The 144,179-nt window shown below is 37.8% G+C and overlaps 2 pseudogenes; both read left to right on the plus strand.

The window, feature by feature from the left end:
- The first annotated feature begins 35,483 nt into the window (after nucleotides 1-35,483).
- On the plus strand, nucleotides 35,484-40,651 carry LOC134484195 (igE-binding protein-like; annotated as a pseudogene).
- A 2,271-nt stretch (nucleotides 40,652-42,922) lies between these two features.
- Nucleotides 42,923-116,487, plus strand: Tpi1-ps3 (triosephosphate isomerase 1, pseudogene 3; annotated as a pseudogene).
- Nucleotides 116,488-144,179: the final 27,692 nt, after the last annotated feature.

Raw genomic sequence — 144,179 nt, forward strand, 5'->3', positions numbered from 1 at the left:
GCTGTGTCTCTCAGGAGAGATCTACATCTGGTTCCTGTCAGCCTGCCCTTCTTTGCTTCATCCATCTTGTCTAATTGGATGGCTGTATATGTATGGGCCACATGTGGGGCAGGCTCTGAATGGGTGTTCCTTCTCTGTCTGTTTTAATCTTTGCCTCTGTATTCCTTGCCAAGGATTTTCTTGTTCCCCTTTTAAAGAAGGAGTGAAGCATTCACATTTTGATCATCCGTCTTCAGTTTCATTTGTTCTAGGCATCTAGGGTAATTCAAACATTTGGGCTAATAGCCACTTATCAATGAGTGCATACCCTGTGTGTTTTTCTGTGATTGGGTTACCTCACTCAGGATGATATTTTCCGGTTCCAACCATTTGCCTACGAATTTCATAAAGTCATTGTTGTTAATAGCTGAGTAATATTCCATTGTGTAGATGTACCACATTTTCTGTATCCATTCCTCTGTTGATTGCCTCTTCTTTTTTAACCTGTCACTATTTTCATAGCACGATATTTTCAGTGACCAGAATGGAGAACTTTTCTTGTGTTCCATATTTCATTCTCAGATGGATCCTATTATAGAATGGTCCCAAGTACGATGGTCATTAATATGGCTGTTGTATCAGTATGCTGCACTGTTCCAAATTCTTACACGCTTGTGACAGAAACCTTCAAAAGTTTTCTGATTCATGATGTTAGAGATAAGAATGATTTTATTTATATTCCCACCCGTCCAGACTCAGTTCCTATTTACCTTAGAATGGTTATAAACTTTCAACAAACTCATTCACTCAGGAATGTAACTGGACTGGCTTACCTTAGGTATTTTGGAATTTTCCTCCATTTTCAGACAGACCGTTGCAGAAGATGTGTCCTCCACTAAATCCCCTCCACACTCATAAGTATTCTCCTCTATTATACAGATTTACTGATCAGTAGCTCAAACAAAACAGTACATTATACTGACACTTCAATGTTGTCCTCATGAAATATAAATTTACCTGTTGAAGGCTCAAATCTCTCTAAAGGTACACTTCCTGAAACTTCTCATAACCCCAAGCACAAAAAACATTTCAAACACAATAAAATCTCATTTTAACTATAGATATCACAGTCACAAAAAACCCAAGGATCTCTATAAGTAAATGAGCAATTTGTGGAATCTGTATTCCCAGGAACCAGACAAAGGGTATTAAATTAGACTTCTCAATTAAGGCCCTCCCCTTTTTGGATATTTTTTTAATTACATTTCATACGTTATCCCCTTTCCCAGTTTCCCATCCATGAATCCCCTATTCCATGCCCCTCCGCCTTCTTCTATGAGGGTGTTCCCTCACCAAACCACTGACCCCTTCCTGCCTGATTGCCCTGACATTCCCCTACACAGGGGAAACCAGTTTCTCCAGTCCCATTGCTGCCCAACAAGGCCATCCTCTGCTACTTATGCAGCTGGAGTCATGAATCTGTCCATGTACTCTTTGGATGGTGCTTTAGTTCCTGGGACCTCTGGTTGCATGGTATTGTTGTTCTTACGGAGTTACAAACCCCTTCAGCTCCTTCAAACCTTTCTTTAACTTCTCCAACGGGGAACCCATTCTCTGTTCAATGGTTGGCTGTGAGCATTGAGCATGACAAATACAAAATAAGCCCCATTTAAAGGAGTCCTCCCAAGCCAGGAACTTTTTCCTGTCCCAGAATTAAATTGAGTATCACTGAGTTGCACGCTCAACCATGGTGTTCTGCCAATATCCAGCTACTTATTTTTCTACATCGTTAGATGTGCTGGTAAAGGACTGTCTTACTTTACCTTAGAATAGTGGCACCTTTGCAATCTTAGTTGGAGATACCTCTAAATTTACCCTAGGAGAGAATATGGTAGTTGACAAATCGTAACAGGTCATTGAAATACTAAATTCAAGGGACTTGCACTGTAGTTCATCTACATAAAAAAAAATCAACAATTATGAGACCTTTCTCTGGAAAACCCCAGCACTTACTATTTAATTTTGAAAGAATTTAACTTATTTCTTATGTTTTTCTTGAGGTTTGCCTATGACTTCTCTGCATAAGACATTCCCTGTAGTACTAGTCCAGACCTTAACTATCTCTAGCTTAGGCTCCTAAAGTCATAAATAGTAATACCTTTTTGGTGATATCACATAGGCTTTGAGGATATGAAATAGTGAGCCACAAAGATGTCATAAAATGTGTCACCCTGCCAGGAAATTTCATGTCAACACAAAACACCAGACTAATTGTTCTCAAGAGAGACAGCCAGCTGGATCTAGAAATGAAATACATTTACACAGATCCAATCTATGCTTTCTATACGACCTCTGCTCATAGGGCCTTCTAGACAGGAAAAAAAATGCACCCTCACTGCTCATAAAACCATGATTAATTATGCCCCTGAGAATTTATCTGTTTGAGATAAATCACCATGCATCATTACTATTGAGACCTAAAGGTATTCAGATATGAAATCATAAGTCACTGGGTCAACTCTCAATAGTCAGTCTTACTGTTAAAGTGTGAAAACTGCTTCTCTTAATTTTTTGCTTTATTTTTCCTGTACATTTTCTTACTTTCTTTCCTTCCTTCCTTCTTTCCTTCCTTCCTTCTTCCCTTCCTTCTTCCCTTCCTTCCTCCCTCCCTCCTTCCTTTCTCTCTCTCTCTCTCTCTCTCTCTCTCTCTCTCTCTCTCTCTCTCTGTTTCTTTCTTTCTTATTGGAAATATTTTTTTAATTTATATTTCAAATGTTAGTCCCTTTCTGGTTTCCAGTTCATAAGGCCCCTATCCCCTCACCCTCCCTCATAAGGGTGTTCCCCCCCTTCCTCTCCCTTAACGAGACCTCCCCTACATTCCCCTGCACTGGAGTTCCAACCTTGGCAGGACCAAGGGCTTCCCCTTCGACTGGTGCCAAATAAGGCCATCCTCTGCTACATATGCAGTTGGAGCCCTGGGTTAGTCCAAGTATAGACTTTGGGTAGCGGTTTAGTCCCTGGAAGCTCTGGTTGGTTGGCATTGTTGTTCTTGTGGTGTTGCAAGCACCTACAGCTCCTTTAATCCTTTCTCTAATTCCTCCAACTGGGGTCCCGTTCTCAGTTCAGTGGTTTGCTGCTAGCGTTCATCTCTGTATTTGACATGCTCTGGTTGTGTCTCTCAGGAGAGATCTGTATCTGCTTCCTGTCAGCATGCACTTCTTAGCTTCATCCATCTTACCTAATTTTGGTGGCTGTATATATATATATATATATATATATATATATATATATATATATATATATGATAAGAAAAAATAGTTGAAATATCAAAAAATAAATAAATAAAACGGAAAAGAAACAGTAACACCAACAGAAAAGACAAGGGTAATAAGAAGCTAAATTGGGTTTTAATATATATATATATATATATATATATATATATATATATATATATATATATATATATGCCACATGTGAGGCAGACTCTCAATGGCCTTTCCTTCAGTCTCTGCTCAGAACATTGCCTCCATATACACTCCTATGGATATTTTTGTTACCCCTTTTAAGAAGGAATAAAGCATTCGAGTTTTGGTTATATTTCTTGAGCTTCAGGTGGTCTGTGGATTGCTTCGTGGGTAATTGGAACTTTTGGGCTAATATCCACTTATCAATGAGTGCATACTATGTGTGTTTTTCTGTGATTGGGTTACCTCACACAGGATGATATTTTCCAGATACATCCATTTGCCTATGGATTTCATAAAGTCATTGTTTCTGATAGCTGAGTAATATTCCATTGTGAAGATGTACCACATTTTTCTGTATCCATTCCTCTGATGAAGGGCATCTGGGTTCTTTCCAGCTTCTGGCTATTATAAATAAGACTGCTCTGAACATAGTGGAGCATGTGTCTTTGTTGTATGTTGGAGCATCTTTTGGGTATATTCCCAGAAGAGGTCTTGCTGGGTTCTTAGGTAGTGAAATGGCCAATTTTCATCTACAGATCATCAACATCAAATGACTGAAAAGGAAGAAAAGTTTTCTTGTTTGTTTGCTTGTTTGTTTTCCTTTAGGAGCCATCTCATCTCAAATTTGAATAGGGGAGATAAGGGATATAAGAAGCCTTCTTTAGTTAGCTATTTTTGTTTGACACAGGGCCACAGTACCATGAAATGTATAAGGCTTGAGTGGAATTTTCAAGTACACAGTTATAAAACTTTGAAGGCTAGATTGTGATATCTCTTGAAAGTAGAAATGCGTTCCATGATGGTGATAGAGGAATATGCTAATAGCAGTGCTTGATATCAGGATCAGAAGAAACTCAGTTATATATTCAGATATGGATACTCATAAAATTGTCATTAAAAATAAGGCCAAGTAGCCTTTCTTAGCATTTTAAAAAAACTACAAGGTCTTACTGGCAAAGTGTTATTTATGTAGAAATTCCCCAATACAACTCTATCTCTATTGAGAGCATGTTTTTGAAATATTTTTATTTCATAAAACTTTTCTCCATTTTGGGGGGATCTGGCCAATACTTTTAACCTTATGTTTTTGACTTTCTAACTATCAGTCCTATCCATATCCAATTTATATTATTATCTCTTTCAAAATATACATTATTTTAGTCTAAATTAATGAACAACTCAAATGAATAATCCTTTGTATATCATCCAAAAGCCAAAGTGCTCACAACTTGATCTTTGGGTTTTTTGGTTATTAGGAAGCAATTTAATTTAAGGAGTGAGAGTATTAGAAGGAAGTTAAATCATTGGCTACATGTATTTGAAGAGAAAATTGAAGATACATTTCTGTTTCTGTTGGTTTCTTGAAACAAACAGGCTAATTTTGCTATGTATTTTCATATTATATATCATATAATGATATTTCCCAACCAACATAATAAGTGAATATGGACAGAAATCCTTTTGTTGTGCCAAAACAAATTTTTCCTCCCTTTAAGTTGATTACTTCAGGGGTTGTGTCACAGCTATAGAAAAACTGAAAATATATATTCCAATCAATAACCCAGTTAACAATAATTAAAATAAAAATATAATTAATATTTTAATTCTTTTCTTCTTACTGAATTCTTATTTTTTCTTTAATCTGTAATGCTTTTGGCAACTTGCTTCATATCTTAGTTATTGAAGGTTGTTCAAGTGAAAATAATGATGAACAGATGACATTATTTTATTTTGCACTCATCATTGCTAACATTATTTTAGGTAACATCTCTTACACATAATTTCTATATCATATAATCTGATTTTAAAACCCAAGTTAGCTTCTTATTACACTTGTCTTTTCTGTTGGTGTTACTGTTTCTTTTCCGTTTTATTTATTTATTTTTTGATATTTCAACTATTTTTTCTTATCATCATTTTATTATGTGTTTATTATGTGTTCTTTGGTCTTTGCAGTACACAATGATAATTGCATATCATTTAAATTGCTCTGTTAATCGAAAATTTTAATAATATCTAATTCAAGAAATTTTGCTTAATCTACATTTTCCTTCACTTATAAGTACACTGGAAGCACTAATGTTCTTAGTTTGATAATGAAAACAAAAACATTCAAAAGTAGTGATACATATATATATACATATATATATATGTCTATGCATTTATATATGTTACATATCATGTTAAGTATCATTATATATAATGTTATATAGGATATAATGTTATAAATACATATATAAACTACATATAGAGTAGCTATCTATAATATATGTATATATATGTATATGTATATATTTGGAAGCTTGTTAAAAATATTTCTTGATACTATATTTAGTGATGACACTTGAAGTCTAATGAAAAGGCCTTTCTGAAGAGGAAATCTACGAAGTAGGAAAGAACAAGGGCAGAGTAGAAGGACCAAAAGTCTGACTGTATTTCCTATCACCTCCAAGTTCTATGGTGAAGGTGAAATATAGAAGCTATTGCCCTTCACCAAGGAACTAACTCTCAGCTGTCTCTGGAGTCAAAGAAACTTTAGGACCTAGGAAGCTGTTGAACAGCTGTAGTTCCAATTTTATTCAATGCCAAAACGATTAGTCAGGAGATAAGACACAGCATGTATAAACTGCAACAGCACCTGGTACTTCTGTATCACCTTTCCAAGAAGAAAGGTAATTTGGCTACTTATTCATTTCTGCCTTCCAAATCTCACAGATAATGACTCTTTTGACCCTAGCTAAGTATTTGTGAAATAAACTTGGGGGAAATCATTCAATCTTACCTAAGCTGACCCAAAGAAAATACACTAAAATTGTTGGCCATGACACAACAACCAAAGAGAATCCGGACCTCAGTGCCTGAAAACACTGGTCAACAAACACTTCCTTGAACCTCTGATAAGGAGGTCACAATTACTATGTTGCCTATTTACATGTGCTTTTCTGTTATTATTATTATTGAAGCCTCTTTGATATACAAGTCATAATGCTGGCAAGGATTAATATTTGTTTTCACGTAAGGTGAAGATAAGAGAATGAAAATTAAGTTCCTATGGAGAGAGTGTTTCATCTTTGCTTCAGTTTATGGCTGCTTTTCTAGTTAATAGGAAATGATAGAAGAAAATAAGACAAATAAGAGGAGAGTGTGCAATGTAGAGCCTTGCTTAAAAGCTTTGAAATATTAGAAGTAATTTATGTAGGGATTCATGCAAAGTAAGTCATCTAGTTCTTCTTCTGGCAGGAGATTAGCACAGAGGTCAGGGAAATAAAATGTTTGTTGTCTCTTTCAAATAAATTTGTTTCATAGTACATATCATTTGTAGTATTTTAATTTTCATTTTAAAAATGTACTTTACAAGCTCATTTGTGTATCTGTGGGAAAAGTCAAAATGTATTTCATGGGTAGATTCCTGTGAGAGAATGCTCATCCACATTGGAATAAACTTTATTTTTGTCACATTAAAAAAGCAACTGAATTAAAAGAAAACTAACCTAAATGTATCACAGCTCAAGACTTTTTCCTTTTCTATGTAATTTCAAATCTAATTTCTGCCCTCCCTTCAGACTTTCAGGGATCTAATTACTCAATCACAACCAATAAATTGTACATGCTAGGAAATGAGTTGAGAAAATAGCAAGGAAAATACATGTAACAAATTATATTTGGGAACAGTAAGCCTAGGGAAGTGTTGGAATAATTTAAATGTGTCGTTAGAAAGCATATTCAAATTTGCACCTTATTTTGTATTATCTAACTCTATAATTACAACATGTTCTCACTAGATATATGGGTATATTTTTTTCTTTTTTTCTTTTTTCTTTTTTTTTTTTTTTTTCTTTTCGGAGCTGGGGACCGAACCCAGGGCCTTGCGCTCGCTAGGCAAGTGCTCTACCACTGAGCTAAATCCCCAACCCCTATTTTTTTTTAAAGTACACAGATAAATACTAATCCCAATAAAACATAGTTCCTAAGAGTTTCAATCGTCATAAGGGCTGATTTAAGCTCTTTTTCATAAACCATATAAATTCTGTATAAATGGCCTTTTGTTGCTAAAGTACTTATAATCATAGTGCTTGTATTCTCAGGTATAATTATTATTCAGTAAAGCAAAAAATAAATCTGAGTCTGAAATACATTCTTTTTCATTCATTCTTTTGAAATCATTTAAAACTTTTATGACATTACTAGAAAATATATTATAAATTCACATTCAGCTCACTATTATCAGCATTTTTTAGGTGTCATATGTTGTAAAATGACAAAGCATTGCTAGAGTGGAGGAGAATTTTTGAAGGAAAATGAGGGGGTGTTTAATAAAAGGAGAAAATAGGACTATATGATAGAGAGAGAAGGGCACATATGATTTCTCAAAGTTTCTATGGAATTTCTCAAGAAATGTTTATCATCCAAAGGGAAGTTAAATAATAAAAAATAAATATCTAAGTATATCCTGGTTAAAAAAAATTTAAAAAAAGGGATATTCAGGATTGCATATGAAGCAAAGTGGTAGATACTGTGCCTAGTATGTATGAGGCCTTCAGTTTATTCTCCTCTATTGAAAAAAAAAAAGAATGTAAAACCAGACAAGAGAAGAAATTGAGAAAAATCTGAACAGGCTAGATACAAATAAAACAAGAAAGAGTTTTAGCTTTACATGAAATCATCAATTAAAGAATTCATGGTTCAACAAGTTTACATTAACATGGGAATTGAACCTTACTTTTGTATTTACTGCTGTACATACTATTCACTTGCCCTCAGAAAACTCCAAATTAAGATATTGATTAGAAAGTTTACAATTAGGTGTGGATAGTAATTTCTAATTTATTCTACAACATAGCAGAATAAACATAACTCTAGCCAATGTATTATGTTGTATACAATACTGAAATAGAAAAATTTTGCAGGAAATTACATGCTTAAGATGAGAAAACGTCTAATTACCCAAGTCTATCACTGCATATTATATATAGTTAACAATTACCACACTATTTCATAAATATGTATTACTCAAGAAAATGTCAAAACGTGATATAAATTTTAAGAGAGGAAGAAGACATCGTGGTCTTCTGGTTTTTACAATATTTCCACCCCTTCTTCCTTAAGGTTATCGAAGCTTTCAATGTAGGTCTTCTGTTGTAGCTATTTTAACTGAGGTTAGACACCTCACTGTCACCTATTGTCTGCAATTTAGCAAATGGTGATTTTCTGTAATGGTTTAGGTATGCTGGAAAAAAAATCTTCTTACAAGTTGAGAATTTTCCAGGTGCCCATACTTCTTTTACATAGGTTTGAAGCCCATTGAGATTTACCTGTCCCAAGTCAACATGCTCATTAATATCATCATTGTACTGGTCGTGATTATGCAGTCATGTTGATGATCCTTCATGTTTCCAGCCTCTTTGACATTTTAGGAAGACATAATCTCATGCAAACTTACCATTCCTCTGCTTCTTACAATCTTGTTGCCCCCTCTCTATTATGTACCCTTCTACTTAGTAGGTATATAAACAGAAACAGGATATTATATTTATATGCTCATTAATTCATATGTTGTTTGTGTTAATATAATACAGAAAAATATACCTTAATTTTAAGAGAGATGGGGTATTGGGGAAATTAAAGGGAGGCAAGTTGGAGGGAAATAATTTGTATAATGATTTGAAAGTATTTTAAATAAATTAAATTATGCATATTTTGTATAATGATTGGAAAATACTTTAAATGAATTAAATTATGCATATTTTGTATAATGATGTGAAAATATTTTTAATACATTAAAATGAGAAAGTATAATGAAATGAAGGCCTGTTATCGGATTTTCATGAACAGAATCAGTTTGATACCTTGTGGTAATGCTGCTTTTTTGCAGCAATTATTTTGAAACTTTTTTGGTTGTAGCACAAGTACAATCTGCCAATGTAATTCTGTAAAATTTCAAATGATGAGAGTCTTTCTCAATTAACATTACATACATCAGCAATATTTACTTCTTGAAGAGAACTCTTTTTACAGAGCACTCAGAATAGCTAGCTCCAGTCTGAGTTCATCGACATCCATCAAAGGCTATGTTACAAATAGCAAGAAAGAGGCCAGCATATGCAAACATCACTTATCTCTCTTATTGCACTTCCTGATTCTATGGTCTCAGTGGCAGCAGAGAGAACTTCCTAAGATAAAGAAAGTTAAGAGTATAATCAAATGCTTTGTCACAGGCTGGAGAGATGGGTCAGTGGTTAAGAACACTGATTGCTCTTCCAGAGATCCTGAGTACACATAAATGAAATAAATAAATAAATAAATAAATAAATAAATATTTTTTAAGTTTCAAAAATGCTGTGCCACTACACAAAATTATTTTTAGTTTAATATTATATTTGGCTGCACATTTTTTCAATTCAGAATCTGGGTTACTTCCAGGATCCAATTATCAAGTACCAAAATCTAAACAATGACTCACTAAGCTTATTTTCTTTTTAAAATTCAAAGATGGAATAACAAATATCTGAATATAATTTAAATATCCATGGTATTATAGCAACAGTTAGGAGAAATCTATAAGTCCTCTGTGTCACAAAGTGATTCTATAAAATCTTCCAATGGAGAGGGGCCATCAACAGACTTTACCAGCTACAATGCCTATACAGCACAGTTACTGGTAGGGTACGATACCCATAGGGTGCAAAAACAGTAGCACCTTCATTTTGTGGATAGCCAATACCTTTCTAATTTGACTTAAAGACTGTTCAATAAATGGAGTTTAGTGTTTGAAACTGGTATCTGGGCTAATTATAGTTATCAAAATCTTAGACTCAAGAGGAGCATCAATTACTATCACATTCATAAATTAGTTTAATTTTTTGAGGATATTGTGAAGGGTCCCAGGTTCATTTCTTACTCTTCTGATTTGAATATAGGAAAGCTACACATTTTTTTCATTAACTTTGAATCTTGTTACTGTGATAAATGTATTTATTACCTATGGGTAGGATTTTTCTTATGGAAAATTATACATGGGGAGAGAGCTTGACTCTCAGAAGTGTGGACAATCCTGAGAGCTCAGGGGAGACCTCTATTGCTTCTCACATTCCTTGGCCCAAGAGGAACCTGCATAGTGGCCTCCAGATACAGAAATAAAGGAGCAGTCAGCAGCAGGAACATGAAGGTTTTTGCCTGAGATCTGAACTAAAAGTCCCACAGTTCCCTGCACCCAAATCCTGTGGGGTAGTGAGCTGGACTCTAAGAAGTGCTGACAATCTTGAGAAACCAAAGGAGACAACTACTTCTGACCACATTTCTGACCCAAAAGAAACCTGTTAGTGGCTTCTGTGCTCTCTTGACAGAGAGAGCTAGGAACAGTCAGAGGCAGGATCCTCCCAGTTTCTGCCTGCACTGAGAGCTGAAAGTCAGTCAGTCACCAGGTGTGCATGCAAACCTAAGAGCAGAGGTAAGACCAACACTCCTGCACCAAGACCCTCTTGGACTTTTATTCCAGGGACAGATTTCTGTTTCTAGAACCAACTGAAATTAAAAAAGGTCTACAGTATTGCTAACACACAGGTCTAGAGGAGGGTCTAGCCACTGTGGGAAAGAGCAAAGCAAGTTAACAACATAGACAAATTGATTACAAAAGGCAAGTGCAGGAACCTAAGTAACAGAAACAAAGAGTACTTGACATCAACAAAATAAAGTTCTCCCACCAAAAAAATTACTGGATATCAGAACACACAAGAAAAGCAAGATTTGGATTCAAAATCACAGCTCATGATGATGATAGAGGAATTTAAGAAGGACATAAATAACTTCCTTAAAGAAATACAGGACAGATCCTGGCCCACAGCTCACTGCTCCCAAACCCCTTGGGAGAGAGAGCTCACGATCCAGACAGGTGGGCACTCCTGAGACTGCAGAGCGGGAGAGACCACCAATACTGCCCACCCCTGCCCACACCCCTGGCCCAAGAGGAAACTGTATACGGCCTCTGGGAACCAGAAGATAGGGGCACTCGAGCCGCAGGTCTCCCAGAGTCTAGACACAGCCCAGACCTGAAGGGACCCAGTCAATATTTCTCTGCACCAAAATCCAATGGGAGGGAGAGCTATAACTTCAGAGGGGCAGATACACCTGGGAAGCCAGAAGAGACTATACTCTGCCCACATTTCTGACTCCAGAGGAAAACACGTAATGCCATCTGGACCCCAGTGCATGGGGGCCCTGCGAAAGGCGGCACAGGCCCACCTGGTTGCCACCCTCATGGAGAATTCAAAAGCAGACCCCAGGAGCAACTTGAGATGTGGAACCACAGGTAAGACTAACTTTTCTGCTCCAAGCAACCTGTCTGGTAGACTCAGGACACAGGCCCACAGGAACAGCTGAAGACCAGTAGACAGGAAAGACTACACGCCTGAAAGCAGAACACTCTGTTCCCATAACTGGCTGAAAGAAAACAGGAAAACAAGTCTACAGCACTCCTGACACACAGGCTTGTAGGACAGTAAGGCACTGTGAGAAATAGCAGAACAAGGTAACACAAGACACAACCTGATGGCGAGGCAAGCACAGGAAACCAAACAACAGAAACCAAAACTGCATGGCAACATCGGAGCCCAATTCTCCCACCAAAGCAAACACTGAATATACAAACACACCAGAAAAGCAAGATCTAGATTTAAAAACACATTTGATCAGGATGATGGAGGACTTCAAGAAAGACATGAAGAACGCCCTTACAGAAATGCAGGAAAACATAAATAAACAAGTAGAAGCCTATAGAGAGGAATCACAAAAATCCCTGAAAGAATTCCAGGAAAACATGATCAAACAGATGAAGCAATTAAAAATGGAAATAGAAGCAATAAAGAAAGGACACAGGGAAACAACCCTGGATGTAGACAACCAAAGAAAGAGACAAGGTGCCGTAGATAAAAGCATCACCAACAGAATAAAAGACATAGAAGAGAGACTCTCAGGAGCAGAAGATTCTATAGAAATCATCGACACAATGGTCAAAGATAATGTAAAAGAGAAAAAGGTGCTGGTCAAAAACATACAGGAAATCCAGGACTCAATGAGAAGATCAAACCTAATGATAATAGGTATAGAAGAGAGTGAAGACTCCCATCTCAAAGGACCAGTAAATATATTCAACAAAATCATAGAGGAAAACTTCCCTAACCTAAAGAACGAGATGCCCATAAACATACAAGAAGCCTACAGAACCCCAAATAGATTGGACCAGAAAAGAAACCCCTCCCATCGAAAACATCAAATGCACAAACACAGAAATAATATTAAAAGAAGTAAGGGAAAAAGGTCAAGTAACATATAAAAGCTGACCTATCAGAATCACACCAGATTTCTCGCCAGAGACTATAAAAGCCAGAAGATACTGGCAGATGTCATACAGACCCTAAGAGAACACAAATGCCAGCCCAGGTTACTGTATTCTGCAAAACTCTCAAGTAACATAGATGGAGAAACCGAGATATTCCATCACAAAGCCAAATTTACACAATATCTTCCTACAAATCCAGCACTACAAAGGATAATAAATGGTAAATCCCAACAAAAGGAGGCAAGCTACATCCTAGAAAAAGCAAGAAACTAATCATCTTGGCAACAAAACAAAGAGAAGAAAAGCACGCAAACATAATCTCACATCCAAATATGAATATAACAGGATACAGTATTCCTTAATATCTCTCAACATCAGCAGTCTCAACTCTCCAATAAACTGACAAAGATTAACAAACTGGATATGCAATGAGAACCCTGCATTCTGCTGTCTACAGGAAACACACCTCGGAGACACAGACAAACACTACCTCAGAGTAAGAGGCCAGAAAAAAAAAATTTCCAAGCAAATGGTCTGAAGAAGCAAGCTGGAATATCCATTCTAATATCAAATAAAAATGATCTTCAACTAAAAGTCATCAAAGAAGATGAGGAAGGCCACTTCATATTCATCAAAGGAAAAATCTACCAAGATGAACTCTCAATCCTAAATATCTATGCTCCAAATACAAGGGCACCTACATACATAAAAGAAACCTTACTAAAGCTCAAACCACACATTGCCCCTCACACAATAATAGTAGGAGATTTCAACACCCTACTCTCATCAATGGAAAGATCATGGAAACAGAAATTAAACAGAGACATAGACAGATTAAGAAAAATCATGACTCTACTCCCAGACCCGGTGAGAGAGAGACCCAACCGCCTGGTCAGGTGGGCACTCCTGAGGCTGCAGAGTGGAAGAGACCACCAACACTGCTCACCCCTGCCCACATCCCTGGCCCAAGAGGAAACTGTATAAGGCCTCTGGGCTCACGTGGGGGAGGGCCCAGGAGCAGCAGGACACCTGCCAGAGACACCACCGGACCCTGAAGGAAACAGACCAGATAAACAGTTCTCTGCACCCAAATCCCATGGGAGGGAGAGCTAAACCTTCAGAGAGGCAGACAAGCCTGGGAAACCAGAAGAGACTGCTCCCTGCACACACATCTCGGACGCCAGAGGAAAAAGCCAAAGACCATCTGGAACCCTGGTGCACTGAAGCTCCCGGAAGGGGCGGCACAGGTCTTCCTGGTTGCTGCCGCTGCAGAGAGCCCCTGGGCAGCACCCCACGAGCGAACCTGAGCCTCGGGACCACAGGTAAGACCAAATTTTCTGCTGCAAGAAAGCTGCCTGGTGAACTCAAGACACAGGCCCACAGGAACAGCTGAAGACCTGTAGAGAGGAAAAACTACACGCCCGAAAGCAGAACACTCTGTCCCCATAACTGACTGAAAGAGAGGAAAACAGGTCTACAGCACTCCTGACACACAGGCTTATAGGACAGTCTAGCCACTGTCAGAAATAGCAGAACAAAGTAACACTAGAGATAATCTGATGGCGAGAGGCAAGTGCAGGAACCCAAGCAACAGAAACCAAGACTACATGCCATCATCGGAGCCCAATTCTCCCACCAAAACAAACATGGAATATCCAAACACACCAGAAAAGCAAGATCTAGTTTCAAAATCATATTTGATCATGATGCTGGAGGACTTCAAGAAAGACATGAACACACTTAGGGAAGCACAGGAAAACATTAATAAACAAGTAAAAGCCTACAGAGAGGAATCGCAAAAATCCCTGAAAGAATTCCAGGAAAACACAATCAAACAGTTGAAGGAATTAAAAATGGAAATAGAAGCAATCAAGAAAGAACACATGGAAACAACCCTGGATATAGAAAACCAAAAGAAGAGACAAGGAGCTGTAGATACAAGCTTCACCAACAGAATACAAGAGATGGAAGAGAGAATCTCAGGAGCAGAAGATTCCATAGAAATCATTGACTCAACTGTCAAAGATAATGTAAAGCGGAAAAAACTACTGGTCCAAAACATACAGGAAATCCAGGACTCAATGAGAAGATCAAACCTAAGGATAATAGGTATAGAAGAGAGTGAAGACTACCAGCTCAAAGGACCAGTAAATATCTTCAACAAAATCATAGAAGAAAACTTCCCTAACCTAAAAAAAGAGATACCCATAGACATACAAGAAGCCTACAGAACTCCAAACAGATTGGACCAGAAAAGAAACACCTCCCGTCACATAATTGTCAAAACACCAAACGCACAAAATAAAGAAAGAGTATTAAAAGCAGTAAGGGAAAAAGGTCAAGTAACATATAAAGGGAGACCTATCAGAATCACACCAGACTTCTCGCCAGAAACTATGAAGGCCAGAAGATCCTGGACTGATGTTATACAGACCCTAAGAGAACACAAATGCCAGCCCAGGTTACTCTATCCAGCAAAACTCTCAATTAACATTGATGGAGAAACCAAGATATTCCATGACAAAACCAAATTTACACAATATCTTTCTACAAATCCAGCACTACAAAGGATAATAAATGGTAAAGCCCAACATAAGGAGGCAAGCTATACCCTAGAAGAAGCAAGAAACTAATCGTCTTGGCAACAAAACAAAGAGAATGAAATCACACAAACATAACCTCACATCCAAATATGAATATAACGGGAAGCAATAACCACTATTCCTTAATATCTCTCAATATCAATGGCCTCAACTCCCCAATAAAAAGACATAGATTAACAAACTGGATACGCAACGAGGACCCTGCTTTCTGCTGCCTACAGGAAACACACCTCAGAGACAAAGACAGACACTACCTCAGAGTGAAAGGTTGGAAAACAACTTTCCAAGCAAATGGTCAGAAGAAGCAAGCTGGAGTAGCCATTCTAATATCAAATAAAATCAATTTCCAACTAAAAGTCATCAAAAAAGATAAGGAAGGACACTTCATATTCATCAAAGGAAAAATCAACCAAGATGAACTCTCAATCCAAAATATCTATGCCCCAAATACAAGGGCAACTACATACGTAAAAGAAACCTTACTAAAGCTCAAAACACACATTGCACCTCACACAATAATAGTGGGAGATTTCAACACCCCACTCTCATCAATGGACAGATCATGGAAACAGAAATTAAACAGTGATGTCGACAGACTAAGAGAAGTCATGAGCCAAATGGACTTAACGGATATTTATAGAACATTCTATCCTAAAGCAAAAGGATATACCTTCTTCTCAGCTCCTCATGGTACTTTCTCCAAAATTGACCATATAATTGGTCAAAAAACGGGCCTCAACAGGTACAGAAAGATAGAAATAATCCCATGCGTGCTATCGGACCACCACGGCCTAAAACTGGTCTTCAATAACAATAAGGGAAGAATGCCCACATATACGTGGAAATTGAACAATGCTCTACTCAATGATAACCTGGTCAAGGAAGAAATAAAGAAAGAAATTAAAAACTTTTTAGAATTTAATGAAAATGAAGATACAACATACTCAAACTTATGGGACACAATGAAAGCTGTGCTAAGAGGAAAACTCATAGCGCTGAGTGCCTGCAGAAAGAAACAGGAAAGAGCATATGTCAGCAGCTTGACAGCACACCTAAAAGCTCTAGAACAAAAAGAAGCAAATACACCCAGGAGGAGTAGAAGGCAGGAAATAATCAAACTCAGAGCTGAAATCAACCAAGTAGAAACAAAAAGGACCATAGAAAGAATCAACAGAACCAAAAGTTGGTTCTTTGAGAAAATCAACAAGATAGATAAACCCTTAGCCAGACTAACGAGAGGACACAGAGAGTGTGTCCAAATTAACAAAATCAGAAATGAAAAGGGAGACATAACTACAGATTCGGAGGAAATTCAAAAAATCATCAAATCTTACTATAAAAACCTATATTCAACAAAATTTGAAAATCTTCAGGAAATGGACAATTTTCTAGACAGATACCAGGTATCAAGGTTAAATCAGGAACAGATAAACCAGTTAAACAACCCCATAACTCCTAAGGAAATAGAAGCAGTCATTAAAGGTCTCCCAACCAAAAAGAGCCCAGGTCCAGACGGGTTTAGTGCAGAATTCTATCAAACCTTCATAGAAGACCTCATACCAATATTATCCAAACTATTCCACAAAATTGAAACAGATGGAGCCCTACCGAATTCCTTCTACGAAGCCACAATTACTCTTATACCTAAACCACACAAAGACACAACAAAGAAAGAGAACTTCAGACCAATTTCCCTTATGAATATCGACGCAAAAATACTCAATAAAATTCTGGCAAACCGAATTCAAGAGCACATCAAAACAATCATCCACCATGATCAAGTAGGCTTCATCCCAGGCATGCAGGGATGGTTTAATATACGGAAAACCATCAACGTGATCCATCATATAAACAAACTGAAAGAACAGAACCACATGATCATTTCATTAGATGCTGAGAAAGCATTTGACAAAATTCAACACCCCTTCATGATAAAAGTCCTGGAAAGAATAGGAATTCAAGGCCCATACCTAAACATAGTAAAAGCCATATACAGCAAACCAGTTGCTAACATTAAACTAAATGGAGAGAAACTTGAAGCAATCCCACTAAAATCAGGTACTAGACAAGGCTGCCCACTCTCTCCCTACTTATTCAATATAGTTCTTGAAGTTCTAGCCAGAGCAATCAGACAACAAAAGGAGATCAAAGGGAAACAGATCGGAAAAGAAGAGGTCAAAATATCACTATTTGCAGATGACATGATAGTATATTTAAGTGATCCCAAAAGTTCCACCAGAGAACTACTAAAGCTGATAAACAACTTCAGCAAAGTGGCTGGGTATAAAATTAACTCAAATAAATCAGTTGCCTTCCTCTATACAAAAGAGAAACAAGCCGAGAAAGAAATTAGGGAAACGACACCCTTCATAATAGACCCAAATAATATAAAGTACCTCGGTGTGACTTTAACCAAGCAAGTAAAAGATCTGTACAGTGAGAACTTCAAGACACTGAGGAAAGAAATTGAAGAGGACCTCAGAAGATGGAAAGATCTCCCATGCTCATGGATTGGCAGGATTAATATAGTAAAAATGGCCATTTTACCAAAAGCAATCTACAGATTCAATGCAATCCCCATCAAAATACCAATCCAATTCTTCAAAGAGTTAGACAGAACAATTTGCAAATTCATCTGGAATAACAAAAAACCCAGGATAGCTAAAGCTATCCTCAACAATAAAAGAACTTCAGGGGGAATCACTATCCCTGAACTCAAGCAGTATTACAGAGCAATAGTGATAAAAACTGCATGGTATTGGTACAGAGACAGACAGATAGACCAATGGAATAGAATTGAAGACCCAGAAATGAACCCACACACCTATGGTCACTTGATTTTTGAAAAAGGAGCCAAAACCATCCAATGGAAAAAAGATAGCATTTTCAGCAAATGGTGCTGGTTCAACTGGAGGGCAACATGTAGAAGAATGCAGATCGATCCATGCTTATCACCCTGTACAAAGCTTAAGTCCAAGTGGATCAAGGACCTCCACATCAAACCAGACACACTCAAACTAATAGAAGAAAAACTAGGGAAGTATCTGGAACACATGGGCACTGGAAAAAATTTCCTGAACAAAACACCAATGTCTCATGCTCTAAGATCAAGAATCGACAAATGGGATCTCATAAAACTGCAAAGCTTCTGTAAGGCAAAGGACACTGTGGTTAGGACAAAACGGCAACCAACAGATTGGGAAAAGATCTTTACCAATCCTACAACAGATAGAGGCCTTATATCCAAAATATACAAAGAACTCAAGAAGTTAGACCGCAGGGAAACAAATAACCCTATTAAAAAATGGGGTTCAGAGCTAAACAAAGAATTCACAGCTGAGGAATGCCGAATGGCTGAGAAACACCTAAAGAAATGTTCAACATCTTTAGTCATAAGGGAAATGCAAATCAAAACAACCCTGAGATTTCACCTCACACCAGTGTGATTGGCTAAGATCAAAAACTCAGGTGACAGCAGATGCTGGCGAGGATATGGAGAAAGAGGAACACTCCTCCATTGTTGGTGGGATTGCAGACTGGTAAAACCATTCTGGAAATCAGTCTGGAGGTTCCTCAGAAAATTGGACATTGAACTGCCTGAGGATCCAGCTATACCTCTCTTGGGCATATACCCAAAAGATGCCTCAACATATAAAAGAGACACGTGCTCCACTATGTTCATCGCAGCCTTATTTATAATAGCCAGAAAATGGAAAGAACCCAGATGCCCTTCAACAGAGGAATGGATACAGAAAATGTGGTACATCTACACAATGGAATATTACTCAGCTATCAAAAACAACGAGTTTATGAAATTCGTAGGCAAATGGTTGGAACTGGAAAATATCATCCTGAGTGAGCTAACCCAATCACAGAAAGACATACATGGTATGCACTCATTGATAAGTGGCTATTAGCCCAAATGCTTGAATTACCCTAGATCCCTAGAACAAACGAAACTCAAGACGTATGATCAAAATGTGAATGCTTCACTCCTTCTTTAAATGAGGAAAAAGAATACCCTTGGCAGGGAAGGGAGAGGCAAAGATTAAAACAGAGACAGAAGGAACACCCATTCAGAGCCTGCCCCACATGTGGCCCATACATATACAGCCACCCAATTAGACAAGATGGATGAAGCAAAGCAGTGCAGACCGACAGGAGCCGGATGTAGATCGCTCCTGAGAGACACAGCCAGAATACAGCAAATATAGAGGCGAATGCCAGCAGCAAACCACTGAACTGAGAATAGGTCCCCTATTGAAGGAATCAGAGAAAGAACTGGAAGAGCTTGAAGGGGCTCGAGACCCCAAAAGTACAACAATGCCAAGCAACCAGAACTTCCAGGGACTAAGCCACTACCTAAAGACTATACATGGACTGACCCTGGACTCTGACCCCATAGGTAGCAATGAATATCCTAGTAAGAGCACCAGTGGAAGGGGAAGCCCTGGGTCCTGCTAAGACTGAACCCCCAGTGAACTAGTCTATGGGGGGAGGGCGGCAATGGGGGGAGGGTTGGGAGGGGAACACCCATAAGGAAGGGGAGGGGGGAGGGGGATGTTTGCCCGGAAACCGGGAAAGAGAATAACACTCGAAATGTATATAAGAAATACTCAAGTTAATAAAAAAAAAAAAGAAAAATCATGAACCAAATAGACGTAACAGATATTTATAGAACATTCTATCCTACAACAAAAGGAAATACCTTCTTCTCACCACCACATTGTATTTTCTCCCAAATTCACCATATAATTGGCCATAAAACAGGCCTCAATAAATACAGAAAGATAGAAATAATCCCATGCGTCCTATCAGACCAACATGGGCTAAAGCTATTCTTCAATAACAATAAGGAAAGAATGCCCACATATACATGGAAGTTGACCAATGCTCTACTCAATGATAACCTGGTCAAGGAAGAAATAAAGAAATAAATTAAAGACTTCTTAGAATTTAATGAAAATGAAGATACAACATCCCCAAAATTATGGGACACAATGAAAGCTGTGCTAAGGGGAAAACCCATATCTCTGAGTGCCTGCAGAAAGAAACAGCTCTCCTGTTTCTCAAGCATATATCAGCAGCTTGACCACACACCTAAATGCTCTAGAACAAAAGAAGCAAATAAACCAAGGAGGAATAGAAGGCAGGAAATAATCAAACTCAGAGCTGAAATCAACCAAGTAGAAACAAAAAGGACCATAGAAAGAATCAACAGAACCAAAAGTTGGTTCTTTGAGAAAATCAACAAGATAGATAAACCCTTAGCCAGACTAACGAGAGGACACAGAGAGTGTGTCCAAATTAACAAAATCAGAAATGAAAAGGGAGACATAACAACAGATTCAGAGGAAATTCAAAAAATCATCAGATCTTACTATAAAAACCTATATTCAACAAAACTTGAAAATCTGCAAGAAATGGACAATTTCCTAGACATATACAAGGCACTGAAGTTACATCAGGAACATTTAAATGTTTAAAACATTTAAACATCCCTATAACTCCTAAGGAATTAGAAGCATTCATTAAAGGTCTCCCAACCAAAAAGAGCCCAGGTTGAGGGTTCAGTGTAGAATTCTATCAGAACTTCATAGAAGAACTCATACCAATACTATCCAAATGATTCCACAAAATTGAAACAGATGGAGCACTACCGAATTCCTTTTATGAAGCCACAAATACTCCTATACCTGAACCACACAAAGACCAAACAAAGAAAGAGAACTTCAGACCAATTTCCGTTTTGAATACTGACATACAAATTCTCAATAAAATTCTGGCAAACCAATTCCAAGAGCACATCAAAACAATCATCCACCATGATCAAGTAGGCTTCATCCCAGGCATTCAGGGATGGTTTAATATATGGAAAACCATAAATTTAATCCATTATATAAACAAGCTGAAAGACCAAACCACATGATCATTTTATTAGATGCTGAGAAAGCATTTGACATAATTCAACACCCCTTCATGATAAAAGTCCTGGAAAGAATAGGAATTCAAGGCCCATACTTAAACATACTAAAAGCCATATAAAGCAAATCAGTAGCTAACATTAAACTAAACAGAGAGAACCTTGAAGCAATCCCACTAAAATCAGGGACTAGACAAGGCTGCCCACTCTCTTCCTACTTATTCAATATAGTTCTTGAAGTTCTAGCCAGAGGAATCAGACAACAAATGGAGATCAAGGGGATACAGATTGGAAAAGAAGAAGTTAAAATATCCCTATTTGCAGATGACAAGATAGTATATTTAAGTGATCCCAAAATTTCCACCAGAGTAATACTAAACCTGATAAACACCTTTAGCAAAGTGGCTGCGTATAAAGTTATCTCAAATAAATCAGCAGCCTTGCTGTACACAAAAGAGAAACCAATCGAGTAAGAAATTAGGGAAATGGCACCCTTCATAATAGCCCCAAATAATATAAAATACCTCAGTGTGTCTTTAACCAAGCAAGTAAAAGATCTGTATAATAAGAACTTCAAGCATCTGAAGAAAGAAATTGAAGAAGACCTCAGAAGATGGAAAGATCTCAAATGCTCATGGATTGGCAGGAGAAATATAGTAAAAATGGCCATTTTAACAAAAAGGATCTACAGATTCAATGTAGTCCCCATCAAATTACCAATACAATTCATCAGAGAGTTAGACAGAACAATTTGCAAATTCATCTGGAATAACAAAAAACCCAGGATACCTAAAACTATCCTCAACAATAAAAGGATTTCAGGGGGAATCAGTATCCCTGAATTCAATCAGTATTACAGAGCAATAGTGATAAAAGCTGCATGGTATTGGTACAGAGACAGAGAGATAGACCAGTAGAATAGAAGTGAAGACCCAGAAATGAACCCACACACCTATGGTCACTTGATTTTTTACAAAGGGGCCAAAACCATCCAATGGAAAAAAGATAGAATTTTCAGCAAATGGTGCTGGTTCAACTGGAGATCAGTATGAAAAAAATGCATATTGATACATGCTTATCACGCTGTACAAAGTTTAAGTCCAAGTCGATCAACGATCTCCACATAAAACCAGATACACTCAAACTAATAGAAGAAAAAGTGGGGAAGCGTCTCAAACACATGGGCACTGGAGAAAATTTCCTGAACAAAACACCAATGGCTTATGCTCTAAGACCAAGAATCGACTAATGGGATCTCATAAAACTGCAAAGCTTCTGTAAGGCAAAGGACACTGTCGTTAGAACAAAACGCCAACCAACAGATTAGGAAAAATCTTTACCAATCCTACAATAGATAGAGGGGCTTATATCCAAAATATCCAAAAAAACTCAAGAAGTTAGACTGCAGGAAGACAAACAACCCTATAAAAAATGGGGTTCAGAGCTAAACAAAGAATTCACAGCTGAGGAGTGCCAACTGACTGAGAGACACCAAAAGAAATGTTCAACATCTTTAGTCATAAGGGAAATGCAAATCAAAACAACCCTGAGATTTCACCTCACACCAGTGAGAATGGCTAAGATCAAAAACTCGGGGGACAGCAAATGCTGGCAAGGTTGTGGAGAAAGAGGAGCACTCTTCCATTGTTGGTGGGATTGCAGACTGGTACAACCATTCTGGAAATCAGTCTGGAGGTTCCGCAGAAAATTGGATATTGCTCTACCTGAGGACCCAGCTTTACCTCTCTTGGTCATATACCCAAAAGATGTCCCAGCATATAACAAAGACATGTGCTCCACTATGTTCATAGCAGCCTTATTTATAATATCCAGAAGCTGGAAAGAATCCAGATGCCCTTCAACAGAGGAATGGATATAGAAAACATGGTACATCTACACAATGGAGTACTACTCAGTTATCAAAAACAATGACTTTATGAAATTCATAGGCAAATGAATGGAACTGGATATTATCATCCTGAGTGAGGTAACCCAGTCACAGAAAACTACTCATTGTATGCACTTATTGATAAGTGGCTATTAGCCCAAATGCTTGAATTAAGCTAGATGCACAGAACACATGAAACTCAAGAAGGATGACAAAAATGTGCATGCTTCACTCCTTCTTTAAAAGGGGAACAAGAATACCCTTGGCAGGGAATAGGGAGGCCAAGTTGAGAACGTAGGCAGAAGGAAAACCCATTCAGAGCCTGTTCCACTTGTGACCCATACATATACAGTCATCAAACTAAATAAGATGGGTGAAGCAAAGAAGTGCAGGCCGACAGCGACCGGATGCAGATCTCTCCTGAGAGACACAGCCAGAATATAGCAAATGCATAGGCGAATGCCAGTAGCAAACCACTGAACTAACAACAGGACCCCCGTTGCGGGAATCAGAGAAAGGACTGGAAGAGCTTGAAGGGGCTCGGGATCTCATATGAACAACAATGCCAACCAACCAGAGCTTCCAGGGACTAAGCCACTACCCAAGACTATACATGGACTGACCCTGGACTCCAACCTCATAGGTAGCAATGAATAGCCTAGTAATAGCACCAGTGGAAGGGGAAGCCTTTGGTCCTGCCAAGACTGAAGCTCTAGTGAATGTGATTGTTGGGAAGAGGGTGGTAATGTGGGGAGGATGGTGAGGGGAAGCCCATACAGAAGGGGATGTAGAGGGGTTAGGGGGATGTTGGCTCAGAAACCAGGAAGGGGAATAACAATCAAAATGTAAATAAGAAATGCTCAAGTTAATAAAGAAAAAAAATTAAAGATGACACTTGAAGAATGCAAAAAAAAAAAAAAGAAAAAGAAAGAAATACAGGACAACCCAGGTAAACATGTAGAAACCATTGAAGAGGAAACACAAAAATCCCTTAAAGAGTTACAGGAAATCTGCGGTGTATTTCCTGTTGGCAAAAATCTGTTCTGAAGGGAAAGGACATTGTCATTAGGTCAAAAAGGCAACTAATGGATTGGGAAAAGCCCATTTCCAATCCTGCAACTGATAGAGGGCTAATATCCAAAATATACAAAGATCTCATGAATTAGACTACAGAGAGCCAAATAACCCTATTAAAAATGGGTTACAGAGCTAAACAAAGAATTTACAACTGGGGAATATTGAATGGCTGAGAAGCACCTAAAGAAAGGTTCATCATCCTTAGTAATCAGGGAAATGCAAATCAAAACAACCCTTAGATTCTACCTCACACCAGTCAGAATGGCTAAGATCAAAAACTCACGTGACAGCAAATGTTAGTGAGGATGTGGAGAAAGAGGAATACTCCTTCATTGTTGGTGGAATTGCAAACTGGAACAACCACCCTGGAAATCAGTCTGGAGGTTCTTCAGACTATTGGACATTGCACTACCTGAGGACCCAGCTTTACCTCTCTTGGGCATATACCCAAAAGATGCCCCAGCATATAACAAAGACACGTGCTCCACTATGTTCATAGCAGCTTTATTTATAATAGCCAGAAGCTGGAAAGAACCCAGATGCCCTTCAACAGAGGAATGGATATAGAAAACATGGTACATCTACACAATGGAGTACTACTCAGCTATCAAAAATAATGACTTTATGAAATTCGTAGGCAAATGGTTGGAACTGGAAAATATCATCCTGAGTGAGGTAACCAAATTACAGAAAAACACACATGGTATTACTAAGTGGATATTAGCCCAAATGCTTGAATTATCCATGATGCACAGAGTACAGGAAATCAAAACGGATGACCAAATTGTGGATGCTTCACTCCTTCTTTTCTTTTCTTTTCTTTTTTTCAAAGCTGGGGACCGAACCCAGGTCCTTGCGCTTGGTAGGCAAGCGCTCTACCACTGAGCTAAATCCCCAACCCCTCTTCACTCCTTCTTTAAAAGAAAGAAAATTATCCATAGGAGGGGATAGGGAGGCAAAGTTTAGAGCAGTGACTGAAGGCATGGCTATTCAGAGGATGCCTACATGTGGCCTATACATATAAAGCCATGAAAGCTAGATGAGATGGATGAAGCTAAGAAGTGCACACTGACAGGAACCAGATATACATCTCTCCTGAGAGACACAGCCAAATCATATCAAATACAGAGTCGAATGCCAGAAGCATACCACTGAACTGAAAACAGTGCCCACATTGGAGGAATTAGAGAAAGGACTGAAGGAGTTTAAAGGGCTTGTGACCCCATAGGAACAACTATGACAACTAACCAGAGCTTCCAGGGACTAAACTACTACCCAAAGACTATACATGGACTGACCCTGGGCTCCAAGTGCATAGGTAGCAGCGAATAGCTTTATTGAGGCACACTGGGAGGGGAAGCCCTTGGTTCTGCCAAGGTTGGAACACCAGTGTAATCTTGGGGAGCATTATGGGGGATGGATGGGGAGGTGAACACCCATATAGAAGGGGAGGAAGAGGGAATAAGGGGCTGATGGACAGGAAACCACGAAAGGGAATAACATTTGAAATGTAAAAAAGAAATACCTAATTTAATAAAAATGGAAGAAAAACGTAATAGAGATGCCTTTAAATAAAAGAAAATTATCTTTTAGCAAAAAAATAATAATAATAATTACAGGAAAATACAACCAAACAGGTGAAGGAATTAACAAAACCATCCAGGATTTAAAAATGGATATAGAAACAATAAAGAAAGCACAAAGGGAGACAACCCTGGAGATAGAAAACCTAGGGAAGAGATCAGGAGAAGCCACAATTATGCCTGTACGGAAACCAGACAAAGACCCAACAAAGGCAGAGAACTTTAGACCAATTTCTCTTATAAATATCTATGCAAAAAAAATACTCTGTGAACTTTTCGCAAACTAAATCCAAAAAGACATCAAAACAATCATCCATCATGACCAAGTAGGCTTCATCACGAGGATGCAAGAACGGTTCATTGTATGGAAATCCATCCATGCAATCTACTAAGTAAACAAACTAAAAGAAAAAAAAAAACATTGTCTTTTCATTAGATGCCGAGAAAGCATTTGACACAATTCAACGCCTCTTCATGTTAAAAGTCTTGGAATTATCAGGAATTCAAGGCTCACACCTAAAGATAATAAAGGCAATATATAGCTAACATCAAACTAAAACGAGTTTATCTTGAAGAATCCCACTAAAATTAGGGACTATACAAGGCTGCCCATTCTCTCCATACTTATTCAATATAGTACTCAACCTATATTGAATATTGAAGTCCTAGCCACCACAATCAGACAACAAAAGCATGCCAAAGGGAAACAAATTTGAGAGGAATAAGTAAAAATATCACTATTGGCAGATGATATGATAGTATACTTAAGTGACCCTAGAAGATCAACCAGAGAACTACGAAGCCTAATAAACAACTTCAGTAAAGTGACTGGCTATAAATTTAACTCAAATAAAGCAGTAGCCTTACTTTTCTCAAAGGATAAACAGGCTGAGAATGAATTAAGGAAATGACACTCTTCACAATAGTCACAAATAACAAAATATCCTTGGTGTGACTCCAAGCAAATTAAATATCTGTAAGCCAAGAACTTCAAGTCTCTGAATAAAGAAATCAAAGAAGGTATCAGAAGATGGAAAGATCTTCTATGCTCATGGATTGGCAGGATTAATATATTAAATAAGGCCAATTTGCTATAACCAATCTACATATTCAATGCAAACACCATCAAAATTCCAACTCAATTCTTCACGGAGTTAGAAAGAACAATTTGAAAATTCATTTTGAATAACAAAAAAAAAAACAGGATAGTAAAACCTATCCTCAACAATAAAAGAATTTCTGGGGGAAATCAGCATCCTTGACCTCAAGCAATATTACAGAGCAATAGTGATAAAAAACTGTATGGTATTGGTACAGAAATCAATAGGTAGATCAGTGAAATAGAATTGATGACCCAGAAATGAACTCACACACCTATGGTCACTTGAGGGACAAAGGAGCTAAAACCATGTAATGGAAAAAAGATAGCATTTTCAACAAATGGTGTTGGTTCAACTGGAAGTCAGCATGAAGAAGAAAACAGAATTAACCCATTCTTATTGCCCTGTACAAAGCTTAAGTTGAAGTGGATTAAGGACTTCAACATAAACCCAGATATACTCAAACTGATGGAAGAAAAAAATAGGAAAGAGCCTTGAACACATGGGCACTGGGGGGAATTTCCTGAACAAAACACTAAAGGCTTATGCTCTAAGATCAAGAATTGAGAAATGGGATCTCATAAAAATTCAAAGCTTCTGTAAAAGACAAAGAATACTTTCATTAGGACAAAATGGCAACCAACAGAGTGGGAAAAGATCCTACATCTGATAGAGACCTAATATCAAAATATACAAAGAACCCAAGATGTTAAACTCCAGAGAGACAAATAACCCTATTAAAAATGGGGTGCAGTGCTAAACAAATAATATAATCAGCTGAGGAATATCAAATGGCTGAGAAGTACCTAAAAATGTTCAACATCTTTAGTCATCAGGTAATTGCAAATCAAAACAATCCTGAGATTCTACCTCACACCAGTCAGATGGCTAAAATAAAAATCTCAGGTGATCAGTGGAAGGGGAAGCCCTGGGTCCTGCTAAGACTGAACCCCCAGTGAACTAGACTGTTGGGGGGAGGGCGGCAATGGGGGGATGGTTGGGAGGGGAACACCCATAAGGAAGGGGAGGGGGGAGGGGGATGTTTACCCGGAAACCAAAGAATTATTATTACGTATTAATAAATTAAAAAAATTAAAAAAAATCTCAGGTGATAACAGATGCTGATGAGGATGTGCAGAAGGAGGAACACTTGCCTATCAGTGGGATGCAAACTGATACATCAAGTCTGAAAATCATTCTGGATGTTTCACAGAAAATTGTATATTGCACAACATGAGGACCCTGCTATACCTCTCCTAGGCATTTACCCAAAATGCTTTAACATACAACAAAGTTACATGCTCCACTATGTTCATAGCAGCCTTACAATAGCCAGAAGCTGAAAAAAACCCATATCCCCTTCAGCAGAAGAATGAATACAGAAAACGTGGTGTATCGACATAATGGAATATAATTTAGCAGTCAAAACAATGACTTCATGAAATTTATAGGCAAATGGAGGAAACTAGAAAACATCCTTATTAAGGTAACTCAATCACAAAAACCCCACATGGAATGCACTCACTGATAAGTGGATATAACCCAAAAGCTAGAATTAACCAAAATACAATGCATAGGCCATATGAAGCCCAAGAAGGAAAATGAACAAAGTGTGGATGCTTCAATCCTTCTTAAAAGGTGGAACAAAAATATTCATAGGAGGGGATATGGAGAAAAAATTGAAGTAGAGCCTGAAGAAATGGCCATTCAGAGTCTGTTCTACATGGGTGTACAGCCCATACTTATATACTAGATATTATTGATGAAACCAAGCTAGATATTACTGATGAAGCTAAGAAGTACATGCTGACAGGAGCCTGATATAGCTGTCTCTTGAGAGACTCAACCAGCATATAACAAATATAGAGGTGAATTCTTGCAGGAAACATTGAACTGAGAATGGAGTCCCTGTTGGAGGAATTAGAGAAAGGATTGAAGGAGCTGAAGGGGCTTGCAACACCATCAGAACAACAACACCAACAAACCAGAGCTTCAAGTGACTAAACCACTATGCAAAGACTACACATGGACAGACCCATGACTCCAGCTGCATGAATGGGTAGAGAAAATGTAGTACATCTATACAGTGGAGTCCTACTCAGCTGTTAACAACAGTGATTTCATGAAATTCATAGGCAATTGAATAGAACTAGTAAATATCATGAGTGTGGTAACCCAGTTTCAAGACAACATACATATTATGCACTCACTGATCAGTGACTATTATCCCAAAAGCTCAGATTACTTAACATATGATTCACAGACCACATGAAGCTAAAGAAGAAGGACCACCAATATGTGAATACTTCAGGACTTTTTACAAAGGGAAACAAAAATATTCATAGAAGGAAATATTGAGACAAAGTTTGGAACAGAGACTGAAGGAATGTCCATCCAGATACTGCCATACCTTGGGCTCCAGCCCATATACATATTGCCACCAAACCCGGACAATATTGCTGATGGCAAGAAGTGCATGCTGACAGGAGCCTGATATAGCTGTCTCCTGAGAGGCTCTACCAGAGGATGACAAATAAAGAGGTGAATGCTAGCAGGGAACCATTGAACTGGATAGGAGGTCCCATTGGAGGATTTCGAGAAAGGACTGGTGGAGCTGAAAGTGCTTGCAACCCCATAATAACAACAGCATCAACCAACCAGAGCTCCCAGGGACTAAACCATTACCCAAAGAATACAGATGAACAGACCTACGGCTCCAGCTGCATATGTAGCAGAGGATGGCCTTATTGGGCACCAATGGGAGAAGAAGCCCTTGGTCCTGCCAAGGCTGGACTCCCCATTGGAGTGAAGTGTCAGGGCAGGAGGGGGAAGGAGTTGGTAGACGGGAGGTATAGCACTCTCATAGAAGAAGTGGTGGGTTTGATTGGATAGGGGGTTTATGGACAGGTAACTGGGAAAAGGGATAACACTTAAAATGTAAATAAAAATATCCTATAAAAATAAATAAAACCATTTACTGGGCATGAAACTCAGTGGTAGAGCAACTGCCTACTGTGTCCAAGGCTCTGTGTCAGCACCCCCAGCATTACAATAAATAAATAAATGGAAATAACAGTGAAAAAAAGAATAATAATAATAAAGAAACCCAGGTAATTTTTAAGCCCTTAAGTATTATATTGAGTAGATGTGGAGAGAGTGGACCTCATTGACTTGTTCCTGATTTTAATAAAAATATTTTGATGAGATTTATTTTTAGATTAATGCTAGTTTTAGACTTCCTATAAATGCCTTTACAGTACTGATATGGGTCCTTTGAATCCCTAGTCTTTTCAGTATTTTTATCTTGAAGAGGTGTTGGGTTTTTTATGTGCCTTTTCAATATCTAATTAGATGATTATATGACTTTCATATCTGAGTCTGCTTATATGATTGACTTAAATATGCATAAGCATAGTTTTTACTTCTCTCTCACCATTTCCCAAGTATTATGCCAACACCATTTCTTATGATTATAAATTATTGTTCCATAGGACACTGATGGAAGTGTAAATATGTACTGCCAATATAGAAACCAATATGGAGGTTTCTTTCTCTGAAAGCAAATTTATAACTAGTATGTTATAACTATTTATATCCAAAATTATAACTACTATATTACTTAGATACCCTCCTGTGTATATTCTTTTCAGATTTTTAATTCCTACAACAAAAATATTTGTACATCTATTCTTGCATGTGTCTGTTGTTTTCACAATAGCTTTGAAAATGAACAACTCTATCAACAGAAGAACAGATAGTGAAAAATTTGGTGTATATATACACAATGGAATTTTATTCAGTCATGAATAAAAGTAAAAACGTGGCATTTTAAGGAAAATGGAAGTAACTAGATGTCAATATGTTAAGCTAAGTATGCCAGGCTCATATAGACAAATAACATATGTTTGATTTCATGGATGGATACAAGATTTTCATATTTATTCATATATGTCCGTATACCTGGTATTGGCTATAAAATTAGAAGTGAGTCTCATTCGTATATATATATATATATATATATATATATATATATATAACAAATGAAAGCAGAAGTATAGAGTAGATACTGAAGATGAAACTGGATGATGAAATCAACAGGAAAAATACATATGAAAATATCACTAAGTTTCAAAGCAGATAAAAGGCAGATAATCATATACTAAAAAATAATCAATGGAAGTCAGAAACAATTAGAGCATTGAAATCAGACAGGACTAATTAATGTTTATAACCACATACTTTTCCACTTGGGCTATTTATTCTAAGAAATAACAACTACAATCACCATTATATATGAATACATGCCTAGGCCTTAAGCTTGGTTTTGCTCCTACTAACCTATAACTCAATTATCTTACTTAATCTAGTCTAAATCTATCATCAGACTAGGTGCTTCTCCTCAGCTCCATGTGACCTTGCTCAGAGTTTGGTGTGAATCTCTTTCCACTCCTGACCCCATCTTAGAGTTATCTCCCTACCAGAATTCTACCTCCTATTTCCTGCCTCAGCAAATAGGCTATCATCTTTCTATTGATTTCTGATGCTTTTATAGAGTACACAAGACATTATCTCTAGAAATGGTTCATAATAGAAATGTGAGATTGATTGCTATGAAAAGTGAGCTAACACTACAGGAAGATCAAAATGGACACAAAATTTTAGTCAGTGTCTATTGTGCTGAGGACAGCTTCTGAGAGACTTACAAACTATTAATACCTTGTAAGTTGTGACTAATCTTTCTTAACACTCTCAAGCCCTTCATGATTCATTTAAGAAATCCAAGCTTTTCCTAAGACTGTGATCCCACCTCATGTTTAACAGCCACTTAACTGTAACAGAACATTTTCAGCGATATAGAAAAGAAAACTGATAGGATTAAATATCTGCTATTTGTCAAAAACAATAGTATGGAATATGGAATTCCTAGCCAAATCACTAACTAAATTTGTTCACAGACTCTGTCAACAATGACAAGAGAAGTGAGCAATACTATTAATAGTGTTTAGCTTTAGCTACTCAGGAAAATTTGAGAAGTTGACAAACTTCTCTAATTTATAGAGAATACAGGGATTACATCAAGACTTAGATTGTCCTCTTGATATCTTACATGTATTTTTCTAAATTTCTATTACTTTTCTTAGTATATACATGAGAAAATATGCTATGCTCAGTCCAGAAATTGGTAGAGATTTTTCTACAATACTTTTAGGTCGTATCATTAATATATATCATATACATATATTCTTTGCCTTAATAATAATACAACACACATGTATGTATGCGTATATGTATGTAAGTATTATATGTATGTGTTTTCCTGAAATAAGGATATAGTTTAATTAGCAGAGTGCATGTTACACAATATAATATGAGTTTAGATTCCCCAGTAAAAATCTGATTATGAGAGAACACATGTTATAATTGTAAAAATAAAGCTTTTGGTTTATTGACAAGTGAATGTTAAGGGTTATTTGCCAGCCAGGTTAGCCAAATCGAGAGCATTACACAATTAATAAGTCACCTCCACACATACATATATATTCACTTATACACAAGGTAGAAAACAATCAGAAAAAGACATTGGACATATATTTTGGCCTAAGAAAGCAACACACTGACAGACACAGAGACAATCACACACAGAGAAGCATAAACATCTATGCATACCTACATATATACTTCCACTAAATTGTACAAGAAGCATACACATATTATCATAGACAAATATTTTCTTTCTAGGATGTAAATTGGTTCTTTCAATATATTACAATATGTTTCTTTTACTTAGGGAAATAGTATGAAGAAAGGACCCCAAAGAGTAGAAATAAAGGATAACACAGCAAAAAGGAGATAAGGAAAGGATCAAAGAAACAAAGCATACAGAATTGATTATGGTCAGTGTTAAAGATACCAAAGTAACTCATTTAAAAGGACTTTAGAATACACAAAGATTTTATTGTACTATTTGATTTTTGTCTTCAACAGCCAAGAAGAATGCCCAGCAAAAATATTTCACCAATGGCAGGTCTGATTAACCTACAATACCCTATGATACCTGGAGTTTTTGTTTTGTTTAATGCCTATATTAATGAGGAAGTGGTTGTGAGATCTCTGAATGACAGTTTTGAACTGACATGAATCTATGTTTAATGAATAGTGAGACAATAATTCATTCTTTGATCATTATTGGCAAATACCTTATTTTTTCCCAGGAGTTATCAGTATGCTGCAGTGTTATTCTCACAAGGAGTTTAAATTTTCTCTATCTTGTTAGTTATTTTCTCTTGGAAAAATCACTCTGCAATTTGCCTGGAATAATTTAAAGTGTTATATTAAGAGCCTATAACTAACTAACCAAATTTGACTGCAATGCTAATCTTGAGCAATAATTTTTTCTGCTTCTGCCAGGGGGATTTTACACTTCACATTATTGTTAGAGACTTCTTTTGTTCAGATTTTTGAGAGTCAGCAGAGTTCTAGTCATTGTAAAGGTTTTTATGAGGAGAGACAAATATCTAATAAGGCTACTTTTTTCACAGTATTGCAAGGAGAATGAGTCTAGTTGAAATAGCCCTATAGCACATCAGATTTTATGCCTATATTCAGCATCTTTCAGAAGTTTAAGATGAATGACACAGTGACATAGTAAAATGCCCTTTGTCTTATATATACAATATCTCAGAGAAAAGTACTAATGAAAATGTGTCATAATTGTGTTTATCCCTTATTAATTAAAGAGAGGGAAACAGTCTCTGACCCAAAACCAGGAGTGTACATGGTGATAGAGACACAGAGTTTGGGTTGTTCTACAGTCCTCAGATCCAAAAATCCCAGATGGACTGTCAGGAGTACTCTCACTCCATTTGTAAACACACAGGTTGGACCCCACTTTCTCTCCAGTGACTATCCAAGGAGAAACCCCTATGAGAGCTCACAGAATGTGGGAGCCACAGGGCAGCCTACCACAGGAACCTTCTAGTCTCCATCTTCGCACAGAGCTAAGACTGTCCAATAGCCCTCAAGATCCAAATTTGCCCAGAGAGAGCTCATATAAAAAGAGCTCCCTCACTTCTAAGATCAGAGGCTCACAGGCTCAAAGGCTCACAGACTCACAGACTTACAGACTGACAGGCTTACAGGCTTACAGGGGTGACAAGTTACGCTTAAAGATACCAGACCAACTAACATCAGAGATAACCAGATGGAAAGAACCTAAGCAATAGAAACCAAGAATGTTTGCACCATCAGAACTCAGTTCTCCACCAAAGCAATTACTGGATATCACAACACACCAGAAAAGCAAGACTTGGATTTAAAGTCACGTCTCATGAAGATGATAGAGGACTTCAAGAAGGACACAAATAACTCCTTTAAAGAAATACAGGACAACACAGGTAAAAGAATAGAAACCTTTAAAGAGGGAACACAAAAATCCTTAAAGAGTTATAGGAAAACATGACCAAAGAGGAGAAGGAATTGAACAAAACCATTCAAGATGTGAAAATGGAAACATAAACAATAAATCAATAAATCACAAAGGGAGACAACCCTGGAGGTAGAAAACTAAGGAAAGAAATCAGGAGTCACAAATGAAAGCAAAACCAACAGAACACAAGAGATCGGAGAGAGATTCAACTGGCAGAATATACCATAGAAGACACTGACACAATAGTCAAAATTAAAAAAGCAAAAACCTCCTAACCCAAAATATGCAGGAAATCCAGGAAACAATGAAAAGACCAAACCTAAGGACAATAGGTATAGAAGCGAGCACCAATTTCCAACTTAAAAGGCCAGTAAATATCTTCAACAAAATTCTAGAAGAAAATTTCCCTAATCTAAAGAAAGAAATGCCAATGTACATAAAAGATGCCTACATGTGGAAAGCCGCGATAGCATTTGCCATCACAAGATGGCACTGGCTTCTGCTGTACCAGCCCGACCTCTTTTCAGGAAACAAGCTGTGTACGCATGTGCAAGAGTGTGTTCGCGCCAAGTCTTTGCCCACCCTGGGACATGCCAGTGAGATCATGGGTAAGCGACCAATCAGGCGTGGACACGCCATGCTAGGGTTTTATAAGCAGCCCCTTTCTGGGCCCCAGGGCTCCTCCTCTTCAAGATGCAATAAATGCTTTGCTGCAGAAGGATCCTGGTGTCCACATGCGTTGTTGCTGGCGAGACGATAGTGCAGGACATTTGGTGCCGAGACCCGGGACAAATGCCTCACCATCGCCGGCGCTGAGGAGACCCTCCGCTCGAGGAGAGGATTCAGAACTGTAGGACGAAGGTAGGCTCTGAGAGGCATGTTTGGTCTTGATCTCTCTCATCTCTCTCCCCCATTAGAAGGCACAGTGGAAGCTCTCATCCTTGTTTTGACAGCGTTCATTCTTTTTCTTTTGGTTTCATTTTGTTTCCATCAGTGGTCGTGTTAGCCGATTTTGCCGCTGCCGCTAGACACAGTCAGATGGACGTAGATAAGCCGCGGTGCCTCTCCTATGTCTAAGCTTCTCCTGTAGATAAGGGAGCAGTATGGGAGCTTCACATTCAGTGGTCACAGCGCTGCAGTCTGTCTTAAAGCAGTGCGAGCTAAAAGTCTCTACAAAAACCTTGGAATGTTTTGTTAAAGAGGTCGATTGCGTAGAACCTTGGTACGCGTGTTCAGGGTCATTGACCCTCGCCTCCTGGGAGAAATTAAGAGGAATTTAGTTAGGGAACAACAGAATGGGAAATTGAAAGTGGGGACCATGGCATTATGGAAACTGGTGAAATCGTTCCTAGAAAATGAGAAATGCCGGCCAAAAGTAATAGCAGGACAGGGGGAATTATAGGAGTTACAGGAGAGCATGTCAGAAACAGAGCGAGGTAATAGACTAGAAACTTTAAGAAGGAAAGGTGCCCCTAAGAAAAGAGGCCCTTCCAAGGACCTTGGATCCGAGGAAGCAAGAGATAGGGGAAAGGACGCTCTGGGAGAGAAACAGGGAAAGCAGGAGAAAACTCCAAAAAAGAAAAGCCTTTATCTGGTAAAGGAGTTAGAGGCTTTGGGGCTTGATAGTTCAGAAACAGACGAGCTTAGCCCTCTGAGGAAGAGGATTTAGAAGATGAGGCAGCTCGCTATGAAGAAGAAAGATACCACCCAGATGAACGACGAGCTAACAGCTTGGGTAAAAAACAGAAGAAAGTGGGAGGTGGAAACCATGCAGTTTCCTGGCCTATAGGCCCAGCACCCCTCCACCTTATATGGAAAGATTTTACTCAGATTCCTTCCTCACTAGAGATGAACAGAAAAAGATATGCCAGGCATTTCCGGTGTTTGAGGCTGCCGATGGAGGCCGTGTTCATGCACCAGTAAAATATATTCAAATTAAGGAACTTGCCGAGTTGGTCCGTAACTACGGAGTTAGTGCCAATTTTACTATTTCTCAAGTCGAAAGGCTTGCCACTCTGGCCATGACTCCAGGAGGCTGGCAGACAACAGTGAAGGCTGCGCTCCCTAATATGGGGCAATATATGGAATGGAAAGCCTTGTGGTATGATGCCTCTCAGGCGCAGGCAAAAGTCAATGCCACTGCTGAAGGCGATCAAAGAAATTGGACACTTGATCTGCTAACAGGACAAGGGTAGTATGCCAATAATCAAACAAATTACAACTGGGGAGCATATGCTCAAATCTCCGCTGCTGCCATTAAGCCGTGGAAGTCACTTTCCAGGAAGGGAGAGTCTGGGGGACACTTAATAAAAATCATACAAGGCCCCCAGGAGCCATTCTCAGACTTCGTGGCTAGGATGACAGAGGCAGCAGGCAGGATCTTTGGAGACCCTGAACAAGCAATGCCTTTAGTGGAACAGTTGGTCTATGAGCAAGCCACACAGGAATGCAGAGCAGCTATTACACCTAGGAAGAGCAAAGGGTTACAGGACTGGCTGAGAGTTTGCTGAGAACTTGGAGGCCCGCTTACCAATGCCGGCCTTGCGGCTGCTATCCTACAGGACCAAAAGCGCTCAGGTACAGGTGATCGCAAGGTCTGCTATAACTGTGGCAAACTAGGACATTTAAAAAGGGGGTGCCAGGCCCTCACAAAGAGGAGAGCACCAGGACTGTGTACTAAGTGTGGGAAAGGCTATCATTGGGCCAGTGAGTGTCGCTCAGTTAGAGATATCAGAGGCAGGCTTATTCAGCCCAGACCTCCCCAGGCAGAAGGAGTCGAAAACACTCCAAAAAAGGGGTATCCGGGCCCCAAGTCTCAGGGCTCCAAAACATATGTGACCCCAGCTCACAGCAAACAGACACCATGGTCCGCAGAGCTACAGAAGGCTCAACAGGAGTGGACCACCGTTCCACCACCCAGTTCATGCTAATGCCGCAGATGGGTGTGCAACCTGTTCCCACCGACTACAAAGGCCCCCTACCCGTGGGAAATGTCGGCCTTATTTTGGGTCGATCTTCCTTAACCTTAAAGGGACTTATTGTTCACCCTGGAATAATAGATCAAGATTACTCAGGAGAACTTCAAGTTCTCTGCTCTTGCCCTCAAGGCATTTTTTCCAACTCCTCAGGATTGCCCAGTTGATTATCCTTCCAAGTTTACATGATCATTTTCTTTCTTCTGGGGTCCCTAGAGACACTGCGAGGCTTAGCTCTTCCAGGACTGATTCTGCCTATTTAATAATGGACCTTAATTCCAGACCCCCTTTAGAGTTGAATATAGAAGGGAAAACTTTTGCGGGAATTTTAGATACAGGGGCTGATAAGAGTATTATCTCCTCCAGCTGGTGGCCTAAGGCATGGCCTGTCATTCGATCATCCCATTCCTTACAAGGACTAGGGTATGAGGCCAGCCCCACTATCAGCTCACGCTCCTTGATCTGGCATGCTCCAGAAGGCCAATCAGGAAGGTTCATTCCTTATGTCCTCCCTCTTCCTGTTAATCTTTGGGGGAGGGATATCTTACAGGGTCTAGGACTAACATTGACCAATGAGTATTCTCAACGAGCTGTTGAGATTATGAAGAGAATGGGTTACAAGGAGGGGAAGGGATTAGGAAGAAAAGAACAAGAAAGATTAGAACCGGTTCCACAAGAAGGTATTGTAGGAAGACCGGGCCTGGGTTTTTCCTAGGGGCCATTGAGGGTTCTATGCCTACACCCTGGCTCATGGAGGAAGTCATATGGGTTCCTCAATGGCCTCTATCCTCTGAAAAATTGGAAACTGCCACTAAGTTGGTTAATGAACAATTACAGCTTGGTCATTTAGAACCCTCTATTTCACCATGGAATACTCCTATTTTTGTGATAAAGAAAAAATCAGGAAAGTGGAGACTTCTCCATGATTTGAGAACCATTAATGCACATATGAGTTTATTTGGCTCGATCCAACGAGGCCTACCCTTGCTCTCCGCCTTACCTAAACAATGGAAGATAATAATTATAGATATTAAGGATTGTTTCTTTTCCATCCCCTTGTGCCCACAAGACAGACAGAGGTTTGCATTTACTATACCAGCTATTAATCATCTTGAACCTGATAAAAGATTTCAGTCGAAGGTTCTGCCTCAAGGCATGGCCAATAGCCCCACTATGTGCCAACTATATGTGCAACTAGCCCTTGAACCTATAAGGAAGCAATTTCCATCTTTGCTTTTGATCCATTACATGGATGACATTCTCAGGTGCCATAGAGATTTAACAAACTTACAGACCTCATATCCAATCTTTTTTTTTCCTTTTTTTCTTTTTTTTCTTTTTCTTTTTTTTTTTTTTTTGGAGCTAGGGATCGAACTCAGGGCCTTGCGCTTGCTAGGCAAGCGCTCTACCACTGAGCTAAATCCCCAACCCCCCTCACATCCAATCTTAATCAAAACATTGGGGCAACGGGGACTACAAGTCGCTACAGAAAAGGTTCAAATTGCAGAAATTGGCTTATTTCTGGGATCTCTCATTTATCCTGAAAAAAATAGTTCCTCAGAAATTAGAGATTCGTAGAGATCATTTACATACCTTAAATGATTTCCAAAAATTATTGGGAGATATAAATTGGCTGAGACAGTTCTTAAAGTTTCCCTCTGCTGAGTTGAAACCTTTATTTGATATTTTGGAAGGGGACTCTCATATCTCCTCTCTGAGAGCATTGACGCCAGCCGCAAACCAGGCCTTACAAGTTGTAGAAAGTGCCTTACAGGATGCTCAATTACAGCGCATTGATGAAACCAAGCCCTTTGATTTATGTGTTTTCAAATCTATACAATTACCAACAGCTGCCTTGTGACAAAATGGGCCTTCATTGTGGATCCATCCCAATGCATCTCCTGCTAAGATTATTGACTGCTATCCCGATGCGGTTGCTCAGCTCTCACTGCGCGGGTTGAAGGCAGCTATTACTCATTTTGGAAAAGAACCCAAAATTCTGGTAGTACCATTCACAGCCATTCAGGTACAAACTTTAGCTGCTACCTCAAATGCTTGGGCAGTGTTAGTTACTTCCTTTGCTGGACAGATTGATAATCATTATCCAAAACACCCGATCCTACAATTTGCCTTAAGCCAAGTCATTGTGTTCGCACACATAATGTCTCAGGAACCACTTGTTGATGGGGCTGTAGAGTATACAGACGGTTCAAAAACTGGTGTAGGTGCTTATGTGGTCAATAATAAGGTAGTATCTAAGCAATATAATGAAACCTTACCCCAAGTTGTGGAATGTTTAGTGGTGCTGGAGGTCCTCGAGGCCTTCCCGGGCCTGATTAACATTGTATCAGATTCCTCCTATGTAGTCAATGCAGTTAAGGTTCCTGAGGTGGCTGGATTAATTAGACCTCCCAGCAAACTTGCTCAAATTTTTCAACAAATGCAATCTACCCTTCTTGGCAGGAGATCCCCTGTATTTATAACACATATTAGAGCTCACTCGGGCCTTCCTGGTCCAATGTCCCAAGGAAATGACCTAGCAGACCAAGCTACAAGAGTGATTGCAGTTGCCTTGTCCCCACAATTAGATGTATCAAAAGAATTTCATAGACAATTTCATGTGATGGCTGAAACTTTACGCTGCCGATTTGCTCTGACTAGAAAAGAAGCTAGGGAGATAGTTACTCAATGTCAAAATTGTTGTCAATTCTTGCCTGTACCCCATGTGGGAGTTAATCCATGGGGAATCCGACCGCTGCAGGTCTGGCAAATGGATGTTACTCATATCCCTTCCTTTGGAAGACTTCAGTATCTACATGTTTCTATTGATACATGCTCTGGCATCATGTTTGCTACACCTCTAACAGGGGAAATGGCCTCGCATGTAATTCAACATTGCCTCGAGGCATGGAGTGCTTGGGGTAAACCCAAACTCCTTAAGACAGACAATGGACCAGCTTATACTTCTCAAAAATTTCAACAGTTCTGCTGCCAGATGGAAATGACTCATCTGACTTGTCTCCCGTATAATCCTCAAGGGCAGGGCATTGTAGAATGTGCCCATCACACTCTCAAATCCTATTTAATTAAACAAAAAGGGGGAGTCGAGGAGGCTCTACCCTCAGTACCAAGAGTAGCTGTTTCCATGGCACTCTTCACCCTTAATTTTTTAAATCTTGATGCCCAAGGCCATACTGCGGCCGAACGTCACTGTTCAGAGCCTGATAGACCAAAAGAGATGGTAAAATGGAAAGATGTTTTGACTGGTCTATGGAAAGGCCCGGATCCTATATTAATAAGATCCAAGGGAGCTGTTTGTGTTTTCCTGCAGGATGAAGACAATCCGTTCTGGCTACCAGAATGACAGACACGAAGAATTCTGACACCTGGAGATAACTCCCGGATGGACCCCTTGGAAACTACCCCTAGCCCTCCCAATGCCTCTTTGGATCTGGGTTCCTAGTATATTGGGAGAATACAAATGGGCAATTTTGTCTGCCTTTCCGAAGCCCATACCTGTCCGTCATGATGCAGTTGTTTTCCCTAAGTTTTTCACGACCAACAAAACCTTAGGACTGCCGTACTTACCATATGATCCTACCTGGGCTCCTCTGGGGGAAAATCGTTCCTTATCAGAACAGGGCTCTCTCTCTTTTCGGCTTGAGGAAACAGGGGGATGCATCGCACTTACAGGTCAGGCCTTGGGTATGTTTGATGTTCACAATGCGGGCAGGGTGAATTTATCCCAGGATACCAGTAAGTCAGAGGTAAAATCACAAGAATGACCTACTGCCAGGAGCCAGTATGGATTAATGGTACATTTCCATCACCTAACCTCACAGAAGGAGAACGCCCCCGTCAACCCAGAATAGCCCCCTATTGTTGCCCCGGAAATGAGGGGCTGATGCCTCCCTGGCCTGATTGTCAATCATCCTTTACTCGTTGGGCAGATCGGGATAGAACTTTTTCCCTCTCCCCCGGTATGGGAGGTGGCTCAGGAGAGGAGTCCACTATACAAGGACGCTTTAAACAGAACTTCAAACGGAACCCTTTTGATAAGTGGGTGCTTTGTGGGGTCAATGGTAGTTGCACGGATCTTAATCCCTTGGTCTTCGTCCAGGGACGAGCCGTTGGAAAGGCCTCCTTTACTGGTCTTAAGAACACTTCCCAGAATATGAACATCAAAATCCAAGCGCCTGATGGGACTACAACTGTCCACACCAATGCTACTATGGAAATCACTAGGTTCAATGAAAGTTTGGTGAACCAGACTATTTATCCACCTACCCCAGTCTGTGTTTACCCCCCTTTCTTGTTTATCCTTTCAAATGATTCATTTGAAGCCTGTTCCAATGATTCTTGTAGGATGTCACAGTGTTGGAATTCAAAGTGGGCTAATCGTGCCATGGTTGCTAGGGTCCCACAGTAGGTTCCAGTCCCCGTGGAAACCCCTTCTACCTTGTCCTTGTTCAGGCAGAAGAGAGACTTTGGTATAACTGCAGCCATTGTGGTGGCTATCTCCATTAGTGCAGTTGCTGCAACTTCCACTGGGGTTGCCATGGCAACCACAGTCCAAACAGGCACAGCCCTGAATCAATTGTCAGCCACAGTGGCGGATGCTGTTGAACTTCATACCTCCGCTAGTGCCCAGTTGAAGGGCGGATTAATGGTTGTTAACCAACGCCTCGACCTGGTAGAGGAAAGATTTGATATTCTCTTTCAATTGGCCCAATTTTGATGTGAGAGAAAATTTGGGGCGCTTTGCATTACCAGCGTACAATATGAAAATTTTACCCGAGCAGCTAATCTGTCTAGATGATTGTCATTGTACCTTGCAGGAAATTGGTCAGCAGGATTTGACGAGACTCCTGAGTCTTTGAGGGCAGCAGTGTTGGCTATCAACTCAACACGAGTGGACCTGTCGCTGATGGAGGGACTCTCTTCCTGGATTTCTTCAGCCTTTTCTCACTTCAAAGAATGGGTGGGGGTGGCTCTGTTGGGTGCAGCCCTATGCTGTGGATTAGCATTCATGCTATGGTTGGTTTGCAAACTCAGATCTCAACAGAAACGTAACAAGGTCATTATCACTCAAGCACTTGTGGCCATTGAACAAGGGGCCTCTCCTGAAATTTGGTTATCTATGCTCAAGAATTAGTCGGCATCTGAGTTCTCTGCTCTTGCACCCCACGGATTTGTGGATCCATTGCACTGGGATGAGAGAGACTCAACGATCATTCATCAGCCCTTGCACATCGCTGAGGTTTCCTCATTGCACGTGATAGGGTGATCATGACTTCCCCACTAATTCATTTTTTGGCTGGCCTCTTTTGTAGAGTTCGCCCTAGGCAATTTAGCAGTTACTGTCACACGGTACTCCGGTATCCAGAGACGGGCAACTTTCCTCATGCATAGACCAACCTAACACATGGGGCCCGGTGGCGATAGGGTTACCCTATGACGGGTAAGGCTGTGACATTGGTGGAACGACCTAAGACAGGAGCCACAGCAGATGGACGTAACTGCAGAGGCCTAGACCAGCCTCATTCTAAGAAAACAAAAAGGGGGTGATGTGGAAAGCCGTGATAGCATTCACCATCGCAAGATGGCGCTGGCTTCCGCTGTACCAGCCCGACCTCTTTTCAGGAAACAAGCTGTGCGCGCATGTGCAAGAGTGTGTTCGCGCCAAGTCTTTGCCCACCCTGGTGCGTGCCAGTGAAATCATGGGTAAGCGTCCAATCAGGTGTGGACGCGCCATGCTAGGGTTTTATAAGCAGCGCCTTTCTGGGCCCTGGGTCTCCTCCTCTTTAAGGTGCAATAAACGCTTTGCTGCAGAAGGATCCTGGTGTCCGCGTGCATTCTTGCTGGCGAGACGATAGCGCAGGACACCTACAGAACTCCAACCAGATTCAACTGGAAAAGAATGTCCTTCCCTCACATAATAGATAAAACATCAAACACAGAAACAAAACAAAAACAAAGAAAGAATAATAAAAACACTAAGAAAAAAGGTCAAATAACATATAAAGGCAGAACTATCAAAATTACACCTTATATTTCAACAGAGTATATGACAGATATCATATAGACCATAAAAGAACACAAATGTCAGACAAGGCTACTATATCCTGCAAAATTCTCAATTACCAATGATAGAGAAACCAAGATATCCCATGACAAAAACAAATTTACACAATATCTGTCAAAAATATAACCCTACAAAGGATAATAGATGAAAATCTCCAACAGAAGGAGGGAAAGTACACACTAGATAAAGCAAGGAAGCAATCCTCTCGCAACAAATCCAAAAGAAGAGAGCCACACAAACATTATAACACCTCTAACAACAAAAATAACAGGAAAAATCACTATTCCTTAATGTCTCTTAACATCAATGGGCTCAATCCCCCCTCAAAATAAAAGACATAGACTAAGAGACTGGATACATGAATTGGACCCAACATGTTGTTTCACACAGCAAACATAATGTAGTAACAAAGACAGACTTTACTGCAGAGTAAAAGGCTGGGAAAAAATTCCTGATCAAATGGTCCAAAGAAACAAGCTGTAATAGCCATTCTAATGTCAGATAACATCATCTTTCAACAAAAAGTTATCAAAAAAGAAAAGGAAGAACACTTCATATTTATCAAAAGAAAAATCCAACAAGGTGAACTCTGAGTTCTGAACATCTATGCTCCAAATGCAAGGGCACCCACATTCATTCAAGACACTTTACTAAAGCTCCAAGAACACTTTCCACCACAAAAATAACTGTAGGGGACTTCAACACCCTACTCTTGTCAATAGACAGATCAGGGGAACAGAAAATAAACAGAGATAAAGTGACACTAACAGCAGTTATGAAGCAAATGGATTTAACAGGTATCTATCTATAGAACATTTCATCATAAAACAGAAGAATGTACCTTCCTCTCACACCTAATGGCCCCTTTTCTAATACTGACCACATAATTGGTCAGAAAACTAGCCTCAATACATACAAGGAGATTGAAATAATTCCATGTTTCCTATCAAATCATTCAGGACTAAGGCTTGTTTTCAATAGCATAAACAAAAGAAGGTCACATGCAAATGGGAGCTGAACAATGATCTCCTCAACGATAACTTTGTCAAGGAAGAAATAAAGAAATGAAGGACGTTTTAGAATTTAACGAAAATGAAGGCACCCAAATTTATGGTATACAATGAAAGCAGTGCTAAGAGAAAAGTTCATAGCTCTGAGAGTCTCCAAAAAGAAATTGGAGACAACAGACACTAACAGCTTCACAGCATACCTAAAAGCTCTACAACAAAAAGAATCAAATTCACCCAAGAGGGATAGATGGCAGGAAAAAATCAAAACAAAAGGGACAACCAAGTTTCCACCAAGTGAAAACAAAAAGAACTATACAAAGAATCAACATAACCAGGAGCTGGTGCTTTGAGAAGATCAACAAGATAGATAAAATTTTAGTACACCTAACCAGAGAGCACAGAGACAATATCCAATTACAAAATTGGAAAAGAAAAAGGAAAATATAACAATAAAAACAGAGGAAAATTTAAACAAAATCTTTCTACAAACCCAGCTCTACAAAGGATAATAAACGGTAAAGGACAACACAAGGAGGCAAGCTACACCCTAGAAAAAGTAACAAACTAATTGTTTTGCAACAAAACAGCACACAAACATAATCTCACATCCAAACACAAATATAACAGGAAGCAACAATCACTGTTCCTTAATATCTCTCAACATAAATGGACTCAGTTCCACAATAAAATGAGAAAGATTAACAAACTGGATATGCATTGAGGACCCAACATTTTGCTGCCTTCAGGAAACACACCTCAGAGACAAAGACAGACAGTACCTCAGAGTAAAAGGCTGGAAAACAACTTTCTATGCAAATGGTCTGAAGAAGCAAGCTGGAGTAGCCATTCTAATAGCACATAAAATCGATTTTCAACCAAAAGTCATCAGAAAAGATAAGGAAGGACACTTGACATTTATCAAAGGCAAAATCCACCAAGATGACCATTCAATCCTAAATAACTATACTCCAAATACAAGGGCACCTACATACATAAAAGAAACCTTACTAAAGCTCAAAGCACACCGTGAACCTCACACAAAAATAGTAGGAGATATCAACATCCCACTCTCATCAATAGACAGATCATGGAAACAGAAATTAAACAGAGACATAGACAGACTAAGAGAAGTCATGAACCAAATGGATTTAACAGATATTTATAGAACATTCTATCTTAAAATAAAAGGATGTGCCTTCTTCTCACCATCTCATGGTACTTTCTCAAAAATTGACCCTATAATTGGTCATAAAACAGGCCTTAGCATACACAGAAAGATAGAAATAATCAAATGTGTCGTATCAGATCATCACAGGCTAAAGCTGGTCTTCAATAACAGTAAGGAAAGAATGCCAACATTTACATGGAAGTTGAACAATGCTCTCCTTAATGATAATCTGGTCAAGGAAGAAATAAAGAAAGAAATTAAAGGCTTCTTAGAATTTAATGAAAATGAAGGTACAACATACCCATACTTATGGGACACAATGAAAGCTGTGCTAAGAGGAAAACTCATAGCTCTGAGTGCCTGCAGAAAGAAACAGGAGAGAGCATATATGAGCAGCATGACAGCACACCTAAAAGCTATAGAACAAAAAGAAGCAAACACACCAGGAGGAGTAGAAGCCAGAAAATGATCAAACTCAGAGCTGAAATCAACCAAGTAGAAACAAAAAGGACTATACAAAGGATCAACAGAAACAAAAGCTGGTTCTTTGAGAAAATCAACAAGATAGATAAACCCTTAGCCAGGCAAACCAGAGTACATAGAGAGTATGTCCAAATTAACAAAATCAGAAATGAAAAGGGAGACATAACAACAGAGTCAGAGGAAATTGAAAAAATCATCAGATCCTACTAAAAAAGCCTATATTAAACAAAACTTGAAAATCTGGAGGAAATGGACAATTTCCTAGACAGATGCCAGGTACTGAAGTAAATTCAGGAACAAATAAACCATTTAAACAGCCCCATAACTCCTAAAGAAACAGAAGCAATCAATAAAATTTTCCCCACCCAAAAGAGCTCAGGTCCAGATGGGTTCAGTGCAGAAATCTATCAGACCTTCATAGAAGACCTCATACCAACACTATCCAAACTATTCCACAAAATTAAAACAGATGGAGCACTACCGAATTCCTTCTATGAAGCCTATTAAAAATGGGGTTCAGAGCTAAACAAAAATTCACAGCTGAAAAATGCCAAATGGCTAAGAAGCACCTAAAGTAATGTTCAACATCTTTAGTCATAAGGCAAATGCAAATGAAAACAACACTGAGATTTCACCTCACACCTGTCAAAATGGCTAAGATCAAAAACTCCGGCGACAGCAGATGCTGGCAAGGATGAGGAGAAAGAGGAGCCCTCCTCCATTGTTGGTGGGATTGCAGACTGGTACAACCATTCTGGAAATCAGTTTGGAGATTCCTCAGAAAATTGGACATTGCACTGCCTGAGGATCCATCTATACCTCTCTTGGGCATATACCATAAAGATACCCCCAAATACAACAAATAAACCTGCTCCACTATGTTCATAGCAGTCTTATTTATAATAGTCAGAAGGTGGAAAGAACCCAGATGCCCTTCAACAGAGGAATGGATACAGAAAGTGTGGTCAAAAACAATGATTTTATGAAATTTATAGGCAAATGCATGGAACTGGAAAATATCATCCTGAATGAGGTAACCAAATCACAGAAAAACACACATGGTATGCACTCATTGATAAGTGGAGATTGTTGAGGGGAAACAGGGAGGGGGACAATATTTGAATTTTAAATAAATAAAATTATCAAAAGAACAGGAAGAAGACTGGAAGGAAGCCTTGCATTACATTTTCTTCTTTTGTAGTCCTATCTCGAACAGATCCCAGGTTTTACAAATAAACTTTTCAGTCATCCTCTGTCTGTCTAAACTGTGATGCCAGATGAGAACAAATAGGTCCCAAACGCCTCAGTGTAGCCTAGAATACCTGAAGTGTTAAAGCTCTTAGAAGAGAAGCAAAGAGATTTGGGTGGCCTGTGAAGGGCAGGTAGCCATGGTCCTGGGTCTTTCCTCTGCTACACTGCAGCAGCAACAGCGATAGTACCAGAGATAGTGGAGGAGTCTACTGTGTGAGCCTGACCAGCCAAGCGACTCCATGTTCCCGCATTGGAAGCTTCAGTCGAGAGAACTTTTCCCCAATCTTACATCTCATTAAAAACAGCCACTCTCAGAGGATCCTTGCTGAGATAAATTCTGTGCTTTATTTACTGCATGTAAATAGAGACTTTACCAATATTGAGAAATTGGGGGGGGGGGGTTAGGATTTGGTGTTTCCAGTTGGCTAGGTTTGGGATGTTAGTGATCCTCTGTTTACTTGTGCAGGTGTTTTCATTACATGACTGATTGCTTTGGTCATCAGTGGGAAGTCGTGGTTATGTGTTCCAGACAGGTACAGAAATGGATAGGGAGCAGCTCAACTCTTGCTAATCTCAAGTCTCTGATATTCCTGGGATCTGAACTCACTCGACATTGTCAGTTCTTATGCCTCTCTGGTAACAATGTCCCAGTTGTCCTACATTTACTCCTCTGTAGCTATAATCTCTGCCACTTCTCTATTTTGAGAAGTGAAGTCTGTGGTCTAGTAACAATAATATTGAATTTGATGTAACTGTAGTATCCAGTTAAATTAACAAAGTTATCTTGACACTTTTATTTCTGATATATATCTTCATGATTTTTTTTTTTTTACTTTACTCATGAGAGAATGTGGCAAATGGCAGGTATTTCACAATGGTTAAGACATGGACTCTGGAGATTGAGTTTTATTAAGCTCTCCACTACTTCAGTTAGTTTTCTATACCACAGTGGACTAATTTAACAATTGTAAGTGATGACTTGCCCATATAAAACATGACTGGGATGTAAATGTTGTGAATTCACTAAGGAGCACCAGTGGGAGATATAAATAGATGGATATGATCAAGTGCATATTGTAAATATATGAAAACTTGACATAATAAAATTATTTTTATGACATGGATTCCCCACCAAGTGCTACAGCATATGTGTAAATGAAATGAGAGCAGAAAAGGGAACTTCAATATTGTGATATTGTGGAATAGCTTAAGTTTCTAATTTCTATTTGATGGAAAACATTAATGCACACATAGAAGCTCAGTGAACTTTAAATAAAAGGAACTCATGGAGGTCCACATTTTGGTAAAGTATAGTCAAATTATTGAAAGTAAAAACAATGACAAAGAGAAATTTGAAGCATACTGTGGTCGTTTGGTTAAGATTGCCTCCCAAAGGATCACATACTTGTATCTTGGGTCCCAGTTGGTGACTCATGGGAAGGATCAGGAGGTTTGTCCTTGTTGGAGGAGTTGTACCCTGTCAGGGGGACTTTCAGGTTTCATAAGGCCTCACTAGGTCTGCGCTCTCTCTCTCTCTTTCTCTCTCTCTCTCTCTCTCTCTCTCTCTCTCTCTCTCTCTCTCTCTCTCTCTCTCTCTCTCTCTCTGCCTGCTTCCTAGGGTGTAGTTTCAGGTACTTCTTCAGTAACATGGTAGCATGATTGCTTCCATGTTTCCTTGTCCAGATGATAATGGACTAACCCTTTGAAACCGCAAACAAGCCCTATACTCGCTCACCCGTCCACCCACTCCCACCTAACTGCCATAGTATTCCCCTACACTGGGGCATAGAAGCTTCACAGCTTCCCCTCCCATTGATGCCAGGTAAGGCAATCTGCTACATATACAGCTGGAACAATGGATCCCTCCATTTGTACTCTTTGATTGGTGGTTTATTCCTTGGGAGCTCTGTGGAGATTGATTAGTTGATATTGTTCTTCTATGTAGTTGAAAACCCCTTCACTTCCTTCAGTTCTTCCCCTAACTCCCCCCTTGTGGTTCCTATTATCACTCAGATGGATGGATGCAAGCATCTGCCTCTGTATTCATCAGGCTCTGGCAAAGACTCTCAGAAGACAGGTAAGTTAGGCTACTGTCAGCAAGCACTTCCTGGTATCAACAATACTGTCTGGGTTTGGTGTCTACAAATGGGATGAGGCAGACTCTGGATGATCATTCCTTCAGTATCTGCTTCAGTCTTTTTACCCTAGATTTCCTTTAGACTGGAGCAATTCTGGATTAGTATCCTAGCGATGGGTGGGTGGCCCCATCCTTCAATCAGGGGCCATACCTAACCTCTAGATATGGTCTCTACAGGTTCTCTCTCCCCTTTGTTGGGTACTTCAGCTAATGTCATTCCTTTTGGGTCCTGAAAGCCTCTTGCTTTCCTGACATCTGAGACTTTCTGGTAGTTACCCCCAGGTCCCCGTCTCCCACTACTACAGAATTCTGTTCAAATTTCAGATCTGCTGAACATATACCCTGTCTCCTTCCAAACTAATCCTGAACCCCTTCAGCCCCCTCTAATCCTCCCAAGTACCTTCATCTCTCTACGTCCTGTGATTATTTTGTTTCCCCCTTCTAAGAAGGACTGAAGTATCCACAAAGTGATATTACATCTTGTTGAGCTTCATATGGTCTGTAGGTTGTATTATGGATATTCCAAGCTATTTGCCTAATACACACTTATCAGTGTGTATATACCATGTTACCTTACTCTAGATGATATTTTTAGTACCATGAATATGCCTGTGAATTTTATTAAGTCAATGTTTCTTATAGCTGAGTAGTACTCCATTGCGTAAATGTACCATATTTTCTGTATCCATATGGATAAATATTCTCATAATTAGATATTTTTTATTTTCATTTCAAGTGTTATCCCCTTTATTGGTTTCCCTTCCATAAACCCCCTATCTTATGCCTCTACCCCCTTCTTCTATGAAGATATTCCGCACCTATCCACCCACCCCTTCTCACCTCCCAACTCTGATATTCCTCTACACTGGGAGGGTGGTGTTGCCCAGACGTGGCAAAACAAAGTGCTTCTCACATTGGTACCCTACTAGACCATGCTCTACTACATCTGCAACTAGAGCCATGGGTCTTTCCATGTGTACACTTTGAACAGTAGTTTAGTTTAGAGGAAATCTAGTTGGTTGGTATTGCTGTTCTTATACAGTTGCAAAACCCTTCAGCTACTTCAATCCTTTCTCTAATTCCTCGAATGGGGTCTCCATTCTCAGTTAAATGGTTGCCTGTGAGCATCCAACTCTGTTATTTTTCATGCTCTGAGAGAGACTCTCAGGAGACACATATATCAGGCTCCTGTTAGAATGAATTTCTTGGCATCAGCAATATTTTCTGGGATTGGTGGCTGTATGTATATGTAATGGATCCTCAGGAGGGGCAGGTTCTGAATGGTCATTACTTCATTCTCCAAAATTTGTCTCCATATCCCCTTCTATGAATATTTTTGTTCCCCCTTTTATGAATGTCTGAAGCATCTACACTTTGATTGTCTTGCTTCTTGAGCTTCAGGTGGTCTGTGGATTTTATCTTGAGTAATCCAAGTTTTTGAGCTAATATCTACTTATCAGTGAGTGCATACCGTGTGTGTGTGTGTGTGTGTGTGTGTGTGTGTGAGAGAGAGAGAGAGAGAGAGAGACAGAGAGAGAGAGAGAGAGAGAGGGTTACCTCATTGAGGATGAATATTTTCTAGTTCCATCCATTTGCTTATGAATTTCATGAAGTTATTTTTGTTAATAGCTGAGTAGTACTCTGTTATATAGATGAATAGCACTTTCTCTATCCATTACTCTGTGGGTTCTTTCCACCTCTGGCTATTGTAAATAAGACTGCTATGGACATAGCGGAGCATGTGTCCTGATTATATATGTTGGAACACCTTTTGGGTATATTCCCAGGAGTGATATAGCTGGATCCTCAGGTAGTACTATGTCCAATTTTCTGAGAAACCTCCAGACTGATTTCCAGAGTGGTTGTACCAGCTTGCAATCCCACCAACAATGAAGAAGTGTTCCTCTTTCTCTCCATCCTTGACAGCATATGCTTTCACCTGATGTTTTAATCTTAGCCACTCTAACTGGTTTGATGATGAATCTCAGGGTTGTTTTGATTTTTATTTCCCTGATGACTAAGGATGTAGAACATTTCTTTAGGTATTTCTCAGCCATTTGATATTCCTCATCATAGAATTCTTTGTTTAGGTTTGTACCCTATTTTTTAAGTAGAGTTATTTGATTTACTGGAGTCTAACATATATATATATATATATATATATATATATATATATATATATATATATATTAGATATAATATATATATATATCAGATAATAGCACTCTATTAGAAGTAAAATAGATAAATCTATCTTCACAATCTGTTAGTTGCCATTGTTTTCTAATGACAGTATACTTTGCATTATAGAAGGTTTGCAATTTTATGAAGCTCCATTAGACGATTCTTGATCTTAGATCATAAGCCATTGATGTGGTGTTCAGGAATTTTCCCCAGTGCCCATGTGTTCCAGGCTCTACCCTACTTTTTCTTCTATCAGTTTGAATATATCCGGTTTTATGTGGAGGTCCATGATTCACTTGGACTTGAGCTTTGTAACAGAGAGATAAGAATGAATTGATTTGCATTCTTCTACATGCTGACCTCCAATTGAACCATCACCATTTTTGAAAATGCAACCTTATTTTCCATTGGATGATTTTAAATCCTTTGTCAATGATCAGGAGACCATAGCTTTGTGTGTCCATTTCTGGGTTTTCAATCCTATTCTCCTATTCTATTGATTTATCTGCCTGTCTTTCTACCAATACCAGGTTTTTTTTTTTGTTTGTTTTTTTTTTTTTTTTTTTTGTACATCCGTGAAGCCAGTAGGCTCTTTTTTTCCCCTCCATCTTTATTAACTTGGATATTTCTTATTTACATTTCAATTGTTATTCCCTTTCCCAGTTTCCAGTCCAACATCCCCTAAACCCATCCCCTCCCCTTCTATATGGGTGTTCCCCTCCCCATCCTCCCCCCCTTATTGCCCTCCCTCCAACAATCACATTCACTGGGGGTTCAGTCTTGGCAGGACCAAGGGCATCCCCTTCCACTGGTGGTCTTACTAGGCTATTCATTGCTACCTATGAAGTTGGAGCCCAGGGTCAATCCATGTATAGTCTTTGGGTAGTGGCTTAGTCCCTGGAAGCTCTGGTTGGTTGGCATTGTTGTTTCCATGGGGTCTCAAGCCCCTTCAAGCTCTTTCAGACCTTTCTCTGAATCTGTCAACAGGGGCCCTGTTCTCAGTTCAGTGGTTTGCTGCTGGCATTCGCCTATGTATTTGCCATAGTCTGGCTGTGTCTCTCAGGAGAGATCTACATCCGGTTCCTGTCGGCCTGCACTTCTTTGCTTCATCCATCTTATCTAGTTTGGTGGCTGTATATGTATGGGCCACATGTGGGGCAGGGTCTCAATGGGTGTTCCTTCTGCCTCTGTTCTGAACTTTGCCTCCCTATTCCCTCCCAAGGGTATTCTTGTTCCCCTTTTAAAGAAGGAGTGAAGCAAACAGTTTTTATTACTATTGCTCTGTGGTCACTTTGACATCAGATGATTGCCCCAGAACCTCTTTTATTTTTGATGATAATTTCCCTATCCTGAGTTTTTTGTTATTCAGAATAAATATGGAAATTACTCTTTCTAACTCTATGAAGAATTGAGTAGGAATTTTGATGATGATTGCATTGAATCAGTTTATTGCTTCTGACAAGATTGTAGTTTTTACAATATTAATCCTGCCAATCCATGATCATGGGAGATCTTTCTATCTTCTGAGATCTTCTTGCTTTTCTCTCTTCAGAGATTTGAAGTTCTTTTCATACAAATTTTCACTTGCTTTATTAGAATCACACCAAGTTATTTTATATTATTAATGACTATTTTTTCCTTATTTTTTTCTCAGAATATTCATCCTTTGAGTTGAGGAAGGCTACTGATTTGTTTGTGTTAATTTTATATCCAGCCACTTTATTGAAGTTGTTTAACAGATTTAGGATTTTTCTCATGGAAGTTTTGGGGTCTCATAACTATACTATCATATCATCTGCAGATAGTGATATTAGGACTTCATCCTTTTCAATTTGTATCCTTTGACCTCTCTTTTTGTCCAATTGCTCTGGCTCTGGCTTTGAGTACTCTATTGAATAGGTAGGTAAAGAATGGTCAGTCTTGTCCCTGATTTTAGTGGGATTGATTCAACTTTCTCTCCATTTAGTTTGATGGTAGCTACTGTTGTGTGCATATTGCTTTTACTACGTTTAGGTATGGGCCTTGAATTCCTGATCTTTCCAAGATTTTTAACATGAGGCTGTGTTAAATTTCATCAAATAATTTCTCATCATGCAATGAGATGATCATGTATGTTTTTTTTTGAGTTTGTTCATATGGTGGAGTATGTTGATGGATTTCTGTATATTGAACCATCCCTGCATCCCTGGGATGAAGCCTACTTGATCATGATGGATGACGCTTTTGATGTGTTCTTGGATTCTGTTTGCAAGAATTCTTTTGAGTATTATTTGTGTCCATATTCATAAGAGATATTGGTCTGAAGTTCTCTTCCTTTGTTGGGTCTTTGGGTAGTTCAGGTACAATCATAATTTGCCTTCATAGAATGAATTGGACAGTATTCCTTCTTTTTTATATTTTGTGGAGTAATTTGGAAAATATTTGTTTTAGGTCTTCTCTGTAGGTCTGATAGAATTCTTCACTAAACCCATCTGGTCCTGGGCTTTTTTGGGTTGGGAGACTTTTAATAACTACTTCTATTTCTTTAGGAGATATGGGACTGTTTACATGGTTTATCTGATGTTGGTTTAACTTTGGTTCTTAGAGTGTATCTAGAAAATTGTCCATTTCATTTAGATTTTCCACTTTTGTTGAATATAGGCTTTTACAGTAGGATCAGATGATTTGTTGAATTTCCTCAGATTCTATTGTTATGTCTCCTTCTTCCTTTCTGATTTTGTTCATCTGAATACTGTTTTTGTGCCCTCTTTTTAGTCTGGCTAAGTCTATCTTTTTGATTTTGGCAAACAACCAGCTCCTGGTTTTGATGATTCTTTCTACAGGTCTTTTTGTTTCTACTTGGTTTATTTTACCCTTCAGTTTGATTATTTCCTGCCATGTACTACATTTCGGTGTATTTGCTTCTTTTACTTCTAGTTCTTTTAGGTATACTGTAAAGCTGCTAGTGTATGTCCCCTCCAGTTTCTTTTTAGAGGTGCTCACAGCTATGATTTTTCCTCTTAGCACTGTTTTCATTGTGTCTCATAAGGTTGGGTATGTTGTACATTCATTTTCATTAAATTCTAAAAAGTCTTTAATTTCTTTCTTTATTTCTTCATTGATCAAATTATCATTGAGTAGAATGTTGTTCAGCTTACATGTATATGTGGGCTTTCCATCATTTATATTGTTACTATAGACAAGCCTTAGTCGGTGGTGATTTAATAGGATGCATTAGATTATTTCAATCTTCTTGTATCAGTTGAGGGATGTTTTATGACCACTTATATGGCTAAGCTTGGAGAATGTACCATGAGGTACTGAGATGTAGGTAAATTCCTTTGTTTTAGGATGAAATGTTCTATAGATATTTGTTAAATCCACTTGGTTCATAACTTGGGTAAGTTTCTGTGTCTCTGTTCAATTTCTGTTTCCATGATCTGTACACTGATAAGAATGGGATATTAAAGTCTCCCACTATTATTGTGTGCGGTGTACTGTGTGCTTTGAGCTTTAGTGATTTTTCTGTTATGAATTTCAGTGCCCTTGCATTTGCATAGATATTCAGGATTATCCAATAGTTCATCCTGGTGTATTTTTCCTTTGATGAATATGAAGTGCCCTTCCTTATGTTATTTAATTCGGTTCAATTCAGTTCAGTTCTGGGCATAGACCAGAACCGCTGGTACAGGAGGCTGACTATTCCTATATTCTTGTGTCCAGAGACACTATGCAGTTTCTTCTTGGACAAGGGAAGTGGGCAGAGGTGGTCAGAAGTGGCACTCTGTTCTGCCATCTCAGGATGGTCTGCACTTCTGGGTATTCAGCTCTCTTCCCCATGGGATTTGGATGTAGGATACTGTGGGATGGTATCAGTTCAGTTCCAGGCACCTTCACTTTCTATAGTAGAAATTTCCCAACATACTTACAATAATCAATTGATATTTTAAATTTTTTCATATCTCAGTGTTGCACTGACAAAGAAAAATCTTGTATATATATTATGTGTGTGTGTGTGTGTGTGTGTGTGCATGTGTATAAATTTCATCATTTGATAACTGTTTTTTTGTCTTTTCTCAAACTGTGACTGCCTTACAGGTGTTGTCGCCTCAATATAATACTGTTTTCTCATAATTCTAAGTTATCTTTTAAAACAGGGAAATCTGCCTAGGGAGGTGTTTCAGTGGTTAAGAATGTGCACTGCTATTGCAATGAACCAGATTTGATGTCTGGGAGCCATGCCATGTTCTTCACACCCCCTGAAACTCCAGCTCCAGTGACATCCAATGCCTTCTTCTGAACTCAATATGTTCTTTAATTACACGGAAAAGCCATACTCATATATACATGTATTTACAATATTTTAAAGAAATGAAAATGAAAGAAAAAAAGAAAAAAGAAAGGACGGTCGCCATATTTATCTTTGATAATCTTTTAAATAATTTTTTTTTACTGTATGGAAAAGGTCTTGAGTCTAAGTACAGAGTTCCACTTATCCCTCCCTATATGAATGAGTCCATTCACTATCAATATCTATCTTTGTTTTCTTTACCCATTGAAGAATTAGAAAGCAGGAAAAAAGTGTCAGAAACAGCAGGTGGGAACAAGGTCATTACAAGTTAAAAAATATGCAGTTAAATACATAGAACTCCCACATTACAGAAAGACGTCTATAAACGTAAATCCACTTCCTTGAAGGGCTTGGAGTTGTAAGTCGTTCACGTGGCCTAGCACTGGGTCTTCATTTTCTAATTTTAAATTAGTTACCTTAATAATGAAAGTAAAGCTGACAGTTTATAGCTTTGGAACAAACATGTTTGCCATGTATAGGGTCAATCTCCTCATCAAATTTTAGATTTATTTACTTAGAGTAAAGGGAACTGATAGGTCCATGTATGATGTGAAGACATATGGCCAATCTGGACCTGTCAGCCAGAATTATTGGTAGGAGATGCTGGATGGAAAAAGAGCAACTGAATTTGGCATTGGCTTTTAAAACCTCAAAAACCCTCTCCCAGTAACATACCACTTCCAACAATGCTGCACATTCTTCAACACACTGTTCCTTTCCTTACAATTCAGCTAACTGGGAAACAGAAATTGAAATATATGAGCCTACTGGGCCATTCTCCTTAAACCAACAAAATTACCCCAGCCAATATTTACAAAACAGTAGATAACCTGAATGATTGAAATTTAAATAAGTAGATCTACTGGCAAAAAAAGAGCAAAGGAAGAAAATTTAATCTTGTTTGTATGAGAAAGTGACAATTCTACTCACATTTAAAGTGTAATTATAAATACAGTGCCTTTGCCTCCAACATTTTTCAAGATAATTTTCCCTTTCTTTATATCAATTTTTTGTTACATTATTTTCTTTGTCTTTGATCTTATTTGTACTTTGAATATGGCGTGACTAAGCATACATGTTAGGTATTTTTTATGCTTAGTAGTTTTCTAGACTTATATCTTTTAAAAATGATATTTGGTTGTAATGTAATTATCTAATTTCCTCTTTCCTTTCCTCCTTCCAAATCCTCCTGTATATACGTATCTCCTTGAAATTCATTGCCTCATTTTTAATTTAATCCTTGTTATATGTGTGCATGTATTCCTTAATGCATAAATATATCCACCTTAATCTATATAATGTTTCTGGTTTTTCTGCCCAGGGGTAATCATTTATTACTGGATAACCAAGAAGACTACTTTTCACACTCTCAGCATTTCATAGTTCCCGAAGTTCTTTGTCTAGTATTGATTCCCCATGAGATTTTTCCCTTCCTTGCTTTTTTTAAATTAAACATTATTTTTTAATGTTTTTGCTGTGGCTATTGAACTCAGAGCTTCGTACATGCTAGATAAGCAATTTACCACTAAAATCATATCCTTAGGTTCCATTGGTCTTTTTGTCATCTTCTGATATCAATGCAATTTCTCTTAATTTACCTTTATTTTAAAAATTTTGTATTGTTATATTATTGATATACATTTCAAATGCTTTCCACCGTTCTCAATACATAAATATATCTGACTCATTCTACATACTGTTACTTATATGTCTAAGTTTTCAAAATTCACTGCCCAGTGTTGGATAACTAATGTGATCTTTCTTATAGATGACAATAGTTTGGGAAATTTTTCCACCCACATGTCTTTATATAGTCTCATATTGTGTTTTCTTTTTTATTTTCTTTTTGTCCAATATAATATGCCTCATAGCCTATAATTATTGTAAATGATGAGATAATTCCAAAGCTTTGATATGTTGCAAATTTGGAAGTGTTTGTTGAGATATCTTAATAAAAAATTCTTGCTTCAACCATATCTACACAATTACTGAATCTTTTCAAATCGTTCTGTATTTTATTACTGTTTTATATTTATGTTTTACTTTTTTTGCTTATGATTTGATAAGACTGCATACATTAGGCATATATTTTTTACATTCTCATTAATAAAACAGCCATATTTATATAGTGGTGTTTTTTTTTTCAGTCTAAAAGTTCAAAAGTCTCTATTCTATCAAACTCATTATCTGATTATTGATTATTTTCAAACTATAGTTTGAGTTTTGAATATATATTGTGCTTTTAGTTGAAAGGTGGATATGAGAGACCAAATCTTTCAAGTTCAGACTCCATTTTAGAGAACTTGAACTCAGGTAAACTAAGATGCCAGTAGCTAACATTAGTTTCCAAGTCCTACTCCCCAACAAAACCAGAGCCTAGCTCCAGTTTCTAGGATAACCCCAACAAATTCAGCATTTTCAGGAAGCCTGCCCCCTGTCTAACAACCACCAAAGCAGAGGGAAGCAAAAGTTAAATTTGTTCTTGGACTCCCAGTACAAGCCAATTAGGCCAAAGGCCATAGTAATACTCCAACTTTAAGCTTGCCAGGCTAGAAACACTTCCACACACCCCTGCCCCCTGACCCCCATTTGCCACTTTTTATAAAACTTTATCCCTTAGATGTTCAGGGTTCCTTTTTCCACCAAAAGCATCCTGGGTGTTGGCCACTGAGTGGCCTGAGCTAGCCCAAGTAAATGCCCTGGTTTGACTGCATTGTGTAGGATCCTTTCTGGTCTTTGGTGTTCACTAAACTTCCCTAGCACTACAGATATAATAATGTATTTGGTAAAAAAAATGCAGGCAAATTAGCATTTAGTGCCATGGCAAAAGGATGTGTATGAGGGAAAAAAAAAAGCATTTTATAGTGGTCTGCCCACTCTTTCAACTTTCAGTGAACTTGTGACACCCAACTGTAGAATCAACCACTGTTTTTTTGAGATTTACCATTAGGTAAAATGAGACACCTGGATGCTGCTGAATTGTGTTTCTGTCTACAGTGTAATAACCTGAGCCATGTTATTATTGGCTAGCTTTTTGTAGTTTTCTCTAATAATCTGGTTTCTCTAAAGGCAGATATTTAGAAATGCAAGATGATTTGGTATATGTAGGAGAAGCTAAGCTTTCAGTTTATTTAGCTTTTCTTTTTCATCATGAAGATGTATTAACTTCTCAGATCCTTTTATGTCAATCCAGAGCTTATACTCCAGTGACAGATTTATGGAGAAGACATTTATCTAAATGACAAAAAGAATCAAGCAGAAAATTTGATGAAGACAAATATCTCAAAATGCTGCAGAACACAACACTATTTCTTACAGCTGTAAAGAAGCTCACATATGTTGCCTGTGGAAATAACTATTCAGACAGGGAGTATAACCTACATGTATGCTTATTCCTCTTAAAGGAAATAATTATAATTTTAGCAGTCATCTTAATATTCATAAAGCAGCTTTTAGAAACAAACAAATAGACAAACAAGCAGTAATTTATTTTAATCCAAGCACCGTCCATAAAAAGAAAATGTAGATTACCAGTAGACATATTTGGAAATTTTAAAGAAATGATGCAAGTTTTATGTAAAATCATTATATACTAAACCATTCAGACACAGTAATCAGAAATTTAAAACTATAGCATATTTTGAAGTATAATACAACCTTCAACTAACTTACTTATACTTTCAAAGGTCAACAAAAGTAGTCACTTTACCAATAGAGTAAAATTTAAGAGATTAAAGTCTTTATAGTTTAAAAAATATATGTATTGTTTGGGGAACTCAAACAGGAAATTGTATTTATCCCCAAGGACATAAAAGTAAAATATTCACTACTAATATTGCTTTCCTGTGTTATCACCTATTTCTCCAAAGTTAAAAAGGTAAGTATCAGTCAGTCCTATGATTATTCAACCTATTACCCTTCATTGAGGCTGTAATAAATAGGAAGCAGTAACTAAAATATAAAATTGTCTTAAAACTGAAGTAGATTCATCTAACTTTACTTAAAATAAGTTAAGAATAAATAAAAAATTGAAAAGACATAGTTAATTGAGGAAGAAAGATGACAAATATTACTTCATGAAATAGATGGAAAAGACAAATTCATATTAACAAGTTAATTTTCTTCATAAAGAATGTAATAAATGCAAGCTCCAATAGTGATTGACCTTGAAACCTGTGCACAGAAAGCATTGAGAATAGAATGAAAATGGATTATGAAAATAAACACAGGGCTTTTTGTTTTTGGTGTTTGACTTACTCAACTAGTAACTAATGATTATTTAATTGTTTTATTCCCTTTAGTATATGTTGAATAATTAATAATTCATTATTTCAATGATATACAAAATACTACACTCAGTAATGGTTTGCAAATATTACTTTCCCTTTCATGAAGCATTATACCGTAGCCATACAAGTCAATAATTTTATTACACATTTTGTGGAAGTTAAATACACAACATATTTAGATTTAGTGACTATCAATTCATATGGTCAGTGGAAGTTTTGAAATATTCAATGAAACTTCTAGCCTCAAGGTTATTGCTTTTTTTTCTAATAGTTTTAGAACTTCACTTTTTCAATGACAATTGCTCTGTTAAGATAAGGATATGCTGAAATAAAAACTTTCATGAGGGAGCTGTATAAAGATATGACAGAGTTTTAATTGGAAAGATTTTTAAACTGTGAAAGGATTTGCCTTGTATTAACACTATTAGCTGCAGTGGAGTTTAAAGTAATCCATACGATATCATTTGGAAGCCCACTTAAGCTGAACAAGTGTTTCCAGATAATTTTCTGCTAAATCTTTCCAAAGTAGGTAAGCAACAATGCTTTGCTTACAATTTAAAATAAACAACTTTAAGAACATTAATTGGAGAATCTGGTTTTCAAAAATAAGTTGAGTACATTGTTGAGTAAAAAGATATTTCATTAAAGAATCAGAAGTTATCAAAAAAGTTAGGAAAGGACAGTTCATATTCATTAAAGGAAAAATCTACCAAGATGAACTCTCAATCCTGAATGTCTATGCTTCAAATGCAATGGGCAGCTACAATCATAAAGAAACCTTTACTAAATCTCCAAGTACATATTGCACTTCTAACAATGATAGTGGGAGATTTAGGGGGAGAAAGCTGAACTCCCAGAAGTGTGGACAATCATGAGACCACAGGACAGACTGCCACTTCTGCCCACATCCTTAGCCCAAGAGGAAATTGTATAGTGCCTCTGAAAAAAGGAATATAGATGAAGTCAGCAGCAAGGACCTGCTGTTTTCTGGCTGTGCTTGGAACTGAACTGAACCAGTCCCAGAGTTCCCTGCACCTAAATCCCTAGGGAGAGAGAGCTACACCCTCAGGACCATGGACACTCCTGAGAATTCAGAGGATAAAGCTACTTTCTGCCCACACACTTGACCCAAGAGGAAATTGTCTAGTGCCATCTGTGCCCACTGGGCACAGGGACCTTGAAGGTGTCAAGAGCAGGACCCTTTAGTCTTCTGCCTGTGCCAAGTGCTGAAAGACAATTGCCAGGAGTACCTACACAACTGAGAGCAGAGGTAAGACCGATGTTTGTACACCAAGTGATCTTCCTGGTGGACTTAGGACACACAAAGGCAGAAGTCCTTTGGGACAGAACACTTTAGTTTCTGGATGTGCCCTGAACTGAACTGAACTGATCCCACAGCTCCCTGCACAGAAATCTCATGGGTGAGAGAGCTGGACCTTCAGAAGTATGGACAATCATGAAAACTCAGAGGAGACATCAAAATTTTGCCCACATTCCTGACCCAAGAAGAAATCATCTAGTGCCATCTGTGCCCCCTGGGCAAAGGAACCTGGGAGTAATCAGGGGCAGGACCCTTCAGGTTTCTCCCTGCTCCTAGAGTTGAAAACCAGTTGCCAAGAACACCAACACACCTGAGAGTAGAGGTCTCTGTTACCAGAACTGGAAGAAAGAAAATGGGACTACAGGATGCTGACAAACAGACCTAAGGAGGGTCAAGCCACTATCAGAGACAGCAAGACAAACTAACACCAGAGACAACATGATGGCAAGAGGCAAGTGCAGGAACCCAAGCAAGAGAAAACAAGAGTATGTGGCATCATCATAGCCCTATTCTCTCACCAAAGCAAACACTGGATATCCAAACGCACTAGAAAAGCAAGACCTAGATTTAAAATTACATTTCATCATGATGATGGAGGACTTCAAGAAGGTCATAAATAACTCCCTTAAGGAAATACAGGACAACACAAGTAAACAACTAGAAGTCTTTAAAGAGGAAACAAGAGCATTTCTGGTTTCTAGCTGGGGCCCAAACCTCGCTGATCCTGGCCCACAGCTCCCTGCTCCCAAATCGCATGGGAGAGAGAGCTCACCGCCCAGACAGGTGGGTACTCCTGAGACTGCAAGGCAGGAGAGACCTCCAGTACTGCCCACGCCTGCCCACATCCTTGGCCTAAGAGAAAACTCTATAGGGCCTCTGGGAACAAGAAGATAGGAGCACTCAATGCTACAGTCCAGACACCACCCAGATCTGAAGGGACCTGGTCAAACAGCTCCCAGTACCCAAATTACATGGGAGGGAGAGCTACACCTTCAGAGGGGCAGAAACAACTGGAAAGCCAGAGGAGACTACTCTCTGCCCACACTTCTGACTCTAGAAGGAAACTCCTAGCTCCAACTGGGCCCCCTGTGCACAAGGCCCTGAGTGAACGCCAGGCTGGCCATTTTGGTTGCTGCCCTTAAGGAGAGTTAAAACCCAGCTGAGAAGCGACTGCAGGCCCGAGACCAGAGGTAAGGCCAACTTTTCTGCTCAAGGTTACCTGCCTGGTGGACTCAGGACACATGCCCACAGGAACACATGAAGACCAGTAGACAGGAAAAACTACACGCCCGAAAGCAGAACACTCTGTCCACATAACTGGCTGAAAGAAAACAGGAAGACAGGACTACAGCACTCCTGACACACAGGCCTATAGGACGGTCTAACCACTGTCAGAAATAGCAGAACAAGATAACACCAGAGACAACGTGATGGCAAGAGGCAAGCTCAGGAACCCAAGCAACAGAAACCAAGACTATATATGGCACCATTGAAGCCCAATTCTCCCACCAAAGCAAACACAGAATATCCAAACACATCAGAAAAGCAAGATCTAGATTTAAAATCACATTTGATCTTGATGATGGAGGACTTCAAGAAAGGCAAAAGAACTCCCTTAAAGAAATGCAGGAAAACACAAATAAACAAGCAGAAGCCTATAGAGAGGAAATGCAAAAATCCCTGAAAGAATTACAGGAAAACACAATCAAATAGGTGAAAGAATTAAAAATGGAAATGGAAGGAATAAAGAAAGCACAAATGGAGACAACCCTGGATATAGAAAACCAAAGGAGTGGTAGATACAAGCATCACCAACAGAATGCAAGAGATAGAAGAGAGAATACCCAGAGCAGAAGATTCCATAGAAATCATCGACACAAATATCAAAGGTAATGTAAAACAGAAAAAGCTACTCGTCCAAAACATACAGGAAATCCAGGACACTATGAAAAGATCAAACCTAAAGATAATAGGTATAGAAGAGAGTGAAGACTCCCAAATCAAAGGACCAGTAAATATCTGCAAGAAAATCATAGAAGAAAACTTCCATAAACTAAAGAAAGAGATGCCCATAAACATACAAGAAGCTTCCAGAACTCCAAATAGATTGGACCAGAAAAGAAACTTCTCCCATCACATAATAATCAAAACAACAAATGCACAACATAAAGAAAGAATATTAAAAACTTTAAAGGGAAAAAGGTCAAATAACATATAAAGGCAGACCTATCAGGATTACACCAGACTTTTCAGCAAACACTATGAAAGCAAGATCCTGGACAGATGTCATACAGACACTAAGAGAACACAAATGCCAGCCCAGGTTACTGTATCCAGCAAAACTCCAAATTAACATAGACGGAGAAACATAGATATTCCATGACAAAACCAAATTTACACAATATCCTTCTACAAACCCAGTCCTACAAAGGATAATTAATGGTAAAGCACAAAACAAGGAGGCAAGCTACACCCTAGAAAAAGCAACAAATTAATCGTTAAGAAACAAAACAAAGAGAAGACAAGCACAAAATAAACTCACATCCAAACACAAATATAACAGGAAGCAACAATCACTATTCCTTATTATCTCTCAAAATCAATGTATTCAATTCCCCAATAAAAAGACGCAGATTAACAAACTGGATATTCAATGAGGACCCAACATTTTGCTGCCTACAGGACACACATGTCAGAGAAAAAAACAGAAACTACGTCAAAGTGAAAGTCTAGAAAGCAACTTTCCAAGGAAATGGTCTGAAGAAGCAAGCTGCAGTAGCCATTCTAATATCAAATAAAATCGATTTTCAACCAAAAGTCATTAAAAAAGATGAGGAACTATACTTCATATTCATCAAAGGAAAAATCCACCAAGATGAACTCTCAATCCTACATATTTATGCGACAAATACAAGAACACACACACACACACACACACACACACACACACACACACACATATATATATATATATATATATATATATATATATATATATAATAAACCTTACTAAAGCTTAAAGCACACATTGAACCTCACACAATAATAGTAGGAGATATCAACATCCCACTCTCATCAATGGACAGATCATGGAAACAGAAATGAAACAGAGACATAGACAGACTAAGAGAAGTCATGAACCAAATGGATTTCAAAGGTATTTATAGAACATTCTATCCTAAAACTAAAGGATATACCTTCTTTTCACCATCTCATGGTACTTTCTCCAAAATTGACCATATAATTGGTCATAAAACAGGCCTCAACAGATACAGAAAGATAGCAATAATCCCATGCGTCCTTTCAGACCACCACGGGCTAAAGCTGGTCTTCAGTAACAGTAAGGAAAGAACGTCCACATATACATGGAAGTTGAACAATGCTTTACTCAATGATAACCTGGTCAAGGAAGAAACAAAGAAAGAAATTAAAGACTTCTTAGAATTTAATGAAGATGAAGGTACAACATACCCAAACTTATGGGACACAATGTAATTTGTGCTAAGAGGAAAACTCATAGCTCTGAGTGCCTGCAGAAAAAAACAGGAGAGAGCATATCAGCAGCTTGAAAGCACACCTAAAAGCTCTAGACAAAAAAGAAGCAAACACACCCAGGAGGAGTAGAAGGCAGTGCCACACCCACTCCAGTAGATTCTGTGTGACATGAAGTTCTTATGCTTCATTTCTATCAAGAACATAGGCATGTGACTAGAATGTCTTGGCCTCCTGGAGATCCCTGGCAGTCTCCCTACAAATAGATGATGACTCAGGTCTATACTTGGAGTGGAGGTGCCTTCTGTGTTCTAGCCTTGTTGATTTTAGCAATTTTAAGCCTGTCATCAATATCTGATTTTAAGAATATAGCATTGTGGGAAGATGGTAATGTACCTTCAGATGTCTCAGGAACTGAAAGGTCAGAGACAAAAACATCTCATACAATCATGATCCTGATGAATTCAATGGCTGTGATGAATTCTACTGCTATACCCATTAGCTCCCAGTAAATAGGAAAGAAAGTAATTGCAGTACCTAACAACATGACTGTTCCAGAAAAGCCTTCCCCCCCCCCCTTTTGGATAAGTTTTGTTTATCATGATTCAAAACAGTAACGATTCTTTTAGAAAGATCATAGACAAGTTCCAACAAGTTGAACAAACTTATCAAGAGTTAACTATGGTTATAAAAGTTTCCTTACTAATCTGAGGGGCCATAAATATAGAGTTTAAACTTTATTAAAATAAAGGTAAATGATGAATGCATACCTGGTGCCCACAAGTCTGGCAGTATAACTGCAGTTTTCTATACTATTGTTTGAGGCCGAGAATTGTTTCCTAGACTGTACGTTCTGCTGTCCTTCTTGCACGGGACAATTGGTGGGATGATGAATAAGAGCTGGATGACTGCCAATTATGATGTACCTGTTCGAACTGCTTAAATCTGTGGCACAAAGTAAAGTTTTTTGCAGCAGCATACACCTCGAGTTTGTGTCTGTATGTCACACCAAATCCATTCTCTACCTGAACTCCAAGCCTAGGTCCCTCTGCTGACACACTCCCTTGGATGGTCTGCAGCAAGGCAGGAAATAATAAAACTCAGAGCTGAAATAAACCAAGTAGAAACAAAAATGACTAAACAAAGGATCAACAGAACCAAAACTGGTTCTTGAAGAAAATCAACAAGATAGATAAATCTTAGACAGAATAGCCTGAGGACACTGAGAGTATGTCCAAATTAACAAAATCAGAAATGAAAAGTGAGACATAACAACAGAGCCAGAGGAAATTCAAAAAATCATCAGATCCTACTACAAAAGCCTATATTCAACAAAACTTGAAAATCTGCAGGAAATGGACAATTTCCTAGACAGATACCAGGTACCGAAGTTAAATCAGGAACAAATAAACCATTTAAACAACCCCATATCTCCTAAAGAAATAGAATCAGTCATCGAAAGTCTCCCTACCAAAAAGAGTCCATGTTCAAATGGGTTCAGTGCAGAATTCTATCAGACCTTCATAGAAGATCTCATACAAATACTATACAAACTATTCCACAACACTGAAACAGATGGAGGGCTACCAAATTCATTCTATGAAGCCACAATTACTCTTATACATAAACCACACAAAGAATCAACAAAGAAAGAGAACTTCAGATCAATTTCCCTTATAAATATCGATGCAAAGATACTCAATAAAATTCTTGCAAACCGAATCCAAGAGGACATCAAAACATTCATCCATCATGATCAAGTAGGCTTCATTCCAGGGATGCAGGGATGGTTTAATATATGGAAAACCATCAACGTAATCCACTATATAAACAAACTGAAATATTAAAACCACATGATCATTTCATTAGATGCTAAGAAAGCATTTGACAAAATTCAGCACCCCTTCATGATAAAAGTCCTGGAAAGAACAGGAATTCAAGGGGGCTGGAGAGATGGCTCAGTGGTTAAGAGCACCCGACTGCTCTTCCAGAGATCATGAGTTCAATTACCAGCAACCACATGGTGGTGCACAACCATGTGTAAAGGGAATTTGATGCCCTCTTCTGGTGTATCTGAAGAGAGCTACAGTGTACTTATATATAATAAATGAATAAAACTTAAAAAAAAAAGAACAGGAATTCAAGGACCATACGTAAACATAGTAAAAGCCATATACAGTAAATCATTAGCATATATTAAAATAAATCAAGAGAAACTTGAAGCAATCCCACTAAAATCCAGGACTAGACAAGGCTGCCCACTCTCTCTCTCTACTTATTCAATATAGTTCTCAAAGTCCTAGCCAGTACAATCAGACAACAAAAGGAGATCAAAGGCATGCAGATTGGAAAGGAAGAAGTCAAAATATCACTCTTGGCAGATGACATGATTGTATACTTAAGTGGTCCCGAAAGATCCATCAGACTACTAAACCTGATAAACACCTCAGCAAAGTGGCTGGGTATAAAATTAACTCAAATAAATCAGTACCCTTCTTCTACACAAAAGAGAAACAAGCCGAGAAAAAAATTAAGGAAACGAAACCCTTCATAATACTCCAAAATAATATAAAATATCTTGATGTGACTTTAACCAAGCAAGTGAAAGATCTGTATAATTAGATATTCAAGCCTCTGAAGAAAGAAATTGAAAAAGATCTCGAAGTTGAAAAGATCTACCATTCTCATGGATTGGCAGGATTAATATAGTAAAAATGGCCATTTTACCAAAGGCAAGCTACAGATTCAATGCAATTCCCATGAAAACTCCAACCCATTTCTTCATAGAGTTAGAGAGAACAATTTGCAAATTCATCTGGAATAACAAAAAACCCTGGATAGCTAAAACTATCCTCACCAATAATAAGACTTCCGGAGGAATCACTATTCTTGAACTCAAGCAGCATTACAGAGCAATAGTGACAAAAACTGTATGGTATTGGTACAGAGACAGGCAGATAGACCAGTGGAATAGAATTGAAGACCCAGATATAAACCCACACTCCTATGGTCACTTTATTTTTGACAAAGGAGCCAAACCATCCAATGGAAAAAGGATAGCATTTTCACCAAATGGTGCTGGTTCAACTGGAGGTCAGCATGTAGAAGAATGCAGATGGAACCATTCCTATTACCCTGTACAAAGCTTAAGTCCAAGTGGATCAAGGACCTCCACATCAAACCTATACACTCAAACTAATAGAAGAAAAAGTGGGGAAGAATCTCGAACAGATTGGCACATGAGAAAATTTCCTGAACAAAACACCAATGGCTTATGCTCTAATATCAAGAATCGACAAATGGGATCTCATAAAACTGCAAAGCTTCTGTAAGGCAAAGGACACGGTGGTTAGGACAAAATGGCAACCAACAGATTGGGAAAAGGCCTTTACCTATCCTACAACTGATAGAGGGTATCCAAAATATACAAAGAACTCCAGAAGTTAGACTGCAGGGAGACAAATAACACTATTAAAAAATGTGGCTCACTACCCAAAGACTCTACATGGACTGACCCTGGGCTCCAACCTCCTAGGTAGCAATAAATAGCCTAGTAAGAGCACAAGTGGAAGGGGAAACCCTTAGCCCTACCAAGACTGAAACCTCAGTGATCTTGATTGTTGGCAGGAGGGTGGTAATGGGGGGATGATGGGGAGGGGAAGGCCATATAGAAAGGGAGGGGGAGGGCTAGGGAGATGTTGTCCTGGAAACCACCTGGAAGGGGAATAACAATTGAAATGTAAATAAGAAATACTCAAGTTAATAAAGATTAAGAAAAAAAATGTGGTTCAGAGCTAAACAAAATATTCACAGCTGAGGAATACCAAATAGCTGAAAAACACCTAAAGAAATGTTCAACATCTTTAGACATAAGGGAAATGCAAATCAAAACAACCCTGAGATTCCATCTCACACTAGTCAGAATGGCTAAGATCAAAAACTCAGGTGACAGCAGATGCTGGCGAGGATGTGGAGAAAGGGGAACCTTCCTCCATTGTTGATGGGATTGCAGACTGGTTCAACCATTCTGGAAATCAGTCTGGAAGTTCCTCAGAAAATTGGACATTGCACTACCTGAGGACCCAGCTTTACCTCTCTTGGGCACATACCCAAAAGAAGCCCCAACATATAACAAAGACACATGCTCCACTATGTTCATAGCAGCCTTATTTATAATAGCCAGAAGCTGGGAAGAACCCAAATGCCCTTCAACAGAGGAATGGATACAGAAAATATGGTACATCTATAGAATGGAATACTACTCACCTATCAAAAACGATGACTTTATGAAATTCATACGCAAATGGATGGAAGTGGAAAATGCCATCTTGAGTGAAGTAACCCTATCACAGAAAAACACACATGGCATGCACTCATTGATAAGTGGTTATTAGCCCAAATGTTCGAATTACCCTAGATGCACAGAACACATGAAATTCAAGAAGGATGACGAAAGTGCGAATGCTTCACTCCTTCTTTAAAAGGGGAACAAGAATACCCTTTGTAGGGGATATGGAGGCAAAATTTAGAACAGGGGCAGAAGGAACACCCATTCAGAGTCTGCCCCATACATGGCCTATACATATACTGCCACCAAACTAGATAAGATGGATGAAGCAAAAAGTGAAGGCTGACAGGAACTGCATGTAGTTCTCTCCTGAGAGACACAGCCAGAATATGGCAAATACATAGGCGAATGCCAACAGAAACCACTGAACCGAGAACCGGACCCTGGTTGAAGGAATCAGAGAAAAGAAAGAAAGTGTTTAAAGGGACTTGACACCCCATATGAAGATCAATGCCAACCAACCAGAGCTTCCAGGGACTAAGCCACTACCTAAAGACTATACAAGGACTGACCCTGGACTCTGACCTCATAGGTAGCATTGAATATCCTAGTAAGAGCACTAGTGGAAGGGGAAGCCCTTGGTCCTGCTGAGACTGAACTGCCAGTGAACATGATTGTTGGGGGAGGGTGGTAATGGGGTGAGGATGGGAAGGGGAGGGGAACGCCCATATAGAAGTGGATGGGGAGGGGGCTAGGAGGATGTTATCCCAGAAACCGGGAAAGGGAATCACAATTGAAATGTAAATAAGAAATACCCCAGTTAATAAAGATGGAGGAAAAAATAAGAGGAAACACAAAAATCCCTTAAAGAACTACTGGCAAAAACAACCAAAAAAGAGAAGAAAATGAATAAACCCATCCAGGAGATAAAAACGGATATAGAAACAATTAAGAAAGCACAAAAGGAGACAAACTTGGTGATAGAAAACCTAGGGAAGGGATCAGAGTCATAGATGCAAACATCACCATCAGAATAAGGGAGATAGAAGTGAGAATCTCAGGAGCAAAAGATCCCATAGAAAACATCGACACTACCATCAAAGATAACGTGAAACACAAAAAGCTTTTAGCCAAAAACATGCAGGAAATCCAGGACACAGTGAGTAGATCAAACCTAAGCATAATAGGTATATAATAGAGTGAAAACACCCAACTTAAAGGTCCAGTAAATATCTTCAACAAAATTATACAAAAAAAAAAAAAAAAAGTCCCTAACCTAAAGAAAGAGGTGCCCATGAATATACAAGAAGCATACAGATATCCAAATAGATTGGACCAGAAAAGAAATTCCTCCCATGACATAATAGTCAAAACACTAAATGGACAAAACAAAGAAAGGCTATTAAAAGCAGTAATGAAAAAAGAGGTCAAACAACGTATAAAGGCAGACCTTTCAAAATTTCATAGACTTCTCACCAGATACTATGAAATCCAGAAGATGCTGAGCAGATGTCATACAGAACCTAAGAGAACACAAATGCTAGTCCAGGCTACTATATCCAGGAGAACTCTCAATTAAAACATATGGAGAAACCAAGATATTCCATGACAAAACCATATTTACACAATAGCTCTCTAAAATCCAGCATTACACACAATAATAGATGGAAAACTTCAATACAAGGAGGAAAACTACACCCTAAAAAAAAAGCAGGAAAGTAATCTCCTTGCAAGGAATCCAAAAGAAGAAAGACACACAAACCTCTAACAACAACAAAAAAAAATAACAAGAAGCAGAATCACTATTCCTTAATATCTCTTAACATCAGTAGACTCAATTACACAATAAAAAGACATAGACTAAAGGACTGGATGCATAAAGAAGACCCAGTATTTTGCTGCATACAGGAAACACACCTAAGAGACAATGACAGACACTACCTCAGAGTGAAAGGCTGGAAAAAACTTTCAAAACAAATTGTACAAAGAAATAAGGTGAAGTAGCCATTCTAATATCGAATAAAATTGACTTTCAACAAAAAGTCATTAAAAAAGATAAGGAAGGACACTTCATATTTATCATAGGAAAAATTCAGCAGGATGAATGCTCAATCCTAAATATCTATGCTCCAAATGCAAGGGCACCTACATTCATAAAAGAAACCTTACTAAAGGTCAAATCACACATCATACCTCATACAATAATAGTCGGAGGTTTCAAAACCCCTCTCTCATCAGATCATGGAAACAGAAACTAAACACAGACATAGAAAAACTAACAGAAGTTATGAACCAAATGAATCTAAGAGATATTTAGAGAACATTCTCTCCTAAAACAATAGGATATACCTTCTTCTCAGCATCTCATGATACCTTCTCTAAAACTGACCATATAATCAGTCACAAATCAGGCCTCAACAGAAACAGGAAGATAGAAGTAATCCCACGCATTCTATCAGATCATCACAGACTCAGGCTGATCTTCAATAACAACAAAAATGACAGAAAGCCCACGTATACATGGAAGGTGAAAAACACTCTATTCAATGATAATTTGGCCAAGGAAGAAATAAAGAACGAAATTAAAAATTTCTTAGAATTTAATGAAAATGAAGGCACATCATATGCAAACTTATGGGAGACAATGAAAGCAGTGCTAAGAAGAAAGCTCATAACTCTGAGTGCCTCTAAAAAAAAAAAAACTGGAGAAAGCATACATTAGCAGCCTGACAGCACACCTGAAAGCTCTAGAACAAAAAGAAGCAAATACACACAAGAGGAGTAGAAAGCAGGAAATAATCAAACTCAGGACTGAAATCAACCAAGTAGAAACAAAAGGCTATACAAAGAATCAACAAAACCAGGAGCTGGTTCTTTGAGATAATCAACAAGATAAATCCTTAGTCAGACTAACTAGAGTGCACAGAGGGTATATCCAAATTAACAAAATGAGAAATGAATAGGGAGATAAAACAACAGAATCAGAGGAAATTCTAAAAATCATCAGATCCTACTACAAAAGACTCTATTTAACAAAAGTGGAAAATCTGGAGGAAATGGACAATTTACTAGACAAACACCAGGTACCACAAAGAAAATTAGGATATGATAAACCATCTCAACAATCCCATAACTCCCTAAGAAATAGAAGCAGTTAGTAAAACTCTCCCAAGCAAAGAGATCCCAGAACCAGATGGGCTTAATTTGGAATTCTACCAGACCTTCATATAAGACCTCATACCAGTACTATGCAAACTATACCACAGAATAAAAACAGATGGAGCACTACCAAATTCCTTCTATGAAGCCACAATTACACTTATACATAAACTGCACAAAGACCCAATAAAGAAAGAGAACTTCAGACCAATTTCCCTTATGAATAATGGTGTAAAAATACTGAATCCAATTCTCACAAATCGAACCCAAGAACACATCAAAATGATCATCCAGAATGATCAAGTAGGCTTCATCCCAGGGATGCAAGGATAGTACAGTATAACGAAATCCATCAATGTGATGCATTGTGTAAACAAACTCAAAGAAAAAATGGTATGATCATCTCAACAGATGCTGTGAAAGCATTTGGCAAAATCCAACACCCCTTAATGTTAAATATCTTGGAGAGATCAGGAATTCAATGTCCATATCTAAACATCTTAAAAGCAATATACAGCAAACCAGTAGCCAACATCAAGCTAAAAATCAGGGACTAGACAAGGCTGCCCACTTTCTCCCTATTTATTCAATATAGTACTGGAAGTTATAGCCAGAGTAATTAGAAAACAAATGAAGGTCAAAGGGATACATATTAGAATGGAAGAAGTCAAAATAGCACTGTTTGCTGATGACAAGTGAGCCTAAAAGTTCCACCAAAGTTGGTTATAAAATTATTTAAAACAAATCTGTAACCTTCTACTCTTCAAAGGATAAACAGGCTGAGGAAAAAATTAGAGAAATGACACCCTTCCCCATAGTCACAAATAACATAAAATACCTCAGTGTTACTCTAACTAAGCAAGTGCAAGATCTGTATAACAAGAACTTCAAGTCTCTGAAGAATTCTCAGAAGATGGAAGGATTTCCCATGCTCTTGGATTGGTAGGATTAATATGTGAAAAGGGGCCATTTTGCCAAAAGCAATTTACAGATTCAATGAAATCCACATCAAAATTCCAACTCCATTCTTCATAGAGTCAGAAAGAGAAATTTGCAAATTCATTTGGAGTAATTAAAAACCCAGGATAGTGAAAACTATTCTCAACAACAAAAGAACTTCTGCAGGAATCATTATCCCTGACCTCATATTACATAGCAATAGTGATAAAACTGCATGGTAATGGTAAAAAGACAGGCAGGTAGATCAGTGGAGTAGATAGCCAAAGAACCATATTAAAAATGGGGTACAGAACTAAACAAAGAATTCCCAACTGAATAATATTAAATGGCTAAGAAGTACCAAAAGATATGTTCAACATCCTTATTCATCAGGGAAATGCAAATCAGAAAACCCTGAGATTCCACTTCACACAAGTTACAATGGCTAAGATAAAATACTCAGGTGAAAACAGATGCTGATGGGAAGGAAAAGCAACACCCCTCCATTGTTGGTGGGTTTGCAATTTGGTTCATCCACTCTGGAAATCAGTGTGGAGGGTCCTCAGAAAATTGGACATTGCACTATCTGAAGAACCAGGTATACCCTTCTATGGGTGCATACACAAAAGTTGCTCCAATATGTAACAAGGACACATGCTCCACTATGTTCACAGCAGCCTTATTTATAATAGCCAGAAGCTGGAAAGAACCCAGGTGTCCTTCAACAGAGGAATGGATATAGAAAATCTGGTAGATCTACCCAAAGGATTATTATTTATGAGCTATCGAAAAACATGGCTTCATGAAATTCATAGGAAAATGGTTGAAACTACAAAATATCATCCTGAGTGAGATAACCCAATCACAAAAGAACAAACATAGTATGCACTCACTGGTAAGTGGATATTCACCCAAAAACTCGAATTACCCAAGGTACAGTCCACAGATCTCATGAAGCTCTAGAAGAAGGACAACCAAAATGCAGACGCTTCAGTTCTTTTTAAAAAGGGGAACAAAAATATTCATAGGATGAGTTAAGGAGACAAAGTTTGGAGAAGAGACCAAATGAATGACCATTTAAAGCCTGCTCCACCTGGGGGACCCAGCCCATATACATACAACCAGCAAACCCAGACAATATTGCTGATTCCAAGAAGTTCATGCTGACAGGAGCCTGATGTAGATATCTCCTGAGATGCTCTGCTAGAACATGACAAATACAGAGGGGAATGCTTGCAGCCAACCATTGAAGTGAGAAATCGGTCCACATTGGAGGAGTTAGAAAGAGGATGGAAGGAGCTAATGAGGCTTGAAACCCCATAAGAACAATAATACCAACCAACCAGAGCTCCTAGGGACTAAGCCACTACCTAAAGACTATATATGTACAGACCCATGGCTCCAGCTTGATATGTATCAGAGGATGGCCTTGTTGGGCACCAATATTAGGAGAAGTCCTTGGTCTTGCCAAAGCTGCACCCACCAGTGCCTGGGAATGCCAGGGTAGGGAAGCAGAAAGAGGAGGCAGTTGGGAAGGGGAACACCTTTATAGAAGAAGGGGAAGGGGTAGGGGACTTATGGACAGAAAACCAGGAAAGAAAATAACATTTGAAGTGTAAATAAACATTACCAAATTAAAAAAAATGGGTTGATTTGCATTCTTTTACATGCCGAACTCCAGTGGAAAGAGCACCATTTGTTGAAAATTCTGTCTTTTTTCCATTGACTACTTTTCAACAGTCAGGTGACCAGGGCTGTGTGGGTTCATTACTGTGTCTTTAATTCTATTCCACTGATCTACCTGCCTGTCTCTGTACCAGTATCATGCAGTTTTTGTATCCCAATTTCCCTGGAAGACCACTTGAGGTCAAGGATGTTGATTTCCCCGGAAGTCATTTTATTTTGAGAAGAGTTGTCACCATCCTTGGCTTTTTGTTATTCCAAATCTATTTGCAGATTGCTCTTTGTAACTCTATGTAGAGCTGAGTTGGAATTTTGATGGGGATTTCATTGAATCTGCAGATTGCTATTGGCAAAATGGTCATTTTCACTATATTAATCCTGCCAATCCATGAGCATGGGAGAGCTTTCTATGTTCTGAGATATTTTTCATTTTTTATTCTACAGAGATATAAAGTTCTTGTCATACAGATCTTTCAGTTGCTTCGTTAGTGCCACACCAAAGTATTTTATATTAGTTGTGACTATCATAAAAGGTTACAATTGTGAAGGGTGTCTTTTCCCTAATTTCTTTTTCATCCTGTTCATCCTTTGAGTAGAGGAAGGCTGCTGATTTGTTTGAGTTAATTCTATATCCAGGCACTTTGCTGAAGTTGTTTATCAGGTTTGTAGTAGTAGTTCTCTGGTGGAAATTTTGGGGTCACTTAAGTATTATCATACCATCTGCAAATAGAGATATTTTGACTTATTCCTTTCCAATTTGTATCCCATTGACCTGTTCTTGATGTCTAATTGCTCTGGGTAGGACTTGGACTACTATACTGAATAAGTAGGGAGAGAGTGGGCAGCTTTATCTAGATCCTGATATTAGTGAGATTGCTTCAAGATTCTCTCCATTTAGTTTGATGTTGGCTACTGGTTTGCTGTATATTGCATTTACTATGCTAAGTTATGGGTCTTGAAATTCTGATTTTTCCAAAACTTTTATCATGATTGGTTTTGAATTTTGTTACATGATTATGTGTTTTTCTTTTCCTTTCCGTTTCTTTACATAGTGGATTACTTAGATGGATTTCCATATATTGAATAATCCCTTCATCTTTGGGATGAACCCTACTTGATCATGGTGAATGAATATTTTGATGTGTTCTTGGATTCAGTTTGGGAGAATTTTATTGAGTATTTTTCCATTGATACCCATGATGGAAATTGCTCTTAAGTTCTCTTTCTTTGTAGCATCTTTGTGTGGTTTAGGTATAAGTCTAATTGTGACTTGGGTAGTGTTCCTTATATTTCTATTTTATGGAATAGTTTGAAAAGTATTGCTTCATGCTGGTTCTTCCACAAATGTTTTCCCATGAACAAAGTATATTAAATAAGAATTAGCTATTTGGCATGATAATTTGATAAGATTCAGTAACAAAAGATTAACTTGTTATTTATATATTTCAGAACACTCCAGAAAAAAAATCACAAAAATGCTCTGAAGGCAATGTTATAACACATACCATAATGGATTTTTCAAACAAAAATTATTGTGTGAAGAAAACCCCAACCATATTAACATTGCTTAGGTAAATTTGATGCACACGTTCTTTATTAATCATATTGTTTTCTTCTCACATTTTGCTTTTTCACAATACAATGTAGTGAACACAAGTTTAATTTATTCTTTTATGTTTTTTCAAGTTATTTTGAGTTTAATCCTTGAATACCTGTGTGAAAGTTAGAAAATAAATGTTTAAAAACATGTATTAGTAGTACATTCTCATATATACAACTCCACAAATGAAAAGGTGTGTAATAAAAAGCTTCTCCATTTTCCTCTATCAATTTTTCTTTTCCACATGTTATAAACACTATGATTTGGGGTTTTCCATCCCATAGATAATGAACTCAAACAAACATCAAGATCTTGCTTACCTATCTTAGTGTAAACTCCCATCCTTCACACAAATGGTAATACACTAATCACTCCCCTCTTAATCTGAATAATTTTTCCAATGACCAATATATTTTGAAAATCTTTTTACACACACAGAAACACACACACACACACACACACACACACACATATGACATCATTATTATTTTTCATATTCATGCAATCTTCCTGTGTATGGCCTTGTAATAATTTATTTGCTTACTCCCATCTTTTTTTTTTTTAAGAACCAATTTCTTCCGTTTATTTTTTTTTTCTTTTCTTATTTTTTTCTTTTTATTAACTTGAGTGTTTCTTATTTACATTTCTAGTGTTATTCCCTTTCCCGGTTTCCAAGCAAACATACCCCTAATCCCTCCCCCTCCCCTTGTTTATGGGTGTCCCCCTCCGCACCCTCCCCCCATTACTGCCCTCCCCCCAACAAACACGTTCACTGGGGGTTCAGTCTTAGCAGGACCAAGGGCTTCCCCTTCCACTGGTGATTTTACTAGAATATTCATTGCTACCTATGAGGTCAGAGTCCAGGGTCAGTCCATGTATAGTCTTTAGGTAGTGGCATAGTCCCTGGAAGCTCTGGTTGATTGGCATTGTTGTTCATAAGGGGTATCGAGCTCCCTCAAGCTCTTCCAGTTCTTTCTCTGATTCCTTCAACAGGGGTCCCGTTCTCAGTTCAGTGGTTTGCTGCTGGCATTCGCCCCTGTATTTGCTGTATTCTGGCTGTGTCTCTCAGGAGCGATATAGATCCGGCTCCTGTCGGCCTGCACTTCTTTGCTGCATTCATCTTGTCTAATTGGATGGCTATATATGTATGGGCCACATGTGGGGCAGGCTCTGAATGGTGTTCCTTCTGTGTCTGTTTTAATCTTTGGCTCTCTATTCCCTGCCAAGGGTATTCTTGTTCCCCTTTTAAATAAGGAGTGAAGCATTCACATTTTGATCATCCGTCTTGAGTTTCATTTGTTCTAGGCATCTAGGGTAATTCAAGCATTTGGGCTCATAGCCACTTATAAGTGAGTGCATACCATGTATGTCTTTCTGTGTTTGGGTTAGCTCACTCAGGATGATATTTTCCAGTTCCAACCATTTGCCTACGAATTTCATAAAGTCGTTGTTTTTGATAGCTGAGTAATATTCCATTGTGTAGATGTACCACATTTTCTGTATCCATTCCTCTGTTGAAGGGCATCTGGGTTCTTTCCAGCTTCTGGCTATTATAAATAAGGCTGCAATGAACAAAGTGGAGCACGTGTCTTTTTTATATGTTGGGGCATCTTTTGGGTATATGCCCAAGAGAGGTATAGCTGGATTCTCAGGCAGTTCAATGTCCAATTTTCTGAGGATCCTCCAGACTGATTTCCAGAATGGTTTTACCAGTTTGCAATCCCACCAAGAATGGAGGAGTGTTCCTCTTTCTCCACATCCTCGCCAGCATCTGTTGTCCCCTGAGTTTTTCATCTTAGCCATTCTCACTGGTGTGAGGTGAAATCTCAGGGTTGTTTTGATTTGCATTTCCCTTATGACTAAAGATGTTGAACATTTCTTTAGGTGTTTCTCCACCATTCGGCATTCCTCAGCTGTGAATTCTTTGTTTACCTCTGAGCCCCATTTTTTAATAGGGTTATTTGTTTCCCTGCGGTCTAACTTCTTGAGTTCTTTGTATATTTTGGATATAAGGCCTCTATCTGTTGTAGGATTGGTAAAGATCTTTTCCCAATCTGTTGTTTGCCGTTTTGTCCTAACCACAGTGTCCTTTGCCTTACAGAAGCTTTGCAGTTTTATGAGATCCCATTTGTCGATTCTTGATCTTAGAGCATAAGCCATTGGTGTTTTGTTCAGGAAATTTTTTTCCAGTGCCCATGTGTTCCAGATGCTTCCCTAGTTTTTCTTCTATTAGTTTGAGTATGTCTGGTTTGTTGTGGAGGTCCTTGATCCACTTGGACTTAAGCTTTGTACAGGGTGATAAGGATGGATTGATCTGCATTCTTCTACCTGTTGCCCTCCAGTTGAACCAACACCATTTGCTGAAAATGCTATCTTTTTTCCATTGGATGGTTTTGGCTCCTTTGTCAAAAATCAAGTGACCATAGGTGTGTGGGTTCATTTCTGAGTCTTCAATTCTATTCCATTGGTCTATCTGTCTGTCTCTGTACCAATACCATGCAGTTTTTATCACTATTGCTCTGTAATACTGCTTGAGATCAGGGATAGTGATTCCCCCTGAGTCCTTTTATTGTTGAGGATAGCTTTAGCTATCCTGGGTATTTTGTTATTCCAGATGAATTTGCAAATTGTTCTGTCTAACTCTTTGAAGAATTGGATTGGTATTTTGATGGGGATTGCATTGAATCTATAGATTGCTTTTGGTAAAACAGCCATTTTTACTATATTAATCCTGCCAATCCATGAGCATGGGAGATCTTTCCATCTTCTGAGGTCTTCTTCAATTTCTTTCCTCAGTGTCTTGAAGTTCTTATTGTACAGATCTTTTACTTGCTTTGTTAAAGTCACTCCGAGGTACTTTATATTATTTGGGTCTATTATGAAGGGTGTCGTTTCCCTAATTTCTTTCTCGGCTTGTTTCTCTTTTGTATAGAGGAAGGCAACTGATTTATTTGAGTTAATTTTATACCCAGCCAATTTGCTGAAGTTGTTTATCAGCTTTAGTAGTTCTCTGGTGGAACTTTTGGGATCACTTAAATATACTATCATTTCATCTGCAAATAGTGATATTTTGACTTCTTCTTTTCCGATCTGTATCCCCTTGATCTCCTTTTGTTGTCTGATTGCTCTGGCTAGAACTTCAAGAACTATATTGAATAAGTAGGGAGAGAGTGGGCAGCCTTGTCTAGTACCTGATTTTAGTGGGATTGCTTCAAGTTTCTCTCCATTTAGTTTAATGTTAGCAACTGGTTTGCTAAATATGGCTTTTACTATGTTCAGGTATGGGCCTTGAATTCCTATTCTTTCCAGGACTTTTATCATGAAGGGGTGTTGAATTTTGTCAAATGATTTCTCAGCGTCTAATGAAATGATAATGTGGTTTTGTTCTTTCAGTTTGTTTATATAATGGATCACGTTGATGGTTTTCCGTATATTAAACCATCCCTGCATGCCTGGGATGAAGCCTACTTGGTCATGGTGGATGATTGTTTTGATGTGCTCTTGGATTCAGTTTGCCAGAATTTTGTTGAGTATTTTTGCGTCGATATTCATAAGAGAAATTGGTCTGAAGTTCTCTTTCTTTGTTGTGTCTTTGTGTGGTTTAGGTTTAAGAGTAATTGTGGCTTTGTAGAAGGTATTCGGTAGTGATCCATCTGTTTCAATTTTGTGGAATAGTTTGGATAATACTGGTATGAGGTCTTCTATGAAGGTTTGATAGAATTCTGCACTAAACCCGTCTGGACCTGGGCTCTTTTTGGTTGGGAGACCTTTAATGACTGCTTCTATTTCCTTAGGAGATATGGGGTTGTTTAACTGGTTTATCTGTTCCTGATTTAAGTTCGGTACCTGGTATCTGTCTAGGAAATTGTCCATTTCCTGAAGATTTTCAAGTTTTGTTGAATATAGGTTTTTATAGTAAGATCTGATGATTTTTTGAATTTCCTCTGAATCTGTTATTATGTCTCCCTCTTCATTTCTGATTTTGTTAATTTGGACATACTCTCTGTGTCCTCTCGTTAGTCTGGCTAAGGGTTTATCTATCTTGTTGATTTTCTCAAAGAACCAACTTTTGGTTCTGTTGATTCTTTCTATGGTCCTTTTTGTTTCTACTTGGTTGATTTCAGCTCTGAGTTTGATTATTTCCTGCCTTCTACTCCTCCTGGGTGTATTTGCTTCTTTTTGTTCTAGAGCTTTTAGGTGTGCAGTCAAGCTGCTGACATATGCTCTTTCCTGTTTCTTTCTGCAGGCACTCAGCGCTATGAGTTTTCCTCTTAGCACAGCTTTCATTGTGTCCCATAACTTTGGGTATGTTGTACCTTCATTTTCATTAAATTCTAAAAAGTTTTTAATTTCTTTCTTTATTTCTTCCTTGACCAGGTTATCATTGAGTAGAGCATTGTTCAATTTCCAAGTATATGTGGTTATTCTTCCTTGATTGTTATTGAAGACCAGTTTTAGGCCGTGGTGGTCCGATAGCACGCATGGGATTATTTCTATCTTTCTGTACCTGTTGAGGCCCGTTTTTTGACCAATTATATGGTCAATTTTGGAGAAAGTACCATGAGGAGCTGAGAAGAAGGTATATCCTTTTGCTTTAGGATAGAATGTTCTATAAATATCCGTTAGGTCCATTTGGCTCATGACTTCTCTTAGTCTGTCTACATCTCTGTTTAATTTCTGTTTCCATGATCTGTTCATTGAAGAGAATGGGGTGTTGAAATCTCCCACTATTATTGTGTGAGGTCCAATGTGTGTTTTGAGCTTTAGTAAGGTTTATTTTACATATGTAGGTGCCCTTGTATTTGGGGCATAGATATTTAGGATTGAGAGTTCATCTTGGTGGATTTTTCCTTTGATGAATATGAAGTGTCCTTCCATATCTTTTTTGATGACTTTTAGTTGAAAATTGATTTTATTTGATATTAGAATGGCTACTCAAGCTTGCTTCTTCTGACCATTTGCTTGGAAATTTGTTTTCCAGCCTTTCACTCTGAGGTAGTGTCTGTGCTTTTCTCTGAGGTGTGTTTCCTGTAGGCAGCAGAATGCAGGGTCCTCGTTGCGTATCCAGTTTGGTAATCTATTTCTTTTTATTGGGGAGTTGAGCCCATTGATGTTGATAGATATTAAGGAATAGTGATTATTGCTTCCCGTTATATTCATATTTGGATGTGAGGTTATGTTTGTGTGCTTTCTTTCTCTATGTTTTGTTGCCAAGACGATTAGAGTCTTGCTTCTTCTAGGGTATAGCTTGCCTCCTTATGTTGGGTTTTACCATTTATTATCCTTTGTAGTGCTGGATTTGTAGAAAGATATTGTGTAAATTTGGTTTTGTCATGGAATATCTTGGTTTCTCCATCTATGTTAATTGAGAGTTTTGCAGGATACAGTAACCTGGGCTGGCATTTGTGTTCTCTTAGGGTCTGTATGACATCAGTCCAGGACCTTCTGGCCTTCATAGTTTCTGGCGAGAAGTCTGGTGTGATTCTGATAGGTCTGCCTTTATATGTTACTTGACCTTTTTCCCTTACTGCTTTTAATATTCTTTCTTTATTTTGTGTGTTTGGTGTTTTGACTATTATGTGACGGGAGGTGTTTCTTTTCTGGTCCAATCTATTTGGAGTTCTGTAGGCATCTTGTATGCCTATGGGTATCTCTTTTTTTAGGTTAGGGAAGTTTTCTTCTATGATTTTGTTGAAGATATTTACTGGTCCTTTGAGCTGGGAGTCTTCACTCTCTTCTATACCTATTATCCTTAGGTTTGATTTTCTCATTGAGTCCTGGATTTCCTGTATGATTTGGACCAGTAGCTTTTTCCGCTTTACATTATCTTTGACAGTTGTGTCAATGATTTCTATGGAATCTTCTGCTCCTGAGATTCTCTCTTCCATCTCTTGAATTCTGTTGGTGAGGCTTGTATCTACAGCTCCTTGTCTCTTCTTTTGGTTTTCTATATCCAGGGTTGTTTCCATGTGTTCTTTCTTGATTGCTTCTATTTCCATTTTTAATTCCTTCAACTGTTTGATTGTGTTTTCCTGGAATTCTTTCAGGGATTTTTGCGATTCCTCTCTGAAGGCTTCTATTTGTTTATTAATGTTTTCCTGTGTTTCCCTAAGGGAGTTCTTCACGTCTTTCTTGAAGTCCTCCAACATCATGATCAAATATGATTTTGAAACTAGATCTTGCTTTTCTGGTGTGTTTGGATATTCCATGTTTGTTTTGGTGGGAGAATTGGGCTCCGATGATGCCATGTAGTCTTGGTTTCTGTTGCTTGGGTTCCTGCGCTTGCCTCTCGCCATCAGATTATCTCCAGTGTTACTTTGTTCTGCTATTTCTGACAGTGGCTAGACTGTCCTATAAGCCTGTGTGTCAGGAGTGCTGTAGACCTGTTTTCCTCTCTTTCAGTCAGTTATGGGGACAGAGTGTTCTGCTTTCGGGCGTGTAGTTTTTCCTCTCTACATGTCTTCAGCTGTTCCTGTGGGCCTGTGTCTTGAGTTCACCAGGCAGCTTTCTTACAGCAGAAAAGTTGGTCTTACTTGTGGTCCTGAGGCTCAAGTTTGCTAGTGGGGTGCTGCCCACGGGCTCTCTGCAGCAGCAGCAACCAGGAAGACCTGTGTCGCTTACTCCCATCTTAATGGTTGTAATGAATAACCTTTTATATTAGGCACCTTATGCATGTGTAATTATCTCTAGAGTATAAATTCCTTATAGGAAAATTGCTTGGTATAAGTTGAAGTTCAATTGTAACTTTCCAAAATTGGTATCTGTCGATGCCTCAATACTTTCTTCGTAGTTTATTAGACTGTGTTCCTCAACCTGAGGAAAATATATCTTTGCCTGTTTTACAATCTTTCTAATATCCATCTAAAATTTTGGAATAGTCTTTACCACTTTTATATATATCTGCTATAGTAAATTAACCAGGCATTTTTGTTAATACTCAGCACTTAAAATCTTCATCTTGGTCCATACCACAGTGAAATCTTGAATAAATGTAATTGACTGATAACTTGCTCTATAAACCTGATTCCCCCTTGTTTTCTCCTTTTTTGACAATATCTGCAATTAATTTTGTTATATCAAAGTTTATTCATTTTAGCTCTTGTTAATAATTCTTTTACATTTATTTATTTATGTATTTATGCATTTATGTATTTTTACACTCCAGATTTTAATCCCTTCCTAGTTCACCCTCCAACTGTTCCACATCCCATACCTCCTCCCCACCCAGTCCTGTGTCCACCAGGATGTCCCACCCCACTCAGTGGTGCCATCAGTCCTGTAAACTCCCTGGAGACTTCAGTCTCTTGAAAGTTAAGTGCATCTTCTCTGACTGAACCCAGACCCTGTAGTCCTCTGCTGTATATGTGTTGGGGGGCCTCATCTCAGCTCGTATATGCTGCCTGGTTGGTGATCCAGTATCTGAAAGATATCTGGAACCTGTGTTAGTTTACACTGCCATTGCTAGTAGCAACAAAAAATATGTCAAGTTCTTTAAACTAGAATGTTGTAAGTTTGTAATGGTGAAATATGAAAGTGTTTATAAGGATCAAATTAGGTAACATACTTTTCTTGTGCCACATATTTTTATGTCACCCATCCATTCCTTCTGATTCTTTTTTTTTTTTTTTGGATATGTTTTTATTTTCATTTCAAATGTTATTTCCTTTCCCCGAATATATATTTAAATTACAGATTCATTGAAAGCATTTAGATATCTGAGAAACAAACTCAAGTTGTACTATTAAATAAGTTATTACCAAGAATATTCAGTTTAATTCTTACTGCCAAATTACAGAAAAAATATACTTTAAGGTATGTCATGGATACATCATACTTAAAAGAGGCATCATGTGAATATTTTGATTGAAAAGAACTACTATTTCTACAAATGTTACAATTTCTTTGATTTTATAATATAATGATTCACCAACTGTACCCAGCAGGGTCATGAAAATGTCAGATACAGGTAGTACTTATTTTAAATTAATAAAATTACATTTTCAAGATAATTACTGACAGAAATTTTTTTCATTGTTTTCCCTCTAACCCCCAAGAATATAAAATCTATTTAGTTTCTGTCTTCTACAGTATTGAAATGATTACTCAGAAAGTGAGTGCTAATGATGCAAGATTAAACCAGGTGCAGCCTCTTTTCAAGTCCATTTTCTCCAAGCATGTTAATTTCGAGTTTGAAAGCTGCACATGCTATAAGTGTGGCAGATGACTTGCCTAAAATGATGGTTTTTCCATCTGGACTGTGGAGTTTTGAGTATGGGTGAAAAAGAACAGATTCATAACTTTTCTTAAAAAGGATTTTACTCTTAGAATATAGACTGTTTTGATTTATAGAGCTTTACAAATTTTTTAAGTTTTAAACAAACAACAATTTCCCCAAGAATAAATTCAATATGAATAAGGATAATGGATGTAAAAGTAAGGTGATGATTACAAAACTTAATAAAACATAATAAAAATAATTTAATAGGTGTTAATATTTACACCTTTAAAATCACATCTAATATATTTAATTTCTCTCAGACCCTTACGGAAGACTTTATCTGTACTAGAAGTAAATCATAAAACACCATCCCAGAAGTGAGCAAAGAAATAAAAAATGTGTAACAAGACTGTTAAGTCCAGACATTTTCAACAAGGCTAGACTTTGTCTGCCTTCCAACCTGGAGAATGTACTTACTTTCTTCCTCTGCATTATCACATGTTGAAGTAAATCATAATAACTTGATTTCTCTACCGGTAGTTTGCTGTGGATCTTTGAGAGCAGTAGAACTGACACTGTTTGAATCAAAGAGAATGTGGTCTTAATTCTAAGTGTATGTTATGCATATGTTATGTTAGCATTTTCTATTGGAGTATATTCTATGAGTCAGTATGTAATGTCATTCTGCCCATAAAAGGAAAAATAATATTTTTACCACTACCTGTGAGGGACCTAATACATTTCAAATAATAAATATTTTAGGATAAATGACATTTAAGACAATTATTCTGCCGTTTTCAGTACTGGTAAAGTGAGATGTCAATGCAAAGCTTTTTTTTTTTCCTTGACAGATTTATACCTGCATGTAAATGGAACTATTTTCATTGTCAAAGCATTCATTCACTAAATACTGAATTAGCATTAGGTATTAATGAAGTTGTTTTACATTTTTAATTGTTTATGAACATGATAACAGCATGTTTTTGTTTTGTTCAGACAATGTGTAGATATATAATTGTTAATTGCCAGGTCATAACAGTTATATAAATATAAAGTCCATTTTTATATTTTAGTTCTAGATTACTTTGGTTTTTTCATAAAGAAAAAATCTATTCATTCTATATAATTGGATAATTTAATATTATATTTGAATATGGCAAGAGAATTTATATAAAAACTGACTTTTTCTTATGTCATAAAACAAAGGCAGATATTGTTTTACATTAGAATTATTCTTAGTTTGTGTGCATGTATACATGTGCACATGTGTATAGGTGTGTACGGCATAAGTACATGTGAAGGTCTAAGGACAACTTTGCAGAGGAAATTCTCTTCATCCACAATGTATATAAGAGAGATAAAACTGTAGTCATCCAGTTTTGATGGAAAGCACCATTATGGCTGAACCATCATACCATCCTTTATATTTTCTTTTTGACTAACAAATATAATAAATGTATTAAAGATATTTACGACCAGCTGACAAACAGCATTTTTTTTATTGTTACAATGAAAGTCTGAATATTACAGCTCTCCTTTAATTAGAGGTTGACTCTACTCCCAAGGAGAGAAATATGTTTTCTTCTTGAATTTAGGAAAATCTAACACAGTGACATAAAGGATGTTATGTAACTTTCAATCATCAATGGTAGATTTCTAATTCTTTATGAAGAATATAGGTGTTTGCATACTAAATTCTATTCCAATGTTTTCTGGGTCTTTTTTAACACTTCAGAAAAATTTACAGTTTTTATGGCCTACTCAAGATTTGCTAATACTTATCAGTGAAACCTTAGCACAAATATCTACCAGAATCTTTTCGCTCATCTTTTGTGCATGTACACTGCTGACAATTACACAGCATCATCACCAGATTTAATTAAATTACAGTTTCCATCAGAACTTTTTGTTGTTTTCTGTATTTTATATATAGGATGCCAGAGAATTGGAAGGTGGAAGACTTGGTCTAGTGAGAGATTAAGGTTGCTTTGTATAATAATGTTGATCTGTTTACTTATCCTGACTTAAATTACTCTAGATGATACAAGCTGCAGGTCTCTTGGTAAATGAACACCTGCTGTTTAACTAGTGGAGATTAAGAGGTTCTTTGTTCTTTTCTCCACATTTCCTCAGCCTTAAAGCTGAGAGTTTAACTCCTTGTGAGCTAGACAAAGTTGTTCACAGGAAGAGAGAAGAAAGATACTTTTCTAAAGGATTCTCATCTTTATTTCTAAGGGAAAGTAAAAGTAAAATGTGAAAAAAAATTAAGATATATGGCATCTTAATTTTTAAGTTGCTCTCTTTATTTCTAAACTACTCTACTCTTAATTTCTAAGTTAGTCTACTCTCTCTAATTTTAAGTTATTCTACTCTGTTGTTTCATCCCATTGTTTTCAGATCCTTATGTTTTCTCAGACTACATGATCAAATGATATTTCAATTATCGAAAAAGTACACCAAAAGTTTAAACATAACTTTTATTCATAAATTAAATATGAAATTTACAGAAGAAATGTTTACATGTGGTTCAATTAAGATTAGTTATTTAGCTTCCAGTTTCCACCTGTGCCCAGAGCTGACCAAGTGCCACAGCTTTCTGTACCCAGATCCCTGGGAAAGATAGCTGAACTATCAGAAGTGTGGAAAATCCTGAGAGCATAGGTGAGACCATCACTTCCACAAACTCTCCAGCCCAAGAGGAATCTGCCTGGTATCTTGGTGACCTTCTGCCACAGGAACCTAGGAAAAGTCTGGGACAGGATCCTTCCAGTTTCTGACTGCACCCAGAGCTGATCTTGTTCCACAAATCTCGGTACCCAGATTGAGCCAGGAGAAAGCTGGCCTCCAAGAGTGCTGACAAACTTGAGAGCAAAGGTAAGACTACCACTTCAGCTTCAAAGGACCTCCCTAGAGCCCTTATGACACAGGAACCAAAGAAGCAGCCTGCGACAGGATCCTTCTGATGGAGCTGACCCGGTGCCACAGCTCTCTGTACCAAGAAACAGAGGGACAAGCCACTGTCAGAGACAGCAAGACCAGCTAATACCAGAGATAACCAGAAGGCTAGAGGCAAGGGCAAGAACTTAAACAACAGAAACCAAGGTTATTCATCACTATCAGACCCCAGTACCCCCAAAATAGCAAGCCCTGGTTACTCCAAAAAAAACAGAAAAATTACATCTCATGATGATGTTAGAGGTCTTTAAGAAGGAAATAAATAAATCCTTTGAAGAAACAGAGGACAACACAGGTAAATTGGTAGAAGCCTTAAAGATGAAACACAGAAACCCCTTAAAGAATTACAGGAAAACATAATGAAATAGATGAAGGAATTGAACAAAACCATTCAGGATATAAAATGGAAATAGAAACAATGAAGAAATCAGAAAGGCAGACAAACATGGATATAAAAAAATCAAAAATAGGAAAGACATCAGGAGTCATAGATACAAGAATTACCAACAAAATGCAAGGGACAGAAGAGAAGATCCCAGGGACAGCAGACCCCAGAGAAAACATTGATACCACCTTTATAGAAAATGTAAACCACAAATAGCTCCTAACTCAAAACACCCAGGAAATCTGGAACAAAATGAGAAGATCAAACCTTAAAATACAGGTATATAAGAGAGTGAAGATTCCAAAATTAAAAGGCCATTAAATATCTTCATAAAATTATAGAAGAAAACAACCCTAACCTAAAGAAAAAGATGCCCATAAATATACAAGAAGCCTACAGAGAACCAAATAGATTGTATCTATTGGAAAAGAAATTCCTCCTATCACATAATAGTCAAAACACCAAATGCACAAAACAAAGAAAGAATGTTAAAAGCAGTAAGGGGAAAAGGTCAAGTAACACATAAAGGCATAGCTATCAGAATTATACCAGGCTTCTCAACAGAGACTATGAATGCCAGAAAATACTGCACAGATCTCATTCAGACCCTAAGATAACACAAATGCTAGCCCAGGCTACTATATTCAGCAAAACTCTCATTTAACATAGATGGAGAAAACAAGATATTCAATAACAAAATCAAATTTACACAATATCTTTTTACAAATCTAGCCCTACAAAGCATAACCGATGAAAAACTCCAACACAAGGAGGGAAACTACACAAGCAAAGGTATACACTGCTTATAACTAAAATAAAAGGAAACAACATCAATGGACTCAATTACCCATTTAAAAAGTCAAGGACTAGCAGACTGGATGTGTAAAGAGCCATCATTTTCTTGTATAGAAACATAGCTCAGTGTCAAAGACAGACAATACCTCAAAGTAAAAGTGTGGAAAAGAATCTTCTTAGCAAATGGTTACAAGAAACAAGCTGGAGTAGACAGTCTAATATTGAATAAAATCGACTTTCAACCACACATTATCCAAAAAGATAAGGAAGGACAAAATATTCATCAAAGGAAAAAGCCACTAAGATGAACTCTCAATCCTAAATGTCAATTCTCCAAATGCTAGGGCACCAACACTCATAAAAGAAACCTTACTAAAGCTCAAAGTGCACATTGCACCTCACAAAATAATAGTAGATGTCAACACTCCATTCTCATCAATGGACAGATCATAGAAACAGAAACTAAACAGAAATATAGAGAAACTAAAAGAAGTTATGGACCAAATGGATTTAACAGATATTTATCAAACACTTCATCCTAAAACAAAAGAATATACCTTCTTCTCAGCACCTCATGGTACCTTTAGAAGAATTGACCAAATAAAAAGTCACAAAACAGGTCTCAATAAATACAACAAGATAGAAATAATCCCATGAACATTTCAGATCACAATAGACTAAGGCTGGTCTTCAATAAAAATAATAAAATCATATACATGGAAGTTGTACAATGCTCTACTCAATGATAACTTTGTCAAGGAAGAAATAACGAAAGAAATTAAAGACTTTTTAAAATTTAGTGAAAACGAAGGCACAACATGCCCAAACATATGGAACAGAATGAAAGCAGTGCAAGAGGAGAATTTATAGCACTGAGTGTCTCAAAAAGAAATTGGAGAGAATATATACTAGTAGATTGACAGTACACTGGAAAGCTCTAGAACAAAATGAAGCAAATACACCCAAGATGAGTAGACAGCAGGAAATAATCAAACTTTGTGCTGAAATAAACCAAGTAGAAACAAAAAGAACTATACAAAGAATCAGCAAAACCAGGAGCTGGTTCTTTGAGAAAATCAACAAGGTAAGGTAGATTCCTTAGCCAGACTCACCAGAGGAAACAGAGAGAGTATCCAAATTTAAAAAAAAAAGAAATTAGAAAAGAAAAATGAGACAAAACAACAGAATTGAGGAAATTGAGAAAATAATCAGATCCTACCACAAAAGCCTATAATCAACAAAAATGGAAAATCTGTATTTAATGGATAATATTCTAGACAGATACCAGGTACCAAAGTTAAATCAGGAACAGATAAACCATTTGAACAACCCCATAACCCCTTAAAAAAAGCGGTTATTAAAAGTCTCCCAATGAAAAAACACCCAGGAGCAAAGGGGTGTAGTGGATAATTGTGTCAGACGTTTACAGAAGACCTCATGACAATACTGTCAAAACTAGTCCACAAAATAGAAACAGAAGAAGCACCACACAATTCCTTCTATGAAGCCACAATTATGCTTATACTTAAAATACACAAAGACCCAACAATGAAAGAGAACCTCAGACCAATTTCCCTTATTAATATTGATGCACAAATACTCAACAATATTCTCACAAACTGAATCTAAGAACACATCAAAACAATCATCCATCATGATCAAGGAGGCTTCATTCCATAGATGAAGGGATGGTTCAATATATGGAAATCCATCAAAATAATCCAATACGCAAAGAAACTGAAAAAAAAAAAAAACAACCAACCAACCAACTAAACAAACAAACAAAAAATCCCAACAAAACCCAACACAACAAAACAAACAAACAAACAAAGAAACAAAAACAACAACAACACAGGAATATCACATTAGATGCTAAGAAAGCATCTGATAAAATTCAACATCCCTTAATGTTAAAAGTCTTGGAAAAATCAGGAATTCAAGGCCCATACCTAAGCATAGTAAAAGCAATATTCGGCAAACCGGTAGCTAACATCAAACTAAATTGAGAGAACCTTGATGCAATCCCACTATTATCAGGAACTAGACAAGCTGCCAACTCTCTCACTACTTATTCAATATAGTACTTGAAGGCCTTGCCAGAGCAATTAGACCATAAAAGGAGGTCAAAGTGATACAAACTGGAAAGGAGAAAGTCAAAATATTACTATTTTCAGATGATATGATAGTATACATAGGTGACCCAAAAAGTTCTGCCAGAGAACTATAAGTTTGATAAACCTCTTAACCAAATTGGCTGAATATAAAATTAACTCAAACAAATCAGTAACTTTCCTCTACTCAAAGATAAACTTCCTTAGAAAGAAATCAGGGAAATGACACCCTTCACAAGAATAACAAATAATATAAAGTATCTCCATGTGACTCTAACCAAGCAAGTGAAAGATCTGTATGACAAGAACTTCAATTCTCTGAAGTAAGAAATTGAGGGAGATCTCAGAAGATGGAAAGATCTCCCATGCTCATGGATGGGCACGATTAATATAGTAAAAATGGCCATTTTGCCAAACACAATCTACAGATTCAATACAATCCCCATCAAAATTACAACACAATTCTACATAGAGTAGAAAAGAGCAATTTGCAAATTCATTCAGAATAACAAAAAACCCAGGATAGTGAATACTGTCCCCAACAATAAAAGAACTTCTGTGAGAATCACCATTCTTGACTTCAAGCTGTATTACAGAACAATAGTGATAAAAACTTCATGGTGTTGGTACAGAGACAGACAGATAGACCAGTGAAATAGAATTGAAGACCCAGAAATGAACCCATAAACCTATGGTCACTTGATCTTGGCAAAGGAGCTAAAACCATCCAGTGGAATAAAGATAGCATTTTCAAATATTGTGCTGGTTTATCTGGAGAACAGTATGTAGAAAAATGCAAATTGATCCATTCTTATTCCCCTTTCTAAAGTCAACTACAAGTGGATCAAGAATCTCCACATCAAAGCAGATACACTCAAACTAGTAGAAGAAAAAGTGGGGAAGAGTCTTGATCACCTGGGCACTAGGAAAAATTTCCTGAAGAGAACACCCATGGTTTATGCTCTAAGATCAAGAATCAACAAATGGGACCTCATAAAATTACAAAGATTCTATAAGGCAAAGGACACTGTCATTAGGACACAATGACAAACAACAGATTGGGAAAAGATCTTTACCAATCCTACATCTGGTAGAGGGTTAATATCTAATATATACAGAGAACTCAAGAAGGTATACTCCAGAGAATAAAATAAACCTATTACAAATGGAGTACAGAGATAAACAAAGAATTCTCAGCTGAGGAATATTGAATTTCTGAGAAGTACCTAAAGAAATGTTCAACACCCTTAGTCATAGGGAAATACAAATCAAAATAACCATGAGATTCCACCTCACACCATTCAGAATGGCTAAGATCAAAAACTCAGGTTGCCAACAGATGCTGAAGAGAATGTGGAGAAAGAGGAACACTCATCAATTGTTGGTGGGATTGCATGCTGGTACAAGCACTCTGAAAATCAGTCTGGAGATTTCTCTGAAAATTGGACATTGCAATACTTGAGAACACAGTTATACTACTCCTGGGCATATACCTAAATGATGCATACAACAATGTCACATACTCCACTATGTTCATAGCAGCCTTATATATAATAGCCAGAAGCTAGGAACCCAGATGCCCTTCAACAGAGGAATGGATACAGAAAATATGGTAAATCTACACAATGTAATACCACTCAGCTATCAAAACCAATAACTTCATGAATTTCATAGGCAAATGGATGGAACTAAAAAATATCACCCTCAGTGAGGTAACCCAATTACAAAGAAACACAAGATATGCATTCACTGATAAGTGGATATTAGTCCAAAAGCTCGGAATACCCACGATACTATCCACAGACAACATAAATCTCAAGAAGAAGGAAGATCAAAATGCAGATGCTTTAGTCCTTCTTAAAGGGGGGAACCAAAATATACCTAGAAGGATATATGGAGACAAAGTTTGGAGCAGAGACTGAAGGATGGACATCCAGACCCTGTCCCAACTGGATATCCAGCCCATACACATACAGCTACCAATCCCAGATAATATTCCTGATGCCAAGATGTGCATGCTGACAGGAGCCTGATATAGCTGTCTCCTGAGATAGTCTGCCAGAGCATTAAAAATACAGAGGCAGATGCTTCCAGCCAACCACTGAAGTGGGAATGGGTTCCCCATTGGAAGAGATAGAGAAAGAATTGAAAGAGATAAAGTGGTTTGAAAACCCATGAGAACAACAATACCAGAGCTCCCAAGGACTATACCACCATCTTAAGTGTATACTTCGACACAAACTTGACTCCAGCTGCATATGTAGAATTAATGGCCTTCTTGCACACCAAAAGTAGGAGAAGCCCTTTGTCCTGCCAAGGCTGGATGCCCAAGTGTAAGGGACTGTCAGGGCTGATAGGTGGGAAGGGGTTAGTGGTTTCTTGGGGAAAGGCCCTCATAGAGGAAGGTGGGGCAGTAATGGGATAGGCAGTTTAAGATGGGAAACCGGGAAAGGGGATAATATTTGAAGTGTAAACAAAAAATATTTAATTAAAAAAAAACTCAAAAACAAGCAAGCAAGCAAGCAAGCAAGCAAAGACTAGTAATCCAGCTGGACATTCATTATCAATCACTATCTCCACAGGTTCATTGAGAGTTTAAAACTATAATTTTTGTTTGTAAGTTAGCATTGAAGTTTTTATATAGATAATCTATTTAGTATTTTTTTCTCCTCTCCTTGAATTTATAATAAATCCTTCCCTTTGGTTAAGTGTTTTACTGTTCTAACTTATATAAGTTGTAAATGCCTGTTTTCTACCTCAAAAGCAATTAACTCTGGTTTATGAAGATATTTAGAGTCTTTCTGGAGTTTCCATATTTGAAAGAACAGTTCAGTTATAAAGGGGTTAATAATTACTATTAAAATTTCAAGAATTTTTATAGAATCATCCTTACAAATTACAAAATCATCTGTTTGTCTTTATAGCAAAATTATGAGACAGTACATCTTCATTGATCTGCCAAAAAAAGGCCAGTATATTAGGCTCATGCCTAGAGATCATATTATATTAATTTTATAAGGACAGGAAAGGCATATCACCTGCAAGAATCAGTGCCTGATGCTTGTCTCTTCGGCCTTGATCCCAAAGATTTGTTCATCATCGTTTCATGGTGAAACACCTCTGGAAGATACCCTGCTTGACTTTATTCATTCTTACATGGCTCCTGACAATACGATATCTTAATACAGCAGTAAAAAGATTAACTTCTATGTGTGTGTATCTCTCAATGTCAGTATCCAAATTTATGAGCCCTGTTTAATAATTCAGGAGATATTCCCTTAAAAAGTTAAACAGATTACAACATTCCATTCATATATGTATCTCTCTCTCTCTCTCTCTCTCTCTCTCTCTCTCTCTCACTCTGTGTGTGTGTGATGTGTGTTTATGTGTGTGTGTGTGTGTGTGTGTGTGTGTGTGTGTGTTTGTTAGTATAAAAGGAGAATTTGTATGGATTATGTATCTTGAACCTTCCTGCACCTGAACTTTAACTTGGATTCAACGAAAAGGGGAACATTCAATAGATTTTAAGGTAGAAGAAACAAACCAGAATGTATATAACATTTACCCTTCTTCCAATATTTTAGGGTTTTAACAGTGACTATATTCACATAGACTTGCAGTTGTCACAATTTAGAACCTTATTTGGCTTCTTCTAAAAGATGTATTATTTTCCATTCAGTATTAGATGTAACAAAATTTTCTGAGGCAAAATTTACTAAGAAATAAATGAATAATCTTACCATTCAAAAATGTTATGCTAGATGGTTTACTCCACTTGTTATAATTAGTTCTTACTGTTCTTGAACTCACTCACACACACACACACACACACACACACACACACACACACACACACACAAATGTCTACTTACTGGCTGTTCACTCTGAAGGAATGAAAGACAAGTTTCAGGTGCAAGATCTAGTTAAGACTATTTCTGAACCATGAAAAAGGAAAGACTAAAATGGAAAGAAGTGGTGAACTTGGCCAGTTATACTAACATACATACGCACACACACACACACACACACACACACACACACACACACACACACAAATGGAATGCTTACACTCTACTTACCTTTTAATTGAACATTTATTGTATTTTATATTGCTAAATAATTTTTGTTTTGGAGGGGACATTCAAACAATGATAGCAAGTGGTAGGAATAGTAACAAGAAGTCAGACATTGATTTGGGCATAGTACAAGGATAAACAGGAGAGAAACTATAAAATAGAGACAATTAAAGAAATTGTGATTAGATAAATTGAACTATTGCTAAATTTGGTACATTAAGAGGGCAAAGAAAGAATGAAAACGAGGAACCAATTATCTACAACTTGATATTTTAATTTTAATTTTTGAATTTGTCGCTATTGATGCAAATTTGCAAAGCTTAAAAACGTCTTTCTGATAATACATCCTACTTACTGTAGTTTTCATGGTTCATATTCTTAGGTTACAGAGCAGGGTAGAAAAACATGGAGAGTGCCTCTCTCTACACTAACAAATTGAAAACATCCAACATGAAGTGCTTTTCCATTATTGCTGTTTAGCATATGCTTGATCTACTTATACATATGATTTTTCTAATACTACTTACATTCCAGTAGATATCTCAAAACTCAAACCCACAGATTATGACATATTTTTCTTAACAGTTCCACCTCATAATTTTCCCACTTTTAAAACTTCAGGGCTTAGTGTCATCTAAGATGTAAGTTAAGTCACATAAAATCTCTCCTCAAAAGCCACATATACTTCCCTGTCTATTTCAGGGTAGAATTTTTAAAACTTGCTTTTATTTAACTTGATAACTTTTCTCTTAATAGCTCACGAGTCTTAATTTCTATAGAAGATGCTTCAGTGCAGAAAAGATTTATTTTGCAGTGTACATGTATATCTTGAAATAGTTAATCAATTAGATGCTTTGTCCTGGGCAGGACACCCCTGGTCTCAAAACCTCACAGTTTTATCTACCCTTGTCACATAAAGTCATCCACTTCAAATACATTATGTACTTAGACCATCCATCTATGAAATGTTTTATTATTTAACCATTATCTACCTAAATTAGTAAAAATTCATGAGTAATGAATACTTCCATTCCAAAAGACATAATCTGAATTTTTTAGTATATTTTTCGCTATAATTAAATCAATTATAGGCTATATGTAATCTTGCATAAGTTTATGTATCTATTTAAACAGAGAGATTTGCATTATGTAGGAACTCTAAAAGATTTCATTACAACATCTCAGACTTAGATTAAAAACTTCACCCAAGAGAAATTTAGTACATATCCTTAAGATATTATGTTTTCGGCAACCAACAGATTGGGAAAATATCTTTACCAATCCTACAACAGATAGAGGCCTTATATCCAAAATATACAAAGAACTCAAGAAGTTAGACCGCAGGGAAACAAATAACCCTATTAAGAAATGGGGTTCAGAGCTAAACAAAGAATTCACAGTTGAGGAATGCCGAATGGCTGAGAAACACCTAAAGAAATGTTCAACATCTTTAGTCATAAGGGAAATGCAAATCAAAACAACCCTGAGATTTCACCTCACACCAGTGAGAATGGCTAAGATCAAAAACTCAGGTGACAGCAGATGCTGGCGAGGATGTGGAGAAAGAGGAAGACTCCTCCATTGTTGGTGGGATTGCAGACTGGTACAACCATTCTGGAAATCAGTCTGGAGGATCCTCAGAAAATTGGACATTGAACTGCCTGAGGATCCAGCTATACCTCTCTTGGACATATACCCAAAAGATGCCCCAACATATAAAAAAGACACGTGCTCCACTATGTTCATTGCAGCCTTATTTATAATAGCCAGAAGCTGGAAAGAACCCAGATGCCCTTCAACAGAGGAATGGATACAGAAAATGTGGTACATCTACACAATGGCATATTACTCACCTATCAAAAACAACGACTTTATGAAATTCGTAGGCAAATGGTTGGAACTGGAAAACATCATCCTGAGTGAGCTAACCCAATCACAGAAAGACATACATGGTATGCACTCACTGATAAGTGGCTATTAGCCCAAATGCTTGAATTACCCTAGATGCCTAGAACAAATGAAACTCAAGACGGATGATCAAAATGTGAATGCTTCACTCCTTCTTTAAAAGGGGAACAAGACTACCCTTGGCAGGGAAGAGAGAGGCAAAGATTAAAACAGACACAGAAGGAACACCCATTCAGAGCCTGCCCCACATGTGGCCCATACATATACAGCCACCCAATTAGACAAGATGGATGAAGCAAAGAAGTGCAGACCGACAGGAGCCGGATGTAGATCGCTCCTGAGAGACACAGCCAGAATACAGCAAATACAGAGGCGAATGCCAGCAGCAAACCACTGAACTGAGAATAGCACCCCCGTTGAAGGAATCAGAGAAAGAACTGGAAGAGCTTGAAGGGGCTCGAGACCCCATATGTACAACAATGCCAAGCAACCAGAGCTTCCAGGGACTAAGCCACTACCTAAAGACTATACATGGACTGACCCTGGACTCTGACCTCATAGGTAGCAATGAATATCCTAGTAAGAGCACCAGTGGAAGGGGAAGCCCTGGGTCCTGCTAAGACTGAACCCCCAGTGAACTAGACTGGTGGGGGGAGGGCGGCAATGGGGGGAGGGGAACACCCATAAGGAAGGGGAGGGGGGAGGGGGATGTTTGCCCGGATACCGGGAATGGGAATAACACTCGAAATGTATATAAGAAATACTCAAGTTAATAAAAAAAATAAATAAATTGTAAAAAAAAAGATATTATGTTTTCACTTAACTTTTTAAGCTGACTGGGAGCCTTCTCCTATATACGAGATATTATCTGAAAGTAATAAAGTTGGGTTTAATGTATCCCTAAAAACTTAAATTGTCATTTCTTCAACTGTCAGAACATTTTTATTTAATACAACTTTGACTCGGGTAACCCAAATATTTAAAACTTCTTTTTTTTTTCTAGAACACATTTCAATATTGTTAGATTTCTTCACACAGGAACTTTCAGAAGCCACAGACTAGTCTGACATTGTTATAGACATTTCTCTGAGGAACTTAACAAACAAAGAAGAGAAATATCAATGTACTTCACAATCAGGACTGAATATGTCATTTTATATATGCTCTCACCATAATAAAAATTTCACCCTTGGTTATACAGAATTCAAGAGAAGGAAAGAATAGAATTTTGTGGATGTAAGGAATGTTTTATTTCACACAAAAATAGTTCAAAAATATATCACATGACCACAAGAAATGTCTTAATAGTTATAGAGTATATATTGCTCTTGCTGAGGATCTGAATGCAGTACCCATCATCCATGCCATGTAGCTTGCATCTGCCTGTAACTCCAGAAGATATGGAGATGTCCTCATATTTCTCTGTCAGCCTGTGTGGTGGTTTGAATATGACTAGCCTATTAGGTGTAGCCTTGTTGGAGGAAGTGTGTCACTGTGAGTGTGGGCTTAGAGACCTTTTTTCTAGCCATGTGGAAACCAGTCTTCTCCTGTTTGCCTTCTGAACTACTAGAAGTAGAATGATCAGCTCCTCCAATGCCATGCTTCCTTAGATGTTGTGATGCTTCTTGGCTTGATGATAATGGACTGAAACTCTGAACCTGAAATCTAGCCACAATTAAATGTTATGCTTTATAAGAGTTGCCTTGATCATGATACCTCTTCCTAGCAATGTAAACCCTAACTAATACAGTCTGTATACACAGGAACATAACTATATATAGATACATAGATATATACACAGAGACATGAATGTGCACATGCATACATGGACTTGTGCACACATGTGCAAATATGCATGAATGGGCACATTCACCCACCCACCCCCCCACACACACACAAAGAGAGAGAGAGAGTCAAATAAAAATAAAGCCTTTTTCCTATATTTTTCTTTTTTAAAGTTTTCTTATACTTTTTTTCTCATATTATTTACCATCTTCTGACTCCTTCAAGATTTCCCATCCTACCCACTCAACTTTATTTTCTTTCTCTTTGCCTACCCTTGCGACTGTTCTGTACTTTTTTCTTAGTGCCGATACAAAAAAGCATGAGCATCAAGCCTACCCTGGTTTATTAACACTATACCAAGTTTTTCTACATTATAGTAAATGGATTTTCTTTCTAATGGGAGCTAACCATTGTAAATGACTCCTTGTCTAGAGACCGGTATTCATGTTCACTTCCTCTTACCCATGCTGATATTTTGTCTAGCTTATATGTATACAGATCTTATGCATGTTCTCACAATCTCAGTGAGTTCATGCATATGCACAGTTGTGTGTTGAAAATACTGGGTTCTTGGAGTCATCCAACACCTCTTGTTCTTAAGAATCGTTCTACCTTCTTATAGATAGATATACATTATTGAGCCTTTACAGGTTGGGTATTAAAAATACATCACATTTATGTCTAAGTACTCCAATGTAACTCTGTGTGCATATTATATAGTGTGAATCTCTGTGATAATTATCATCTTTTATAGGAAGAAATTTCTCTGATGGTGGTTGAAAATTTGTATAATATAGGAATCTGTAATTAGAAGTCATTTTGTTGCTTTCATTGTTTATAATACTGGTAAAATTTTCAGTAGAGCCTGTGACATATCAAGTCTCATGTTTTGGCCATTATTAACAGCGTTAAATATGGCTTTTAGCTCATAGCAATTTACAAATTCAAAATGTGATCTCATAACATTATGCCAATATTGAACCAGTGAGAATCTTTTCCAGTCAGGTCACTATTGTAGCTCACAAATGTTGGTCCTGGATGAGAATGGTGAACACTAATCAATAGGAGGGTGAAGCTTACAGCTTTATGCCAGATCAATTTTTCTATATTGCACTCCATAAAATATACAGTGTCTTCAAAAAATAGCCTGTAAGCATGTGGGGGCATAGACTATGGAATTCCTTTTGCCAAACCAACAAAACAAAACAAAATAAAACAAAACAAAACAAAAGATAAACAAAAATGAAAACAAAAATCCAAAACAAAAAACATGCAACTCATTCCTAATATTAGGGTTTTATTTCTAGTATATACAATCTACAATAACATTTTACCTCCTAATAAATGCTAATTCTATTTAAAATCCTATATTTGAAATGTAAATAATTAAGATATCCAGTAAAAATATTGAAAATACAATACTTTAAGAATTCTTTCAAGGGAATCTCGCGCTCCCTGCCTCCAGCTCACTGATCCCAAACCCTGTGGGAAAGAGAGCTCACTGCTGAGACAGGTGGGCACTCCTGAGTCTGCAGAGCAGAAGAGACCACCAACACAGCCCACCCCTGCCCACATCCCTGGCCAAAGAAGAAACTGTATACGGCCTCTGGGTTCCCATGGATAAGGGCACTGGAGCAGGAAATCCACTGTGTCTGAGACACCACCGGAACCTGAAGAGACCGACCAGATAAACAGTTCTCTGCACCCAAATCCCGTGGGAGGGAGAGCTAAACCTTCAGAGAGGCAGACATGCCTGGGAAACCAGAAGAGTCTACACTTGGCCCACATCTCTGACTCCAGAGGAAAACACAAAATGCCATCTGGAACCCTGGTGCACGGAAGCTCCCGGAAAGGGCGGCACAGAACTTCCTGGTTGGTGTCACCGCCGAGAGCTCATAAGCAACACCCCATGAGCAAACTTGAGTCTTGGGACCACAGGTAAGACCAACATTTCTGCTGGAAGCAACCTGCCTGGTGAACTCAAGACACAGGCCCACAGGAACAGCTGAAGACCTGTAGATAGGAAAAACTACACGCCGGAAAGCAGAACACTCTGTCCACATAACTGGCTGAAAGAAAACAGGAAAACAGGTCTACAGCACTCCTGAAACACAGGCTTATAGGACAGTCTAGCCAATGTCAGAAATAGAAGAACAAAGTAACACTAGAGATAATCTGATGGCGAGAGGCAAGCGCAGGAACCCAAGCAAAAGAAAGCAAGATTACATGGCATCATCGGAGCCCAATTCTCCCACCAAAGCAAACACAGACTATCCAAACACACCAGAAAAGCAAGATCTAGTTTCAAAATCACATTTGATCATGATGCTGGAGGACTTCAAGAAAGATGTGAAGAACTCCCTTAGAGGACAAGGAGAAGCCTACAGAGAGGAATCACAAAAATCCCTAAAAGAATTCCAGGAAAGCATAAATAAACAAGAAGAAGCCCATAGAGAGGAGTCACAAAAATCCCTGAAAGAATTCCAGGAAAACACAATCAAACAGTTGAAGGTATTAAAAATGGAAATAGAAGCAATCAAGAAAGAACACATGGAAACAACCCTGGATATAGAAAACCAAAAGAAGAGACAGGGAGCTGTAGATACGATCTTCACCAACAGAATACAAGAGACGGAAGAGAGAAACTCGGGAGCAGAAGATTCCATAGAAATCATCGACTCAACTGTCAAAGATAATGTAAAGCGGAAAAAGCTACTGGTCCAAAACATACAGGAAATCCAGGACTCAATGAGAAGATCAAACTAAGGATAATAGGTATAGAAGAGAGTGAAGACTCTCAGCTCAAAGGACCAGTAAATAATCTTCAACAAAATTAGAGAAGAAAACTTCCCTAACCTAAAGAAAGAGATACCCATAAGCATACAAGAAGCCTACAGAACTCCATATAGATTGGACAAGAAAAGAAACTCCTCCAGTCACATAATTGTCAAAACACCAAACATACAAAATAAAGAAAGAATATTAAAAGCAGTAAGGGAAAAAGGTCAAGTAACATATAAAGGGAGACCTATCAGAATCACACCAGACTTTTCGCCAGAAACTATGAATGCCAGAAGATCCTGGACAGATATCATACAGACCCTAAGAGAACACAAATGCCAGCCCAGGTTACTGTATCCTGCAAACTCTCAATTAACATAGATGGAGAAACCAAGATATTCCATGGCAAAACCAAATTTACCCTATATCTTTCTCCAAATCCAGCACTACAAAGGATAATAAATGGTAAGGTCCAACAAAGGAGGAAAGCTATAACCTAGAAGAAGCAAGAAACTAATCATCTTGGCAACAAAACAAAGAAAAGCACACAAACATAACTTCATATCCAAATATGAATATAACAGGAAGCAATAATCACTATTCCTTAATATCTCTCAACATCAATGGCCTCAACTCCCCAATGAAAAGACATAGATTAACAAACTGGATACGCAAAGGGACCCTGCATTCTGCTTCCTACAGAAAACACACCTCAGAGACAAAGACAGACACTACCTCAGAGTGAAAGGCTGGAAAACAACTTTCCAAGCAAATGGTCGGAAGAAGCAAGCTGAAGTAGCCATTGTAATATCAAATAAAATCAATTTTCAAATAAAAGTCATCAAAAAAGATAAGGAAGGACACTTCATATTCATCAAAGGAAAAATCCACCAAGATGAACTCTCAATCCTAAATATCTATGCCCCAAATACAAGGGCACCTACATACATAAAAGAAAACTTACTAAAGCTCAAAACACACATTGCACCTCACACAATAATAGTAGGAGATTTCAACACCCCACTCTCATCAATGGACAGATCATGGAAACAGAAATTAAACAGAGACGTAGACAGACTAAGAGAAGTCATTAACCAAATGGACTTAACAGATATTTATAGAACATTCTATCCTAAAGCAAAAGGATATACTTTCTTCTCAGCTCCTCATGGTACTTTATCCAAAAGTGACCATATAATTGGTCAAAAAAAAAAAACGGGCCTCAACAGGAACAGGATGATAGAAATAATCCCATGTGTGCTATCAGACCACCACGACCGAAAACTGGTTTTCAATAACAATAAGGGAAGAACACCCACATATATGTTGAAGTTGGACAAATGCTCTACTTAATGATAATCTGGTCAAGGAAGAAATAAAAAAAGAAATTAAAGACTTCTTAGAATTTAATGAAAATGAAGGTACAACATACTCAAACTTATGGGACACAATGAAAGCTGTGCTAAGAGGAAAACTCGTAGCTCTGAGTGCCTGCAGAAAGAAACAGGAGAGTGCATATGTCAGCAGCTCGACAGCACACCTGAAGGCTCTAGAATAAAAAGAAGCAAATACACCCAGGTGGAGTAGAAGACAGGAAATAATCAAACTCAGAGCTGAAATCAACCAAGTAGAAACAAATAGGACCATAGAAAGAATCAACAAAACCAAAAGTTGGTTCTTTGAGAAAATCAACAAGATAGATAAATCCTTAGCCAGACTAATGAGAGGACCCAGAGAGTGTGTACAAATTAACAAAATCAGAAATGAAAAGGGAGACATAACTACAGATTCAGAGGAAATTCAAAAAATCATCAGATCTTACTATAAAAGACTATATTCAACAAAACTTGAAAATCTGAAGGAAATGGACAATTTCCTAGACAGATTCCAGGTACCGAAGTTAAATCAGGAACAGGTAAACCTTTTAAACAACCCCATAACTCCTAAGGAAATAGAAGCAGTCATTAAAGGTCTCCCAACCAAAAAGAGCCCAGGTCCGGACGGGTTTAGTGCAGAATTCTATCAGACCTTAATAGAAGACCTCATACCAATAATATCCAAACTATTCCATAAAATTGAAACAGATGGAGCACTACCGAATTCCTTCTATGAAGCCACAATTTCTCTTATACCTATACCACACAAAGACCCAACAAAGAAAGAGAACTTCAGACCAATTTCCCTTATGAATATCGACGCAAAAATACTCAATAAAATTCTGGCAAACCGAATCCAAGAGCACATCAAAACAATCATCCACCATGATCAAGTAGGCTTCATCCCAGGCATGCAGGGAAGGTTTAATATACGGAAAACCATCTACATGATCCATTATATAAACAAACTGAAAGAACAAAACCACATGATCATTTCAATAGACGCTGAGAAAGCATTTGGCAAAATTCAACACCCCTTCATCATAAAAGTCCTGGAAAGAATAGGAATTCAAGGCCCATACCTAAACATAGTAAAAGCCATATACAGCAAACAAGTTGCTAACATTAAACTAAATGGAGGGAACCTTGAAGCAATCTCACTAAAATCAGGGGCTAGACAATGCTACCCACTCTCTCCCTACTTATTCAATATAGTCCTTGAAGTTTTAGACAGAGCAATCAGACAACAAAAGGAAATCAAGGGGATACAGATGGGTAAAGAAAAAGTCAAAATATCACTATTTGCAGATGATATGATAGTATATTTAAGTGATCCCTAAAGTTCCACCCGAGAATTACTAAAGCTGATAAAAAACTTCAGCAAAGTGGCTAGGTATAAAATTAACTCCAATACATCAGTAGCCTTCCTCTACACATAAGAGAAACAAGCCGAGAAAGAAATTAGTGAAACAACACCCTTCATAAGAGACCCAAACAATATAAAGTACCTTGCTGTGACTTCAACCAAGCAAGTAAAAGATCTATACAATAAGAACTTCAAGCCTCTGAAGAAAGAAATTGAAGAAGACCTCAGAAGATGGAAAGATCTCCCATGCTCATGGATTGGCAGGATTAATATAGTAAAAATGGGCATTTTACCAAAAGCAATCTACAGATTCAATGAAATCCCCATCAAAATACCAATCCAATTCTTCAAAGAGTTAGACAGAACAATTTGCAAATTCATCTGAATAACAAAAAAAAAAAAAACCAGGATAGCTAAAACTATTCTTAACAATAAAAGGATTTCAAGGGGAATCCCTATCCCTGGACTCAAGCAATATTACAGAGCAATAGTGATGAAAACTGCATGGTATTGGTATAGAGACAGACAGATAGACCAATGGAACAGAATTGAAGACCCAGAAATGAAACCACACACCTATGGGCACCTGATTTTTGACATTGAGCCAAAACCATTCAATGGAAAAATGATAGCATTTTCAGCAATTGGTGCTTGTTGAACTGGAGGTCAACATGTAGAAGAATGCAAATTGATCCATGCTTATCACCCTGTACAAAGCTTAAGTCCAAGTGGATCAAGGACCTCCACATCAAACCATATACACTCAAACTAATAGAAGAAAAAATAGGGCAGCATCTGCAACACATGGGCACTGGAAAAAATTTCCTGAACAAAACATCAATGGCTTATGCTCTAAGATCAAGAATCGACAAATGGAATCTCATAAAACTGCAAAGCTTCTGTAAGGCCAAGGACACTGTGGTTAGGACAAAACGGCAACCAACAGATTGGGAAAAGATCTTTACCAATCCTACAACAGATAGAGGGCTTATATCCAAAATATACAAAGAACTCAAGAAGTTAGACTGCAGGGAGACAAATAACCTTATTAAAAATGGGGTTCAGAACTAAACAAAGAAGTCACAGCTGAGGAATGCCGAATGACTGAGAAACACCTAAAGAAATGTTGAACATCTTTAGTCATAAGGGAAATGCAAATCAAAACAACCGTGAGATTTCACCTCACACCAGTGATAATGGCTAAGATCAAAATCTCAGGTGACAACAAATGCTGGCAAGGATGTGGAGAAAGAGGAATACTCCTCCATTGTTGGTGGGATTGCAGACTGGTACAACCATTCTGGAAATCAGTCTGGAGGATCCTCAGAAAATTGGACATGAACTACCTGAGGATCCAGCTATACCGCTCTTGGGCATATACCCAAAAGATGCCTCAACATATAAAAAAGACACGTGTTCCACTATGTTCATAGCAACCTTATTTATAATAGCCAGAAGCTGGAAAGAACCCAGATGCCCTTCAACAGAGGAATGGATACAGAAAATGTGGTACATCTACACAATGGCATATTACTCAGCTATCAAAAACAATGACTTTATGAAATTCATATGCAAATGGTTGGAACTGGAAAATATCATCATGAGTGAGGTAACCCAATCACAGAAAAACACACATGGTATGCACTCATTGATAAGTGGCTATTAGCTCAAATGCTTGAATTACCCTAGATGCATAGAACACATGAAACTCAAGACAGATGATCAAAATGTGAATGTTTCACTCCTTCTTCAAAAGGGGGAAGAAGAATACCCTTTGCAGGGAATAGAGAGGCAAAGATTAAAACAGAGACAGAAGGAACACCCATTCAGAGCCTGCCCCACATGTGGACCATACATATACAGCCACCCAATTAGACAAGATGGATGAAGCAAAGAAGTGCAGGCCGACAGGAAGCGGATGTAGATCTCTCCTGAGAGACACAGCCAGAATACAGCAAATACAGAGGCGAATGCCAGCAGCAAATCACTGAACTGAGAATAGGACCCCCGTTGAAGGAATCAGAGAAAGAACTGGAAGAGCTTGAAGGGGCTCGAGATCCCTTATGAACGACAACGCCAAGCAATTAGATCTTCCAGGGACTAAGCCACTACCTAAACACTGTACATGGACTGACCCTGGACTCTGACCTCATAGGTAGCAATGAATATCCGAGTAAGATCACCAGTGGAAGGGGAAGCCCTTGGTCCTATTAAGACTGAACCCCCAGTGAACTAGATTGTTGGGGGCAGGGCAGCAATGGGGGGAGGTTGGGGAGGGGAACACCCATAAAGAAGGGGAGTGGGAGCGATTAGGGGGATGTTTGCCCGGAAACTGGGAAAGGGAATAACATTTGAAATGTAAATAAGAAATACTGAAGTTAATAAAAAAAAAAAGGATTCTATCAAGGAATATGAGAAATGTTCAAAGCCCAAATCTCTTCATAGTACTGGAGACATTTCTCTACATATAACCTGTGAAATGGAAAAATAAGTAATTATCATAATTCAATACAAGTCCAATTCCTGAAAAATAGAATAATATAAAATCTTCCAGTTAAAATAGAAGTTTTGAGAAATTGGCCAATATTTTTTCCTATCTTCTTTTTAGAACTCTGCATCCTGAAACAGAGATACTTCCTCTGTTATGAACATTGCTTCATTATCCATAATAGCCAGACGTTGGAAATAGTTTAGATATCCACCAACAAATGAATTTAAAATAAAAATGTGGTACATGTATGCCATGGGATATTATTCAGCAGTTAAGAAATGTAAAATCGTTAACTGTACAGGGTAGAGTTAGAAACGTTCAACCTGAGGGTGGTAACTCAATCACAGAAATACCAAAATTTCATTTTCTTTAATATGTGAATGTTGGTCTTGGTTCTTTAAATATCTGTAGTTTATTTAGAATCTCAACCGATATTGGATAGTAAATAACCAAGTGTAAGGATGGATCTTCCAATGAAGGAAGATATAGAATTTAGTGTTTTAAAAGAATAAGGAGCAAGGAAGTATAGGAGGATTAAAGGGAATGTGGGATGGGAAAGAAGCATAGAGAGGGAAGATGGGTATGACAACTAACAATAAATGCCTTTTTTTTTTTGGTTCTTTTTTTCGGAGCTGGGGACCGAACCCAGGGCCTTGCGCTTCCTAGGCAAGCGCTCTACCACTGAGCTAAATCCCCAACCCCTAATAAATGCCTTTTGAAAAAACATATGAATGCTTACTATTGTAGAATCTGCCTAAAATATAAACACATATAAAAGTAATATAAGTGGAGACACACCATATTGTGGAAGACACTTCCCATAGTAAACCATCAATCAACCCGCCCCTCCTCTGCCATCAAAACTCCAACTACCAGCAATAAGTTGCATATTTTGAGTCATTAACCAAAGATACCACCAAAACTGTAGACTCTCCTTGACAGCATGAATGTGACCCTATTACTGAAGATACCATATACTTTCATTATCAAACATGAAGAAATCAGGCTGGTATAAAGCTAGAATCTTCACTTCTACTGACTAGTATTTAAAAAAAAAAGGGACAGTTGCTGTCAGAGGAGCAGAGTAATCATCAGTATAATACAACAATGACTGTGTGATATATAATGGCCTGTCTGTATGATAGTCCCATTTAAGCAACAGTAGTATGAATATTAGGGAAATAACCTACCACTTTTTGACTGGTTTAATAGCAACTCCATTAAGATGGAACACATGCCTTATATTCTTAATGATAAGAATAATTTGAGATTAGAGAGGTCATGGGCCCCCAAAAAATCAAGTGCTATTATTCTGCTAAATAAACATAACCAGTAGATATGAATGTGAAATGAACAATTCAGTTTCTGTGGAATATAGCTTATACAGACTAAATCTAGTCTATAATTTCTTTTGTGTAATAATACATAAATTAATATATAGAAGAAAATAGATTGTATTGTCCTTCTTAATGTGAGAAATCATTATTCAATTCATTGAATATCTATGCTTCATATGATTATGTGTTTCAATACTTGGTTCTCAGCTGGTGACACCCTTTAAGAGATTCTGACAATTATATATGATAATATATGTCTGGAGAAACTAAGTCAGTGATAGTGAGTTATGAGTGTCATAGGCCAGGCCTTTCTCTCACTTTCAGGATTTGTATGTATATAGTGCTATGGAGCTGTCTATCAGCATTTCTTCTCTCCCAGGAAGTAATACATGGCCTAAATCAGTGAGGCAAAATAATTCCTTACTCTCTTAACTTCTTAGAATTAGGTCAGAGTGACAAGAAAGTCAGGAAGGTAACTAATAGAGAATATGGTAACAAAAACTTGGAATACATTTATTAATTTTACCATGATATTTGGGGATTTATTCAGGTAGTTTGAGAGAAACTATTGAAGATTTTGGAACTTCGGACAAGAGCATCACAAGAGTACTATATGAAGGCAGTGATACATTACATTAGTAGCTCAGAAGTCTAAATTCCTTATGGGAATGTAGATGGTAAAAACATTCTTTGTGAGATTGCAAGGAATATCCATATCACTCATAGTTTCAGGCATATGCACACTTGGATCTAAGTTGCTATAACTCTTTGGGGATTTATAAGATACCTAGTCTTCCTGGAGGAAGTATGCAAGTTGAGGCAGGCTTTGAGAGTTTCAGATGTCACCTGACTTTCAATTTTCCCACTATGCTTCAAGTTTATTGATCAAGATTGCTCTGACCTTCTTGCATTTCATGTCTTGCCTCTTGCTTGCTTTCTCTGCCACATAATTATAGAAGCTAAACCTCTGGAACCACAATTGAAGGTAAACACTTTTCCCTAGAGGTTGCCTTGGTCCTGGAATTTTATAAGAAAAACACATAAGTAACTAGTACCAGAAGGCAAGTATGTTGTTATGAAGAAATAAACCACAATGTTTTTGGAGGAATATGCAAGATATGAAACGCAAAAAAAAAGAAAGAAAGAAAGAAAAGAAACAGCTCAATCCTAATATGGGCTTGGAAGATAGTAGTGTTGAGAAAACTGGGAACTATGAAGCCCTATCCCTTTACAGGGGAACAATATTAGCAACTAGACTAGGGGTTATTCTAGTTATAGTTTAGCACAGAATCTGGCTGTCTTCTATTGTCATGGGGATTTGTCTGAGACTAAATTTAAAAGCAATCTACTGTTTTCAATGAAAGTGACCCTTTTGTTTCTTTTCTTATTCTTATTTTTGTGATGATTGTCTAGGCTAATGTTGCAAGTTCATACTTGAAGACAGATGTCTGGCTATCACATGATGTTCCAATGCCCCAGAATCATTCCAGAAAAGATTGTGGATTCCCTTGTAAGTGATATGACCCTATAAAACTATGAGCGTCTTCGGTCTTAAAGTCCCTGCTTCTTGTTGTTGCTCTTGTTGGATATTTTATTTATTTACATTTCAAATGACTCCTTTTTCCATTTGCCACCCACAAGATCCCTATCCCATTCCCCATCCCCCTTCTTCTATGAGGGTGTTTCCATATACACCCACACACTCATATCTCATGACCCTGGCATTCCCCTAAACTGGGGCATCTGGCCTTCACAAGACCAAGGGCCTCCCCTCCCATTGATGCCAGATAAGGCCATCCTCTGCTATATATATGGCTAGAGTTAAGGGTCACTCTGTGTGTTCTCTTTGGTGGTTTAGTTCCTGTGAGTTCTGGGTGGTCTGATTGGTTGATATTGTTGTTTTTACTATATGGTTACAAACCCCTTCAGGTCTTTCTGTCATTTCCCAACTCCTCCACTGTAATCCTCATGCTCAGTTCAATGGTTAGCTGCAAACATTCTCATCTGTATCAGTAGGGCTCTAGCAGAGCCTCTCAGGAGAGAGCTGTATCAGGCTTCTGTCAGCCTGCACTTCTTAGCATCCATAGTAGTGGCTGGGTTTACTGTCTATATATGTAATGGATACTCAGGTGGGGCAGTCTCTGGATGATTTTTCCTTCAGTTTCTGCTCTACACTTTGTCCTTGTATTACCTTTAGACAGGAGCAATTCTGGGCTAAACTTTGGAGAGGAGTGAGTGTTCCCGTTCCCCAGTTGGGGACCTATGCCAAACCTCTGGATATTTTTTTGCAGGTTCTCTCTCCCCTTTGTTGGGCATTTCAGCTAATCTCATCCCTGTAGGGTCCTGGGAGCCTATTGCTTTCCTACCATCTGGGACTTTGTGATGGTTACCACCAGTTCCCCATCCCCTTTTACCACGCACCTCTGTTCAAATTCCAAACCCTCTGTATATCATCCTCATCACCACCCATATCTGATCCCATCCTCCACCACTTACCCCTCACACAAAGCTCTTCCTCCAAAATTCCTGCAACCCTCTACCTCCTGTGGGTAATTTTGTTCTCCCTTCTAAGAAGGTCTGAGGCATCAACACTTTTGTCTTCCATCACCTTGAGCTTCATATGGTCTGTGAATTTTTTCTTGAGTATCCCAAACTTATTGCCTAATATCCATCTATCAGTGAGTACATATCATGTGTGTTCTTTTGTGACTGGGTTACCTCACTCAGGATGATATTTAATAGTTCCAACCATTTGCCTGCAAATTTCATGAATTCATTGTTTTTAATAGCTGAGCAGTATACCATTGTGTAACTGTATCACATTTTCTGTTTCCATTCTTCCATTGAGGGACATCTGGGTTCTTTCCAGATTTTACTTGTTATAAATGAGGCTATTATGAACATAGTGGAACATGTGTGTTTGTTATATGTTGGAGCATCATTGTGTATATGCCCAGGAGTTGTATATCTGGGTTCTCAGGTAGTATTATGTCCAATTTTCTGAGAAACCTCCAAACTGATTCCAGATTGATAGTACCATTGCAATCCCATAAACAATGGAGGAGTGTTCATCATTCTCCATATCTTCACCAGTATCTGCTATCACCTAAGTTTTTTATCTTAGGCATTCTGATTGGTGTGAGGTGGAATCTCAGGATCATTTTGATTTGCATTTCCCTGAAGACTAGGGATGTCAAACTCTTCTTTAGGTATTTCTCCGCCCTTTGATATCCCTTAGTTGAGAACTCTTTGTTTAGCTCTGTATCTCATTTTTAATAGGGTTATTTGGTTGTTCTTTCCCTAATCTGTTGGTTGCCCTTTTGTCCTATTGACAGTGTCCTTTAACTTTCCAAAAGCTTTTCAAATTTATGAGTAACCAAGTGTTGATTGCTAATCTAAGAGCATAAGCCATTTGTGTCCTGTTCTGAAAATTTTCCCCATTGACCATGTGTTTGAGACTCTTCCTTATCTTTCCTCTATTAGTTTCAGTGTATCTGGTTTCATGTGGAGGTCCTTGATTCACTTGGACTTGAGTATTGTACAAGGACCAGTGGTCTGTCTAGAAAATTGTCCATTTCATTCAGATGTTCGATTTTGTTAAGTATAGGCTTTCATAGCCAGATCAATGAATTTTTGGGTTTCTTTAGTTTCTGTTATTATTTCTTCCTTTTCATTTCTGATTTTGTTAATTTGGCTACTCTCTCTGTGCCCTCTGGTTAGTCTGGCTAAGGGTTCATCTATCTTGTTGATTTTTCCAAGAATCAGCTCCTAGTTTTGTTTTTTTGGTTTTTTTTTTTTTTTTTTGCTTCTTTGTATACTTCTCTTTGGTTCTACTTGGTTGATTTCAGTCCTGAACTTGATTATTTCCTGCCATCTACTTCTCTTGAGTGTATTTGCTTATTTTTGTTCTATAGATTTTAGATGTGCTAAAAGCTACACAAGTGGCTAGTGTATATCCTTTCCAGTTTATTTTTGGAGACATTCAGAGCTTTGAGTTTTCCTCTTAGCACTGCTTTCATTGTGTTCCGAAAATTTGGGTATGTGGTGTCTTCATTTTTGTTAAATTCTAAAATGTCCTTCATTTCTTTATTTCTTCCTTGTAATCATTGTGTAGAGGATTTTTCAGCTTCCATGTGCATATGGACTTTCTCTTTGTTGTTGTTATTAAAGACCAGCCTTAGTCCATGGTAATCTGATAGAATGCATGGAATTTTTTCAATCTTCTTGTATCTGTTGAGGCCTATTTAGTGACCAATTATATGGTCAATTATAGAGAAGGTACCATGCTGTGCTGAGAAGAAGTACAGTCTTTTATTTTAGGATGACATGTTCTAAAGATATCTATTAAATCAATTTGATTCATAACTTCTGCTAGCTTCACTGTCTCTCCGTTAGTTTCTGTTTCCACGATCATGTTTCTATTGATGAGATTGTGGTATTGAAATCTACCACTATTGTGTGAGGAACATTGTGTGCTTTGAGCTTTAGCAAAGATTCCTTTATGAATGTGGGTGTCCTTGCATTTGGAGCATAGATGTTCAGAATTGAGCTTTCATCTATGTAGATTTTTCCTAGATTTCATTGTTGTGCATTTCCTGTATGCATCAAAATCCCGAGTCCTGTTTAAGCATCCAGTCTGTTAGTCTGTGTCTTTTTATTAGGGAATTGAGTCATTTGATGTTAAGAGATATTAAGGACCAGAGATTGTTGCTTCCTTTACTTGTTGTTTGAGATCGAATTATGTTTATGTGGCTATCTTCTTTTGGGTTTTGTAAATTTGTTTTTGTCATGGAATATTTTGGTTTCTCCATCTATGGTAATTGAGAGTTTTGGTGGATGTAGGAGCCTGGACTGGCATTTGTGTTATCTTAGAGTCTGTGTGACATCTGTCCAGGATCATCTGGCTTTCATACTGTCTGGTGAGAAGTCTGGTGTAATTCTGATAAGTCTGCCTTTATATGTTACTTGACCTTTTTCCCTTACTGCTTTTAATATTCTTTGTTTTGTGCATTAGGTGTCTTGATTATCATGTGATGAGAAAAACTTCTTTCCTGGTCCCATGCTTTTGGGGTTTTTAGGTTGATTTCTTTATGCAAGAAGGCAGGTACAGGATAGATTGAGGTCTGTCATTGTATGAGAAGGAAGGATGGGTGGGAGATACATTTTAGAAAGGAAAGACAGAGCTGGAGAAGCTGGGAGAACAAAGTTGCAAATCTAAGATTCTTCTCTGGCATAGATACAGGTTGTTATGACCATTTTTAAGGGATGGGTGTGAAAATTTTGTGCTGTCTAAATGGGCAGATTATATCTTATCAATTAGATCAGAGGTTATTGTGTGTTATATTCTTTCATTGGGCAACTTAATTGAGTTAAAGAGAGTATGTGGTGGTGGGATGCAGTAGGCCCATCATGGAATTGAAATTTCTATGAAACTGGCATGGCAGCAACCTGCCTTGGGAACTAGATGGGTAAAGAGATTTCTGTGGGGCTCAGAGAGAAGCAGTCACACTGTGATATGGGATGGAGCTTAGCTAGCTGGTGAGATGCTGGGCTGACAGATGAAAATATCCCTCAGATGCCATGTGGCCCTACTGTGCTGGCACGAGTGTGTGATAAAAGAATCCATTTTTTTTTATTTACCCCAATGGGGGTTCTATTGGCTTTTTGTATATTTTACAGGCATTTCTTTCTGTGGGTTGTGGAAGTATTCTTCTATAATTTTGTTGAAGATATTTACTGACCATTTGAGTTGGGAATCTTCATTCTCTTCTATACATACTGTCCTTGGATTTGGTCCTCTCATTGCGTCCTGGATTTCCTAGAAGTTTTGGGTTAGGAGCTTTTTGCATTTTGCATTTTCTTTGACTGTTGCATCAATGTTTTCTATGATATCTTCTGCACCTGTGATTCACTCTTTTATCTCTTGCATTCTGTTGTTGATGACTCCTGATCTCTTTCCTAGATTTTCTATCTCCAGGATTACCTCCTTTTGTGATTTCTTTATTGTTTCTTCTTCTATTTTTAGATCCTGGATGGTTTTGTTCAATTCCTTTACCTGTTTGGTTGTATTTTTCTGTATTTCTTTAAGGGATTTATGTGTTTCCTCTTTAAGTGCTTCTATCTGTTTACCTGTGTTCTTCTATATTTCTTTAAGGTAGTTATTTATATCTTAAAGTCCTGTATCATCATGACGAGATGTGATTTTAAATCAGAATCTTGCTCTTCAGGTGTGTTTGTGTATCCAGGGTTTGCTCTGGTGGGAAAACTAGGTTTTGCCGATCCCAAGTATCCTTGGTTTCTGTTGCTTTGATTCTTGTGCTTGCCTCTCATGACTCTGGTGTTAACTGGTTTTGATGTCTCTGACTGGAGCTTGTCTCTCCCCTGAGACTGTGAACCAGGAATCTTGGGTGTGTCAGCACTTTTGGGAGACCAGCTCTTTCCTGGTGGGATTTGGGTATGAAGAGCTGAGGTACTGGGTTATCCCCAGGGAACAAAAGGAAATCTGAATGGAAAGAGGCTTTTTTAAGGTAATGAAATATTGAATCTGTGATGTAATTATTATTAATTAATGTTAGGAGGGTCTGCAAAAAATCCTTGTGGAACAGAAAGAAATACAAAATATATAGTTCAATAAGAAATAGGACATCAAACTCTTACAGAGACTTGTGTGAAAAGAAAGGTATTAGCATCATTAACAAAAGGTCTCCTGAATAGCATCTGAGCAAATTCAAGTATCTTCTCAAGGTAAGAAGCCCCCCCCCAGCTTACATGAAATAAAAAGGGTCCATTCCTACCAGTCAGCAAAAGTTAGCAGTATTTTCTATGTCAGTCTGGATTTGGTGACAGGAAGAATGTAAGAGTGCAGGGGCTGTTTATTCTTCCTCTGTGGCTTCAAGAAGCTAATGAGTCCAGGTGACAGGTGGCAATCAAATCCTTAATTTATATCTCTAAGAAGGTAATAGCTAGTGAACACTTACTCTATGCAGCTGCGAAGATGAACCCTTGCAGCGAATGTACAAAGATATCGTTTGGTTATGTAATGACAATGAGATATCTGACAAAGAGAGCTATGTAAAAGGAGTAGAAATCATGCAGTGAAGGACACATAAGTCAAGTCATAAAACTAGTATGGCAGAGTCATCTAAGATCTTAAAAATTCAAGTCCCTAGTACTGAACATGGAAACTTAATTTGGTGTTAGCTTTGATGGTTTTCAATCTTGCCTTGATTTAGTATTTCGCCACAATGTATCTGATTCCTCCCTTTTGTAATTGAAATGTATGTTATTCATCATTTTGTGTTTGAAATATGTAATTTGCATTTTGATTTTTATAAGGGGTTACAGTTAAAAGGTTACTTGGCATATAGACCTTCTGAGTCTTGAGCTTATTGGAACTTCACCTTCCAGGAAGTTCTTCGTGAAGGGTAACTGGAAGATGAATGGGAGGAAGAAGTACCTGAGAGAACTCATCCGCACCCTGAACACAGTCAATGTGCTAGTAGACACTGAGGTGATTTATGCACAACCAAGACCTACATCAACTTTGCTAGGTACTAACTGGATCGCAAAATTGCTGTGGCTGCATAGAACTCCTACAAAGTGGCCAATGCAACCTTGGTTGTGGAAATCAGCTCTGGAATGATTCAAAGACTTAGGAGACACCTGGGTGGTGCTGGGGCACTCGGAAAAACAGCACGTCTTTGGGGAAACAGACGAGTTGATTGGGCAGAAATCACTTGGAGTGATTTCCTGCATTTGAGGAATTTAGGGGAAAGGGAAACTGGCATCACTAAAAATGTTTTCAAGCAAACCAAGGTCATTGCAGATAATGTGAGGGACTGGAACAAGATGGTCCTGGCCTATGAACCTGTATGGGCCATTGGGACTGGCAAGACTGCAACCCCTCAAAAGGCCTGGGAAGTACATGAGAAGCTCCAGGGATGGCTGAAATCCATGTCTCTGATGGGGTGACTCAGTGCACCCTGATCATTTAAAGAGGTTCTGTGACTGGAGCAACCTGCAAATGGCTGGCAAGCTGGCCTGATGTGGATGTCTTCCTCATGGGCGGTACATCTCTCAGTACAATGTCTCACATTGAATTTGTGGACATCATCAATGCCAAACAATAAGCACTGCTCACCCCCCTACCTGCCTGCATAGTCTGGACTAGGTTGCCTAGAAGTTTAGTAACTATTCCCACCAGTAACATGCTTCTGATGACATCATCTACCCCATCTTGTCACCTAATCCATACTGTACCTTCCTGAGCCTTTTATACCTTCCCATATTGGTTGGAACCAGGCCAATCCGGTTACCACTTAAAATGGTTAGAATCAAATATGTCACCAAAGTAGCTCCCTGAGGAAGAGAAAGAATAGAACTGTCTGTCTCTTTGGGCCCTGACAAGGGAAAATACCTTCCATTGGTTTGGGATGGAAACTCATGGCTGGGCCCCAAGATGTAGGCTTCATGTCACTTTGGCCTGTCCCTTAGATGGCCTTGGATCCAGCTTCACTCCCAAGACCTACTGAATTTCAGTATACATTAAGGCCAAGATCCTCTTACTCTAAGAGGCCTGGGATACTTCTCTCCCAGACAGTGCTGAACCCCTTGTATTGTGTTTGTGAACCATCCTACTTGTAAGGGAAATAAACACCTGGACCTTAGAAAAAGATTATTTGGGTCTCAAAGTAATTTTGGCTTTGAAGTTTTATGACTATGTGGATTTATGCAATGACAGCAAATATGTATTACTTTATGTTATGCTCATGAGCCTGTGAGTATCATGCAGTAAAATATATTTGTTTAATTAGAAATATCCCTTATACTCTCAGTTATTTGATCATTTGGTTCCTAGTTGATGATGACACTGTGTGGGGAAGTTACAGAGTTGTAAACTTGATTAGAAAGTATGTTACTAGGGGACAACCTGCTTGCTGACTTCCAATTTATGTTTTCCATTTTGTACTTCTTCAAGATATGAAACCTCAAATTCTTCTTCCTACCTCCATGCCTGCTGCCTCCGCCCTACGTTTCTAAACAAACAAGATAAAATCACTTCATTTTTAAAAACTATGTTACCCTGTTTATTATGTTTTTTAATCATAACAGTAGAAAAGCAACTACTACCACTTGTCAGAGAACATTGGCCTAATATCAACACATGGGTATATTTAAATTGAATGAGAAAAATCAATCTATAGAACCTGTAGTACATAGGAGACTAAGAGTACAACAAGAACATGCTTCCCTAAGCTCCATAAAGAAAACACATAACATTAGCCTCCAGCTACCTACTTTTTGACAAGATTTTGCTAAGGAAGTGACATACAGAGAATTCTGAATAATCTCTCTCACTTTATTTCCATGGAGTCCTCACTGCTGACATTGCCTACTCAACTTATCACTTCTACTTCATCTATTTGTCTGCCCACACCATCTTCTATACCTTGGTTCCATTGTCTTGTGGTCCAGTACCTCACTTCTATGCCATTTATTGGAATATATCTTGCTTCTACAACTATGAGGTCCACTTCAAGACTGATATGTTGAAGATTAGCTTAAAGGAAGTTACTGTCTAACACATTCAACCCTTGTTGTTATTCTCTTTTCATCTGCATTTTCCTTCTCTTCTCTTCAGTAAGGCCTCTTGAATTCTTTCAACTCTTGTTATAGCATTTTTATCCATTTGTAGTCCTTCTTTAGACTCTATATGTTGTTTGATTGAAAGTGAATGAAATAATCATTAATATTAATAAATATTGGCATAAAGAAATGATTTTGCCAATGTGTAAGTATTAGTGGAACATAGCCTACATGGAAAACTGCAGGCAGTGAAACCAACAAACCTCAAGAAATTATTTCTTTTGCACATAGTTTAAACTCATAAAAAAAACACAAACATGGTCATCAATTTTTCTGACATAGTGAATGCACAACTCAAAGAAAGCAGTATATTATTTATTTGTGGTTCTTTATTACTTCTCCCACTCATGTTCTGCTCTTTCACTGTAACTAACTTGATGAACCCTCAAAAGGCCAATGTAGAACTTCCATGATAGAAATGAACATACTGTAAATAGACATTTGTTTCTTTCCAGTTGGTTAACAGATTATATGAAGGAAAATCCTCAAGAAAATCAAGTTTCCTTTGGGGAATTGTAATAGGAAAAAGAAAACTCTGGGGATTTGGTTCAAACCAGAGATGCTTGTTTCCTGGAAAGTTCACACTGTTCTATGAACTTAGACTAATGCATAAAAGAGACTAGAGACTAATGGTCAATTATTGGTGGGAGGAAACACACCTTGACCTCTACTTCATGCTTATGCATGTCACGTTCTTCATTTAAAACTAAATTTTACTTTATGAACCTAGAAATAGGTTTGGGGGTATGTTTGGACATCATTATTTCTTTACACAATGAATAAATGTGATTCCTCTCTCTTGAACTATTACTTGTCTAACTATATAATCTATTGAATATTGATGGCTAAACCTAGATTGTGAGGGATGTCATGGTCCAATTTCTGAATGAAATTACTCTGGTAACACTCCTAGTCCCCTTCTTTCACCCAAGAGCTCCCCATCTGATTTCAACCAGAATAACCAGGTATAAAAGACATACAAAGAGTGATAACTAGCAGTTCTAGTCAGATGAACGGAGCACTTGTCAAACTTAGCTTTCTAAACATGTAGTAGGTAAATAAAAGTGGCAAAACAAGAACCGAATGTCCCTATCTTCTGTGTGTGTGTGTGTGTGTGTGTGTGTCTGTGTCTGTGTGTGTGTGTGTGTGTCTGTGTGTGTGTTTGTGTGTGTGTATAGTGTGTGTTTGTGTGTGTGTATAGTGTATGCTTCTTGACATTGGTACCCGTTTCTACAACCTAAATATGGATACAAATCAAAGTAGACAATTCACTGTAGGTACATTGCTCATTTTATTTCTTTAGGGCACAATATTCGGCAAGGAAGAATAGAAAGTAGCTCTTCAGTAAAAAATGAGAAATATCTGACCTGGTCTACTCCTTCAATTTTTGTTGTTTAATGAGTGCTTCATTAAACTCTTCTGTCAGTTTACCTAAATGTGTTTCCTTTGCTAGAAGTAGCTCAAGAATTATACTGATAAGTTTCAGCTTACTTTGTCCCTGTCACTCTGAGAGATGCACCTTTATTTCCCCTTCCCTTCTTCTCAAACATATTTTGCCTGTCTAATGGATCCCTTTAACATATGCACACACTCACACACACACACACACACACACACACATACACACACCGTTTGCATCTTGCATGCTGCATGCTGCATGCTGCCAGTATCAGCATCATGTAGACAATGCCAAAAAGTTGTTTTATGAGTTGTAGCTGTTGTACATGACTATCTTCTAAGCTACACTGCATCCATGTTATGGAGTTAAGCAAGGTTCCATCTCAAAATATTGTCATGGCTGGGTCACGGTCTTTTGAGGTTATCTCAGATGAGATTATGAGATCCTCACCTGGGTATACAGCCACCACTCTGAAGCAGTTTTATGTAATTCTGCTCTAATTACACATGGCCTTGAAATAATAGAGAAAAGTTATAGTGTATCAGTATGGACAATACAAGGGGAAGAAGCTCCATCTACAGAGCTACTGGGGGAGTCATCAGTCATGCTAGGTGCAGACTGTCTTTTGTAGCTACTTTAAGGACACAGATGTTCCTGTTAATATCCTATTACCCATTGCTCTGTAAGAAATCTTAAATAAATCCCTTTGTTTCCCAGGTTAACTTTGGTAACATGTCTACAGACTGTGGGAGGAAGGTTGGATGTTTAAATCTTTGCCATGTACAGAATTTTAGCAAAAGTATGCCAAGCTCTTTTTGCCATATTCCTAATGGAATGAATCTAAGAGGTAGCCTACTCTAAGAAAAAATATTTAGTCAAGAACAAATGAATTTGCTGTTTTATGAGCTGTAACCTTCAAAAACTGTGACCTGTTCTTAAGATTTCCTTTCCATTGTGCCAGTGCAGACTGCTGTGTTTAATCTTTATTACTCCTGGAAATTTTTATGGTAAGCAAAGTAAAACAGACGAAGACATTATCTTAACAATAATGCTAAGTATGTAACAGAATATATAAATTTCTCCTAAAACACTGTGACATGTCATATAGTATGAAGCCATGAAAAAGTTGGTGAAGATCAGGTCAAAAAGATATAAGAGCTAACATGAACAGGATCCAGTGGACAAACAATGTACACTCAGAGCCTTCCTAAACATAAAAATCAAAGCACATTTAGATTATTAAATTCATTTATGTATAGTTTCATATTAATATTGAAATAATTTCAACTTTCTCAAAAAATAAAACATAAAAATTAATTATTCGAAAGTTATAAAAAATTGTAAAAAAATCAATTATTGTTTATTTTTGACATAACAATTATGGAGTTAAAAAGCAAAGTAACAAAAGCATGCCTTTTTATAAAATTAGTACAGATTATCAACACTAAAAGAATAGTAAAATTAAAATTTATGTGTATCACCCAGAAAATCTACCCAAAGAACATCAAAATATCCTGATAATTTTAAGTGTGAAAAATGTATGAGCTTCTGATAAAGAAGACAATACCAGCAAAGCTCTTTTCTATTAGAACTGCATCTATCTCTGACTCTAACTGACAGTCTTTGGCCAACATTGAACTGCATCATAAGTACAGTATCAAGAAAACAAAACAAAACAAAAAAAACCAAAAAAACAAAAAAAAAGAAAGAAAAGAAATAAAGAAACCAAAATTGCATCAGATTATAGAATATGGAAACATATACAAATAAAAGAATCCTTAGTGAAATATTTTTAGATAAGGATAATCTTATTGTGTAGCTATTGGTTGAAAATAAAGTAGAAATAATACCTTGGGCATGTCTTTTACCAGCTTCCATTCTGCCTGTTGGTAGTGTAAGAAGACTCTCATCTCTCTCTTGTCATATTTACATCAATTTACAAAGGTGTGCGAATAGTTGTGGAAGTTTTTCATCAGGGCTTTGAATTTAAAAAGGACTGATGACCTTGGAGGAGTTGGAGGAAGGCAAAGAATTGGACCAAAATATATTATATGAAAAAAAAAAACAGAAAGAAAATGTTGAGTTAAAAAGATAGAAAATAAAACTCATTGATGAAAATCTAAAGAACCATTTTGAGCAATGGAGAAAAATCAACAACAGTAGTAATGAGAAATCAAATGGTTTGGGGTTATTACTTCCTTGGAGGAGCTACATGTAGTTATGAGTGTTGGTCTATGCCAAGTATTCAGTGGAGTTGTGGAACAAAGAACTATATAAAGAGAAGGTTCTCAAAGACCACATGCCTACTTATCTGTGAGAAAATATCTTGGTTGTTGATTTTAAAGAAGACACTGAAACAAATCATTTATGAGACTATGTTGCATAGTATGAGAAATTTTGATTAATTAAATCATGACAAAATGAGACAGGGAAGAGAAGTTCTATATTTTTTTGTATTATGATGACTAAGATCTCATGAATAATAGATCCATTGTTTCCATAATATAAATTGCTACATCTGTGAAAAGTCTTGTGAAAGTAAGATGGCTCTGTTTCATGTAATCAAAGTGCTTCTGAGAACATTGGTGGTAGTTATGGAGTTCATTTTAGTAACAGTAATAATTTAGTTAATGAAGACTTTAATGGTCTTGGCGTTAGTGGCAAGCTATGATAGTAATAGGTATGGTGACAGTGGGAAAAGACATAATTAATTTAGTAATGAGGTACACAGTTGTTGAGAAGATAGATGATGTGTTTTGTAAATACAGGGATACATTTTGTAGAGTGTGGTATGGTGCAGTGTAAAGAGGGTTGTGAAGGGAGTAGAGGCAAAGAAAGTCGGGAGAGAGAGAGAAAAAGAGAGAAAGAGAAGAGGAAAGAGAGAAAAAGAGAGAAAGAGAAGAGACCAGCTAGGATCACATGGGGGTTGGTAGTGATGGGTCAGAGATAGCAAAATGGGTTAGAGAAAGAGAAAAGGGGTAGAGACAAGGGTAGAGGGAAAGGCCAAACAGTCCATTTTATAGCAAGTCAGGCATTATCTGGCTGTTGCTAGGCAACTGATGGGTGGAGCCTAGAAGAAATACTAACATTCTTCCATTTTGGTTTTTATTTATAAATAAAAAGGAAAAACTAGAGAGGTGATGATGAAACAGGAACAGGGTCGTCATGATCTTTAGTTGCTTCCTGATGACTTTGGCAGGGTATGTCTCTGGAAAACCTAATAAAATGGAGATGATTTTGTTGGTCAAGTCTTAGGAAATCCTTTTAGTTATTTCTTCCCTCTCTGGGGCCTATGGAACCATTTGTGAGTTGAAAGATGCAATTTCAGAAGAAGCATCCTTGTCTGTGAGAGTAGTCTGGAGCATCCGTGGGTTTCTTCTCTGGAGCTGTTACGGATGTAGATTTTTGACTAAACTTCTGGACTTGACAAGATGCTGAAACATATATACACATTAGAGGCAGAAAATAAAGTTAAGAATATTTGAAAGAAAACTTTAAAACCGTTAGGTCTTGGTTGTTGAGGGGAGACCTGAAACCAGAGAACAGGAAAGTAATCCCACCCTCTAAAATAGGTAACAGATAGAAACTTAGACTATTGATTGGCAGGTTACTTATCCAGGGAAAGCATGTTTGGTCCATGAAAGATAGATCTGAATGTGTTTTCTGAAGCTTATAAGTTTAGAATAGACAAATTTGTTAACAGTATGAACGGTCTTTAAGGTGAGCTTAGGAAAGACAAAACCTTTTGTGGAGCAGAAGGGAAAAGAAAGACCTTTTTCTTCTCTTTAGGAGACTGAACATACATGAATTAAGCATAATGAGAAACATTTTTAAATTTACATTTAAAAGACAATAAAAGGAAACTCAAAATTCTTGATGACCTTGAGAATATTATAGCTTATCATATAGTTTAACATGAGAAACACCTTAAATCTATCGTTAAATACAAATAAAAGAAACTAAACTTATGATTATAAAAGTTGAATCATATAGTAGAATATTTTATTGGAGTTCAGCTAATTTATAATAATTCCATTGGTTGATGTTAGTATTTTAAACTCTTGAGGTCTCAATATAGCATTGGAATAGCAAGGGGAGGAAATATGAAACATTTAGTCACTGGAAATTTAGTTAAGATGAGAAAGTAGAGAAAGCTTACATCTGAGAAAGGTTACATCTGAACTTGTTATTATGAAGATTTGAGCAATGCAAACCTCTGTGTCTTTTAGATAAGAGATGTGGTAGCCTTACCTAATTAACTAATTGAGCTAATATGTTGGTGGCTTACCTTGGGTTAAGGAGCTAGAGGTCTTCTTTCTAACCCTCAAGCTGTACTTAGCTTGGCTGTCTGTAATCAGAAATCTGGGAAGAATACATTATTATCTAGATGTGATACATTAATTAAAATGACATAGGTTAGTCTATAGTCCACTACCTATACTGATTCGCCAGGCCCCTGTGGTCTCCATCGCAACTCAGGCAAAGGTAGTCTGACCAACAGGACCAGAAATGAGAAGCTTTTTCCTGTGAAAGAGGAACATAGAAGAAGTGACTCACCTTTTCTTATGTAAGATGGGATATTTAATTCTCTGGATGACCTCTGTTTGTCCACAGTTTAGGCCAAGTCCTGGCAGGGGGCAAGGAAATAGAGCCATTTTTCTTAGTAGATATTGTATCATGCTCCAGGTAGACTCCTTTGTCAATGTGACCATATCTTCTTGGAGACCTTGGGATGTCACTGTTAGGACTTAGGAGTCTCTATCTGAAATGAAAAGCTTAAACATTTAACGTTACACTTAGTAGATTTCTAAAAAGATTCAGAGCTATTATCTATTAATGATATCTGAGTTAGACAATGTGTGTCTGTTTTCAATTATTTGGTCTAGAGTGTATCTAGCAAAAAAGGGAGTACATTGTAGCTTAATGACAGTAGTAACATTATCAAAAACAAGGCTAAACATTTTTAAGGCAGTAATCTTTAACCTTTTTTTACTGTTGTAAATCTTTATTAAATTAATGTATTAGTTATGGAGGCAGGCTAGAAACTATATGAAATCTTTATCTTAATAGAAGAGTATCTTTGGAAACATCTATCAGGCTTTTCTCCTACAGACAGCAGTGAAGTGGGGACTTTCCATTACAGTGATGGTGGATAGTCATGAGAATGCCTTTAACCAAGAGAGTACTGCAGCTACTGCCATGTGACCATGCTTAGATAAAAACCATTCTGAAGTGATAGCTCTGCCTATGGAGGAAAGTGAGCTGTTTGTTATTCCCTAGAATAGAATCACATTTATCTTTAGAAACATGACTATGAATCAGCAGAGACAGATAAACAAAGAGACAAATAGACACATGTTGCCTGGCAGGCCTATCATTATATTCCTGTGAAAGATCTCTCCCTGTGCTGCAAACAGCCTCTGCTGCCATCAGGTCTCAGAATAGTGGCAGAAGGTGCAAAGAATCCCTTTATCCACCACAGCTAGCTTAAAGCTGGTGCAGAGCAGAATGGAAATAAATCTGAGATAAAAATGTCACAGGAAGTAGAAATGTAAGATGCCTACTGCAGCAAATTGCTGACAGTGGGGGATCGGCAGAATATGGTACCAGGAGTTGGGGAATGGGAAAATGAGTTAAGTCTGAAGGAGTAGGGAGACAGTACTGGGGAGCAGAGAGAAAGAGTGAAGAGCAAGCTAGTTGAATCAAGTGAAGGTTGGTGGCCACTTAGAGTTATTATATACTGGGTATTGGGCCTAAATTTGGTGTGTGAATTTAGAATCCTTTAAGACCAAGAGGCATGCCAGTAGGGAGCATTAAAATAGCAGTGAAAATATTCCCTTTGAGTGAAAGTAGAAGTTATTAATCTTACCACTTGCTGCTACCTGAAGATAAATTAATAACAAGTAGAAGACAGCAAGCCTAGAATACCAGGTCTTCATGAGGTAACCTAGGAGCTGAGTTGTGGGGTGAGTGCTCAAGCTGCTGAATGGTCTACCTAGGCCTAGGATTTTCCAGCAGTGTAAGCGAGAGGGAAACCATATCAAGAAGAGAAATAGCTCATTCAATGGTAGAGTTCCTAAGACAAGGAGTCAGAGAGAAAGGCCAGTCATAAAAACTGTGGATACCTTGAACCCTGAGGATACTAGAGGGTGGCCAGCCCTCATTTGTGACCAAGGGCCATTTACACTGACTAGTGGGTTTGGGGGAAGCTTACCAATTTGCTAGTGATTGGATGGTGAGGTCTAGTGATCTGATGGCTGGAAAGTCCATGTGGGAACGGTGGATAATGTGAACCTGCCAGTTTATAAATTCAAGTCTCAGCTCTAAATGAAGCATTTTGTAAATCCAAGAATATGTTTTGTAGACCTTCCTATTATGAGGTGGCAGGGGGTACCTCAAGAGGCCCATGCCAAGACATCCCTATCACCCCTGAGGTAGTAGCTATATGATCAATAGAGTACAGAATAGAGTTTATTTGGGAGCATGGAAAAAGGGAGTTGTGCAGGGCATGTATAGAGGCAGAGAAAGAGAGGAGGGAGGGAGAGAGAGAAGGGGGAGGGATGGATGGAGGGAGGAAGGGGAGAGGGAAGAGAAGAGAAGAGAAGAGAAGAGAAGAGAAGAGAAGAGAAGAGAAGAGAAGAGAAGAGGCCAGCAAGAAACACTTGGAGGGAACAGGGCAGGGGGAAAGGGGAGAGGGAGAGAGGCTCAGAGAGTGTAAGGGGTATCAGATTAAGAAAAGGGGTAGACAGATGGAGAAACCAAAGAGTCCCTGTTATAGCAAACCAGTCCTATGGGACTGTTGCTAGGTAACTGTTGTGTGGAGCCTAGAAGGAATGCTACCAGTAGATGTCCCAATGGTTTTGGCAATTACAATTAATTTTCAACTTTTGGATCAAAAATGAAGGAATCTTTGGAGACAGAATGTCTTGGTATGTAATAGTTGTGGTCAAAATCATGCTAAATGAGAAAAGGCATTTGATGGTTTCACCATTATCAATAGTTTCAGAAGGTTCTAATTACTGCCAGGAACCAAAGCTTAGCAGAATAGTGAGAGAAATGAGATGGAAGCTACAAGTTACAGCAAGATTTGTAGATTCAGCAAACCACATGATGACATGGTCTACATGCTACAAAGAAGAAACACTTTAGCCAGTATTCATATTATTTGGATAAAAATTTTGAAGACTATTTGTGACTGAATTATATTAATTTGTATTATGTGAAAAGTACAAAGCATCCAAACAAAGCAATTATATGCAGAATTTTTTCACCCATGATTTTGATTGCTAAGTGAAACGGCATGAGCATTATGCTATATAATTGTGTGTTTTTTGAAAACTAACATGGTAACAGGAATTTTGATTCAGTAATGTCCATGGTTCCGCACTGTGATACAACCAAAGAAAAGGCAAGAAAGTAAACAGTATCAAATTGGGCAAGTCACAAAATTGGTTTCTTGGGAAGAGAAAATAATTGCAATTTTGGTGGACTTCTGGCCATCGGTTATTCACTTTATAGTAACTATGTAAGATGGTAATCCTAGAAAAGAACATTGATTAGAAAGACACACCCAAAAGTTATGCAGTGATAGTTGAATTCTACTTTTTCCTTCACGTTTTGTTTCACTTTATTTTGCTTTGCTTTTCTGTATGGGGATTTTTGGTGGTAAGGGTTGCTGGTCTGTTGATTGGTCTTTTTAATATCAGTATTCATATAGTCCAATCTGACTTTGAACACATTATATAGAAAGTACTGTCCCTGAGTTATTTATCTTCCTTCTTTCCACTGATATGATATTTACTACATTTCAATTTGTTTATTAGTCATATCAGTATACATATTTTCACATTTCTTGACTATCTTCATTTGTATGTGCTTGTCTATATGTAAATTATATTCTTTTGGGGGCACTAAAATACAGACTAACAGTCTGTTAGCTTTCTCACTAAAAATTATAAGACTAGATATATTTTAACCTTCAATATCTAGTCACAAACAGAATTAGGCTTGATACAACAGAAAACTCTTGTAAAAGTACTTATTTATTGGATTATAAAAAAATTGCATTAGAATTAGGTATGGATACTGAGGTTAAATAATCTGTTTCCACAGAAATAGGGAGTTAATTAGAACTGTTTTGTTATTTTTAAATCCATTTGTAAAATTGCTTCATATGTGTGTGTGTGTGTGTGTGTGTGTGTGTGTGTGTGTGTGTGTAATTTGTTATATATTGAGTAAGTAGTAGATATTTTGTCAAGGCCAATAGATAGTTTGTGTCACTTATCATTGAGGCATTGAGGTATATGCCCACTTGAGTGGTTTGAATAGGAATGGTTTCCATAGACTCATGCATGAATGCTTGTCCAAGAGGGAGTGGCACTATTAGAAGCCATGGCTTTGCTGGAGTAGGTGTGGCCTTGTGTGTCACTGTATAGGTAACCTTTTGAGTTTTCCTCTGTGTGAGCTATACCCAGTGATACAGTCTGATTCTGCTTCCTACAGATTGAGATGTAGAATTCTTGGCCCCTCCAGTCCCACATGTGCTTGCAAGCTGTCATGATTCCCACCAAGATGATAATCCATAACCGCTGCAATCTTAATACACACCCAATTCTTTATGAGTTGCCTTTGTGATGGTGTCTCTTCATAGCAATTAAGTCCTAACTAAGGCAAAATTTTCACATATATGTGGAAAATAATCAAGAAAAAAATCACTATGTTGATTGTTTATTGAAATGACTTCTAAAATGGAAGATGTTCATTAATATCTTTATCTGGATTTTTATATAATCCTCAAATTTGTCAAGTGTCAATAAACATGTCTAATTTTTTTCATATAAGTGAAAATGGACAAATTCATAGATAAGATCCTTCTGTTAGTCAAGAGAGCATCTAGTATTAAGTTAAGATAAATACAAAATAAAACATTCAGTCTCTAAATTGAAGGAACTAGCCACTTACAAACTGATTTTCTGGACTTGCAGTTGTTAACTTGAACCATGGCCTCACTGAGTTCTATATATATATAACCTTTACTTTGTTATTAGACGTTAATGTATTTTCATGGTCAGGTATATACTTTTCAGTTGAGCACATGGTGTTGTGTGACCAAGGTCTAATTGAGCAATCCAGAAACTTATCACTTGTGTACAAAAAGTATAAATCACTTTTGGATTCAATGCCCAACTATTATTGTTGAGACACTAATGCAATCTAATGATTAAATAAGTTGTGGAGATCAGCAAAACTAATGGTGTTATGTCTAACAGTATGGTCTGTCAAATTAGCCTCTTTGGTAGGGAAGTAGAATTATAGGAAAATTAAGACATTAACTCATAGAATACCATGTTGTTTACTTATGTTTACATTACTTTCTCTTGCTTGTATCTTTACCTTAATAAATCAATGAAGACAAACTTTTATCTTGTCTTTTATATCTGAACCAGAAATGTTTCTGGGCCAAATATAAGCAAAAGAATTGTCAAATGAGGTGATAGTTTATTCAAAGAAACCCAGATGTCTTACATATGAGAGGATGCTAACTTACGGGACAATTCAGCCTGCTTAGTATTCCACACAGCACTTAAAACACTTCATTTTTTTTAACTAGTTGATCCATTATTATCATTTTAATAAATTAGAATAAATTTCCTTGACTGTAGAATTTTCACCTATCACATTGACTTAGTGTCTATAATCATATATATATATATATATATATATATATATATATATATATATATATATATATATATATTCTAAGTATAAATTCAAAAGAAAGAGCATTATACACTTTCGTCTTAAAATATAGAACCAGAAAATTTTAAATGACATATCAAAACTACCTGGAACATTGAAAAAAGAGAGAAAGAGATGAAGAAAAAAACTATAGTGAATGCCATGGTAAATAAATAAGAATATACCCTCTCAAGAAACTAATGTGTTTTTTAACCTTCAGACTCATGAAGAGCTTTTCTTTTGCTGAATTTTACAAACCTGCTCCATACATTTCATATGAATGAATGAGACTTATTTCATTGAACGGGAATTCTTGCAAGTTTTTGTTTGTTTTTCTTATCTTTTATTTTTTCCTATTATTGCCTTTTTTACCTACATTTTAAATGTTGTCCTCTTTCCTGGCTTTCCCTCCAGAAACCCGATATCTCATCCCCCTCCTACCCTGCTTCTATGAGGGTACTTCCTCACCCACCCATTCACTCCTTCCCACTTCCCTTCCCTGACATTCCCCTACACTGGGGCAATTTTTGAACAGAACACTAAAAGATAAGTAATTTTATATATAAGTCAATTATGCATAATGAATAAATGAATGGAGAAGGAAAAGCATCTTGTCAATAGTGTGGGTCTTTTCATGTTTTCTTAAGACTGTAGAGGAATTTTAATCCAGCGACATGGCAGGTCTGGCAATGAATCACATCCAAAGTCCTTCTTGGTATCTGTGATGTGGCTGGGAATACAGACATGTACTTAATATATACATTTAATCCATCAGGCAGGAGTACAGATACATAATTATTACACTTTTTCCCATATAAAAACCAATTTATTCATTTACATTTCAAATGATATCCCCCTTTCTGGTTAACCCTCCACAAATCCCCCATTACCATTCCTCCTTCTCTCTCCTGCCCTTTGCCTCTATACCTTCACCCTTTCACCCACTCCTACCTCACTGCTCTAGCATCCCCCTACTCTAGGGCATCAAGCATCCACAGGACCAATGACTTCCCCTCCCATTGATATCAGATGAGGCCATCCTCTGCTACATACATAGCTGCAGCCATGGATGCCTCCATGTATACTGTTTAGTAGGTGGTTTAGTCCCTGGGAGCTCTGGGTTGTCCAGTTAGTTGATATTGTTCTTATGGTGTTGAAATGATCTTGTGCTCCTTCAATCCTTCTCCTAGCTCTTTCACTAGGGACCCTAGGCTCAATTCAATGGTTGATGGTGAGTATCAGCATCTGTATTGGTCAGGTGCTGATAAAAACTCTCAGGGAAGAGCAATACAAGATTCTTGTCAGCAGAGGATTTCTTGGTGTCAGCAATAGTGTGGGGGTTTGGTGTCTGCAGATGGTGTTGCGGTAAAAATATAAAAGCATAGGAGCTGGTTCTCATGCATACCTGGCAGTTCTTAGTTTTGGCTCCAAAGGGTCATTGGAACTAGCACTAATTTATCTGAGATAAGTATCTCTCCTGGTGGCTCTCTTCTAGTCACAACTCTCTGGTTCTAGCCACTCAGTAAAATCAAGACTCAACAAGCTATAACCCAACAATCAGATTTACATGTTAAATTCTCCATCTACAATATATCCACAAAATAAATTTACAACCAATTGAAAGGGTTATAAACCACCCACGTAGATAAGATATAATTTGCCCATCTAGATAACACAAAATCCTGTACACTTCCATCCCTTAAGAATAGTCATAACAACCTGTAAAATGTACAGAGAGAAATCATTCACCATCATATTCGTTCAGCCGCCTACTCCTAGCTCCAGTCTCCTCTGCTTCGCTAAAACTTTTCTCCCACCCAACCTTCCTTCTCATCCAATGACAGGCCTCTTTCTATCCTGTACCTGCCTTCACTTGCCTAATGATGTCAAACTACAGATGGAATGGATCTCTAGGTATGGTATCTAGATGGCCTTTCCTTCAGTCTCTGTTTCATTTTTCTTGTCTCTCTCTTTCCTTTGGACAGGAACAGTTTTGTTTTACAAATGTTGAGATGTGTGGGTAGTTCCATCCCTCACCTAGAGGCTGTACCTATATGTCCATGCCTACACTACCACAGTACCTAAAGCCAGGCGTAGGCTTCTGAGGTTTAAGAAAAATCACACATATTCGGGTCATTCATGTTAACGAGAATGCAAGTCTTTTACTTTGTTCACTGAATATATACTCCAAGTTCACCTGGTGGAAAAATCCAGGAAGTGCAGTGGAAAAACCGGCTTACACCCTCAGGACCAAAGAAAGAGGAACAAAAGACAGGAACCAATTATGGCCCAGGTGTACCACCCAGGTTTGTCGCTTCAGGGCCAGGATGTTCCTTTGTTAGGAACAAGTCTTCTACCTGCACAAGCAGGGCTTTACTGTAGGGGTCAAACACTGTACGGGACCCTGGAGTGTCCAAAACATATCTACTGGAAGTGTTCTCTAAAAGTTGTATCTCACCTTTGTCTGGTATGTTTGCTAAAGTCATCATTTTTGGGTCTTATGAGCCTCTCATTTCCCTGGAGTATGGGACTTTCTAGTCTCTACCCCCTTGTTCCCCATCCCGCACTGCTACAGAACTCTGTTCATTTTCCTGACCCTCTGTACTTCTATCCTGTCTTTTCCAATACCTGAGCCAACTCACCTTTTTCCCCTTCCCCTCTTCTCTCTATCCCATAACCCTCCTTCCCTCCACCTCCTGTTTTGTACGTTTTGTTCCACATTCTTTTTTGGATTAAAGCAGTTACACTTTGGTCTTCCTTCTTCTTGATCTCCATATGGTTTGTGGGTTATATCCTGAGTTTTGGGCTAATATTCACTTATCAGTGAGTAAATACCATGTGTGTTTTTATGTGTCTAGATTACCTCACTCAGGCTGTTTTTTTTTTTTTTAATCATTATTAACGTGAGTGTTTCTTATTTACATTTCTATTGCTATTCCCATTCCCGGTTTCTGGGCCAACATCCCCCTAACTCCTCCCCCTCCCCTTCTCTATGGGAGTTCCCCATTCCATCCTCCCCCATTACCTCCCTCCCCCTGACAATCACATTCACTGGGGGTTCAGTCTTGGCAGGACCAAGGGCTTCCCCTTCCACTGGTGCTCTTACTAGGCTATTGATTACTACCTATGAGGTTGGAGCCCAGGGTCAATCCATGTATACTCTTTGGGTAGTGCCTTAGTCCCTGGAAGGTCTGGTTGTTTGGCATTGTTGTTCATATGTGGTCTCAAGCACCTTCACCTCTTTCAGTCCATTCTCTGATTCATTCAACAAGGGTCCTGTACTCAGTACAGTGCTTTGCTGATGACATTCACGTATGTATTTGCCATATTCTGGCTGTGTCTCTCGGGGAAGATCTACATCCGGTTCCTGTCAGCCTGCACTTCTTTGCTTCATCCATCTTATTTGTTTGGTGGCTGTATATGAATGGGCCACATGTGGGGCAGGCTCCGATTGGGCGTTCCTTCAGACTCTGTTCTAAACTTTGCCTCTCTATCACCGCCTAAGAGTATTCTTGCTCCCCTTTTAAAGAAGGAGTGAAGCATCTGCATTTTGGTCATCTTTCTTGAGTTTCATGTGTTCTGTGCATCTAGGGTAATTCGAGCATTTGGGCTAATATCCACTTATCAATGAGTGCATACCATGTGTGTTTTTCTGTTACTGGGTTACATGACTCAAAATGATATTTTCCAGTTCTATCTACTTGCCGATGAATTTCAAAAGTCATTGTTTTTGATAGCTGAGTAGTATCCCATTGTGTAGATGCACCACATTACCTGTATTCATTCCTCTGTTGAAGGGCATCTGGGTTCTTTCCAGCTTCTGGCTATTAAATATAAGGCTTCTATGGACATGGTGAAACATGTGTCTTTGTTATATTTTGGAGCATCTTTTGGGTATATTCCCAAGAGAGGTATAGCTGTGTCCTCAGGTAGTTCAATGTCCAATTTTCTGAGGAACCTCCAGACTGATTTCCAGAATGGTTGTACCAGTCTGCAATGCCACCAACAATGCAGGAGTGTTCCTCTTTCTCCATATCCTTGCCAACACATGCTGTCACCAGAGTTTTTGAACTTAGCCATTTTGACTGGTGTGAGGAGTAATCACAGGGCTCTTTGGATTTGCGTTTCTGTTATGACTAAAGATGTTGAACATTTTCTTAGGTTCTCCTCAGCCATTTGATATTCCTCAGCAGTGAATTCTTTGTTTAGCTCTGAAGCCCATTTTTAATAGGGTTACCTGTCTCCCTGCAGTCTAACTTCATGAGTTCTTCGTATATTTTCAATATAAGCCCTCTATCAGTTGTAGGATTGGTAAAGATCTTTTCCCAATCTGTTGGTTGTCATTTTGTCCTAACAACACTGCTCTTTTCCTTACAGAAGCTTCGCAGTTTTATGAGATCCCATTTGTTGATGCTTGATCTTAGAGCATAAGCCATTTGTGTTTTGTTCAGGAAATTTTCTCCAGTGTTCAGTGTCCACACTTTTTCTTCTATTAGTTTGAGTGTATCTGGTTTAATGTGGAGGTCGTTGTTCCACTTGGACTTAAGCTTTGTACAGGGAGATAAGCATGGATTGATCTGCATTCTTCTACATGCTGACCTCCAGTTGAACCAGCACCATTTGCTGAAAATGCTGACTTTTTTCCATTGGATGGTTTTGGCTCCTTTATCAAAGATCATGTGACTATAGGGGTGGCGTTATTTCTGGGTCTTCAATTCTATTCCACTGGTCTATCTGCCAGTGTCTCTGTACCAATACCATACAGTTTTTATCACAATTGCTCTGTAATACTGCTTGTCTTCAGGGATTGTGATTCCCATGGAAGTCCTTTTATTATTGAGGATAGCTTTAGTTATCCTGGGTGTTTTGTTATTCCAGATGAATTTGCAAATTGTTCTGTCTAGCTCTGTGAAGAATTGGATTGAAATTTTGATAGGGATTGCATTGAATCTGTAGATTGCTTTTGGTAAAATGGCCATTTTTACTGTATTAATCCTGCCAATCCATGAGCATGGGAGATCTTTCCATCTTCTGAGATCTTCTTCAATTTCTTTCTTCAGAGGCTTGAAGTTCTTATCATACAGATCTTTCACTTGCTTGGTTAAAGTCTATTATTTGGGATTATTAGGAAGTGTGCCGTTTCCCTAATTTCTTTCTCAGCTTATTTCTCTTTTGTGTAGAGGAAGGCTACTGATTTATTTGTTTTAATTTTATAACCAGCCACTTTGCTGAAGGTGTTTATCAGGTTTAGTATCTCTCTGATGGAACTTTTGGGATCACTTAAATATACTATCATATTATCTGCAAATAGTGATATTTCGACTTCTTCCTTTTCAGTATCTCGCTGATCTCCTTTTTCTGTTGGATTGCTCTGGGTGGGACTTTGAGTACTATATTGAATAAGTAGGGAGAGAGTGGGCAGACTTGTCTAGTCCCTGATTGTAGTGGGATTGCTTCCATTTTTCCCCATTTATTTTATTTAATATTAGCGACTGGTTTGCTGTATATGGTTTTAACTATGTTTAGGTTGAATTCCTGTTCTTTCCAGGACTTTTATCATGAAGAGGTGTTGAATTTTGTCAAATGCTTTCTCAGCATCTAATGAAATGATCATGTGGTTTTTATCTTTCAGTTTGTTTATATAGTGGATTATGTTCATATTTTTCCATATATTAAACCTTCCCTGCAGACCTGCCTGGGATGAAACCTACTTGATCATGATGGATAATTGTTTTGATGTGTTCTCAGATTTGGCTAGCCAGAATTTTTTGAGTATTTTTGCATTGATATTCGTAAAGGAAATTGTTCTGAAGTTCTCTTTCTCTGTTGGGTCTTTGTGTGGTTTAGATATAAGTGTAATTGTGGCTTCATAGAAGGAATTCAGTTGTGTTTTGTCTGTTTCAATTTTGTGGAATAGTTTGGATAGTATTGGTATGAGGTCTTCTGTGAAGGTCTGGTATAATTCTGCACTGAACCCATCTGGACCTGGGCTCTTTTTGGTTTGGAGTCTTTTTATGACTGCTTCTGTTTCTTTAGGATTTATGAGGTTGTTTAAATGGTTTATCTGTTCCTGAGTTAACTTCTGTACCTGATATCTGTCTAGAAAATTGTCCATTTCCTCACTATTTTCAAGTTTTATCAACGATAGGCTTTTGTAGTAGTATCAGGTGATTTTTTGAATTTCTTCTGATTCTGTTGTTATGTATCCCTTTTTATTTCTGATTTTGTTACTTTGGACAAACATCTCTGTCCTCTGGTTAGTTTGGCTATGAGTTTATCTATCTTTTTGATTTTCTCAAAGAACCAGCTTTTGGTTCTGTCGATTATTTGTTTAGATCTTTTGTTTCTAATTGGTTGATTTCAGCTCTGAGTTTCATTATTTCCTGCCTTTTACTCCTCCTGGGTGTATTTGCTTCTTCTTATTCTAGAACTTTTAGGTGTGCTGTCAAGCCGCTGATATAAGCTCTCTCCTGTTTCTTTCTGCGGGCACTCAGAGCTATGAAGTATCCTCTTAGAACAGCTTTCATCGTATCCCATAAGTTTGGGTATGTTGTACCTTCATTTTCATTAAATTCTAACAAGTCTTTAATTTCTATCTTAATTTCTTCCCTGACCAGGTTATCATTGAGTAAAGCATTATTCCATGTATATGTGGGAATTCTTCCCTTATTGTTGTTGAAGCCCAGCTTCATCTCGTGGTGGTCTGATAGGATTCAAGGGATTATTTCTATCTTTCTGTATCTATTGAGGCCTGTTTTATGCCCAATTATATGGTCAATTTTGGAGAAAGTACCATGAGGTGGTGAGAAGAAGGTATATCCTTTTGTTTTAGGATAGAATGTTCTATAAATACTTGTTAAGTCCATTTGGTTCATGACTTCTCTTAGTCTGTCTATGTCTCTGTTTAATTTCTGTTTCCATGATCTGTCCATTGATGAGAATGGGGTGTTGAAATCTCCTCTTATTGTGTGAGGCACAATGTGTGCTTTGAGCTTTAGTAAGGTTTCTTTTATGTATGTAGTTGCCCTTGTATTTGGGGCATAGATATTTAGTACTGAGAATTCATCTTGGTGGATTATTCCTCTGATGAATATCAAGTGTCCTTCCTTATCTTTTTTGATGACTTTTAATTGAAAATTTATTTTATTTGATATTAGAATGGCTACTCCAGCTTGCTTCTTCTGACCATTTGATTGGAAAGTGGTTTTCCAGCCTTTCACTCTCAGGTAGTGTCTGTCTTTGTCTCTGAGGTGTGTTTCATGTAGGCAGCAGAATGCAAGGTCCTCATTGCATATCCAGTTTGTTAATCTATGTCTTTTTATTGGGGAGTTAAGTCTATTGATGTTGAGAGATATTAAGGAATAGTGATCGTTGCTTCCTGTTATCTTCGTATTTGGAGGTAAGATTATGTTTTTCTGCTTGTCTTCTCTTTGTTTTGTTTTCTTGCAAATTGATTAATTTTGTGCTTTGTCTAGGGTGTAGCTTGCCTCTTCACGTTTACTTTACCATTTATTATCCTGTGTAGGACTGGATTTGTAGAAAGATATTGTGTAAATTTGGTATTGTCGGCGAATATCTTGGTTTCTCCATCTATGTTAATTGAGAGTTTTCCTGAATATAGTAACATGGGCTGGCATTTGTGTTCTCGTAGGGTCTGTATAACATCTGTCCAGGATCTTCTGGCTTTCATAGTCTCTGGTGAGAAGTCTGGTGTAATTCTGAGAGGCCTGCCTTTATATGTTACTTGACCTTTTTCCCTTACTGCTTTTAGTATTCTTCATTTCGTGCATTTGGTGTTTTGACTATTATGTGACAGGACTAGTTTCTTTTCTAGTCCAATCTATTTGGAGTTTTGTAGACTTCTTGACTGTTTATGGGCCTCTCTTTCTTTAGGTTAGGGAAGTTTTCTTCTATGATTTTGTTGAAGATATTTACTGGTCCTTTGAGTTGGGAGTATTCACTTTCTTATATAGCTATTATACTTAGGTTTGATCTTGTCTTTGTGTCCTGAATTTCCTGTATGCTTTGGGCCAGTAGCTTTTTCCGTTTTACATTATCTTTGACAGTTTTGTCGATGCTTTCTATGGAATCTTCTCCTCCTGGGAGTCTCTCTTCTATCTCTTGTATTCTGTTCGTGATGCTTGTATCTACTTTTCCTTGTGTCTTCCTTGGTTTTTCTGTATCCAGGCTTGTCTCTTTTCTGCTTTTTCTTTTTTGTTTTCCTTTCCATTTTCAATTCCTTTATCTCTTTGATTGTGTTTTCCTGTAATTCTTTCAGGGATTTTTGCTGATTCTTAGTATAGTTCTCTTTTGTTTGTTCTTGGTTGATTTCAGCCCTGAGTTTGATTATTTATTGCAGTTTACTCCTCTTGCCAGTATTTGCTTCTTTGTAGTCTCTCAATATTACTGTATGAGGTTCAATGTGTGCTTTGTGCTTTAGTACCATTTCTTTTACAAATGTGTGTGCATTTGGGTCATAGATGTTCAAAACTGAGAGTTCATCGTGGAGGATTTTTCTTTTCCTGAGTATGTAGTGTACCTCCCCATCTTTTATTGATAACTTTTGTTGAATGTTTATTTCAATGGATATTAGTATTGCTATTCAAGCTTGTTCCTTGGGACCACTTGCTTGGAATTTTTTCCAGCCTTTTACTTTGTGGTATTTCTTGTTTTTGTCACAGAAATGTGTTTCCTATGCAGCAATATGCTGGGTTATGTTTATGTATCCAATCTCTTAATCTATATTGGTTTTGTTCATGTCCATCTGTTTGATTATATTTTCTTGTATTTTTAAAGAGATCTATGTGTTTGCTTTATAAGGGCTTCTACTTGTTTACCTGTGTTCTGTATTTCTTTAAGAGAGTTATTTATGTGCTTCTTAACATCCTATATCTCTTTGAGATGGGATTTTATATATGAATCTTGCTTTTCATATATTTTGGGGTAACCAGTGCTTGTTGTAGAGGGGAAGCTGGGTTTTGATGTTGCCAAGTTTTGTTCATTTCTGTTCTATTAACTGGCCTTGCTATTGTTGACTAGATCCTGTCCCTCCTTTTAGCCTGTATTCCTGTGATCCTAGTTTTATCAGAATTCCTGGCGGTCCAGCTATATCAGTGGTCCTGTGATCTGGAGATACTGGGTATGTCAGAGCTCCTGGCAGTCAAGCTGCCTCTGCTGTGGGTGGAGAACCAAAGACCAGGGTTTGCTCCTTGGTCCAGGTACAAACCAGAAATTACATATACATTATGCTGGTCAGGGCTTCCTATGTTCCATGGATCCTAGGTTTTCTAAGTTATGCTAGGGATCTGGGTGTGGGTTGGAGCCCCACCTGAGATCCTGAGTATGTCAGAGCTTCGGGGGATGAAGTTGCCTCCGGGTGTGGGCTGTGGGCAGGTTGGGTGTATAGCCAGAGCCCAGAGACAGCTCCTGGCACAAATTCAAAATGGAAGGTACATGTGACTTTATTAATACACATTTGAATCCATAAATTTGAAGGTATTATTATTTTCTTGAAGAAATTAGTCTTATTTGAATGTAATTTCTATTTGAGGGGAAGATAAAGTGATGAATTAGAGAAAGATATGACAGAACATGTAAGAGAGACTCTTCTAACTGTTGGGTTGGCTATCTCCTCAGTGCTGTACCTCGGACACTTGCAGTTTCTCCTGGCCACATGCAAATGGTCCATCTCCCCTTAGGGTAGCTTCGTTTTCTATACTCTTCTTCCTCCCCCTAGTCTTTCCTCACTCCTTTTTCTTCTCCACCCCCAAACAGGTAACTCAAAATCCATCTACCTCTCACCTCTCCACTAATTGTTGGTATCCAATTTTATTTAACCAGTAATTTTAAATCAATGAAAAAGGAAGGTTTGCATAACAAAAGCTTATATATGTGAGAATTCACTCATAGGCCTAAACCTTAAGGTATAGAATTCAGCATTTAAATACATAGAAAAAGACCCAACCTCAACAAAGAAAGCCCACCAAAGTTTCAGAAAGTAAAAAACTTCTGAGAGAACATTGCTGACAACAGGAGACATCTGAGAGAAAGCTGCAGAGAGAAATTCACCTGGAATCCTCTGCAAAGGAAATATAAGTTCTTCAAGGTTGGCTGGATACCCAGAAAGAATATAAGATTCTGAAGCTGTATGAGCCTTAAGCCCAGAGCAAGAAAGGATGCAGGAGCCGCTGGGAGAGAAAATCAAAGTAATTGTAACCTCATGGCTTTTTCATATGTACCTCAGTTCCTGAATAATGACACAGAGGTTTATTTATTTTTACAATGCTTATGGCCTTAGCTTAGGCATGCACACCAACTAGCTGTTAGTTTACATTAACCCATTAATACTAATCTAAATTCTGGCACATGGCAAATTACCAAACTTCAGTTTCATATATCAAATTTTTTTGCTATCACAGTGGTGAATCTTCTGGTGCCTAATTTGTTTCAACAGTTCTCTCCCAGATATCCCACCTTCTATCCTGTCTTTTTCTGTAAGCCATATGCTTTTAATTTTAACCAATAATTGTCTTATGCAGGCAAGGCTGAACACAGAAATATCTTTGCACAATGCATATATTATCATTATAGGTATCCACCCAAAAAGACAGTTTTATTTATCTTCTAGAATTTTTCAAAATTTAAAAAATGGGAAATTTTATTCCATATCCCTTAAGTCAAAGTGTAAGAGATGAGAGGATAGAAATATTACCTGAAAAAGCCATTTCAGTACTTATTGCAACTGTGACCACCAGACAAAGCCCTTCTTATTTTCAATGCAATCTTTGTATATTTATTCTCAAAAATGTTAAAATAATAACTGTACAACAGGATGAAATCTCAAAAAGGCTGAAAAATTAACTGTATAACAACAAAATATGCTTGTACAACAAAAATGTAGTTATACAACAAGAAAAATTAGCTTTGATAGTACAAAAGTTACAGAGACAAGAGACAGAGGAAGTAAAAGAATAGGGTATGTCAAAGTAGGAACTTATGTTACTTGGTAGAATGAAGGACCAAGACAGTCCATTGAACCTATGGTGCCACCTCTTAACAAAATTGAGAAAAAAGAAGACCACCCCCTTTAGCTTTCCCAGTTACTCAGTCACAGTGCCAGAACAGAGTGAAAATTCACAAAATGAATGGCTAGCATGGAATCCTATTAAAATACAGGATCTTAAGTGTATTAAAGAGTCACGAATAACAGCTTATAGACTGTGCTCACTCTTTGTGAAAAATTTGACCCTTAAGGCAAAATGTTATAATTATAGAAACTAATAATAGGCCTAAAGTTGTTAATATCATGAAAAAATTTCTTAAAGTCAATTTCCTGATTTAAGACAGCAGATAAATTTGATGACCGTATGATTATTCAGTATATAGCTCTCTGAAGTTTTCTACTTTCTGCAACTTCAGTGGACTTTCTTTGTTAAGGTTTGGTCTTTTGCTATGTATAGATATGCTAAATTCCATACATTTAGGTTTAGGCCTATGAGTGAATTCTCACATTTACAAGGTTTTTTATGCAAACTTTCATTGTTCCTTGATATAAAACTATTGGTTAAATAAAATTGGATACAATTATGGTAGAAATTAGAGGTAGATGGGTTTTGAATTACCTGGTTGGGGTTGGATAAAAGAAAGGAGAGAGGAGAGACCAGGATGAAGAGGAATAAGGAGGGAGAGGAGGAAGCCACTGTGAAGGGAGATGAACTATTTGCATGTTTCCAAGAGAAACAGCAAGAATCTGGGATACAACAATGTGGAAGTAGTAAGTCCAACAGTTAGAAGAGTATCTCTTACCCATTCTATCAATTTTTTTCTCTGATTCATCAGATTTTTAATTCCTCAAATAGAAATTACTTTCAAGTAAAGACTAATTCCTTCTACAAAATTATCAGTTCTTCAGCATTAGGGATTAAAAGTATGTACTAATGATATATGTCTGTATTCCTGACAGAGGGATATAAGGTGTGTTGTGAAGACATAAATGTATTCTCAAACAGATCATGATCACAGAGACTAAGAAAGTCTTTGGATGTAATTCTGTGCCAGGCCTTTCATGTTACAAAATTAAAGTTAGTCTATAGTCATCAGAAAATATCATAAGACCCACACTCTTGACATGATGTTTTTCATCCTCCATTCATTTATTGATTATTCATAATTGATTTATATACTAAATTACATGACTTTCTGTGTTCTGTTCAAAATAGGAAGAACTCCCCATTCAATGATATGAATCTCATTGGTGTGGAATGCCTGGAATTAGTCTTGTAAAAGTTAAACAAAAGGAAAAGCTCTTCAAAAAAAAGGCTAAAGAGCACATCATTTTCTTGAGAGAACATTCATGTTTTTGACATCTTAAGCCAAAGTAATTTTATTTACATTCACTATTTTCTTTTTCTTTCCTTTTTTTCCCTTTTTGAATGTTCTGGTTATTTTTGATTGTCATTTAAAATTTTCTCAACCTATATGAATATATATATATATATATATATATATATATATATATATATATATACAAATAGATTATTGTCACAATGAACTTGGGGTATATATTCGGTGAATCAAGTTAAAGATTTTTTCATTCTCATAATACAAATGACCCGAGTATGTGTTTTTTTCTTAAACCTTGCATGTCTACTCTCAGTTCTCGGAACCGTGGCTACGCAGGCACCGACATCTTCAGATATAATGTCACATAATACCTGGAGACATGCAAATGAGATATGAGAAACAATTATCCTCAAATGTCTTTCTCCTATATAGGTGTTTAGAGACCCACACTGTTGGTTCTATACATTTTCCTGGACACAAAATGCATGACTTTTTGAATCTACATCATCCCACTGGCTGTCCAAATTTATACCTTGTCTAACCTGCTCTTGCTTTGTTTGGTTAGGTTCTCCAAACTATGACCCTTGATTTTGTTCTCTTTCCAAGTTTTAGTTGGATTTTGTTCTTTAATTAACAAGACAAGAATCCCTAAAATGGGATCAGCAAGAGGACAAGTAACCACCAGAGCAATATCATGACTGCATCCTACTGAAAACTTAGGATTAAAAAAAAAAAAAAACAACTTCAGAACAAACCTGGGCTAAAAATTTGGAAGGTAGGGGTGTGTCCCTATCCCTCTACTGGGGTACATGTTTATCAACTAGAATTAGTCTCTTTTGCTTCCATCTCCCCTCTGTTGGGCATTTCAGCTAAGGTTGTGCCCTTTGAATCATAGGAGTTTCTCACATCCTAGGTCTCTGGGACTTTCTAGAAATTCTCCCTGATGCCTACTCTCCATAGCTTCATTTACATTAATATCCTGGCCCTCTGGGCTTCTTTCCTGTTTCCCTCCATATCTGATACTGCCCCCTTCCTTCCTCCCTGCCCCTCTCCCACCCAGGCTCCCTTTTCCATCTGCCTCCCCTAATTATTTTGTTCCCCTTATAAGTTTGATTTAACCATCCTCACTTGGGCCTTCCTTCTTGTCCATGGTCCATATCCTAGGTATTTTATAGATTTTTGGCTAATATACATTCATTGTTGAATGCAATGTGTGTCCTTTTGGGTCTGGGTTACCTTGCTTGGGATGATATTTTCTAGTCCCTCCCATATCCCTATAAAGTTCATTATCTTCTCATTTTTAATAGCTGAACAGTATTCCACTTCATTGTGTAAACATACCACTTTTGCTGTATTGATTCTTCAGTTGAGGAACCTCCTTTTTCTTCCAGCTTTTGGCTTTTATGAATAAAGTTACTCTGTTGTAGAGAACTGCCTTGTCTGGTCTCAGTGGGAGAGGACATACCTAATCCTGTAGAGATTTGATACCCCAGGAAAGAGAGATGCTGGAGTGGGTGAGGTGGGGCTAGATGTGTGGATGGATGTCCAGAAAACATGAACATGAGGTTTATGGAAATTACAAGGGCAATGAAGGACTTCAGAATTGATTTCAATGAAGAGATAAAAGTATTACAAAGGACAAAATCTGAAATGAAGATAAATTTGCAAAACCAAATATATCAACTGGAAAACTCAAAGAAAAACTGTACGTATAGAATGACTCAAGCAGAAGACATAGTATAAGAACTTATAGATAAAATAAGTATCAGTAACAAATAAGCAAAGTGTGATAGTTTGAATAAAAATGAATGAATCTTTCAACCTGTTCTTCCACATAGACTCTTGAGCCCTGGGAGTAGGGATTCGGGGATGATATCTCATTTAGGAGTGAAAGGTCCAAGGGCTTTCATTCTCTACATATTGTCCAGTTGTGGAGCTCTATGCTATAGCCTGTATGCAGTAAGAAGAAGCTTGTGTTTTGAGGGTAGAGATCTATGGATATACCAATGTCATTACAAATAATTTTGTTTCAGTGTTCCTTAACAAATGGTAGTATTTTATGTACCCTTAGGCCCATAGCCTATTTAGTCTCATATTCTTAACTACTTTAGCAGTATCAGGTATCATTTCTATCTCAATGAATAGATTTCAAGTCAAAAAGTGGCTGGTTACTTCAATTATTTGATTAGGAAATATTAATAGATATTGTGTCATAGATTGTTTCATCAGTCTGTTTTACACCTGAAAATCATCTGGGGGAATCACAATTGGAAAATTTCCAGGTCAGATTGGTCTATAGCTATATCTTTGAGAAATTGTCTTGATTTATGATTGATATGGGAGAGCTCAGTCTACTGTGTCCACTGAGTAGGTGGACCAGGGCTATATCAGAATAGTAATTGAGCACAAGCCAGAAACAAAGCAAGTTAGAATTGTCCCTTTATGGTTTCTGATTCAGGTACTGCTTAAATTATTGCTCTGAGTTGCTTTAGTGATGAACTGTAACCTAAAAATAGATGCTGTAACTAAGCATTTACTCTACAAGTTGCTTTGGGACATGAAGTTTATCACAGTAATAGAACAATATTAAAATAATGGAGATTTTTACAACTGTTTTCTAAACTTGTCACTCCATTTATGAGATTTCCAATTTTTCTACTTCCTTACTAATGATTTTAAAGTGTAATTTTGGAGCTG

This window comes from Rattus norvegicus, chromosome X (genome assembly GCF_036323735.1).
Source record: "Rattus norvegicus strain BN/NHsdMcwi chromosome X, GRCr8, whole genome shotgun sequence".
Lineage (NCBI taxonomy): Eukaryota > Metazoa > Chordata > Mammalia > Rodentia > Muridae > Rattus > Rattus norvegicus.